This window comes from Marmota monax, unplaced genomic scaffold (assembly GCF_021218885.2).
Source record: "Marmota monax isolate L192 unplaced genomic scaffold, Marmota_monax_Labrador192_F-V1.1 WCK01_AAM20220418_F8-fsc00002, whole genome shotgun sequence".
NCBI classification, from domain to species: Eukaryota; Metazoa; Chordata; class Mammalia; order Rodentia; family Sciuridae; genus Marmota; species Marmota monax.
The window spans coordinates 5,884,669-6,028,847 of record NW_026693571.1 but is presented as its reverse complement, the minus strand read 5'-3'; the positions used below and the strand labels follow the sequence as shown (position 1 = coordinate 6,028,847).

The 144,179-nt window shown below is 36.1% G+C and overlaps 3 protein-coding genes across 16 annotated transcripts; 1 reads left to right on the top strand and 2 right to left on the bottom strand.

Moving 5' to 3' along the window:
- Window positions 1-16,278: 16,278 nt before the first annotated feature.
- On the bottom strand, window positions 16,279-17,094 carry Neurog2 (neurogenin 2). Its single transcript, XM_046458795.1, has one exon. It carries the CDS (start codon window positions 17,092-17,094, stop codon window positions 16,279-16,281), a length of 816 nt encoding a protein of 271 aa, XP_046314751.1.
- Window positions 17,095-34,024: 16,930 nt separating this feature from the next.
- Window positions 34,025-120,267, bottom strand: Zgrf1 (zinc finger GRF-type containing 1). 9 transcript variants are annotated; one of them, XM_058583763.1, is made up of 28 exons: window positions 120,199-120,237; window positions 113,770-113,856; window positions 113,132-113,321; window positions 111,487-111,567; window positions 104,374-104,433; window positions 101,281-101,466; window positions 98,613-100,878; window positions 94,085-94,158; window positions 91,300-91,350; window positions 86,587-86,772; window positions 80,406-80,526; window positions 77,798-78,423; window positions 76,220-76,358; window positions 73,785-73,969; window positions 72,004-72,200; window positions 70,885-71,024; window positions 64,852-64,995; window positions 63,470-63,584; window positions 61,284-61,546; window positions 59,302-59,461; window positions 54,509-54,586; window positions 53,922-54,069; window positions 50,315-50,442; window positions 48,594-48,717; window positions 40,797-40,973; window positions 40,528-40,662; window positions 39,584-39,845; window positions 34,026-39,404 (listed from the first exon to the last, which is right to left on the bottom strand). In XM_058583763.1, exons 4-28 carry the CDS (start codon window positions 111,544-111,546, stop codon window positions 39,247-39,249), a joined length of 6,183 nt encoding a protein of 2,060 aa, XP_058439746.1. In that variant the 5' UTR covers window positions 111,547-111,567; window positions 113,132-113,321; window positions 113,770-113,856; window positions 120,199-120,237; the 3' UTR covers window positions 34,026-39,246. The 9 variants fall into 9 exon arrangements, with proteins under 9 accessions (XP_046314944.1, XP_058439746.1, XP_046314939.1 ...); XM_046458988.2 differs by lacking the exon at window positions 113,132-113,321 and having other exon boundaries at window positions 34,025-39,404; window positions 100,197-100,878; window positions 120,199-120,267; XM_046458983.2 differs by lacking the exon at window positions 113,132-113,321 and having other exon boundaries at window positions 120,199-120,267.
- Window positions 120,268-120,420: 153 nt separating this feature from the next.
- Window positions 120,421-141,238, top strand: Larp7 (La ribonucleoprotein 7, transcriptional regulator). 6 transcript variants are annotated; one of them, XM_058583767.1, is made up of 15 exons: window positions 120,447-120,575; window positions 126,574-126,620; window positions 127,172-127,225; window positions 128,949-129,146; window positions 129,286-129,386; window positions 129,469-129,552; window positions 129,656-129,820; window positions 129,924-130,017; window positions 130,095-130,442; window positions 130,547-130,688; window positions 132,355-132,506; window positions 132,961-133,079; window positions 136,034-136,193; window positions 136,357-136,448; window positions 141,020-141,238. In XM_058583767.1, exons 4-15 carry the CDS (start codon window positions 128,951-128,953, stop codon window positions 141,098-141,100), a joined length of 1,734 nt encoding a protein of 577 aa, XP_058439750.1. In that variant the 5' UTR covers window positions 120,447-120,575; window positions 126,574-126,620; window positions 127,172-127,225; window positions 128,949-128,950; the 3' UTR covers window positions 141,101-141,238. The 6 variants fall into 6 exon arrangements, with proteins under 6 accessions (XP_046314936.1, XP_046314938.1, XP_058439751.1 ...); XM_046458982.2 differs by lacking the exon at window positions 126,574-126,620 and having other exon boundaries at window positions 120,443-120,575; XM_058583766.1 differs by lacking the exon at window positions 127,172-127,225.
- Window positions 141,239-144,179: the final 2,941 nt, after the last annotated feature.

Genomic DNA, 144,179 nt, shown 5'->3' with positions numbered 1-144,179 from the left:
TTTATATTTACTAAGGGTTGCCCTATGGCATAATATATGGTCTATTTTTGAGAAGGATCCATGTGCTACTGAGAAAAAAATATATCCACTTGATGATGGTTGATATATTCTATATATGTCAGTTAAGTCTAGGTTATTGATTGTGATATTGAGTTCTATAGTTTCTTTATTCAACTTTTGTTTGGAGGATCTGTCTAATGTGAGAGAGGTGTGTTGAAGTCACCCATAATTATTGTGTTGTGGTCTATTTGATTCTTGAACTTGAGGAGAGTTTGTTTTATGAACGTCGTAGCACCCTTTTGGTGCATAAATATTGATAATTGTTATGTCTTGTTGGTGAATGGTTCCTTTTAACAGTATATAATGTCCTTCCTTATCCCTTTTGATTAACTTAGTCTTGAAGTCGATTTTATTCAAAATGAGGATGGCCAGCCCTGCTTGCTTACGAGGACCATGTGCATGGTATATTTTTTCCAAACCTTTCACCTTCAGCCTGTGTATGTCTTTTCCAATCAGATGTGTCTCCTGGAGGCAGCATATTGTTGGATTTGTTTTTTTAATCCATGTTACCAGCCTATGTTGCTTTATTGGAGAGTTTAAGCCATTAATGTTTAGAGTTACTATTGATATATGGTTTGTACTTCCAGCCATGTTTGATTATTTATCTTTTTTTTTAATTTAGTTTGTTTCTCCATGATTAGCTTTCCCCCACCCTCTGTCTTTACTGAGGTACTTCCCACTGTTGGTTTTGGTTACTGTTTTTCATTTCTTCCTCGTGTAGTGTTTTGCTCAAGATGCTTTGCAGTGCTGGTTTTCTGGCTGCAAATTCTTTTAACTTTTGTTTATCATGAAAGATTTTTATTTTGTTGTCATACCTGAAGCTTAATTTTGCTGGATACAAAATCCTTGGTTGGCATCCATTATCTTTCAGTGTTTGAAATACATTGTTCCAGGATCTTCTCACTTTCAGCGTCTGTGATGAAAAATCTGTTGTTAACCTTATTGGTTTACCCCTGAATGTAATCTGCCTCCTTTCTCTTGTAGCTTTTAATATTTTCTCTTTGTTCTGTATATTGGATATCTTCATAACAACGTGTCTTGGCATTGGTCTACTGTGATTTTGTATGCTCGGTGTCCTGTATGCATCAACAATTTGTATATCCGTTTCCTTTTTTATTTCTGAAAGTTTTCTATAATTATTTCATTCAGCAGGTTGCTCATTCCCTTGGTTTGAACCTCTATACCTTCCCCTATCCTGATGACTCTTAAGTTTGGTTTTTTTATGTTATCCCATATCTCTTGGATGTTTTTCTCGTGATTTTTTACCAGCCTTTCTGAGTTGGCTAGATTCTTTTCAAGATGATATATCTTGTCTTCATTATCTGACGTTCTGGCTTCTACTTGCTCCACTCTGTTAGTGATACTCTCATTTGAGTTTTTAATTTGGTTTATAGTTTCCTGCATTTCTAGAATTATTGTTTGATTTTTTTTTTATAATCTCTATCTCCTGATAAAGATGCTTATTTGCTTCTTTTATCTGTTTATGTAATTCATTTTGAATGTGTTCCTTCACTGTTTGAATTTGCTGTCTCATATCCTCTTTAAGATTCCATTCCATCTGTCTAAGGTATTCCTTGAGTTCTTTATTTGGCATTTTTTCTGATGCCTCTAGGCCCTCCTGAATATTTAGGCTGTCCTTCATTGTTTGTACTCCTTTTCTTCCTTGCTTTTTCATGCTGCTCATGTTACTTCTTGTTCTGTTTGACTGTTGAGTTACTGTTTACTCCTATAAATTTATTTGATGCTTGGGAGGAAATGTATTAGAAGGGAAGGGAAGAAGTCACTAAAGAGAATGAGAGTAAGCAGGTAGAATTCAAGGAAGGGGGAATAAGGAAATTGAAAAGAAATGAAAAGACAAAAGAAAAAAATAGGAAAGAAAAAAAGAATAAAAAAAATTAAAATTAAAAAAATAATAAAAAAATTTTTAAAAAATTTTAAAAATGAAAATGAAAAAAAAACCCCAAAAAATTTAATAAATGCAGTCTTAGAGTTTGATTAACTTCTCTTCCAGTAGGTGGAGCTGTGCCCACTGGGCCAAGCTTCTCCTCTCAATACGCGGTAACCAATCACTGTGCAGCAGCTCCTCCTCCCAGACTGGGCGGGTCTCCAGTCCTGAGTGCCTAGGGCCTTCTCTTGTGTCTAGTCACTTCTCCACTTTTCCTCTAGCCAGGCCCCGCTCACCAGTGACGCTCACCACAATACTGGCTACACGCCAGGTCTGCTACTCCCAGGAGCCCTATTTTCTTGAATGACTGGGCACACTCTCCCTTTTTGCCATTCCCTCAGACCCTAAGTTTGTGGAGCTTGAGGCTGAGAACCCTCAGCGAAATTTTGCTTGCCCTCCGGTAGCCACGCCCCCGGTAGGTGGTGCAAGAGACCTCAGTTGTCAGCACTGGTGGGAGCGGTAGCCGCGGGTTCCGCACCACGGGTCCCGCACCACTCCTGATTCCCTCGGTCTGACTATCGCACTCACGGGAGAGCTGGAAGGGGCCCTTACGGGAGAGCTGGGAGGGGCCCTTAACGTTTCCCCGCTGTGTGTGGAGAGGAAGGGCTAGGGGATTACACACCTGTGGCCACTGGTTTCAATGAAGGTATCTCCTCCGCCTCATTCTGACGACGTCAGTTCTCTGCCATGGTGGTATCCCATGCAAATGGCGACAGTTTGTTCCCTTTGCTGGGTGACCAATGCAACGGGTGGGTCCTGACTGGCTCTCCCAAGCCCCGTCTCAATCCTATGGCCACTGCCTATGAAGGCTCGGTTGGTATTAACCTCTGCAGGTTCAGAAGGGCCGACCAGTTGTTTCAGAGGGATCGTTTAGTGCTGAGTCACAGCGGTTTGTCTTCCAGACGCAGGCGAACGGGAGCTTGAATTCAGCCGATCTGGGCTCAGTGTGTGTTCTGAGAGGTCCAGACTGTTCTCTCCAGATCCACATCATTTCAGCATTGCCTAGTGATCCTGAGCAAACAGCATTTAGATGGTTTACGACTCCCTATGCCAGCGCAGCTGAAGAGGTCAGAGACTTGATCTCTCCGTGCCCGCCGCCATGTTGGATCTGAAAAAAAAAATTTTAAGTGAAGTATTTTGTTTCACTTTTTCAAAGTATTATATTAATTAATTATATACTTTAAAGTCTATAATACTGGCACTGTGGGGACAGGCCATGCTGGCCACTGATGCCCTCCAGTCTCCCCAAGTTCTGAGACTCAAGTTCAGCTGTGAGGCAGTCTACCGTTAGGCAGTGATGTTGGTATTCTAACGTGGATGTGAGTCTTCTACACCCGCTGTACCCCCGGGTGTAAACAGGAACCCACTTCTGTGCCCAGGTGCAGACCCCGCCCAGGGTGAGCATCTGCTGAGCAAAGCTGCGGTCCTGAGCATCCCGATGTGCGTGTGATAGCTTTCTTGTGGCGTGTTCCTTCACTTAAGTGCTTATGAGAAAAACAACTCCATATAATCCATGTCCTGACTTTTATTTAATTTTTTAAAGAGTGCTTTTAACTCCTGGAAACAAACATCAGCTCATTTTGTACATAAGAACTTTTTTTTAATCAAGCATCACCACCACCAACAATAAAAACTCTATAGTACTAATGAATATTCTAGATTTCCTAACTAACCTAGATTTTTTTCTAGGTTACTTCAAGACAATTGACATTATTTTTAAAATAACTAAAAATATATATAATAGTATATATATATATATATATATATATATATATATATATATATATATAATATATTATAAATTTATATATAATTTTAAATATATATAATAAAATATAAACATATATTTATATTTTATTATATATATTATATATTATGTATATATATAAATATATAATAACTAAAAATATATAATATATTTTATATATATAAAATAACTAAAAATATATATAATAAAAATATATAAGGCTATATAATATTTATACTTAAAATTCTATGTAGATATGATACTCACCTATGTCATACAAATTATTACAAAAGCAACCTTTTATTAGGGTTTACTAGGTACCAAACACTTTACATGTTTTAGTTTATTTATCTCTATTTATAAATAAGGAACTAAGGTAAAATTGAGGTGCTTCAGACCACAAAGCTTATAAATATTAGAAGTGTGATTTGAATCCCAGACAATTAACTCACAAATTCAGGTATGTAATACTCAAAGTATCAAGTTTAACTTTTATTTTCTGTTATGATAGAGCAAAGTGAATGGAGACTCAAGTGTATTACAAATACAGAAAGATATGACTATTGCCTCTTACCCTGTCCAAGCAATTATGTTTATAGAATATATTCTGACCCTAACTCTTACCTCATCCACTGCTTCTCAGTAAGATTGCAGGTGCACTTTTCTGAGCTTTAAAAGATTCTAGGTGCAGTTTGCAAAGACAAACTATCATATAAGGAAGATAATTAATTGTTTGAACTCCCACCCCCACCCCCGGTACTGGGGATTGAAGCCAGTAGTGCTCTACCACTGAACTACATTCTCAGCCCTTTTTATTTTTTCTTTTGATACAGGTGTCCCTGGCTGAGGCTGGCCTTGAACTTACAATTCTCCTGCCTCAGCCTCCGGGATTACAGGTGTGTGCCATTGTGCCCAACTAAGCAGACCCATTTAAGATGACATCCACTTATGATGGGATTCAGAGGAAGCTGAACACTCCACTCAGCTAATTTTTCTTGTCAAAGTAAAAACAGGTCACTGAAAAGTGTCTTTTAAAAAATATATTTTTATTTATAGATATATTTTATACATTTATATATTATATAAATAATATATAAATAAAATATACCCTTATTTTATTTATTTTAAGTTTATTTTTTCTTTTTTTAAATTTTTTTTTTAGTTGTAGGTGGACAAATACCTTTTTATTTTATTTATGTGGTGCTGAGGATTGAACCCAGTTCCTCACACATGAGAGAGGAGTACTCTACCGGTGAGCCACAACCCCAGCCCCTGTTTTATTTATTTTTATGTGGTGCTGAGGATCTAACCCAGTGCCTCATACAGGCTAGGCAAGCGCTCTACCATTGAACTGCAACTCCAGCCCTGAAAAATGTCTTAGATGAGTATGCATGTAAGTAGGATTTTAAAATTGATTATTCTAAGTCTAGAAAACATATTTTCATTATCTACATTTACTCAAACATTTCTTGAGCTCCTATCATGTAGGGGTATATTACAGATGCCTGAGTTAGCAGCATTTGACAAAGCGCAGGAACACACTTGTCCTCCTGGAGTTTACATTCTAATGCAGGGGAACAATAGAAACAGAATAAATTAATAACATGGTATGCTTCTTGGTGACAGTTTGAGAAAAATAAAAGATGACTGGGCATTTTCAAAATAATGCACATCATACCTGGAACAAGAATTAAAAATGTGTATATATTAAGTACAATGTCTCCTACCAAATTAATATCTTCTACAAGGCTATAAGCTTAAAAAGGAAAAAGAGATCATTTGTTGATTCAGATCTCTCAAAGTCTCTGTATCATGGAGAATATCAAACTTCCTGAGAGATCCATGCTTCTACAACTTTTTGTGAAGTTCGGTGACTTTTTATGAAGTACATTGGGTCTTTACAGGAAAAACAAAGCAAAATTCTAAGTTGGCACTAAGGAAACACTGGCATAGGAGTGAAGTAGAAATCCAAAGTGCCATTGCTTGGTGTTGGTCCTTTCGTATTTTACTAGCTCTCTGCTCTACAACTCTGCTCTGAGGCCACCCTCTCCCCTCCTCAGCACACCAGACCATCATGTTAATAAGAGCTGATTTGTAAATAGCGTCTCTCTCAACCCATCTCCACCCCCCTTTGGCCAAGCTCCTACTTTTCTGCTCAGTGGCACAGATGCGGCTTTGAGCTGACTGGAACCAGGCAGCTATTAGCAGCAAATCCAGTGAGGGAAATTAATGAAGGGGACAACTAATAAAAGACAGCTCAGGACAGCCAGACTAACTTGCTCCGAGCAGTAATTAACTTTTTTTTTTTTTTTGGTAGCTCATGAAGGTAAATATGCCATCGGCACTGGTCCAATCTAACTCTTCTTTATTAAAAAAGAGCAGAGCTATTCATGGGGAGCTGAGACTTAATCTATTTTTACCCCAAGAAGAACAATTTTAAATTACTGTGTGATGTGCTTAGAGGTCCATGATGCCCAAATCAAGATACACCTTTAAAAATCAGAAAGGAGATAGATGAAGAAATATGAGTCTCTGAATAAAAGAAATCATCATCCCCTTCCTGGAAGCAGCATAAAGAAAAAATTAATTTTAAAGATTTGCCTTTTCTCGGCACCTAAAATGATTGACCCCTGTGTAGTGTATGTGCTAAACAGAAAATAAGACTGAATTTAAAGCACATGTCAGTGTTAAATATTAGCCAAGTTTGAAGGACATTTCAGTTGCCTTCCTCAAGTTTCCAAGTTTCGTTTTAAAAGACGTAGTTGTAAAGGAAACTTAAAATTGTTTTCTCAAGCTTTTGTTCTTGTTTTGTTTTGTGTTTTGGTACTGGGAACTTGCATATGCTAGGTAAGTGCTCTACTACTGAGCTACATTCCAGATCTTTTTATTTCATTTTATTTTAACATAGGGTCTAGCTAAAATTGCTCAGGCTGGCTTCAAACTTGCAATCTTCCTGCCTCAGCCTCTCAAGAAGTCAGGATTACAGGCATGAGCCACTGCATCTGTTTTCTCCATGTATTTTTTTAAAATCAATACGGATTCTTGGAAAATAAAATCTTTCTGAAAATAGGGTTGTGATGTAGCTTAGTGATGCACCACATGCTTAATTTGCAAAGGCCCTGGGTTCCATCCACCAAAAACCTTTCTGAAAATAATATTAAAATGAAACTGTTATGTTGTGTCCAAAAGTGTTGCTAGAAACAAAACTATTGTACTTTATAAAAACTTTGAAATTCAGAAAAGAAACTTTGGAAGTACTTGGTCTAATCATGAATATTTGGTCTAACCTTAGGCCTACCAGGCTGAGACTTACGGATGGCCATACGGCCACTCAGAACAAGGAAGGATTCTAACAATGAATTTAACCTCTTGACTCAATCCAGTGGTCTGGTTTCCCCAGAAAGCAAAAATAAACAAAACAAACAAACAAAAAAACCTCACACTCTAAGTTAATAAGCTAATTATAGAGTGCTTTGGTTTAATGTGAAGTTTATTCAGTGTCCTCTTGTGGGCTTGTGTACAACAAGATTAAGACATTATCACAGTGAATTCTACCCATGACATCCCAAAACTCCATTCACTCTTCAAGAATTGGCCTTCAGACCTATTGTACTACCTCAGGCCCATTCTTTTGGCCAAAAACATAACTACCTATAGGACTTTCTTGGAGGAAGTGGCTTCATTTAGGAGAGACAGGGACACAGATGTTGAGTGACCTCTTGCAAAACTTTTCTCAATGAATCAATAACACTATGTAAGAGAACAGACCCCCAATACTGTCAATTATTTCCCACAAGTAGCAGAAGAGCTAGGTGTAGGTAGAACTTTATACATGTTAATTTCTATATCAGTAGTATGGAAAATTAAAGTTTATTAAAATGAAATGGGAGAAAAATGGAAACAGGAACCCTACCATAGTTTGAAAATAATAATGGCTTCTATTATATGAGATATCTGAAGTAATCAAATTCACAGAAATCAAAGGCAGAATAGTCAGGGAGGGCAGAAAGTGAATAGAGGATCAGAATTGTTGTTAAATAAGTATAGAATTTCAGTTTTGCAAGATTTAAAAAAAGAGTTCTGGAAATCTATAGTATATGGTATATATGAACATACTTTGCACTATTAAATTGCACTGTAACCTTAAAATAGTTAAGATGATTTTATAGTAAACAAGTTTTTTTCTTAGTTTTAAATACAAAATAAAAGCAAAGAATACACATACTTTTTAAAAGGTTAAGAAAAAAATAATGCCTACGTGGTAAGACGGCTCTTAAAATCACTCTTAGGATAGCTATAGATTTCAAGGCATCAGAGGTTTCTTGCATGGTCCAAAATTAAAATAAAAATCTTCAGCCAGGCACGGTAGTGCACTCCTATAATCCCAGCAGCTTGGGAGGCTAAGGCAGGAGGATTGCCTAAGTTCAAAGTTCAAAGCCAGCTTCAGTAAAGTGAGGTGCTCAGCAACTCTGTGAGAACCTGTCTCTAAATAAAATACAAAATAGAGCTGGGGATGTGGCTCAGAGGTTGAGTGCCCCTGAGTTCAACCCCTGGTACTCTCATTGCAAAAAAATCATCAGAGGTAGGCCACCAGTTTGGGCCAATATATAAGACTTTATTTTCTTTTTTCTTTTCTTTCTTTTTTTTTTTTTGTTCTTCTCTTTTTTCTTTTATTTTTTGCTGCAAATAAGTTACACACTCCTGAAGTAACTATATATTGCATTAATCAAGACAGACTAAGTAATTATGCAATAACAAGTATCCCTGAATCCAATTTTTATTTCCCTCACATAACATCCACTCTAAGTATAGGCGACACATGCATGAAGATTGCTGCTCTTTATGTGGTCACTTAGTCCAACTGACTTTGACATTTTGACCTCATTCTCAAGACAAGAGGAAGACAGAAAAAAGAGATGGAGCCTCAGCAGTTGTAGGAGGTCTGAGCATGCCCAGAAAGATTAAAAATCAGGTATTGATAAAGACTATCAATATCCTCCACAATATTCAACAGTAGCGTTTTGTTAGGAGGAATGTAACTGAACATCATGGAATGAAGTAAAATGGCAAGCTTTAGAGTCAAAAGACACTGTCAAAAGAATTGTGTTTCCTAGAACATGTAAGGACATAGCTTAGTGTGTTTGGGAGAACACTGTTAGGATATTGTTATGGTGCTGAAGGACAACTAAGTGAATGGTTCTGTGGCTGCAGATCCTGTAGACACAGACACTCTATGCTGTGATCATTGCTACCTAGTTTAATGTTGTTATAAAACTACTAACCCCTCAAATTTGCTGAAAACTCTTCTGGAACTTGAAAGTGCATCATGAATACAAAAAGGGTGAGAAGCTCTTTATGAATGCTCTCCTCTAGTTCCTTACCAAAAAGATCTGGCAATATCAGGGTCAGAAAAGCCCTGGGCAGGGTTTCACTCCTTTTACTGGGATAAGAACCTGGAAATCTGACCAGTAATTACCACAGAAATTTGCTCCAACCTCCTTTGTAATGAATTATGGTCCTCATGCTCCCATACATTTTGTTTGGAAATGTCAGCAAGATTCAGAGCAATGTGAAAGACAGGAGGTACACTGGTTCAACTTTACCAGTTCACCTTCACTTCCTGTAGTGCGGAACTCTAGGACATCTGGAAAACTCTAGAGGTTGGAAAGCAGAAAAGTCTAACAGTTCCACTCCAGAAAATCTAAAGCCTTTTTATATTATTTGCTCACAAATGATAAAACACATTTTTCACCATACACTTTCTGACACTTCCCAGACTGAAGATGTCAGATGGAGTCTCCTAGATATAAAAATGACAGCTGCTAATAAGAAACTCACTGGAAATGTTTGCCTGTACACATGCCCATTGTCATGCAGTTATGGTCCCATATCATCCCTTTGTAGTTCAAGGGATACTCTGGATTTAAACCCAGGACCTTCAAGCTGCTTTATTGCTGTATCAGCAATCATGTTTCTTTCCTATCTGCTTTCAAGCCATTGCCAGGATCATTTTGAGTGTTAAGAAAAATACTGTTAATTTGGTGGGTTTGATTTAAATTTTTTTTAATCCTCTTCATGTCCTAGGAAACACAATTCTTTTGCCTCTTCTAGGCACTGTGACATGAAAGAAATATGAATGCATTCATATAATACTTATCTAAAGTTTATGGTTAGCTATTTTCCCAGGTGTGTTTGATGTTTCACCTCACTTATTTTCCAAAATTATCTAAAAAGTAAGGCAAGAAAATAAACACAGCCTCACATGGAATCAATCTTCTTGTATTTGCATGTGATTTCAGTAGATGTAAAAGGTAGAAAAAACACAAAATTGAAATTAAGTTATCCCAGAATTCTTCATTTTTAATTACTTAATGCATAGCAAGATTTATGTATTGCAGGAAAAGAAAAAAAAAAAAGCAGTGGCAAGCCTGTGGGGTTACTCTTTTGTCACATTGGCACTAGTTTGGCTTCTTTTGGCTATTCTTATGCCAAGGAGGCAATAAACCCCCTTGAGAGTCATAGAGCTGCACGTGGAGCCTGACAGTGCAGAGAAGCTTTTATGCCAAAATACAATACACAAAGGGATCATAAACACGTTTGAAAAGGAAGATGACCTCTTTGTCACTTGGAATTAGGCTTTATTGCAAGTTGCTGCCATGGAAACCAGCCCCCAGTTCTCTCTCTGTTTTAAAGGTTCCTGTGTCCATTTTTCATGAACTTTAGCACTTTTATTTGCCTCTACACTAAATAAAACAAGTGAAAGGTTTGGTTCTTTACTCATTGTTTAACGTCCCCAGGTATGCCTCCAGCTACAGAGCAAAAGGGAAAGAAAGGGTGGAAATTTGGGTGCAAATGGACAAAATGAAGAAAAACAAATAGAAGGAGATGATGGAGTCATTAGAAAAGAAGGGGAAATTTGGGAAAACACTAATAATAAAGTCTGCTGTACAATCTGATACAAATTCATCAAGGACATACATACTACTTATTCCATCTTTTAAAGGCCAGCAAACAGCATTCTCTTGGAGATGTGTCCTGGGAAGTAACTAACTTTTGCCTCTTCATTTCTTACATCTTTGGAATTCAATGTGAATTGAGTGCCAAGTAAGTTGAGTCTTGAGTCTTAAGAGTTGCTTCCAAAGCCAAACCCTCAAAGTACGCCTACAGTGGGAAGAATTGTGAATCCAAAGTCCTTTTATTTCTTAAAACACCTGAAGAATCCTCCCCCATCCCCGCCTTGCTGTCAAGTTGGAGAGTTGCTGGCTGCCGAGGGGAAGGAATGGTTACAGAAGTATTTTGAGGAACCTCCTTCTTTCCTGCTTCCACCTCCTATTCCCGAGAGGCCAAGGGCCGCTCACGCAGGTGACAGCTACCCAGGGTGAAGCCTCTGTGCAGGTGCTCAGGATGGTCCAACCTTTTCACAGGGTGTCGCTAGTTAGTAATGCAAGTTGGCATCCCCCCTCCCCCGCTTTGCGCTCTGAGCAGCTGGAGAAGATGAGAATGCGTGCGAAAGCAGACAGAAACACCCCCATCTCCCCTCTCCCGACCTTGGCACCCAGGGCGGGGGGAGTCGTTTGTTGTAGCGCATACACCATCAGGATACTTTCCCACTCAGTCCTCGCGACTCACGCCACCTTGCAGGAAAATAATAGCTCCGGCCTCGCTGGCTTTAGCGTTCTGCTTTCCGGATGACTGGATTTCTTTGCTTGCTTCTCCTGTCGGGGACCCTCTGAAACTGGCCCCAAGCTGCGTTCCCAGGGAACTCCCCCCCCCACACACACACACACCCACCCACACACACCCTCAGATTCCACTCGGGGACTAAAGAGCGACTCACTTCAGCGTTCTCCATAAGAGGAGCTCCATCCATCCTGGCTGTATAAACCAAACTGGGAAAAGAAAACTGGAAGAGGGGATGGGGGGCGAGAAGAATCGCTCCTGCAGACCTCGCCCCTCCTCGGCCTTGGGGGGACCCCTGCGGGTATCCACTCCGAGCCACGTGGGGCGGCCCCAAGGGACACGCACCCCACCCCCACCTCAAACGCTTTGGAAAATAAACTGCAGAGAACAATAAACTCTGAAGGACAGGGAGACGTGGAGGGGGAAGAGAACACTTGTCTTTCACCGCCACCCCCTTTTGGACATTCCTTAAGTTTAATCATTAAAGTGGATCCTTTATAAAGGAGGCAGCAACTTAAGGCTGCCGTTTCTGACAATCTGCCCTACACACTCTCAGTGAAGTGAAAGACCTGGATCTAGCTTTGTTGCTTCGCTACCAATAGCAGACTTGGAGAGACCAAACCTCTGATTTCTGGCCACATCAAAGCACTGATTATGCAAATACCCATTTTTTAAGAATAAAAGAAAATGGAGGGGGAATTATTTATCACACAATGAACCCCCTGCTGGGGCGGGAAACAATAGATCAGACCAGATAGCCCTTGTAGCCCCAGGCTTGGGGGTAGGCGGGAGGGACGGGTGATGGAGCCCTCACGTTTTATTGGTCTAACCTAATTTCACTAATTCTCTTTTCACACATTTCTTTTGCTGCTTCGGAGGCCGGGACTTTCACGCTCCCAGGAGCGCCCTGCACTGGTGCGATTCAAGGGCTGCCCGCTTTATTTAATTAATACATTCAAAGCTCGTCTGGGAGCCCGAGGGGGTGGAGAGAGACCAAGGCCGAGGGTGAGGAGAAGGCGCTTTTAACTGGTTCCAGGTGTTGGTGCCCAGAAGTCACAACCTGCCCAAGGCTGGGCAATGCAGGAGGTGTGTACCCGGCGGGTACAGTCGCCTCAGTTCCCCACCTTGCCGGCTGGCCGGGTCCTTTAGCAGCCCAGAGACCCTGCAAAGCCAACCCGCGAGTGAGCACCGCTGAAGCCGGCCTTGGGCCCGGACGACTTTCCTAGGCCATGGGAGTAGACTTTGGGAAGGACTGACTGGGCCCTCGATACCTGTGTCCAAGGCTGCCCGGTTCTTCCGGTGACCTCTCCTCCGTCGGTGCACTAGGGACCGCGGAGGCCTCAGTCACATCTTTCGCCTCCAGTGGGGTCTGGGCCCCGCTCCCAAGGCTGGGCTCACGGTTGGCAGCAGGCTTCTCTACTTTTCTCCCCTCCTTCTTGGCCTGAACTGGCTGTATTTAAAATCTGATGAAGGAAAAACGAGCCGTAACAAAGCCTAGGCACTTAGAACACATCAATATAACCAACGCCGGGTCCCTGGTGACGCTAAATCCACGCTCCAATGAGTACAGGACAACCCTTGCGCCTCTAGGCGCTCAGCCAAATGCGCCTAGCCAAATGCGCCCTAGAGCACCCACTGGCGCTGGAAAGATCTATCAACTCTGGTAGTGTGAATTATCATCAGAAGAAAATCTCTCATCAAAGAGCCACCAGAGACAGAATGGTGTACTCAGAGGCCCAATGGTCAAAACGTGGGGAGGGAAATGTATAAAATAGAAAAGAGAAATTGTTCCCTATTGCAGAAGACTTGGTTTGTACCCTGTAATTGTACTCATTCCTACCGAAAGGCTTAAAGGACCACTGGGCCTCAGTCCTTTAGGCTGAGGAGGTTCTGGGGGGTTGGGGAGAACTCCCAGGGCTAAGTGAGCAGTCGGTTCATTCTTAACTGCTGAAGATGATTAGATACCATAAAAACAATTGCACTAATTTAGAGTAAAATGAAGTGCACTTAGATGGACAAGGGAAAACCTGTAGATTGATCTCAGATGTAGACAGAACCCCTGGCGTGTATGACGTGCTTCTGGTGTGTATGAGGACCTGCAAGTTCTGGCTTTGAAAAGGTGGACAAGTCTCTGGTCTTGGAAAAACTGAGTAGAGATGGCTACCAGATGCTGCTAAACTGGGGGTTGAGTCATTAGCTGTATTACACTTAGTCAAGGCTAAGATTATTGGGTCATCTACCCATCCCTGCCTCTCCAACTAAGTCATTAAGATCACCTGTTTATAGGTTGACCTCACCAACTGGAGAGTATTTCCATGGCTGGAAAACTAACTACCCCCAGGATCTGCCACAACAGACTTGTGCCATGAATTGTTTCATGAGCAAGTTTCCAGAGGAAGCACAATATTTCATCATAAGTATATTAATGGAACAGGCGTGGCTTGGCATCAAAACTGATGTTTTCAAACTTTCTTAAGTCCTTTGCTTGCTTGACTTGGATTTTAAAACACTTAAAACATAAATGTGAATAACAGAAATATCACTTTCTCCCCATAACAGATGATTTGTTGTTGGCTGAGAATAAGTCTATCTTTAAATTAGAAGGGATTTTTCAACAGGTTCCTCTTATATTCAGTAAGAAAACTAAACAAAAACCTTGAGTTGTTTCTTCCTTTGATAAAAATTGAGTCATTAAAATATGAAACATTGAATATTTTCCCTATGGATGGAAAGAAGGAGCAATCCCAGATAGATATCTCAGGAAAAAAATATCATTGCTTTATGCAGAGGAGTGGAGGATTTCGTTCAAAGCAGAAGTAGATCTTCATGGGTAGTTGAGTACCTTGAGCTACCATCACTTTTTTTAATAATATGTTTTTGTTTTGTTTTGTTTTTTAAGTTGGTGGTTTCATAGACACCCTCCCCCAAGCAACCTAATCCTAGAATTGTACTCAATCCTAGAATGTGGTCCACTTTAACTTGGTCATTTTTAAACCAAGGTCAACCAAAGGTCATTCATTTCTGCATTGGAGATTAAGATGAAAGTTACATCATTTTTGCTTCCTCCTTTAAAAAGTTTTGAATACGTAATTACTTGGACAAATATTAGGGAGCAGAGCTATTTCTTTCAGATGTATTCTTTTTATTCAAGCTCACTCTTTCCTCCACCCCAGGAGTTTGTTTTTTTCACACCAACTAGCTTGTTAAAATAGCTAATGCAAAATCAACTTCCAATAATGAATTTATTTGTTCCATTGTGGATAATAGAGCTGGAAGTGGGATGCTTAAGCATCATTTTCCAATCAGTACAGTTTACAAATGAAAATTGAAGCCAAAAGAAGAGTATGAGCCAAATTTCTACACTCTCCACCAAGAAATTTCAATTTCATTATTTTTTAAAGCCAAGATTCTGAACTGTGGGGTTTATTGTGACTTAATTATCATTCAAGTTCTTCTCTACCCTTTTTTGCTCACTTTGTTCAGAAATCGATTTCTTACAAAGTTTGTGTTTGTATTGGGAGTAAGGAATAATGTTATTTCAGCTTCTCATAATTTCTTAGTGAAACACCACACCAAACATTGCCAACAAATACAAGTGCTATATTCAATTAACAAGGGGAGAAATTCAGGGGGGAAAAACCCACAACTTATTCTGTATGTAAAAGTCACATAAGCCAGAGAAAGTTAGAATATAATACACAAAACTTATGAAAATTAGATACTTTATTTATAGCTTGATCACAAGAACAATTTTCTTGTTCTTCAAGATGTAAATACATACTAGAATAAACTCTGTAGAATATACAAAAAATACATACTTTTCCCATGAAATTTTTCTTTATAATAAATAGAAGAGAACACGTGTGTGGCTGATTCAGATAATGCTCCGTGTCTGCTTAGGTTTTCAGACTGTTGATTTATTTCTAATCTCTTGAAAGAATGGAGGAGTTCCTTCTCCCCTAAAAGGTCGAGATAAATAATGCATGAAGCAATCCTCCCTCCCGATTTTTCCCTTTTCCTCCACATTTTTGCTTTTGATAGAGAGTTCAGCCTAAATTTCCACGCTTGCATTCAATCATTACAAAGCCTACAAATTATACAATGACTTCTAACCTGGCCCTCTAACAAAACAAGTTTTTCCCCCCTTATAAATCATAAGAGACAGATGGCAAAATGGGGAAGAAAAAGGAAAGAGAAGAACGGAACAATAGGCATTGTGACGAATCTGGGAAAAAGAACAAAGTGCACATCAGAAAGGGAAAGTTTGGTTTGACAGGTGAAATTCCCACAGCCTGCAGACAGCAATGGGAATAAAGCAGATGCCAGCCATTGCAAATCTGTGGATAATATTATTACCGATAAAATCATTCAGATGCTAAGATCCATGTCTTTTTACTCGACATTAACATCTCTATGTGGAAGCAAAGGTGAAGAGATCACAGGAACCAGTTGCATTCCCCTTGGGAGATTCACACGAACTGCACCGAGTTGCCCCTCTGGCGTTTCCGAGAGAGGGGAGGAGCGTCATTCCGCTCTACAAACTCGTTAGATATGCCACCCTCATCTCTTCACAGCGTCCTTTTAGTCTCAGGAAGCGCCCCCAAACGCCACTATCCTCTTTGACTCATCATACCTTCAATAAATCAGAACCCGACTGAACGAAGTTAACCCCAAAGCCTAGGAATGCAACAACCAACCGAGAAATCACAACGGCTACATCTGCTCTAAGTGAGGTGGTTTCCAGGGAGTGAAAAGTAGGGGCAAGGAAGAAATGGGAGGAGGGCTTGGTTGGAACCAGGAAAGAGAACCCACTATGGCCCTGGCGTGGGAAGCAGAGATGGCAGCTCTAGATACAATCCCTGGCTATGGGGAGGTGAGGTGCATAGCGGTGCTTGTCGGGAGGTGGGGGCTGCCAATAGTCCATGTCTGACCCTGTGGGGCTGGCGGGAGATAAAGTGCAGCTGTAAGGAGAGGTGGAATTGGAGGACGAAGAAGAGGATGGTGCGGGGCTGTTGGTGCAACTCCACGTGGAAGAGGGCGATGGGCTGTCTCCGCTGCTGCTCAGAGCGGCGCTAGCGCCTCCGGGACTCAGCAGCACCGCCTCCGAGAAGAGCGCCCCCGGCAGGCCCCCGCCCCCGCCCCCGCAGTGGTCGGCCAGGCGTAGGGTCTCGGTGAGCGCCCAGATATAGTTGTGAGCAAAGCGTAGCGTCTCGATCTTGGTGAGCTTGGCGTCCTCGGGGAACGTGGGGAGCACCTCGCGCAACGCATCCAACGCCGCGTTGAGATTGTGCATGCGGTTGCGCTCGCGGTTGTTGGCCTTCAGTCTGCGGGTCTTCTTGATTCGCTGCACAGTCTCGGCAGTTTTGGCGCCGCGGGAGACTGCCCGTGATCGGGAGGGGCGCCGCTTGCACTCGTGTACCAAACCCAGCAGCCGCGCGGGCCTGCAGCCCTCGGCACCCGCCGCTGAGTTGCCCCGCGCCCCCTGCCCGGCCTCGGCCCCAAGCTGCAGACGCGCCCCTCCCGACGCGCCCAGCTCCTCCTCCTCCTCCTCGGCGCTGGATGACAACGGGGTCAGGGAGGCTGAGGCTGGGGAAGCCGAGCCGAGCAGCACCAGCACGTCCTCCTCCTCCTTCAACTCCAAGGTCTCGGATTTGACGAACATCCTACGGAAGAGAGCAGGGAAGGAGGAAAAGGCAAATGAGATGTATATATACAAACGGACACGTTCTCCCTGACACTGTGCGTGCCGGGTAGGCGCACCCGCAATGACAGGCTCCGAAAGGCTCAAAGGAGGAACATAATTGGGGGAGGAAACCTAATCAGTGCTCTTCCGGACCCAAGTAGGAACAGCAGCCTTAGCAACAGAAATACTGCGGGGAGTAGAGGGCGTGCAGGCGTGGTTCTACTAAGTGGAGGAAACAGCCTCCGAAGTTGGAAGCCACGGCGTGGATACTTACCTAGTTGGTTCTAATGTGCTGCAGCGTAACTATTACTTTGGCGTGTGCCTGGAATCTCTCCGCACTCGGGAGCAACGCTGTGTCCTTCTCTACGCTGGAAAGAAGCGGGCCTGGCGCTACTGTGGCGCGGCTCTGCAGGGGACCTCTCTGACGGGCGAGTTTGCCAAGAGCCCCGGCGGCGGCGGCGGCAGCCCGCCCGGGTCTCGTGTGTTGTGGTGGTGGTGCGTGTCTGTCTGTCAGTCAGTCCCTGGCGGTGCGGCTCTTGGCACGCGACTTCCAGGCACTCCAGTTAAAGCGAAGCTGCTTGTGGTTCAGTGGCTGCGTGTCTGGCACACGACTCTCCTTAAAACCCCTTATATACCACCAAGAAAACAATCAGATCTGCCCCCGGGCCCCCACCTCACCGTACCCTCCCCCCTTCGCCGTCTCCTCCTCCCTCCTGTCCTGACCCCCCTTATCCCCCGCTTTTCCCTTCCCGGCTTATTCTTTTCATTGCATTATCATCATTCATTTCTTTCTCTTTCTTTAGCCCCTTCCCCTCCTCCCCCGGCCCTGCCATCCATCCTCCTCCTCCCACCTCCCCCGCCTCTCCTTCCCCCCTTTATCTAATCAGCATAAAATGGTTCTAAAGCTCCTGTTGGAGCTCCAGGCTGCATCCCGAGCTGCCGAAGCCGCGGCGGCGGCAGCGGCTCAAGCTGCGGCTGTTGTCGCGGCCGCTGTCCATTGTGATTGGTGGCTCGCGCTCGGCTGGAGCGTGCCGCTAATTTATTAATGAATGGAGGTCGCGAGGCGCAGCTGGCCAATCAGGGCGCCCCGGACTCCGGGAGGCCTTCGAGCCACGCGCACCGGAGCCCGCTCCCTTTCAGCAGCTCATTAGGGGCCCGAGCTCTGGGGGCTGATGGGGGGACCCGGGGTACCACCCCCGCCCCTGTCTCGCGGCCGCCACAGCTACCCCCGCCCCAACGCGCTCGCACACGCATCCCACCCAGCGCTGCTCGGCCTTCTAGCTCGCAGGCGATGGGAGCCGAGGAATTAGTTAATGGGGGTCAGAATCCTGGGGAAAGCAGTTAGCCTTGTGGTGCTGCCGGGAGTCTCTTGGCAAAGCCTCTTAGGGGCTGTATCAAATGGTCCACGATTTTTTAAACACATTCATTTTGCTAGGAAAGGAAAGGGATATGGATGGCAAGCTGTGGGCACTTTGTGAGCAAGGAGTTTGGGGTCCAGATAAACTGGAGTGGGAGGGTGACGTGAGAGGACATTGGGAATTCACAGAGGCGTCTCCTACAAGGGAAGATGTAGTTGGAGCATTTGATCAGCATTTAGAGAATGCAAGAATCAAGAGCACTCGTGTTAGAACCTCTTTTACCTGAGGCACACTGAGGCTTCTGTCATTAACATAGTTTTTTTTTTTTTTTTTTTTTTTTTTTCTTGAGAGGGGAGAAGGTTAACCTTGGTTTAGAGAGAGGCGGGTAAGTAAAGGAGGCTTCCTGCGTGGGTGGTAGCCAGCAGAACAGGAGGAGTGGCGGAGCTGTTGCTCCTGCGAGCGAATAGGCTGCGCTGACATTTCTGTGACCTCTGGTCCGCGCTGGGGGGCGTTGTAGGGACATGGGGCCCTTCCTCCCAATTCTCCCTCTTTTCAATGAGAAAAAAGAGCTGAAGGGCTACTGGACTTAGGAGGAAACTTGTTCTAAATTACACTTAGCCCTCCCCTATTCCCCCTAACTCAGGCTCACCCTCTTGTCACCATGGCTGATTTTTCTTAGAGGCAGAACCAGGGACCCCTTAAATGTGCGTTGGAGCCAGTTTTACTTAGCAGTTACACGAGTGGTGGGATAGATCTGGACTCCAATAAACTATAGAGTCATCTCTTGAGATCCCTTTTGCAAATTAAGTTTATAGGAGGGGAAGCTGGAGTGTTAGAAGTCCAAGAAAGGCAAAAGAATATTATTTTCTGATATTTGTCTCCCTGGACTTGTAGAACTTGAAAATAAGTTGTGTTTCAGTGGGTTTTTAGTGTTTTTGACGTGGTCTTCTCTTGTTTAATGTTTCTGCAGGGAAGTAATGAGCAAGATTGGAAGGCACAAAGTGCAGAACATGAAAATTATAATCTTGTGAAAGAGACAGACTTCTGTCTTGAAATTGTTTGAAAACTATAATAATTTTCAATTTGCTCTTTCATATTGATGTTTTCAATTCCTCCTCTTTTAAAACAAATTGCCTAAATTTAAAAGCATTATTTTCTCAGTCCCTCCTTAAATCCTTTCTGAATAGCTTGATTTCATTTTTTATAAGTGCTCAAATGAAAAGGAAGACACATTTAGTCTCCTTGGCATACAACAACTGCCTCTCTCAGAACTTCATAAAGAAATTTGATCAAGCAAAAGATAGGTCAGTAGTGAAAGATGGCAGAATTGTTTTACTTAGTTGCATGTACACATGAGCATTATTTTATAGGCAATGATCACTGATCCCAAACAAACAAATACTCTTCTCAAAGCCCTCCTAAAAGAAAATTGACCAAGGGTGTGGTCTTGTCTAGCCAAATAAGAATTGAAGGAACTTGTTGGAGTGAATGCAGGGTTTTTGTTTGTGAATTTGAATGAAATAAAGGATGAGAAAGCTAGTTTCTGAGGAAATGATCAAAGACTGCTAAAAATAAATACTGGGATAGTGGGAGGAACCATGGTGTGACAGTCTTTGGATATCTACATCTCTCCACAGGGGCTGCCTGCAAGGAGAGACAAGCCAATAGATTAATGCAATAGAAAACAAAGGAAGGTTTTCTTTAGTATCAGTAGAAACATATCTCTTTGGACAGGTTGCTTTCAAATTTTGATTTATCTAGGAAGTGCTAGGTTGATTTAATGACAAAATATTAAGAACAGAAAGAGCAGAACTGGAATCCAGTTAAGTAGAGACTTTAAAGGGAAGCCTCGGGAGACTTATATAACCACAAATAACAATGAGATCAAACTGGTTCTAATGCTTAGTGCTACTGAAACATCCAGTGGGTTTCTTTAGTTGATTGTTAACTGTATTTGGGTGCCTGACTCCTCAGTTTATATATTCTCCTAGGATTTTATGTTTTCATGATTCACTAAAAGGGCACATGCTTTCCTTTGACAAAATTCACCTTCCCTGCCATGTGTGAGAAGTTAATAAAGCATATATGAGGGGCTGGGGTTGTGGTTCAGTGGTAGAGTGCTCATCTGGCAGGTGTGAGGCACTGGGTTCAATTCTCAGCACTGCATATAAATTAATTAATTAATTAATTAATTAATTAATTAAAGGTCCATTGACAACTAAATATATATTTTTAAATAATGTATATATGAATGTATGCTGTGCAGATGTTTAGAAATAGGAAAATAGTATTAAGATAGACTGTACATTTCCTATTCTGGAAGTTTCCCTTAAAAGGAAACAGTATTCCAATACTGTAAATAACAAACAAACAACAACAACAACAAAAAAAAAACCCTTAGGGCTTTGTATGTATTCAAATATTGGTATAAACCAATCTTTAAATCATTTAGATACAAAGATATTATGTTTCATATAATTTTTTTAAAATAACGGCTTCTTTGGATATGCACTGGAGTACTTTAGATTACTGTGGAAAGTACAGATGTAAAAAAGTCACCTTCAATATCATCATGGAACTCTTCTGTGTTTATGCTGCAGCTTTCAAGAGAGCTGCCTCCCTCTTGATACTGGAACACTTCGGGAAATATGTACCACTATGCAAAATGCATAAGAAAAGAAAAGAAGCACAAGGACAAACTAATACCGTTCATGCAATCCAGAGACCAACCTTCCAGACTCAGTTGCCTAGCTAGCGGAATTCTATTTGTTCAGCATTTTGCTCAGTTTTACTTGCAGTGGTTGGGGGAAAGATTTCGATTTGTACTCAACTTTCCGAAAACGTGACCAACACCAAATATCCTTAGCTGGACCCTTCTAGCACTCTTTTAACTTAAATAAATTCAAGAGGCACTTGTGTGGTCTAAAAGATTGTCCAGATGAAACGAGGCTGAAATGTTATGTGAAGTGGGAGGGGAGAGCGTGAATAGCAACAGCGAGGATGGTGACCGAGGGCCGCTCCTGTCCATTGCGTGAACTGTCCTAAAGGGTCAAACTGTTCATCTTCAGCCCCTCTTTTCAGTATGCAATCCTACTTTAAGAGAACAAAAGCTCAAAGCAGGCGGTTATCAAGAAATGGGAGCACAATGATTTAAACTCATCCCCTAGCCTTAGAAAGAGAGGGGAGGCGAGTTCGTGTAGCAAGAGAAAAGTGAAGTAAGAGGAGGGGTGAGGGGGTGGAGATCTTTAGAAAGTCTTTGTTGCTTCTAAGACGCTTGAACTTTAAGACGACCCAAAAGCCCTAAAGTTTAGGGTAGGTGTTACTGTGGGGCCATAGGCTACATCCCATCCACACTTCGACCTCACAAGTCGCAAAAGAGGCCAACTGGTCCCAGCCTTGCTGTTGCAGGTGAATATCTGGGGGCGTCAAAGAGGGCGCCCTTTCTCGAAAGGACAACAGCAAAGTTTTGGTTGTCTTTCCAGGATACAAGAAAAGAGTATGTCTGTTTAAAGAAGGGCTGACTGACGTTCCTGCACAGCTGGAGTTCATAACCTAAATCCTTATCCTCCGGATGATCTTTCAGACAGGCGCAAATATGGCGAGAAAATTCTCCCCTAGCCACTAGAAACGCAGTTTCCAGAGCAGGGAGGCTGGGGTGGGAACAGCCTCCCCTGTTTCTCCATAGAGTACCCCTTGCGATTTGGGGGTTCCTTATTGGTGATGTTAGAACTGGAAGCGAAAGTGATTTGGGATTTGGGGGAAGCTCCAAGGAGCCAAGGAAACTAATATAAACTAACGCCTTGCCTTGGTCTAGGTCCCCAGAGGCCGCTACTACTTGGAACTCTTGGTCTCACCCTCGCTTTTATCCATGGATCCTGTCCGGGGAGGATTCGGCGTGGACTGAATTCTGGAGAGATCCCGGGTAGATCCCTACGCTAGCCCTTCCGCTTGTTGAGAGTCCCAGCCTGGGAGGAATCAGCTAGCGGAGATTGAGGGTAGGCAAGATCATCTCCCAGGCCAGAGCCCTATTCCGGAGACCACTGACTCAAACCGCACAACAGTTTCTGGTGTCCCAAGACAAACGTGCAGGGACTCGGGCTTGACACCAAGATCGGCTTGATAGCAGGATCTGCCCCGCAGGTGCTGGGAGGCTCCCTGCTTTCTTCATTGACCTACTTTCTTCCTTGCCCCTACTGCGACCAGCTACCCCAAGCGCCCTTCTTTACCTCTAAGGAAAGAAATCACTGTAGATTATGCCAACCTGGACTAGCTTTCTCATTGTTCTCCTCAGGTGAGGTTTGGAAAAGAACAGCCGGTGCGTGAGTGGGAAGCTGGGGGCCCACTAAGGAGGGAACCTCCTCTCCAAGCCTCTGTGCCTGCAAAAAGGGACATTGGCTATCCAGGGGAAAGTGCAAGAAAGAGAGCACTAATCGCTGAACCAGGAGACAAACACGATTACCAGCTCCGAGCCTTGAGTCAGAAAGTCTCATAGACTTTAAGATGTTAATCCCCAGCATAATCCTTCCTTTGGCGTGTAGGAATAGTGCAACCACAAGAGTTGTTTTGTTATTTATATTGGCGTTTAATAAAACTCAGCCAGTGGTGAATGGGCTGCCCACTCTCCAATGGTAATTAATTCCCTATTTCAGTGACCCAATTGTCCTGGGACAGAGCGGTGGGCCCGTCCCGGTGCCCCGATCCCCCTTTGTGCGGATACACTGCCCTCGTGCTTCAACAGCTATGGAAACTCATTCTTTTGATGTCATTCAAGGAGTTTTCCTTGGGCATCTTCTAAACTTCAAGGACCCTTTTCTTTCTCCGTTTCATGAAAAGCAGTGCGGGCTTGACCACCTCTGTAGAATTTAATGATTTGGTGAAAGGGCCCTTTGGGGTTTGTGTAAGGAGTTAGAGAGAAAGAAAATTTGGCAGCCTGCTCCCTCCCAGGGTCTGTCCCGAACCCGGAAAACACAAAACTTATTCAGAGAAATGGATAAAGATCTTGAAAGCTGATTTCCCCCTCTCCTCTCCCCACTAAAAACAAAAACAACAACAAAAAAACAACAACAACACTGAATTCTTTCCTGGAAATAAACGAATTGTTGTTTCTCACTGATATGTCAAAGGGCTGAGATTGAGGTAAATTCGAATCTTTAACAGAGAAACTTTCTTAGTCTATACCTTTAGGAAATGAAATATCAATTTATTACTTTAACTTATTCTTTGACTCATCCCTCCTTCCTGCCCTTAAAGGAGCACCCAGTGCGTGCCAAGTATTGTACCAACCCCGGAAACACTGCACACAACACAGGCGCGATTACTACCCGCATACAGCTTACATTCAAATAAATCGACTGAAAAAAAAACAAGTTATGTACATCAGAAAACCAAGTATTATGTAGACAATAAAAGAATGTAATTCAATACAGTGAGAGGGCAAGGATGCAGTCCCTCCCCCACCCCGCCCCACCTGCCCCAAGGGATCCACAGGTCCTTTAGAATGCATTCAAGGTCGATCCTTGAAGCGGAGTTATTCTTTCTTGAATCCCCTTCCACCCCTCCCAGTATTTCTCAAGCGCCTACTAGGTGCGAGGGGCCTTGCCAGGCTCACAGTACTCGCTTCCAGCGAACCACACTGCTGTGCCCTTCTCGGTTGTCAGTCATAACCTTGTGATAATGCGATTGCTGATATTACCCTTGGCGGAGGAGCTAGGGCTGGGTCTCCCGGCCGGGAGGGGGCGGCCGCGGGGCGTTGGGCAGCGCTCCTTGCACAAGTAGCTCTTCTATGTCTTTATACGCACTCCCAAAAAAACTTCGCAAGTCACAGAAACAATTCAGAATTCAACTAAGAAAATACAGAGTGAACCATATGGCCTGGGTGGCTCGAGTCGGCTGCATTTTCCTCCAGACAAAGAAGGGATTGAGAGTTGAAGGAAAGGAGAAAAAAAAACCAACTTTCCGGCTGATGAAGCTGTTGTCTGGAGGCAATGATCCCAAATCTGAAGGCTTTATTCCGGCTCCGACGGAGACGTGATATGTCATATGATTAGCATCTTTCATATTTACAAGAGTGGTATGGGCTGCCAGTCTTGAGAGAAAGGCGAGAGAAAGAAGGGGGCATATGCTGAAATGGATTTAGCATTTGAAAGAGAGAAAGGAGATCGGATAAATACACTTAAACGAGGATTTAGTTTTACTCCTGTTGAGTTCTAATGGATTGTTGATTGAGATTTTAGGGGCCTGGAACCGAGGTGTCAGCAGTAATTTAAAGAAGGTATTCAGTCCCGGGCGCCTCTTTTCTGCATTTCCCCCGCCGCCCCTCCCACCCCTCACTCATTTACGCCTTCGAGCAGTACCAGGGCGGAGACAGCTTTTAACACAAAACACAAAACACGGTGTTACGCTAGGGCGGTGACCAGGGGAGCCCGAGCGCGAGGGGTTTGGAAGAGACACCCCTTGCAGCCGGATGCGCTTCTAGGGTCGCTCTCCCTTCCTGGCATACCTGAGTGTTTTGTGGACGTGCGGCGGGTCCAGGACTGGGAGCGCCAGAGGGTACCAGCCTCCTAATGGAGTGAAGTGAGGTCCTGGCGCCCCCTGGCGGGGTGCGGCGAGGCCATGGATCCACCGGGAAACTCCTTGGCCCGCAGTCAGCAAACACCACGGTGGGCTTGGCAGCGCTTCGCAGACCCTCGCTCCCGCAGCTTTCACCTGCGGCTCCAGTTACAAACTCGCAGCGCCCAGCTGCTCCCTGCCTTACAGATTCAAAAGCGTCGATTGTGAGCGCCTTAGAGCCGAAATGAACACACAAAACATCTCTAGTGGTTCCGATTGCAGCCAAGTTTGAGAACAACTGGATTTAGTCCTCAAGACTTCTGAGAATTTCGCAGTTCTGCTAGAAGTGACGCCAGGAACCAATAGGCCGTGAACAGGGGCTATATAACTTATCTGAATAGTGTGGTTGTATGTATGCACCCTGAGCCTCGTTCCAGATTCATCTTCGAATGTTTGTTCCTCCCCTGGTTCATTTTTATTCTCTTCCGGATTATATTTGATGTTTATTCCTAGCTAGGTGCCATGTGTATAAAATGTGGGGGTCGGTGAGGAACACCACTCTCTTGCCTTAGGCCTCACCCCTGTATCAAGGCACCCAAATTCTTATCTGCCCCCCATTGTCATCTCCTTTCCAAATGTACTTGTCCTTAACTTTGTCAGAGAAATTATTGTGCTTTCCCAGGGGTCAAAAATAGTAAGTACAAGGACGTAATTTAGCGTTTTACCTGTGAGTCAGAACGAATTCAAGTTGTCCACTTTTATCAACAGTAGAGACAAACGAATAATAAATATTTTAGTAAATATTGTAGTCAGTATACCTTAGTGCCATTGATACCATAACATAAATCTCATGATGACTTCAAAATCACATTTGACAGACGTTTGTTGTTTGTTTTTTTGCATTTCGTAATGTTTAGTATGAGCCCAATTTGTTAGATAATATTAATATCTGAATGATTACACAGACATATAAGCACCCACATCCTGGAGACAAAATTATTTATAGTGGTCATCATTTTGGCATTGGGTAGTGGTAATTTAAATTTTTAATCAGACATTGTATTTAAAACGCTGACCTTGGGTGTTTTTTTTTTTTTTTTTTTTGGTGGGGGGAGATATTTCTCAAAGATTGGAAGGAATTACAGATCAGGGATGTCTGAATTGGGTGAATTATTCCCTACAACTCATCCCCAGTTAAAATTAAGGCCCCAGGATTTGGATCATTTATTGTCACAGAGGATACTGGAATCTTAAAACAACCATTTAAAACTTGATCTTGAACGATCTATGTCAACATTGTTTACAGAAACAATAAAGAGGGTAGAAACATACAGTGCTGATTTCAGTATTTTATTAAATGAAAATTCCTAGGGCTGAAAAGAGAAAGGAAAGTTCCTTTATGCTATTATTTTCTGTCTTCTGGATAGATCACATCTGTTTACAAAGTCGAGCCCAAATGGCAGGGTTTGGGTGGATTTCTAAAGAAAAGATTTTTACCAATGTCTCAGAGTAGTACACTTGCTAACAGGAAATCCCTTTGGGTCTAATCTTTCTTCCTGGCCTGACCTAGCAATGATAAAAAATTTTTTTTAAATAAAAATAAATAAAACTTTGCTCCTCTTTCTTTCTGTGCTTGAAAAAGTAGCACTTATAGCTTCTATTTTAAAATAATCAGGATCCAGAGAATAAATAATTCTGAGTTTGGTTTTCTTGTGTTTTCAGGTTTTGGGCTTTCTCTGCAACAGGAGGCATCTTTACCCTAGAGGAGGCCACTGTGGGTTTCTTAGATGCATTTTTATAACACTAATCACCACACTGAAAGTTTGTTGTGTTATTGTCCATGCATGAGACAGCAGGACTGAGAATCAGAGAAAGGAAAGGATTTGCAAGAGGATAATGGCATTCTTTTCAGCAAATTCTCTTTTTCTCTGGGGTTTTTTATTTTTATTTTTTGAGGATTCAAGAGTTTATTTTCTCTTGAAGGAAGGAAAAGACTAACCTCATAATACAAGATCTTACTGGAAAATCAAGGGATTTTTTTAAAGTTCTTCATGGTAAAAGTCCACTATACGTTTTTTGAAAAAAATAATAGGTAAGGAATAAAAATAAATAAATAAAACTCTATGTCAATATTATCCCACCCCCAAACTCCTATTAATGTCCTAATTAGAACACAGCTCTTTCCCTCCCCTCACTCGGAAGAATACAATGTGCCACTAAAAATTAGAGAAAAATGGAGTTTTGTTATTTGCATGAATCTGGGACTTCCAGCCTTGTCCTAATGACTCCTCAAGTCCTTCGAATTATTTGAGTTATGTTGTATTTAAGACCAATGAGATTTCTCAGGAAATGAGTGATACAAAGTGTTAAGGCAGTTGCTTTAGGACTAAGGACAAGTTTCTCGAAATAAATTGCTATCTATTCCCAAAGAATCACATGGTATTTTGGTTTTTCCTCTGTATCTTCCTTTGTGTCTCAATGTATCATAAAGCTGGGGCATCAATAATGCATATTTTTTCCATACTAATTCTTGGAAGAAATTCATTTGTTCAAAATATGCTAATTTAAAAACAGTGTCTCATTGACACTTCTCCTTCCCTCCCATCCCAAAAGCTCAAAGTGCTTTTTTTCTCCCTCACAAAATAGAAATGAAATAAATCACATGAAATTTTGAAATAATAAAACTAAAAACATATGGATGCAGTCTCATTAAAGTCAGTAGTGTATTTCTTGGCTTCTTGCATTTGGCCAAGAAAGAATATTTAGATAGTAATTTCAATCACAATTTGCTGGCAATTGGGGTTTCTCTCTAATTTGATTTGGAAGAAGAAATACATCTGTAACTACAGAACATAGTGACTTTTCTTTAATCATCACAGTAATTTGTTAAATGGTGAAAACTCAACCAAAATTTAGGACAGAGTTGTATTTATGGAGATGAGGATGGTAACTTTTTTCTCTTCCTCCTCTTCATCAATTAATATTGATAGGACAGTGCTTCATTTATGGCTGTGTCATGCCTGTGTCATATCAACATCATTGTCCTCTAAAGGGATGGTTTCTTTTGAAAATTTCCTCCACTTAGTCTTTCCCTATATTTGAGGTTATATACAGTAGCTTATTTCATTTGCTCTTCACATGAATCTCAGGGGCAACATTTTTGTCATTACCATTTTCACAAATAAAGAAATTTTTGCCCAAGAGCATCCCAAGGGGCCAAGACAGAATTGCAGTCTGGACTAGTCATGCTGTGTACCTAGGCTTAACAATTCCAACCTTGTACCCTTCCCTGGAGTAATGTGTTTACCCATCTGAAAAGTGAGACCCTTTTGTGGCCCCATCAGTGTAGACTGTGGCTATTGTTATTATGCTGTTATATAAAGATGTATAAACAGATCTTGCTATATATTCCTTATGTTTTTATTTCTTATACAACCTTGACAACAAAATCTACAAACTAAGCATAAAGGCAATTCCATCCAAATTAGTATCAACTTGATGTGATAGATAATATTATTTTCTAATGACCTAAAGACATGACATAAATTTCATATAACTTGCTGCTGTGAAGTACTCCTTGAAGCCAACATGATCAGAAACATAAATCTAAGCAGGGTGCTAAAATTCCATGTTTCCAGTGACTACAGAAAACAGCTCCATTAATGACTGTCCTTAGTTCCATAAGCTCCACAGCAGAGCTGGGGCCCACCCTATGAACTGATGGTTATTCAACTCCTTGAGTCCTTCAAGACATTCAAGGATACACACACACACACACACACACATATATATATATATATATATATATATATATGTGTGTATATATATATATATATATATATATATATATCCATGCAGAATAAATGCAGATGAATACAGATACCTGTAAAATGAACTAGAATGGACGAGATTGCTAAAGGCCCTGTACTAGGCATTTTCTCCTTCTTCTACAGTAACAGGATCCCCCCACTTTTAGCTGGGCACATACAAGGCTGACCAGAATAAAGACTGCATTTCTCACTTTCTTTGAAGGTAGGGGCAGTCAGTGCAACCCAGTAAGATGCAAATAGAAGTGGCATAAGCAACTTCTGTCCTTCAGTGAAGGGCTATGCCTGCCATATTCCCTTTCCCTCCACCCTGCTGCTTGGAATATGGATATGAACTCTGCATCTCCAGATGGTGTCAGTTCTCCATTGCTTACTTCCAAATAAGTATGCCTAAAAGAAAGAGATTTTACTTGTTTAAGTCACTTTACAATGGAATCAAACACCCACACTCATGAAATGTAACAAAGACAAGGAGATCTCTTTGCTTCTATCCCAATCTCATTTTGATTCCTAGATAATCACAAGTGGCAATCGTGGTAATAGAAGGTAAAGTAAGGAACATCTTAACTAGTCCCTCATAATTCTAGATTAGACATCCAGTATACCTAGCAGATTGTATAACCAGAAAGGAGATAAATCACTTTAATGACCACTAATAACAATCTTTCTATCTTTTCATCATGTGAGATAAAATTTAAATGGTTAGTTGATTGAATATGGAATCAAAAGGAGGCAAAGATAACATTTCCCCATTAAAGGCACAATGTTGGAAATGAGTATAGTTGAATCTTAGAAGAATAATGGATATAGTGACATTGTGTTTTGACTTTTTAGCTGAATCATAATTTATGTAAAATAATTCAATTTTTATGCTCCAGTTTTTATGTGAAGTTCTGTGAGTTTGGGCAATTGTCTGCAGAATTACAACGACTACCACAATCAAGATATAAAACAGTTTTATCACTTCAAAATATTCTCCCATGCTCCTTTGTCAACAGTCCCCCTAATCCCTGGCAACCACTGATCTGCTTTCTATACTTATAATTTTGCTTTATCCATACTTTCATGCAAATAGAATCATACACTATATAACCCTTAGTTTACTGATATTATTTTCATGAATGAACTTTGATAGTTGCAGTTTTCAGAGAATTTTCCCATTCAACTAAATGGCTGGACTTATGCATGATGTTTTGTGTATTAAAAAAAAAAAACTTTTATTAGTATTGTTGTTGTTTTCTCAATCTATTCCCACTCTCCCTAACAACAATTGTCCAGACTCCTTGCTTTGACCAGTTGGAAGCAATGAAGGGACACTGAAAGGCAAGAGGTTGGTAGATGCCAACTTTGAGCTTCAGAGCAGTGTTTCTGGTAATGGCTGAATCTTCTTCATGTTCCAGCTCCAGTTGTACAACTAATCCAAGCTACCTTCCTGCCAGATTGCTTGCAGCGGCTCCCACTGAACAAACCCAACACTGGAACTCTGGGTCCTTCTTTTGCTTTGCTTTGATTAATCTCTGTGTTGCTTCATTGTTCTGCTTGGCTTTTTCAATTCTCACAATATCTTTGTAATTAGTTCTCCCTTAAATTCTTCTATTGGATTTCCGGGCTTGGACTGTATGTTCCCCCCTGACTGATGGATTTGATTTTAATTAAACTTAAATTTTAGAATTTTGCCTGATTCTTATTTAAATTGTTCATTAAGTTCAACCTTAACAGTACTTACTACTTAATAAATTAGAAGGGCCCTCTAATTGTACAAATGAATATAATAATGTGGTATTTCTCATTCACACTTGTACTTACAAAATAAAGGGAATATGCAATTTCCAAAAGATATGCATTCATTCAAGCCATCATGTACAAGAGTGAGACTTTTAGCCCCACTCTGAAAGTCTCCCCACATATATATACCTAGATAGCAATAGAACAACTAAATGGTCCCAGAGAAAGCACCTCCTGATATAGTCCTACAAGAGCTCCCAGTGAACATCTCACTTTTGACCTGATGACCTGAAAGTGAAGCCTGGTGGTTGACCAGTTCTCCCCACAAACACTCCCACTCCCATACAAGAGCTTCAATCAATATTTCAGTATTTTTTTTCCTCTTGAATATGATTGTAAGGTTAAGAATCATTATATAGCTAGTCATGATGGTGCATACCTATAATCTCAGAGACTCAGCAGGGTGAGGAAGGAGGATCATAAGTTAGAAGCCATCCTCAGCAACCTAACAAGATCCTGTCTCAAAATTTTTAAAAAAGGCTGGGGCGGGGGTGGGAAGGAATGTAGCTCATTGGTAAAATACCTTTGAGTCAATCCCCAATACAAAAACAAAACAACAACAAAAACTAATCCACAATTGTGAGAGTGAATTAGTGACTACCTTAGGTGGAGGAGGGGTTGGTTCTATATCTTTATTGGAGTGATAGCTATAGAGATGTACACACAATATGCAAAATATACACTTGGCATATTTACTGTTGATATCTCAATAAACATCATTTTTAAAAATAAAAATAAATTTCTTAGGATAAGTGACTTTGAACTTAGTGGTTTTATTACAGGTGGACGAATGGTCACATATTGAAAAACAAATTATAGATGATGAGGTGCCATCAAAAAATTCTAGTATGGGGCTGGGGATGTGACTCAAGGGGTAGCACGCTCGCCTGGCATGCGTGCGGCCCGGGTTCGATCCTCAGCACCACAAACAAAGATGTTGTGTCCGCTGAAAACTAAAAAATAAATAATAAAATTCTCTCTCTCTCTCTTAAAAAAAAAAAATTCTAGTATGATCTCATTTGCATGTTAGAAAAATCATTCTTGTGGGAAGAATGACTGGAAACAATGAGTGGAAGAGCTTATTAGAAACATGTAACTTCTGGGCATATGGGACATGTGAAATCAGTTATTGTAAATGTGTTGTGGCACCCATCTGCACATTAGTATAATTTTCTCTAGAGCACCCAGCATCCCAGGTGGACGAAAATGGAAAAACCATGGTTAGCTTTATCAGCTAGAAAAAAAAAAATTCAGCAAAGCAGCAATATGCAAATGTAGTTGAGAATGGTTAAACAGGATGGTGTCCAGGCAGATAGGAAAACTTAACCAAGCAGATAAACTGGCAGAATAGTAATGAGTTGGAGGATGAGAGATCAGGATGAAGCCAGAAAGCACGTATAGGAAAAATGAAGGAGAGGCTGTGGTTAGTAGCATGTTGAGATATTAATGATGACAACAAATCTTAGATATATCTATTTTTTAAAACTGTAGACAACATGACTGGCACAGTGGCACACACCTCGTATCTCAGCAACTCAGAAGGCTGAGGCAGGAGGATTGCAGGTCTGAAGCCAGCCTCAGCAACTTAGCAAGACTCTGTCTCAAAATAAAAAACAAAAAGGGCTGGGGACGTTCCTCAGTGGTAAAGTGGTCCTGGGTTCTATCCCCAGTACCCCTCCAAAAAATGTAGACAACATTCAATAGTGCTCTAGAATATAATGTACAAAAATTACTCACTGTAGGTTACCTTGTTGAAAGTATTTATATGCATTTACCTGTGTGTTAGTAAAATATTTCTGAAAAAAAAATTTAAGAACTTTATTACACTGGTTGTGTCTGAAAAAAAAAACTGGGAGACTGGAGGATACAGGAGGGAGGGAGGGAGTTTTCACTGTATTCCTTTTTGTTACTTTTGATTATTGAATCATGTGAAAGTTATTATTTATTCAAAAATATATAGATAATATTAAATAAAAATAAGGAAAAAAATACATGTGATATAATAAATAAAAACAGAATACAGAATGAGGCATCTATGCTTCAAGTTTATAAATTAGGCACATATATATGAACAAATATTAGGAGGTAAGAAAAAAAAGCCCAATATGATTTGCTTAAAAATGTCTAAAAGAAAATACACAATGATTAAAAAAAAACGGAAAACAGATCATCTGGACTTTCCAAATTTTTATATCAATGGACAAACACTGAGCACCTCTCTGCTGGTGCCAATCCCAAATAATAAATGCAAAATATGATTCTGAAGAGCCATTGGCACTGAAGAAATAAATGTAGTTCCTTTTCCAATATATTGTCTGTCTTGTGCTTGGTCCCTAATATTTAGTTAGCGTGCCTAAGCAGCATGCATGGCACATAAAAGCAAGTCTCATATGACAATGGCTAGGCTTAGCAAATCTCCCTGGACTGCTTGCTGTTCATTAGACTTTGCTACATGCCCTGGTCCTGTATGCATATGATGTTGCTCAGGGAAATCATCATCATCCATTCCAAATAATGGATGAGCCTATGATATCTAAAAGGAGTCACAGACCAGTGGGAGATATCATCTATATTTGGTTACACAGACACACACACGGTGCTGAGAGACCTGGTACCTTTTCACACCTCAGAATTTGCCATTCAAATGGTTTAGTGATGTGTATACACATCCACCCTTCTACCTCTCACACCCTTAACTGGTCTTCAAAAATCTAGCCTTTACTTCATACCTCATAGTTCGACATTGATTCTAGAGTTAAGGAACCTGAGGCTGTACAGGTAAAATTATCTAAGTCCCTGAGGACATCATGGTATGTTAGTTCCTGGTTTATTAGAATTGCACATTTTTAAAAGAGCAGGCAAGGCAAAGGAGACCAGTTTTCTTACTTCAAGCATGTCCCCAAGTTTCTTCACCAGGGAGTGCTCTACCTTCTTCCACGGCAGGATAGGGTAGTACATAACTAGCCCTACACTCCATACCTGAGCAGACACATAAACCAAGCTGCATTTGTTATAGAAGACTGAATCAGCCTGCTCTCTAGTTAACAAAGGACTAGCTAGAGAATAGATGCTCAATGAATGCACCGACTTTAATTGCACCAAAGAAAGAAGTAGTTCTTGTTACGTCTTAAGAAAGGCTGGGTACTGAACTTTCACTTAGGAGGTCTTCTCTACTTGTTCTTTAGCCTGCAAGTTGACTACTTCCTGCTTTCCTTCTCTCCCCCTGCCCGCATGCGCCGCCCCCATCTCTCTCTCTCTCACACACACACACACACTTGTTCAGATTTACCTAATTAGAAAGTAAAATAGAAAAAGCAATAACTTAATGACTAACAGAAAAGTTTTTTAAAAATTATTAACTAGTGTTTCAGGACAAAAGGAGCTCAGGTTTGCAGAAGTATTTGGTCTATATTTTTCCTCTACTTTATAATCAACTCATGCTAATGTAAACCAAAAACACAACTCAAACTAAATATAGATTTCACTCACGAGTAATTACAAAGCAGGCATTTCAAATCAGTGTTGATCTAATGTTTTTAGAACAATTATTTCATTTTCAAGTCCAATATCTGCCAAGTAAATCACCAATTTCCAGTTCATTCTTATTTAATATAAAAAATCTTATTAGTATAAAGCTATTTCACAGCTGTCTTTAAACTAAGCCATAGTCAAGAACATGAAGCACTTGGGGTTTGCCTTGGTAACTCCAAATTAAATATTCTTTTTTGTCCAAATATAAAAGAGCAATAATTATGTTTTATTTTGAAGTTTTAAGCTGAGCTAATCTCAGATTTTATTATTTTTCAAAGACAACTCCAATTTTGAAATAGATGTCCCTAGCACTGTAAAATAAAAAATAAAATTAATAATATAAGTAAAAATAAAATTTTAAAAATAACTTTTCTTGCATTAAGTAGCATACCAGATCCAGTAGCAAATGTAGATGTTCAAAGAGCTTATTCTTTAATATTTGTCATATGGATTGTTCAAACAAATTGTTACTCAATCATTAAATCCTAAATTAACCAAGGTAAAGTATCAGAACATGAGTTTGATTGGGTCAAAGAGGATTGTCAGATTTTTGGTGCCATGTCTATCACCCTTTGATAAATGCAGGTGGTGAGTTGTAGCTTCACCTCCAAGTTGGATTAGCCTGGGTTCCAGCCTTGCCTCATACTAGTTGTGGAAGATTAAATGGATCACTTTAATTTCTCTGATTTTTTTTTTAATCATTATGAATTGCAGGAAATACTTGGTGGTTTGGAAAAAAACAAACCCAAAATATATACCATATAAAGGCAATTGAAGATGAATAGATTAAAACAAAGCCTAGAAATTTCAGTTTTGCTATGTGATGCATAAACTAATACTTTTTCTATAAATAACAGCTTCAGAACATTCTTATATAATCCTATTGTTTATTGAACACAAGATGGTAGGGTTTCAAGATTTTATTTATAGCTATTTAATGGCTATTATTGTAAAACTGACTTATTATTTTCAATATATTGTAAATCACTAGAGACTTTAATGTTTTGATTGTTCATTGAAAGGGATACCCCTTAAAGTTCAATTTGTGTATATCCAACCTTGGAATTTCGGGCAAAAGACATAAGGAATGTGTTAGCCTGGATTGGGGGTGGATTTTTCTATGTCAAATACTAAGGTCTTTTTCTTCTTGAAAAATATAAATAATAATATTCAGGGCTCAGATAAGTACATTTTCACTCAAAATACATGATAAACCAAAGACAACTCAGGAATAGTCAACACTACCCAGTCAGAAGAATGTTTTGATTTATTAATCTCTAAGAGTAATAAAGTAGATGAGCCAATAGATCCTCTGCTTCTTACTGGGTGTTTGAAGAAATGAGCACCCTTACCTCATTTCTATTGTAATAGTCCTGGGGAAAAGGAATGAGTGAAAGCTTAGGTTCTGATAGACAGGGAATGAGACAACATCCCATTGCACGATTTGATCACTAGGTATAAAGCAAGGCCTGCTGCAGTAGACATTACACCTTGGGGTAACATTCTGTAACCGAATTCTACTAGTCTCCCTGCAGGATGGAAGAGAGGAAAACTGAAACCACCAATACCATATCCAGTATAAGACAAGTCTACCTAGAGAGTAAGGAAGCCTGAAGAACAAATCTCTACCATGAGGTAAGGGAATGGGGGAGGCAAAGGAACAGGAACTAAGCCATTTTCATCTTTTCCCTCATTCCCACCCCCATATCACCATTACTTCTTTTTTCCTTCTAAAGTGTCTAGTCCAAAAGAGGGCTTGTTATAGTGACTATGTAAGTGGACTAGAAAGAATGAAAAGGTTTAGGCCAGAAGCAATTCTGAAAGACTTGTTGTAATTATACTACAAAATAGAAAAAAGGAAAAAACAGATATGTAGTCAAAAGATAAAACCCATTAGCACAAATTACAGTATATTATCAATTTCTTGGCCATCTACTACAACATATTTGTATTAACTTCTTATGTTATAAACAAGAATATTGTTAAGTGGGATATTCTTTTAAAGATTTCAATGTGTTCCCATTTTAAAAGGTTTCAGAAAGCTAGGCATGATGGTGAACATCTGTGATCCCAGCTACTTGGGAGGCTGAGTCAGGAGGATCATGAGTTCAAGACCAACTTGGGCCAACTTAGTGAGACCAGACTCAAAATAAATTTTTTAAAACAAGATTGAGAATGTAATTCAGTGGTAGATCACTTGCCTACCATGTGTAAGACCATAGGTTCAATACCCAATATTGAAGAAAAAAAAAAAAAGATTTCATATTAAAAAAAATGAAGACACATAAGATAAATATATTTGACCTTTATAGCTGATCTATTGTTACAAGTTGAGAGAAATAATCATGAATTGCCTGGAGGATGAATTGAAAACAATTGGTGGACTACTTGTACAATGCCATCAGAAACAAAGCAGGTACATGCTTATCTAAAAATTTAAAAAATGAAACAAATCAAAATATCCCTTGTTCTTCTTTTTTAATTGTTGTGTGGATTAAAAAAAAAAAAAGTTTATACCAACTAAAACATGGAGGCAGCCATACTTTTAAGTGCAGTTGCTTTTGCCTCCCTCCATTCCAGTACTGGGGCTTGAACTGAGGTGCTTTACTCCTAAGCTACAACCTCCACTCCCACAACCTTTTTATTTTGAGGTAGGGTCTTGCTAAGTTGCCCAGGCTGGCCTCAAACTTGTGATCCTTCTGCTTTCACTTCCAGAGTGGATAGGATTGCAGTCATGCACTGCTGTGCCTGCCCAGTTGCTGCTTCTTGAGACAGCTGGAATGCTGGGCCCATCGGCTCTACACCAGGATATTTGGCAATGTCTGAAGACATTTTTTTCATTGTCACAACTTGGATGTAAGGAGCTACTGACAGCTTGAGGGCAGAAGCTGGGGATGCTGCTAAACAACTTGTGAGGCACAGGACAGATGTCTACAAGAATCATCTGGCCCAAAATGTCAAAAGTGCCAAAGTTGAGAAATCCAGCTCTATACCATCAAGACCTAAATTGTTCCTAAAATGTTGTACAAACTGCAATTTCTGGAAAATTGACAAAACAAGAGGCAGAGGAGAAGGAAGAACAGCACAAGGGTGAAAAATCTTATTGGTCTTTGAGCAGTTCTAGATAAGCTGTGCAAACAGCTGTACAGCTACAGATGCAAATTCAACTCTCCTCCAAATGAACAGAAAATGAGGCCAAAGATATTCTCAGTGTTAAGACAGTTCCCTTAAGTATATGTAACAGAAATTCATCCTCAGATGTACAAAGGCTCAAAACAATATATCATCTACACAATCTTGTTGGGAAAACAATACCTTGACACCTCACTCGAGCTGGCCAAGAAGAGACTCAAAATTAAGAAATAAAGAACAGGAGAAGTTTGGGCAGCAAAGCTTGGGAATCCAGTTTCAATATCCATTATTGTACAGCTCAAAGGGAAACCATGGCTCTGATACTTCTTTCACCTATTCCTTACCCACTGGAAGAACTTGCTGAGAATTACATCTTTGACTTCACTGTGCTCAGCAACACATTTGACACAAGGTTTAGAGAATTACCAAACCACAAGTTTTGTTTGTTGAATTAATTTTTCTCCCTACCATAAGAGTTCCCTGGAAATAAAAAGGTAATTTTTTATTGTAAAGTAACTCAAGGAAGCAATTTTCTGCATCTTTAAAATTAATACTGAATGGCTTAGGTCACTGAGTTTTTTTTTTTTAATTGGTAAAGACAAATACTTGATTTTAACTATAATCAAGAACTTTCCTTTTTTTTTCCACCTAGGGTATATAAATGTTCCTTTGTTAATGTTGTCTAAAAATCAGTATGAAACCAGGCACAGGTGGCACATGCCTATAATCCAAGCAGCTCAGGAGGCTGAGGCAGGAGGAACACGAGTTCAAAGCCAACCTCAGCAACTGTGAGGCACTGAGCAACTCAGTGAGAACCTGTCTCTAAATAAAAATACAAAATAGGGCTGGGGTTGTGGCTCAGTGATCGAGTGCCCCAGAGTTCAATCCCCAGTACCAAAAAAATAAAAATAAACAGTATGAACTTAAGGGGCTTAAAACTACATATATGTATATACATGTATATATACAGATATATGAAGAGAATATAAATATAGAAAGACTGAAGCATTATGTTAATCATTATCTCTGAATAGTGGATTAGTGAAATTCTAAGTAATTTTGTTCCCCCTTGAATACTCTTCTGTATTTTGTGAATTTTATATAAGGAGAATGTTATTTTTATAATAAAAAATTTTAATCCATATATATTATATACACCAATAACTACTGTGCAAGTAAATGTAGAGGGGAAAGACCAGAAGGAAGTGAGTCAAAGGCAGTCTTTCATCATTCATTCATTCATCTAATGGATACCTATTAAGCAGCTACTCAACCAGGTATGGTGCTGGGCACTGGCTACCTGGTTCACATCTCCAACTGTGAACTTTTGGTGTTTTTCTTTCTTCTCTTTTGTACTTATTAAAAGTGTAATTGTGAATGTCTTTGCTTTTAAAATGATGGATGTTGTATTTCTAAAAGATGAGGATACAATAATAGTTCAGAAAAGGGTGTGTTGGTGTATTTGTACAGATGCGTCCAACAGATGAACTTCTGAAATATTCACGTATTTCTGAAGTGTGTTGGCACTCCCCAGGAAGGCTTCTTACTACCCCTTGCAAAATTCCTTTTTTTGTTTGTTTTTAGTACCAGGGATTGAAGCCAGGGTGCTTAACTATTGAGCTACAGTCTTAGTTCTTTTTATATTTTATTTTTAAGACAGGGTCTTGCTAAGTTGCTTGGGGCATCAATAAATTGCTGAGGCTGGCTTTGAACTTGTGATCCTCCTGCCTCAACCTCCCAAGACCCTGGAATTACAGGCATGTAACACTATGCCCTGTCAAAATTTATTTCTTTTGCAAACAAAACATTTATTTGAGTATAAGTAATGCATGTTCTTTTTTGCAGAGTAAATTTTTAGATGTATTTACTTAGCATGTTTTTAAGATATTATAGAGATTTTTTCCTACAAGACTTTTGAAAATGAATCAATTTACATTAATACAAAATTCCTAAATTATGTCTTTTTGTGAATGAGATTTATCTTTAGATTTTTCTTTTTCAGTCTTTTTCCTCCGTTTTTCTTCTGCTTGTTTTTCAAAATAATCTTTAAGGAGCTGGTTCAGGTGGGGTTCATACTGGCTTGCATGTTGCAATCCATTTTCACTTCCTTAAAAAGATACAAAACAGGAGACAATTATTCTTTATTTTATAGTAGTCTGCATATTATCATACCAGTTCTCTCCCACAATGACAAATCTAGAGCTATTCCTGCCCAAACCATCCCACACATTAACCCACAAGAGTTTTAATTAAAAAATGCTTGAAAGAAATACATTTCTATTTTACCTTCACAATGTTGGATCACACGCCCCCATAGTCGGTTTTTTCTCAAACAGGCTAAATTTCCCACAATCAACAAATGCCTCTTTCCTCTGGTCAATGCAACATTCATTCGTTTTTCTGAATCAATGAATCCTACTTGTCTTGTCCTTACACAGGAAAGAATAATGATCTCCTTTTCAGCACCCTGAAAAGCATCTACTGTGGACACCTGCACACTTTTAATATTAGGATGGTCAAAGTCCACAGCACTGAGTAAATGACAGAGCTGTGGAGGAAAGAAGGCAAGAATCATGCAGTGCAGAGACAGTGCAAAAGGTAAATCTACAGACCTACTCACAGCCACCATCTTAATTAAACTAACATTTCTCTTTCATGACTTACATAGACTTGGCTAGATATTTTCTAAAATGATAGATAAATGACAATGTTAATTATGAAACAAAACAAAATTACTTATCTATTGCTAGGAAACTCATTTGGATATGCTAATTTAGAGCTCATAAATAAGCAAACAATGAAAAATAAAAAATACTAAAAGAAAAATCTACTTAGAAGTAATTGGCTCAGGTGTACATTAATATCTAGTATCTACCTTTGACTTACTGGTAAATGTAGTAATAATGAGAGAACATTTTAGAAAACAGATTCAATCCGATCTGTCTCAAAACACAAAGCATACACCATATTTTCTTCCCTCTAATTTGTTTATTTGCATTTTGCCCCAACAGCTGTAAACTGAATTTAATTAAACCTTGTTAGGTTTACATTTAATTATGCACAAAAAAAGCCAGGCTAGAAAAAAAAAATCAGAATGTTTCTTTTTTACTATATAAACTACAGTCACAAAAGTTTTTTAAGCAAACCAAACTACTACAAATGTAATATTAAATATTGTCATATATAAATATAATGCTTAACATGTGACAAATATAATATGTAACACAAACCTTATACATCTGGGATTTGTATAATGTTATCACTCCAATCATAGGGCTGGCGATTCCACTTGCTATCAATGATTGAATCAACTTGAGAGTAAAAGCAGCTTCTGCCACATTATGAAAGCTGTTATCTCTTTCAATCTGGAATAAGAAACAGAACCAAAATTATATTTCCCAGAAAGGCTACGGAAAGACCAAGTAAACCTACAAACAACAATAAAATTAAACGGAGAGACTAAATCGTGTTGACTTCCCTCAACACTAATGTCATTTACCTGTTCCAGTCCTTTAACATTATAGAAACACAGGGTGGGTAGCCACTCTAATAAAGGGCTCCTCTCTGTCTCTGAAATACCATTCAAGAGGTTTCCTTCATAAAATAGATCATTGGCAATAGCACTGATTGCAGGATGACAACGATACTGGGTTCTCAACAGAATTGGCTTGTGACCCTGAAAAATTTAAATGTAGAAAAACAAATTAAAACAGCATTTTTTCTCTTAAAAATGATAATATTTAAACATTTTTAAATACCACTATATTATATTCTTAGAGGATGAATTACAATCATGATACAATAAACCACAGATAAAAATATAAAAGAAGTTACTAGGAGATCTAGTTTCATGGTAGAGGGCTTGTTTAGAAATGTGTGAGGCTCAAGTTTGATCCCTAATAATGAAGAAAAATAAAAAATAAATTCATGGTAAACTATTACACTATAAAATTATAAAACATCAAACACATCAAATCTTCAACTTATGATTATCTAATAAGTTTAACACCTAACATGCTGGAATAAACCTAATAGTACAATTTTAAAATATCTTTTTAAAAATTAGAAAATGCTATTGGTAATTTTTTTATTTATTAACTTTCCTCTGTGGGTAGAGCCATTTTTTCAATCTGAATCTTCAAAAATGTTTCAATTTTCATTAATGCATCATAATATCCAAGTCTCTTCCAATCTTCCAGATCATGTCCTTTATTTGCAAAAAGTTCTGCAGTATTGCTAGAACATACCAAACACCTACAAGGAACTCTAATAATAATACTTGTATAATTAAAACAATATTGATGACTACATGGACAAAATATCTTCCATGGGGGAAAAACACATAAGAAATCAATCCTAACTACTCTATGGGGCACAGATCTGTCTACATTGATAAGTCCAAATCAGTAGGCATGTGAAACTCTTAGCAAAAATCATTATGTAAAAAAAATGCTCAAAGGATCATTATTTGTAATAGAAGCAACCAAATGTTCAATGTTAGAGAAGTGACTGAATAATATCCACACAATTTAATATTTAATGATTCTATATATTTATGACAAGAGATGGTTATAAAACTAACAATAATAAGGGGAAATGATTGAGTAGAGTAGAAAATTTAAAAAGGCAGAATAGAAATTATGTTTATTTTGTATGGTTTCAACTGTGTAAAAATACATACATCTGATATTTGCATATAGCCCTAGCATAAAAGATGGAAGAGAAAAATAATAAAATATTACAAAGGGTTTTGTCTTGGAGTGGTGAGGTTATAGATGCATTATTTTTATCTTTACTTTTTTGCAATTTAACACTTCCTATAATGAATACTAGATATTACCTATTTCTTTTACTTTAATTATGAACTAGCTTACATGTACAGAAAAGTAAATTAAATAATATGACATCCATGTGCCAAGCAACCAGACTTGTTATTAGCTTTGGTCATGTTTGCTTCACAACTCTCTTTGGTTAAAAATAAAGTATGACATATACAGCAAAATTCCCCCCACATTATTTTGCTCTACCACTTTCCCCAGAAATGATCTCAATCCTGAATTTGTTTTGTAGCATTCCCATGCACTTTTATATGTTGTGTATTACACTGGTATATGTCTATAAATAATATGTGTCATCTGACGTGTTTTTGAAATTCACATAAATGGCATTTTCAATAAGTATCCCTTTGCACCTTGCTTCTTTCAACATCCATTATATTTTTGAGAATTATCTGTATGGATCTAGTTCATTCATCTTAAAATTTCTATATTATTCTACTTGATGACTAAATCATTTTTCAGTCTATTCTTTATTTGCCCTTTAAAAATTTCCCCAAATAAAAATATACTTCACATTTTAAAAGGCATTAACAACAAATAAGTGGAAAAACAAAAAGCAGAAGAACATATATGTTACCATTTTTTTAAAACAAATGGGAAATAATTTATGTATTTGCTTCTACTATTATAAAATATCACTGGAAAGATATAAAAAAGGGATGACTGTTGCTGTGGGGAAGAGAAATAGTGATTGAGGGACCAAAGTAGAAGCTTTCACAGCCTCCATACTTGTGGTTCTTATTGAATACTGAACTAAGTAACTAGTGCCTACCCCAAAAATGCTTTTAGAATTTGAAAATTATTTTTAAATTAAGATTTTTTTTAAAAAGGTTTTTAAAAGTCTGGTTCAAAAGAAGCCATACACTTATAGGAGGGATAGAAATTTTGAATCTTATAATTAAAAGCTCAAGACAACTGAAAGCTTGGTTCTTTAGAAAACTGACTACAACTCAACTAAAAATTCAATGCAGTCAAATGTGGCGGCGTACACCTGTAATACCAATGGCTCAAGAGGCTAAGGCAGAAAGGACAGCAAGTTCAAGGCCAGCCTGGGCAATTTAGCAAGATCTTGTCTCAAAATAAAAAATAAAAAGGGGTGGGGATATAGCTCAGTGGTAGTCTTCCTGAGTTCAATTCCCAGTATGGCGGGGGGACCTCAATGCAACCTAAACCACAAAAGTAAAGGGGAATTATGAATTAAGAAAGAAAAAAAAACACTGCCTTGAAGAATCCATTCCCTAATATCTAAAGAAACAATAATAGAAAAATAAATAAAAATAAAAACAAAACTAATAACAGTAATAAAGAACCAAATTTAGCAGTTATGCAACACAAAAAGGTACATGGCTAATCTAATGCCATAAACTTTAAAAAAAAGGGCTCATCATCAGGAGTTAAATAAGATTCAGGGGTAAAGGGGAGAACTCAGCACCATGAGATTCCTAACCTAAGCTGCAGTGATATAATGGAAATGGCTCCTAAGTATAATAATAAAATAATAAATAAAATAAGAGATCCCCAAATCCAACCACTTGGAGTGAATTCTAGTACAGTATATTTAATGAAACCAACCTTAGATACAAGAGTGCACACATAAACTAATAAAGACAGCTGGGTGCAGTGGTGCACACCTGTAATCCCAGTGGCTCAGAAGGATGAGGCAGGAGGATCTTGAATTCAAAGCCAGCCTTAGCAACTTAGTGAGATCCTAAGAAATTCAGCAATACCCAGTCTCTAAATAAAATATTAAAAAGGGCTCAGGATGTGGATCAGTGATTAAGTGCCCCTAGGTTGGTTCAATCCCTAGTACCAAAAAACAAAAAAACAAAACTAATAACGACATCACATATGGCTAGCTGTGGTGACGCATGCCTGTAATCCCAGTGACTGAGGAGGCTAAGACGGAGGATCATAAATTCAACGTTAACCTCAGAAATTCAGCAAGAGATTCAGAAACATAGTGAGACCATGTCTCAAAATAAAATACATTGGCCGGGCATGGTGGTGAACGCCTATAATCCCAGCAACTCGGGAGGCTGAGGGATTATAGCCTCCATACAAAGTTCTGGAGTTCAAAGCCAGCCTCAGCATTGACAAGGCACTAAATAACTCAATGAGATCCTGTCTCTACATAAAATACAAAATAAGGCTGAGCATGTGGCTCAGTGGTTGAGTGCCCCTGAGTTCAATCCCCAATACCAAAAAAATTTTTTTTTATTAAATAAGATACATTGCTGCTGGGACTGCAAAATGGTGCAACCACTCTGGAAAGCAGTATGGAGATTCCTCAGAAAACTTGGAATGGAATCACCATTTAACCCAGTTATCTCACTCCTTGGTATAAAACCAAAGAACTTAAAATCAGCATACTACACTAATGCAGTTAATTGATATGGATATATTACATTGACACATTGATATGTAAATGTTTAGTAGAAGCTCAGTCCACAATAGCTAAGCTATGGAATCAACCTAGATGCCCTTCAATAGATGAACAGATAAAGAAAATGTGGTATATATACACAATGGAATATTACTCAGCCATAAAAAAGAATGATTTTACAATTTTGCCAGTAAATGGATGGATCTGCAGATTATCATGCTAAGTGAAAAAAGCCAATCCCAAACACCAAAGTCAAATGTTCTCTCTGATATTTAGATGCTAACACACATTAAGGGCAGGGGGAGAATAGGAATTCACTGGTTTAGACAAAGGGGAATAAAGGAAAGGGAGGGTGGATAGGAATAGAAAAGATGGTAAAATGAATCAGATATAACTTTCCTATGTTTGTATATGAATACACCACTAGTAAAACTCCATATCACATACAACCACAAGAATGGGATCCTAATTAGAATAAGTTATACTCCATGTATATATAATATGTCCAAATATACTCTACTGTCATGATATCTAAAATAATTAAAAAATAAAAATTAAAAATAAAGAGGGCTCAGGATGTAGCTAGTTGTAAGGGCCCTTGGGTAAAGTGCACCTGGATTAAATCCCTAGTACCCCCCAAAAGAAAAAAAAAGATAGTATATACATTCTTAACCTAGTTATCTTTCAATCCAACTTTAAACCCTTCTGCCACCAGGGTATCATAGAAATACAGAGAATATAGAATATAAATCTGAAAAAGCTTCCCTCCCCCACCAAAATACTGTCTTTGTTGGCTTTGTGCTATTATAACAGACTATCCGAGACTGGGTAATTTATAATAAATGGAAATTTACTTCTCATAGTTCTGGAGGCCAGAAAATACAAATTTAAGTTACAGCATCCAGTGAGCAACCAGTTTTTGGGGGTGTCAGGGGGTTACCAGGGATTGAACCCAGGGGTACTCAACCACTGAGTCGCATCCCCAGCCCTTTTATTTATTTTGAGACAGAGTCTTGCTAAGTTATCTAAGACCTCACTAATTTGCTGAGGATGGTTTTGAACTTCGATTCTCCAGCTTAGCCTCCTGAGCCACTGGGATTCCAGTGAACAATTTCTTGATGCATTTTCCCATGACAGAAGGCAAGAGGGTGAGGGGTTCAGGGTGCCAAAGGGGGGCATACTCCTTATATTAGTAATCCAATCCTATGATAATAGCATTAATCCATTTATTCAGATACAGCCCTCATGACCTAAACATCTCTAAAAGGTCCTACCTCCCAACACCTCCACATTGCAAATCAAATATCCAGCACATGAACTTTGGGGGACACATTCAAATCATAGCTGATACATTCGGAATTCATCTTAGACAAAGGCATAACCAAGGAACAGAAGAAAAATGTCCATAAGTGTTTAAACATTAGTATCAAATCCAAATATAATCCAGTAAAACAATCTCAGAAGTAAGATAATAAAAGGGAAATTTCAACACTAAAGAAATAGATTGGTTTTCAAGACAATAACTTTAAAGAACTAATTAACTGGGGCTGGGGTTGAGGCTCAGAGGTAGAGTGCTCAATGTGGTGCTGGGTTCAATCCTCAGCACCACATAAAAATAAAGATATTTTGTCCATCTATAACTACAAAACAAATATTAAAAAAAGAACTAATTAACTAAAGGAAGCCAAGAACAAATATAATTTTTTCACAAAAAAGTCACTACAACTCAACTTAAAATTCAATGATGAAGTCTCACACTTCTGTGCCTTAACATGTAAAATTTATTATGTTCCTTTTCCTATTAAAAAAAAAAAAGAAACCTCAAAGCAATTTGAAATTGAAATGTAAGAGAACAGAAATTAAATTTCTGATATAAGAGAAAGGTTCCATAGATAATGCAGATGAAAAATTAAATATAAATAAAAAACAGTTAACATTGGGGGAAATCTTAATGATATTGGATTTGGCAACAATTTTGTGGCTATGACATCAAAAACACAAGCAACACAAAATATATATAAATTGGACTTCATCAAAAATAAGAACTGTTCATCAAAGGATACTATGATAAAGTGAAAATACTACTTTTAGAATGAGAGAAAATATTTGCAAATCACATATTTGATACGGAATTAATATCCAGAATGCAGAAAGAAGTCCTACAATTCAACAAGAATTAAAGCCAATTAAAACATGGGCAAAGGACTTGAATAAGCATTTCTTCAAGAAGATATATAAATGGCCAATAAATGCATGGAAAATGTTAAATATCACCATCATTTGGGAAAACACAATGTAATACCACTTCACACTCATTAGGATGGCTATTGTGAATAGAAAATAACAAGCACTGCAGAGGATGTGGAGAAAGTGGAACCTTTGTGACTACTACCAAGAACATAAAAGAAATGTAGCTGGTATGAAAAACAGTTTGACAATCCCTCAAAAAGTGAAACAGAATTATCACATGACCCAGGAATTACACTTCTGGGCAGATACTGAGGAACTGAAAGCAGGGATTCAAACAGATATTTGTACACCAAAGTTCACAGTAGCTATAAATAAATAAATATATAAATAAAATAAAATATAAATAAAAGTTCACTATTATTTACAATAGTCAAAAAGTGGAAACCCAACCCAAATATCTATAACGAAATGTAGAATATACATACAAAGGAATGTTATTTAGCCTTAAAAAAGGAATGAAATTCTGGCACATGGTACAACATGGATGAATCTTGAAAACATACTAAGTTAATAAGTCAAAGACAAAAGGATATATATATATATATATATATATATATATATATTTTTTTTTTTTTTTTTTTTTTACATGAGGCATCTAGATTAGACAAATTCACAGAGACAGAAAGTACACTAGAGGTTACAGCTAGAGAGTTGGGGAGGGGGAATAGAGAATTATTGCTTAAAAATTACAAAGTTTTGTTTGAGATGATAAACAAGCTGTGGAAATGGATAGGTGATGCTTGTACAACACAAATGTACTATAGGGAAAAAAAGTAAAACATAGTCCTGATCTATAAGATGGTGAACCCCAAAGACATTGTACTGAGTAAAAGAAGCCAGTCACAAAAGATCATATATTGCATATTCCATTTATGTGAAAAATCCAGCATAGACAAATTCATATAGACCGAAAGCAGAATTGTGATCACCAGGGGGCAGGAGAAGAGGAAAATAACTGCTAAAATAAGACAAGGAAAAGTTCTGGAACTAGAAAGAGGTGATGGTTGTACAGCATTATGCATGAACTAAACACCACCGAATTATTCACTTTCATGTTATTTGAATTTGAATTATTTACTTTTATGTTATTTGAATTTCCCCTCCATTTTAAAATATACTAATTATTTTTTAAAGAGCTCCACATGGATAACAGTAGCATTAAAAGTTTCTTACATTTTAAAGCAAGAGCAATGTACTTACTACCCACTACTGAAGTACATAGGGAAAATATCCTTTCTATAAAGTCATGTTAAAATCACAGGATTCTAGGTATATTTAAGATGATACTTGTCTGGGGAGCCCCCTTGAACAGGAGCTATGCACACACCTTTAAATCCTGAGTAAAGAGGAACTGGTTTGGTATTGCACCCTGCAATGCACGTGGACTTTACCTCTGCTTGGATAAGAAAGTTGTAGCTCGGGGAGTGGGCGTCACCGGATGGGGTTGACCTGTTTGTTGTAATCCTACCCTTTTGCCCTTTTTTGGATAGAATATTCCATGGATTAGCTCCCCCATTAATAAAACCTGGGTTTGAGGCGCATTCTCTCTCTTTCTTGCCTGCCTTGCCTCTTTTGTGGGAGTTGGGTCAGAGGGGCCATCACAGAATCCAAAGAAAAAGGTATTTCTTTGTGTGTTATTATTTCATGCCAGCCCAGTTCACATGAAGTGACCCTAATTGGTTTAGTCATGTGTCACGACAAGTACTTTTAAGCTACTCCAATTATAAACTAATTAAGAAAAAGAACCAGGTTTTCTAATATTTCCATTCTGCTGTACCATGTATAATCATGTGTGATAACGCTCAAAGTACTTAACAACATGTACCATTATACAAAGTCGATCAAAAAGAGTTTGTTCCAATCCATTTTCATGAACTGCATCAGAACCTTGAATAGTAGGAGGCAGCTGTTTGGGGTCTCCAACAAGAATCAGCTTTTCACATTTAAACCTTAAAAACAAAATTTCAAAAATTAATCTAAGCAATGAGAAAAAGAGTATATTGACAACATTTATTGGATTTTCCAAAACATATTTTAAAAATAAAAATCCTAAGATGTGTATTGAGACCTGATAAGGCTAATAGTGCTAAAAAGTAGATTAAAGGCTTTGAAATGTTATCCATTAAAGAATCTTTTGCATAACTTATTTTTTTCCAAATAAACCCTAAGGAATATCCCTTCTCTCTTCATGGAGTTAGTATTTCAGAGAATACATACAGAAAACAATTATTTTTAGAATCCATAAACTCTTAGAATTAGAAGCTTTCTTATAATTGATTTTGCTTGTTTTAGAGGTGAGGTAAATTAGGCTCTCAGAAGCAGTCTTTCTAAATAGGAGTAAGATACAGTGGGAAAGAATCCAAGCTTTGTAAAGAAAGCTATTATTCAAATTTTAACTGTATAATATTCTATGGACATAGTGATTTATTTATTTTCTTTATGCTTCAGTATTCTTACCACTAACCTTATCAGTAATAACATCTTGCATGGCTGTTATAAAGATTAAATAAAGTAATAATGTATTCAGTATACAGTAGGTGCTATATTACCCCACTGTTCTCACCCAGGGCCTCATGATTCTTCCACCCCTGGCTCCTGGGTAGAGTGACCAACTCATTCTGGTTTGCCTTGGACTATCATAGTTTGAAAACCCAAACCCCCATGATTCAGGAACATCCCAATTCCCAAGCAAACTCTGACAGCTGGTACCCTACTCTCTTATTAACTGGGGACTGAGCAAGGCCTACTGAGTCCTAATCTGGTACTCTTTCTACTATCTGTAGGATTCCTCAAGAAGAAATGCTTTTTTTTTTTTTTTTTTTTTTGTGGTTTAGACTATATCCCCTTCCCCTAAAGATGCTTTAAAAGCACAATGTTTTTCTTGGCTAGGACAGCTTAGAAAATTTCATAGTCTTCTAAATTTTAGGAGACAAATTTTCGTTTTCAACTTGTTCTTCTTTATAAACTTTTATACTCTTTCATAACCCAAAAAATATTTTCAAAATCTAAACACTTGAATTATATCTGAGTAAGGGAACTAAAAGATATTCTTCATTGGAATTGGTTTCAAACTATGACTAAAGAGGAACTTTTAATCTGGTAGAGAAATCTGTAACATCCTAGGAGAATCCTAGCACTAAGGCTCTCAAGGCTTTAAGGGTTATGTGATTCAAATTTCTAAACTATACACTATCAAAATTTTGATGCATTTAATTTACTTAAAAAAAGTTTGCCTCTGTACTATTTTTAAAAATATGTCTATGTACTTGAATTGCTAGGAATTTTGACAAAATTTTGGTAGGAGTTTGAACTCAGAAATTTTTTTTTTTTTTGAGAGAGAGAGAGAGAGAGAGAAAATTTTTTTAATGTTTATTTTTTTGTTTTCGGCAGACACAACATCTTTAATTTGTATGTGGTGCTGAGGATCGAACCCAGCGCCGAGCGCATGTCAGGCGAGCATGCTACCGCTTGAGCCACATCCCCAGCCCTCAGAAAATGTTTGAAATAATTTTGACATGTGAGTTCTTTTGGAATTTTTTACGTTACCTTGCAATGGGAAGGAGAGCGGCTGGTTCTGTTATTTGACTACACTCATCCAGCACAACCACAGGGAACTGAAGGTCATTCATGCATGGGAATGGGCAGGCTGCACAGGTAACTCCAACTACTCGAACCTTTATTAAAATCAAAATGCTATTAGTTGACAACTATTAAAAGAAAATAAGAGAATATATTTACCAAAGAAATTGTAGGCTAAAATCAAAAATCATTTTATTTCTACATTTTTTATTATTCCCAATACAAAATGGAAATCACAGAATATAGGCTACTTAACTAAAAGCCCATTAATATGAACAAATAAAAGGTCCAGTTTGATATCCAGAAGGAAGGTATTATAAAAATCAATGATTTAAAAAACATCAAGGATGATGTATTTTACCTTCTAGATGAGCTTCAACAATACAACATGCATTATGACAACAGAGGCCAAAGTTCTTCACAAAGAACAATGAACATGCTAGTAAAATATCCTCTGCTTAACCTTGAAGCACACTAGGTACTTGTAGCCTTTAGTATATTTGAATCTTGCAAATCTTAAATATTAAGCAGAATGCCATTATTCTCAAGCAAAAAGCCTGAAAATCTAATATTTAATCTCTATAGTTAAATAGAAAAATCGTTGAATTGTTTAAATGATGTGGCCATTGGTCTTGTAGCTTATTAGCTGTACACATGCACATACATGAGTACATAAATTTGTGTATATGAGTATAAATATGTATATATACACCCTATGCATATTCCCTTCTAATAATCTCAAGTACAATTACACTTCCTCATAGCAAGGGCAATCCATATAAACTGATCATCTCTTCTTTCAACAAATGTGATTTACAAAAATATGATTTACAAATTACATATTGCTTCCACAAAGCCTATGAAATAAGAAAATAATATAAACACTTAATTTTCTTAATAAATAACATTACACAAAATAGCTCTGTAACAGGTTTACCTTCTTTTGTCAAAAAGAGAAACAAAGGGCTGGGGATGTAGACCAGTGGTAGAGCACCTACATAACATGCACAAGGCCCAAAGACTGCAAAAACCAACAACTACAACAAAAAATCCCCAAAACAAACATCCTAAAGTCATACTTATATTAGAAATTCCACAGGATTTATTCAGTTCTTTCAGAATGTTCAATCCTTGAAGCTCATATTTTGCTTTTGGCACCACTTTGAAATATCATTTGTTGTCTAACTCTTGTAACTACATCTAACAACTTTTAAATAAGGATCTTAAGTTTATAAATCAAGAAGCATTTTTTTAATGCTTTAATTTAAGGAAACATCTATGATGGGAATGTACTTAGTGGTAGATCCCTTGCAGAGCAAGGCCCTGGTTAAACCCTTAGCATTGGGGGAGTCGAGGGGGGGGAAATACACACACACACACACACACACACACAAACACATATTTATACACACACAAATATATACATGAAATATACATACAAATATATATTACATGTATAAATACAAAAAGCCTAATTATGATTTTTCTTTAAAGAATTGTATTACTTTTATCTTTTAATTTATTATTATACTACTGAGACTCAGACAATAGAAGAGATTTTGTTATTGACCAGGGGTAGTAAGTAATTATGAAGCATTTTTATAAATGAGTTTTATTGTAAAGACATATCACTTTAGAAATGTGTCAGGCCTGATTGCTTTATTAGACTGAGAAATTTTAGCAAAGTATTTTTAAAATACTTCCTCTAAAATAGTTTTCATTGTACATAGGTAATAGCAATGAGCAATATATTATTATAACTGGACTTTTATTTAGAAAATTACCAAAGAAACCATTAGCAGTTATTCTGATATATCATTATTATATTGGGGGAGTAAAATGGTAAGAAGATTACATAAATGGTTAATTTGTATTCGCTGAACACAGACAAACTAAGCCCCTCTAGAATTAAAGAGAAAGCGGTCCAGAGTCAACCCTAAAATTCAGATCACAAAAAGTTAGTCTCAAGTCCTCTGAGAACTTTTAGACCCAAAACTTGTGTACTGGTTATTACTCCCAATATGTCCCTTCCTCCCCATGAGATTAGTCTTACATAACCATACCCTTTGCTGTGTGGCTTTGCAGTATTTCCCACTAGAGAGGTAGGCAGAATGTATTTCCCTACCTCATTGAGGTTGAACTTGGTTATATGACCTGTTATAAGAAATAAAATATTGGCAGATATGATGTGAATAGAAGCTTTAAATGTGATCTAATTTATCCTCTGTTGACTACTGCCATCTGTCAAGAGAACATCTATCATGCTGTAGGGCAAACCCAAGAAGACTATAGTTAGGGTCCCTTGTGGAGTCTTCCAGCAGGTTATGTTTTTAGTGTAAAGCCAAGGTCATGAGCACCCTGATTCAGCATATGCAGTCAAGTTCATAAGCATCTGCTTGTAAGCATGAGCTCACTTATGTAACCTGTTGGCAATGTGCTTTCTTTGGTTGCACAAAAAGAAAGGCCTTGGGGCTGATGGCTGCTTCCACCTCTGAATAAAGCATGCCATGGGCAGTTTTCTAAGAATGAGAGACCAAAGCTGAGATAACACCAGTTGACCTGTAGAGTCAAAAGCTGTTGTCTTAATTTTGCCGGGCATGTTGGCATAGTCCCATAACCCCAGCTACTCAGGATGCTGACAAAGGAGGATCATCAAGCTTAAGGCCTGTGTGGAAAAATTAACGAGACCCTGCCTTGAAATTAAAAAAAAAAAAAAAAAAAAGGTATGGGGATGTGGCTCAGGGGTAGAGGGTAGCTGCACTGGTACTCAATCCCTAGTACCACACACACACACCAAAAAAGTATTGATAATTATATTTTATTTATTAAGTAGTATTTTAGAAACAATTATCTAATACAGGGTCTCAAAAGCAGGATGTCTTGCAGAAAGTGACCAATGTTTGTGTGGTCCAGGAAACCAACAGTTTTCTTTTTCTCCAGTTTCCTTTCTTTTCCCTATGTTCTCCTTTCACAGGAGAAAGCTATTACTACTGGGGGAGTAACAGCTAATGCCCAGGCTACACTGATGAGAACTTGATTAAGAGGATGATGCTCCTTGTTAAAGCTTGGAATCCTATGTGGCCAATTTTGGCTCCCAGTGCCTGGAAGCAAGTGTCTGTGCCTCCTGGATTCTTGGATATAGTCAGGCCCTGGAAAGCCTTGGCTTTCTAGGAGAGCATCAAAGACAAATTTTCACTTTGATAATTTGCCCATAGTCAGAACTTTTCTTTACTTCTAGAAAAACCAATTTCATTGAACATGCCAGGAATCTATTCCAAAACTCTTCTCTTTCCTGTTCAAGTTTATAAAAAGATATGCAAATAGGAAGAAGAAGAAAGAATGACTCAGGCCTAGTAAATAGAGTCTGTTCACAAATTTGAAGACTGCTTTGTGGCAAACATAAAACATGCACTGGGTCAACTGCATCCAAGGTTACAGATATACAAACCTAACTGAATCTAAGCTACCATGTCAGTGTGTTTCACTGAAGAAAATATTCTTCCATTAACAGAAATTAGGAGAATCTGAGTAGTGTCTATAAATTAAGAAGCAAACTAAAGCTATTTCCCCTTACCTGCTTCAGCAGGGTTTTGTTGGTCCCCAGTTTATGCTGCTCAATACTTTTTCTTACATAGACTCTTTCCACAGGGGTCAGATCTTCTTTCATTAGTGCATGTAGTTCTTTTAACTGTTCATTTTCATTTTCTGAACCAGCATGCAAGCTAAAAAAAGAATTACATAAAAAAGTACTTCTTTTTTTTTTTTTCCTACCAGGAATTGAACCCAGAGGCACTCAACCACTAAGCCACATCCCCACCCCTTTTTTATATATTTTATTTTGAGACAGGTCTTGCTAAATTGCTGAGGTTGGCTTTGAATTTGTAATCCTTCTGCCTCAGCCTCCCGAGCTCCTGGGATTACAGGTGTGCACAGTGCCCAGTAAAAAAGAGTACTTCTCTTTATTTCATTTTTCATATATCACAAAACAGCAAAATATAGATTTGATATTCTAAGTTAGATTTTCTAATTAGACTTTCTAAGCTAACCAATGAAAAGATAAGGCTTTCCACTCTTATTTAAAAATCAAATTTAACGTAAGAATTATTTAAAATTATCATAATTCTCTGAATATCCTGTGGCTTTCAGAATTTAGCATCTTACCTATAAGGTAAAATTGGTTTGGCAATCTTTCTTACACTCCCAACTCTGATAAACTTTTCAAATCCAAGGCTGAGAAGGCTTTAAAGAAACAAAATAAAATAGATATTATTTACAAGATGAAATATAAAACTAGGTTTCATATAATACTTATATTAAAACTTATTTGTATAACAGTATATTTTAGGGTTATATAATTTAATGTAAAATTACTAAAGTCAAATCAAGTAAATGCTACACAGTTAAAAGAATTCTTTTATAAAACACATTTTGTAGAGATTTCTGTTAATATATATATTTTTTTCCCTTTTGCAGTGATTGTGATAAAACCCAGGGATTTGTGCGTGCTGGGCAAGTGTTTTTACCCCTGAGCTACATCCCCAGTGCCATTTTATAGAGATTTTTTAAATATTTATTATTTTCTGCTGAGGGCTCATTTAATATTTGTAAAACACCAATGTCAGTATTTGTCACAAATAAAATTACCCCTGAATATAGTAATATGGAAAGCAACAGATATCATATATTTAGCATCAAGATTTAAGAAGAAGAGCTTCATTATATATGTTATCTCAATTAATACTCACTACTGCTCTACACATTATCTCATGTTAAAGATTAGGTCAATGGCTGGGCACAGCGGCGCTGTAATCCTAGTGGCTAGGGAGACTGAGGCAGGAGGATTGAGAGTTCAAAGCCAGGCTCAGCAACACCCCATTTCTAAATAAAATATAAAAAAAGGCTGGGGACGTGGTTCAGTGGTTAAGTGCCCCTGGGTTCAATCCCTGCTATCAAAAAAAAAAAAAAGAGATGAGGAGAATGAAGCTCAAAGTTAAAATAACTTTACTGAGGCCACATCATTAAAAAGTGAATTCAGCCATGATTCAAACCAGGCTGGCCTGTATATGTCCACAGGCTATGATCTTATCCTATATACATTATCCATGACTAGGGCTTTGTGCGGAAGGTACCTTCATCTACCCGTCCCTCTTACTTATAGCTATAGCTGTTTGCTAAGAACAGAGTTGGTGCTCAATAAATATCATATCCTCTAAGACACCTCTACCACCTCAAAGTGAGAATTTAAAGACCTGGAGGACGAAAGCAACTATAGCCCTCCAAAAAGAGTTTTCAAAAATAACACCAAAAAACAAACAACCCAATCAATAAATGGGCTAAGGAGCTGAACAGACACTTCTCAGAAGATATACAATCGATCAACAAATATATAAAAAAAAGATTCAACATCTCTAGTAATTACAGAAATGCAAATTTTTTAAAAAATAATATTTTTTAGTTGTAGTTGGACATAATACCTTTATTTTATTTGTTTTTATGTGGTGCTGTGGATCGAACCCAGGGTCTCGCACGCGCTAGGCCACAACCCCAGCCCCAGAAATGCAAATTAAAACTAAGATTTCATCTCACTCCAGTCAGAATGGCAGTTATCAAGAATACAAGCAATAATAAGTATTAGCAAGGATATGGAGGGGGAAAGGCACAATCATACATTGCTGGTGGGACTGCAAATTGGTGCAACCAATCTGGAAAGCATTATGAAGATTCCTTGGAAAACTTGAAATAAAACCACCATTTGACCTAGGTGTCCCACTCCCCAGTGTATATCCAAAAGACTTAAAAACAGCATATTACAGGGATGCAGCCACTTCAATGTTTATAGCAGCACAATAGCTAAACTGTGGAACAACCTAGATGCCCTTCAATAGATGAATGAATAAAGAAACTGTGGTATATATACATAATGGAATATTACTCAGCATTAAAAGAGAATAAAATTATGGCATTAACAGGTAAATGGATGGAGTTGGAGAATATCATGCTAAGTGAAATAATCCAATTCCAAAAAAACAGGGGGCAAATGTTTTCTCTGAGAAGTAGATGCTAATCCATAATGGGGTGGGGGGTCATGGGCTGAATGGAGAAACTTTGGATGGGGCAAAGGAGATGGGGAGAAGGGGCAAGGGGGTAGGAAAGATGGTGGAATGAGACAGACATCATTAACCTAGGTACATGTATGATAGCATGAATGGTATGATTCTACTTCATGTACAACCAGAGAAGTGAAAAATTCTGCTCCATTTGTGTACAATGAATTAAAGAACTTTCTACTGTCATGTATAACTGATTAGAACTAATAAACTACTCATCATCATCTGGGAAACACTCCCAGTGAAGGATTCTTTTAGGCTTATATTTTCTCCATCAAATGTTTACCACTTCTCCTCAGCACCTAATTTGATTTTATTTCTGGTATTTTATTTCTGCCAGCTTGCCTTTATTGAGTCTTTCAAAGTATTTATCTTAGTTTTATTAGAAATAACCTGTTACATTAACATTTCTCTGGTTTATACATTTCATTAAATCAGGTGATAAAAAAATAATAATTATGAAGAAATTTATTTAGTGTCAATACATAAATAGATATCATTTTTTTTAATTTTTCATAGTCCTCATTATAAAGAAGTCAGCTACTTTCAGTCTGAAATACTAGTTTACATTGTTTTTAATATGTTTATGTTAAATCTGTAACAATAAAGGGCACAGTATCCTCAACCTACTGCTACCACAGGGTAAAACGTATGTGTATTTACCCATACTTCTTCATTTCTTCTCAAGAAACTTTGTCCTATCCTGTCCATTACAATAACAAAATATATTGTCTGTTCAAATGCACAACAAAAATGTTATCTTACTGTGAAGAGATACATAGGTTCAGCCTATCTGTGGCTGAGGCAACAATTCTAATTACAGACTTACATTTCTCAGGTCCTTTTTAAAGACTCAAACATTAAAGAATCTCTTTTAAGTGTTTCCTTTTAGTATTTAGTACTTACCCTTCATTCTAACTTCTTGATTTTTTTTTTTTTTTTTTTTGGTTTTCTAACAGTCTACTCTGATATTTTTATTGTAGGTTTAGCAATGTAATGTTCTTTCCTGTGTAGTCCCCAGATAACTTCTCAGTATCTTAAAAGTAACAATGTCATACTCAGCTACTCTTAAATTTCTCATAAATCTACACAATGGTAGAACTTTTCTGAAGGGCAATTTTGCAAAATTTATTAAAAAATTTAAATATGTTCCCATCTTTTATTCTTGGCTTAGGCTTGTTTCCTAAGGAAAGAATCAGAGTATGATAAAGATCTATATTGAAGGATCATTGCCACAATATAATTTATAATGGTAAAAATTTGGAAAGAACTTATTGATCAAAATTGTTTAAATGGTACAAGAAAATCACTGAATATAATAGAATTATTAAAAATTATGTTTTCTAAGATGTAATGCCACAGAGAAATAACTTTTAAATAAAAAAAAAGACACAGAACACTGCATATTGTTAGATCCCACATTTAGAAAGTGTACATGTATAAAAAAAAATTGTGAAGAAATGTAACAAAATATAAACTACAAAATCTGCATATTTTAACCATAGCATTAATTTATGTGATTATAAAAGTTAAATTTTTAGGACTCAGGATGTAGATCAGTGGAAGAGCGCTTGTCTAGCAGCATGCTTGAGGCTCTGTGTTCAATCCATAGTACCATAAAAACAGAGAGAAAACAAAGTTAGTTTTTAAGAAGACTAGACTTGTAAATAATGGATTATTTCTCCTATTAAAACTCATAAAATGACAAAGTTTTTTGGTGAAAAATTAAAAATGTAAAATATTCTGTGTAATTTTCTTTGCATTTTTAAAATCTTATGCAATCACAAAAATTTGATATCTGCAGAATAGAATGCTACTGTATTCTTTGGATCCCTCTCACTGAAATTAAAAACATAATCTACTTAAACTGTTCAGCTTTGTTAATAGTGCATATTTTAAGGCAGATGAATAAGATATTGTTGAATCCCAGACTGTTGGTTCTGAGATTTTAGTCTACTTCTAAGGTAACAGACCCAAGATTCATGGGTCAGAAAGGACTTTTACCCATGGCACAGAAAGCAATGTGGATATCATAGTATTTGAATCCCTTTGTCCCCAAGTTTCATAGGAAGATGAAGAGTATCCCCATGGATAACTGCACCTGCAGTGGATTGAGTTAGAGGACAAGAACACTGAGATGGGAGATCCACTATCTTTAAAAACAAGTAGTAGGCAAGTTCTTAGTCCTGAAGGATAATATTAACTCATCAGTTAAAACTGCTTGCTATAAAGACTACCCTGAGAAATGCCCACGGTGGATTACCTCCCCCGCAATACAATGTAGCCCTGCGTGTTAATTGAAACTGAATTTTTATATGAATACCCCATCTTTTTTATTTTTTTTAAGTTGTAGATGGACACAATATCTTATTTATTTATTTTTATGTGGTGCTAAGAATGGAACCCAGTGCCTCACACATGGTAGGCAAGTGCTGTGTCACTGAGCTACACCTCCAGGCCCATGAATATCTCATCTTGATGCCAAAATTATCAGGTTTGGTATTTGATTTTATCCTACTTATTTTTTTTAGTATTTATTTTTCAGTTTTCAGTGGACACAACATCTTTATTTTATTTTTATGTGGTGGTGAGGATCGAACCCAGCGCCCCGTGCATGCCAGGCGAGCGAGTTACCGCTCGAGCCACATCCCCAGCCCAATCCTACTTATTAATTAATAGTTTAGCTTGTTACTTAGCACAGATGCTAGCTTCTGGGTATAAGACAATAGCCTTGAGTACTTGGCATACCCACCAAGGATGTACATAGAAACTCAGGGCCTGTGGTGGATTGCCTCTCTCAACAATAACCTAAAACATCAGCTACTCAAATACACTTGTCATACCTACCCAAGAAGTACTCTGTCAACAGCTACATTAGTGGAAGAAGAAATCAGAAGTTTCCATGGCCTTGTATTTGCAACTGTAAGAGCTTCAGTCTTTTCAAATAGTTGTACAAAGAACAAAATCACCACTGCCAGCAAATAACTCTTCCCTGCTCCAAAAACACCTAATTATTTTAAAGAAAGAGAAAAAATTAAAGTGATATAATAAACACATTACTGAAAGTACAAGAAATATTTAATCTGTCACATTCTCCTTTATTTAATTATTTGAAAAAATTGACTGCCCACTATGGAATGACTAAATAATTAACAAAATACTTCTACCTTTAATGAGACCACAGTCAACCTAATAGGATAAGCAGATAAAGAGATAATACAAAAGAATATGGTAACACTGTTATGGGATCAGAGAAAGAAGAACATCTCCTTTGGTGGAGAGGGGGATGTTACAACAGAGTTCGTAGCTATTAAAAATTTTGTAAAAGAACTTTAAGAATTTCTATAAATAGCAAACAGGCAAGAGATGAGGCAAGGGACAAATCACAAGAGGTTAAACATATGTTTTTTATGACTGAAAAATCTGAATCTTAAAGGTTAGTGGAAGTCATTGAAGGATTTTAAGCAATATAACTGACTTATCAAATTGTCTGTGTGTGTGTGTGTGTATGTTTAGCAAGTGCCCTACACTGAGCTACATCTCCAGCCCTCAGATAGTTTTTGAAAACACTATTTGGAGCCAGGCATCATGGTGCATGCCTTTAATCCCAGCTACTCTGGAATTAATGGAGTCTGAGGCAGGAGTATTTATTGCAAGTTAAAGGTCAACCCTGGCAACTTATTCAGACCCTGTCTCAATATAAAAACAAAAAGGGCTGTGTACATAGCTCAGCGGTAGTATTAGAAAAAATAAATAAATAAACAAATACAGAGAAAGGAAACCTAAAGGTGGATCAATAAGAAAATTGTGTGAGATAATCCCAACGTAATAAATACTAAATTTACTAAGCGTATTCCATTGTGCCAGATACTGTTCTAAGCATTCACTTACGTTGAGTTATTTAATCCCCCACCCCTCTGAGGTAGATGCCGTTATCATTTCCATTTTACAGAGCAGGAAATTAAAGCTAAGAGATAAGTGATGTGTTCAAGATCATATAGCTAATAAATGAAAGAGCCAAAGGCAGAATTCTAGCTCTAGAGACTACCCTCCACCGAGTAGGCCACGTGGAGATCTGATGATGGACTGGAATGTGTGGATTCAAGTAAACTGGAAGGAGAAAATCATTATGAAGGATGGATAGCAAGCAGTCAGATGGGACCCACCTCAGTGATTGTTCTGATGTGGAAAGATAAACAGTAAGAAAGTAGAAGATTAAGTAGAGAACTAACCTATGGAGAAATGAGCTACACAGAAGCCAAAATACAGAGAAAGGTATTAATTCTGAATAAAAGAAAATAGAGCTCCCTTCACCTGGACAGAGCAAAAAAAAAGGGTAAGAATGAGTCTAAACTTACGTAAATTGAAGGAGCTCAGGACATTAAAAGAAGTTTCTGTTACAAATTTAATTCCTATTTTAGAGGCAAGATCAATTTCAGAGGGGTGGAGGAGGGGCAAGGATGGGGTTATGAGAACAAGGAAGTTCTGGAATAGCTGCTGTGGAAGATGAAAGAATAAACAGAGTAGGAATATAAGCTTTGCTGATAAGGATTGAAGTCCAGTCTAACAGAAGAATACACAGATATCTAGACCAATCTGGACTCTTTAGCAATGACTAAATAATGCTGACCATTCATCAGATATGCTACCAATTTTTCGTTTCAAGGTAGTCAGATGTGCTCTAATTTAACAGTTTACTCAAGTGGGTTCTGGGTTCAAGTTTAAAAGTATTTACTCACAGTTATTCTGGACTAGGATATTACGAAAAGATTACCTTATATAAGTTTACATAAAAATATATTTACTAGGACTGTTTTCTTGCTTCTTACCATGTATGACTGTGATAGGGAGGGTATGGGTGTGCAGTTCCTTCCCTTCTTCAACACTTTCACGGGATGCCATCATTTGAGCTATCTGAATTAGAGCTGTAGCTTGGTCCTTGTTTAACTTGTGTGTCTGAATTAACTCACTAGCTAACTGCAATGTTTCTCCCAGGCTAAGTAGTTCAAATTTTGTACTGATATTTGCAAAGGCTGGTGGGATAAATTTTCTCTTATTTTCTCTCTTGTTGCTAACTGTAGTTGACGGAGACCTAGTAAAAAGGCAACAAATCACAAACTTATTCACAACTGGCCTTCATTTTATAAACACCACAGAAAACATTTTGTGGGTAAGATGGGGAGGACATATGGATACCAGCCTCAACTTAGAGAAGTGTGCAAGAAGACTAAACTTTGTTCAATATTTCCTATCTGTGTCGTGAGTCTACATATTTTACACATTACTTTATATAATCTTCAACAACATGAGGAAGTTAATTATTTCAAATACAGATAGATATATACAAATATTAAAATGTTTCCCCAAAACTCAGCACTGTTAAGAATCAGATAATTAACAGTGTTTATTTCAGGTAAAACTGAAAATATATAAATGCTTTTATTTCTATTTCTATAAAGGTTCAATTCATTTCAATTGCACAAAAAAATAATGGAACCATAAGGATATTTTTTAATTAACCATAAATCTCTTTTGTTTTGACTAGGATATTACGAAATATAATATTTAAGTAAATTTAATTAAACTTGCAATTTTTAATATAATTTTTTTATTTTGGAATTTTTATTTGCTGGAGTTCCAAAGATAACAGAGTATTCCTAAATATTCCTCACCCACTTCTTCCCCTTATGTTAACTTTTTACAGTGCCAAGAAATATTTGTCAATACCAAAAGACCAACATTTGTTCATTACTATTAAACTACAGTCTTCTTTCACATTTTATGTTTCCTAACTTCAATATCTTATTCTACTCTAAGATCCAAGTCAGATTATCATACTACATATAGTAATCCATAAGGATATGTTTTACCTAGAATTTCATTGGCATGAGAAAAGCAAAACACTCCAAATGAGTAATAACAATCCAAATTGGAAAAATGGACTTTTTCTATTATTTGAATGCATTTAGGACACTATAACTTTCCATTTTTTAAAAAGGATCTTGGTGTTTGAAAAATTAACTGGTAATGTTAAGAATAAAATCAGGGCTGAAGTGCTTGCATGGTATGTTTGAGGGCCTGGGTTTGATCCTCAGCACAGCATATAAATAAACACTAAAAAAAATTAAAATTAAAAAACAAAGAATAAAATCAAGTCAAGTTGGTGGGGCATGCCTATAATCTCAAAGGCTGGGGAGGCTGAGGCAGGAAGATCACAAGTTCAAAGCCAATCTTAACAAACAGCAAGGCCCGAAATCTGTGTATGGGGTGAAGGTGGGAGTTCATAACCCACTTGAATCGAAGTGTGGAATATGATATGTCAAGAAATTTGTAATGTTTTGAACAACCCACAATAAAAAATTAAAAATATTAAAAAAAAAAAAAAAACAAATAGCAAGGCCCTAAGCAACTCAGTGAGATACCTTCTCAAATAAAAAAAATTAAAAGGGCTGAGGATGTAGCTTAGTGCTTAACCACCCCTGAGTTTAATTCTTGGTACCAAAAAAAAAAAAAAAGAATAAAATCAGTATTGACATATGCACTGTATGCAAGCTGTAAAATAATTCTTATAAATGCCAAATAATATACAGTATCAAACTATAGATGAATTATTAAATCATCACTCCAAAGATCTTTAGAATATTATCCCTTGATACAGAGAAAAAATTCACAGTACTTATTTATTAGCCCAAACCACAATACATAAATAAATAAATAAATGGTAAATTTTGCATATTTCCCTTTCTCTTTTTATTTTTTCAAATTTTGTTTATTTGTGTGGGGGGATGTATTGGAGATAGAACTCAGGGACTTGTGCATGCTAAGAAAGTATTCTATCATTGAACTGTGTCCCCTACCCCCTTTCTCTTCTAATTAATGACAGTAATTTCATATTCTAAAAAATAATTAAACTTTTATTTGTAAAATTTAAATAATGTACTTTTATTGTATTTTTATATTCACTTTCAGTTATCATTTTTTAATACCAACAACCCAAAGATAAATGATGACTTACATTGTTAACAAATATGGCATTAGAGGTAAAGCAGCTGGATTAAAGTAGTCTTGAATATTTTTCAAAGTCGTCAGCTCTGTGCTGGCATTACAAACTAATAATGCATGGACCACTGCTATAAAGAAGATGAGAAAATGAACACTTGATGAAAATAAAATGACACATAAAAAACTGGATTAAATGTCTTTATACCTCAGAGTTCAACTATTAAATTAATCATGACATAAAATAAACCTTTAAGTACATGCAGAAATGTCTGTGAACTTCTATCCATTGAATTACTATGCTATCTACTCATTCTCTTTCTATGAGTATACATAAATTGCATAACTTAAATCAAATTTAGAGTTCTGCATATCAGTAAATGAATAAGAACACCTGTTTTGAGTTAGTGCACTGAGGCACTGCTTGATGGCCAGCAGTTCTCTTTAATCAGCATACCAGTTGAGCTGTACGGAAGTACTTGTGTAATTTTAAAATATTCTCTTGCATGTCTTTCTTAATTATTTTATTAAAATATATGGAAAACAGGAAATTAGCATGCTGATACTGGTAAGTAAATAACTGCAACAAATATGAAAATCTCCATATGAGAAGGATAAACGTTTATTAGTTTTTTATTAGATTTATGCTGGTTGGACTAGGTTTGTTCAGTTAAAAAAGGAAAAATCAAAATCTAAAAGCAACTATGAAATAATATGAATATGTCATTAAATGCTTTGTCTGGATCAGTTATGAACCAAATTCAACTATTAGAAATCATTAAGAGATCAAAATGTACAGATAAGTTTACAGATTCATAGAACTAAATATGAATTCAACTTACTAAAAGTTTCTTTATTACAAGAAAAATTTGGTGGGTAGCCTGCCTTATTAATAATTTTTCAAAACAAATAAGATATTCTCAAAGCAAAAATCATACTCTTCTGGCTCAATTCAACCTAAAATCTTCAGGACCTTCCCAAGGTGAAAATAAATTATTCACTAAATATATTTTCAAATAAACCATAAGGATTAGAACTTGATGCAAGAAGTTCTTTGAAAAAATTCTCATTTGTACGCCTATTGTTTGTACTTTTAAAAAGTCAAATATAAACTTATAAAATTCAACTTTAACCTAATGCTTAAATGAAGATTCAAGATTTCATTATATTGCTTGCCCTATGGGACTTGAACCCCAGAAATAATGATGTATTAAATTTTCATACACATTTTCAGAAACTCATTGCATATAATAGGAGAAACCACTATAGCTTTAAACACCATCGGTTTGTTGGCTTTAAACAATCCCACACACAGTTAGTTAGCATTAGTGCTCAAAGTTCATCATATGTCTATCAACCTTTTAAAATACAAATTAAGATACACATGGTAATACTTACTGTTAGTAGGCCAATTAGAAGGGAAATAACCTTTCAAGGGCAGTAGCTCCACCTCATTGAGAGATGATGGTCCAAAGAAAGCACTGCATGCAATAAAAGTATCCAGTTCAAAGTCTAGGGTTTTTGAAATCACCCAAAGATCATCTAAAAAAACAAACATTTTACCCCCAGCTTTATTGAGGTCTGAGTGACACAAAATTGTACATAATTAATTAGGTTGTATGACATGTATTCTTGAGGTAAGTAGGCTGCTGGGGAAAGAACCCTGGGCCTCACAAACGCCAAGCACATGCTCTGTCACCAAGCTATGATCCCAGGCACAACGTGATATTTCCACATAAGTATACCTTGTAAAATGGTTTCAACAATCTAACTAATCAACATGTCCATCACCTGACAGAGTTATTTTTGTGTGTGTATGTATAGTGAGAACTCTTAAAATCTATTCCCTTTGCAAACTTCAAATACATGATATGCTATTATTAACTATAGTTATGCTGTATATAGGATCTCTAGAACTTGCTTATAAGTAAGTTAGCACTCTTTGACTACTATCTCCCCATTTTCTGTATCTCTCAGCTCTTAGAAACCACCATCAGGTGTTTCTCTAAATTCAATTTTTTTTTTTTTTTTTTTTTTGGTGGGGGTGTGTTTTGTTTTTGTTTTTATACAAGGGATTGAACCCAGGGTGCTTAACCACCAAGCCACATCCCCAGCCATTTTTAATATTTCATTAGATACAGGGTCTACCTGAGTTGCTTAAGGCCTTGCTAAGTTGCTGAGGCTGGGTTTGAACTTGTGATCCTCCTGCTTCAGCCTCCTGAGTTGCTGGGATTACAGACATGTGCCACTACACCCAGCTAAATTCAATTGTTTAAGATTCATATATAACATTGCCAAATTTGTGTCTGCTTATTTCACTTAGCATAAAGCCCTCCAAGTTCATACATGCTATCACAAATATTAGAATTTCCTTCTTTTTCGAGACTGATGTATATTCCATGGTATAGACATATAAATTTGTTTTCTTACTGAGTTGTTCTAGTTCCTTATATATTTTGGATGTTAATTCCTCATCAGATATATGGTTTGCAAATATTCTCTCCCATACTATAGGGTGTCTCTTCATTCTTTTGATTGTTTCCTTTGCTATATAGAAGATTCTAGTTCGACATAATACATTTGTCTATTTTTTTTTTTAGATGTCCATGCTTTTGAGTTCTTACTCAAAAAATCTTTGCCCACTGAACAAATACCTTAGATTGATTGTTCTTTGTTTCATAGATGGTGCTTGTTGCAGTGTCCTCACATGGTAGAAGGGGCAGAAGGCCATGTACTCAGATGGCAGAAGGGACCAAAGGGGCTAGGATATTTCTTTTTTATTTTTTTAGTTTTAAGTGGACATAATATCTTTATTTTACAATTATGTGATGCTGAGGATGGAACTCAATGTCCCTGCATGCTAGGCAAGCACTCTTGCCACCACTGAGCCACAATCCCAGCCCCTGGGATATTTCTTTCATGGGACTTAAGTTTCAATATATTAATTTGTGAGGGGGACACATTCAGATCATAGAAACTACTTTAGGGGAGTAAAATTTCTAATCAAGAGGCTGAACTAACTACAAAATGGGATCCTAATTAGAATAAATTATACTCCATGCATGTATAATATGTCAAAAATACATTTATCATGTATATCTAAAAAGAACAAATTTTTAAAATGGGGGAAAAAATGAGTCTGAACTAGAATGATTGCTGGCTCCCTTCCTGCAGGGAATAGAGAGAGAAGTAGAGAAACCCTATGGAGCTGGAATGTTGTTTTGAACTGGAGTGCCTAGAGTGTATCACTGATGATTCTGTCCTCTTCCACTTACTACTCCTCCTTTTTTTGTGTGTGTGTATTTGGTGCTGGGATGAAACCCTGAGCTTTGTGCACGCTAGGCAAGTGCTCTACCACTGAGTTACAACTCCAGCCTAAGATTCTGTTCTTACTTTCCACTGGCCCTCTCCCCAGGCCCCAATGCCCTGGAACAAATAGTACCTTGCTATCCATAAGTTAATTCACATTTCTGGTCTAGAAATCCTCTGTGCTACAGTTTGGATACTGAATGTTCCCCAAAGGTCTATGTGTTAAAGGCTTAGTTGCCAGGGTGGTACTACTGGGAAGTAGTGGAACCTTTGAGAGGTAGGACCTAGTGGAAAATCGTTAGGTCATTGGGGGCATGCCCCTAAAGCAGATTTTGACAACAGGATTCGTCTATCCTTTTTTTTTTCTGGCTCAGGAGGTCAATAGTTTATGTTTTCTGTGTGCTCCTGCCTTGATATGCTGTCTTGTTAGAGGCCCAAAACAATGAAGCCACTTGATCACAGACTGGAACTGCCAAAACAATGAGACAAAATAAATCATTTCTCTTTATAAGTCAGTTTTCTCAGGTATTTCATTACAGTGATAGAAAGTTGACTAATATTGTTAGAGTCTGTAAACAAGTCAAAATAACACCTGGCATTTAGCCAGGGGAATGTTAGAGTTTGTAAACAAGTCTGGATGGTGCCTGGCAAAATGCCAGAGGGAGTGGTTTGAAAAGTAACAAAAGCGAGCTATTAAGTGTGGAGATTCCTTATTGGTTGACTGATGTATCTAGTTTATGCTAATTAGATAAGCTGTGTGGAATGTATAAATACTGCTCCTGTCCTGCAATAAACGGCTCCTACTCCTGCTGTATCAACGTACCCAAGTCGTTCGTCACCCCCCGGTTATTTTGCTGCAGCCGGACTGCGGCATAATATACTCTGGAAAAATCATGGCAACAACAAAAGCACTGTGCTGTAATGAGCAGACAAAAACTGGTGGTAACTAACTGATCACAGGGCATTCTCCATCCCACCTCAATTTCTCCAAACTCTGAGGGCTAAAGAATTTTGTAATACAAAAATATTATTCTATTTAATGTTGCTTTTCCCTTGAACCAAACCGTTTACACTTGACCTTATGGGTTATTTCATGGGTGACTGTGGTTTTCTGGTGGCTAGGTCTCTCCACACTATAGTTCAACTGCACCCCTGATTTCTGGAACTCACTGAAGCTGACAAGTTTGGGGTTGGTCTTCCCTCATATGAATTTCCAGAAAGAAAAGCAGTATGAAAAAATAAAATAGCATGAAATAGCTCATAATGTTTACATTAATTACACATTGAAATGATATTGCTTTGAATATATTTAGGTTAAAGTTTATTATTAAAAATTTTAAAAAGAAAGCCTTATTGAGGATTCTCCCAGAAGGAAGGAAAAACTAAAACACAGAATATATAAAAGTTAAGCAAGCTAGAGGATAAATTCAGAGGTGCTAACATCTGAATAATAAAAGACATACAAAGAAGGAAGATTATTTGAAGAAATAATAAAGATCAATTTTCCAGAATTACAAAAAAGATAAAGAACCTCAGAGTTAAAAGTCTTATAGTGTGGCCAAGAGAAGAAAAAAAAAATGAAAAATCCACATTTAGACACAATTATCAGGAAATAAAGGTAAAATCATAGATAAAATTTTAAAGTTTCCATCCCAAAAGAACAAATAACAGAAAGAAAGAATCAAAGTACCCTCAGAGTTTTCAACAGTAACAATGGATTCAAGAAGACAACCAAGTACATAATTACTAGGTTAAAACATATGAAATTGTAGTTTTTGTAGGTCACAAGTATTTAAGGGAAAAAAACTCAGAGCCTAGAATTTTATTTCATTATTTTATTTCTTGCAGTGCTGGGGTTAAAACTCAGGAATTTGCCAATGCTAGGCAAGTACTCTGCCTCTGAGCTATATCCCCAGTCAAAAGTGAGAACTTTATAAAAAGTAGTCAGAGAAAGATAGATAGTAAATAGATCCACACTAACTCCAAAGTTACATTAGCACTACTCAAAGTAGCCTGACCTGAATGGTTCGTAATTGTATGCCATAAGTAACTTGTGCTAGAATGTAATTCAACAAATCAACTGTTTTAGTCAGCTTTTTCACTGCTGTGACTAAAGAATCTGATCAGCACAATTGCAGAGGAGGAAAAGTTTATTTGAGGGTTCAAGGTTTCAGAGGTCTTAGTCCATAGAAAGCCCGTTCCATTCCCTGGAGCTCAAGTTGAGGCTGAACATCATGAAGGGAGAATATGGCAGAGGAAAGTGGCTCATATGGTGATCAGAAAGCAGAGAGAAACTCGCCAGATACAAATACATATCCAAAGCCACGCCCCAATTCCCTCCTCCTCCAGCCACACCCTACCACTTCAGTTACCAGTCAATCCCTATCAAAGGATTAAATCACTGATTGGGTTAAGACTCTTACAAGCCAATCATTTTTCCTCTGAACCTTCTTGCATTGTCTCACATGTGAGCTTTTGAGGAACACCTCTCATCTAAACCATAGCATCAACATAATGTTTCTTCACTGAGAAAGTCTTGCAATAAATAAGACAAAATAACTAAACAAGTTTGCCTAATGACATAAGTGATTTAAATACTGAAGTAGCTGTTTCCCTCTGTTGAAAACTAGTAAGTTTGTGGACTGGAACCAGCTGCAGATGATACTCCAAATATTACTAGTCTAAATAATGTCACCCTAAGGAAAAAGGAAGATAGAAAGTGAAGGAGAGCATCTAGAGAAGAACAAAGGATTGTGAATGTTTTCTAAGAAGTTGTTTTACTGAAGGAAAGATTAACTATCACTTTTTAAGATGGCAAAAAAGGATTTAAAAGAGCAAAGAAAGAGTGGGATAAATGAATAATTTAAGATTGTAGGAACATATACAAATGTATCAATTATTATAATTTAAATCTAACTATTTGGGCTTGTTCTGTTTACAGGTCAAATTTTTTATAATTGACACATACAGTGTTTACAAGGAACGTACCTATGAGAACACACAAAAGTGTTCAAAAGAGATTTATCAAGTACATATTAGCAAAAACATACCTGGCATGTCTATATTAATAAATTCATTTTAAGAAAAAGGTATTAAAGTTGTAGAGGGTCTCTATATGATAATAAAATTTCAATTTATCAAGAAGACAAGAGTAACTTAAAACATATGTGCACCTAATAAAATAAGCCTAATATATGAAATGCAAAAAGTAAGAAAATAGCAAGAAGAACGTGAACCATTGAAGATTTCAACTATCACCCTGAATTGCTGATAGATGACTAACCAAAAATTGGCAAGACTAGAGAAGATCTGGAGAAAGCAATTACTAAACTTGATTTGTTTAAGAGCTCGGCATCTAATAAAAAGAGAAGGCATATATATTTCTCATTTTCTATACCATTAAAAAAACATAGATGAACTTTAAAGAATAGTATTACGAAAACCATAATCTGCTAACTAGTAAGTTTGTAGACTGAAATCTGCCTGCAGATGATACTCTGTAGGTTAAGTTAAAAATTAATATAGAAATTTCCTTAAAAACATGCTTACTAACTTGTATGCTAAAGATGAAACTATAATATAAAATTTAAATAAAATTAATTTAAATGAAAAAAAGTACTTCACAAAAGTAGAGTGGTACTTTGAGGGAAATTTACAATCCTAATTTTATATTAGAAAACAGAAAAATCCTCAAAATTAGCAAGCTACATATCTGACTTAGGATGTATGAAAAAGAAGATTACACTAAAACCTAACAAAATAAGAGAGATCTTAAAAATAAGAGTGGAAGACAAAAAGAAACCAAAACCAAACCAAAATAAAACAAAGATACTTGCTGATCTTTTGATCCACAAAGGCAAAAGGTTGTTCTTTGAAAAAACTAACCAAATAGGCAAGCCTTAGGCATGTATAATTATATCACAATGAATCCTGTTATTATGTATAATCATTAAGTACCAATAAAAAGTTTTTAACAAAAATTTTAAAGTAAATAAATAAGCACTTGAAATATAGCTTAGTAGTAGAGGGCTTCTGGGTTCAATCCCCAGGAGGGGGGGAGGGAATTTACAGAGATATTCAGCTGTTTGTAAATGCATCATCACCATGATCAGACCAACTTACCTTTGCTATAAACCGAAGAACTTTCTTTCCGACTCAATTTAAGATAAAGTTTGCTTTTCTTTTCACTATAAAATTCAGGATTTACAGCAGTAAACTTTTTTAGTTTGCCGTACTGTTTTCTCTGAAAGTCAAATCCTTTCCTGAAAAAAAGAATAAAAATAAAAATAAATTTGAATATTAAAAAATTTTTAAATCTTTTTTTAAAACACAACATAAAAACACAACTTTCATACATGCATATGAAAAATAAATATATTCCATCAAAGGAAGAAAACAGCAATATCACAGAATTGTCATCAATTGATTGGACTGATTGCAGTGCTGGGGATCAAACCCAGAACCTTGTACAAGCATTCTAGGCAAGCACTCTGCCACCGAACTACATCCCTAGTCCCTATCATCAGTTTTAAAAAGATGAAGATAGGAAAAAGTATCTAAAAAATAGAGAATATCAATTTCTATCACAGTAAAATAAAATTAATACTTGTCTCCACTATCTCCATATCTTATAGGTTACTGTGATCTTATAGGTTACTGTGATGATTAAATGGAATAAGACAAAATACTTAGAAGAAAACCTAGCATCTAAAAATTCCCAATAAATTATTATTACGTTACCATGCATATGGCATTTATACTTTTTTAGTAATCCTACTTCTATACCAGACATGCTTCTAAAATGTACCATTCTATCATCCTACAGGCTATACAGTTCAAGATTGTGAAAAATTATTATCTGGCACTTCCAAAAAATTATTCCTATGATTTGTTCAACAGAGTCCCCTGAGATTGTGAAGAACAGCCCCAACTATGCATAAAAATGGTTAGAAAAATAGCCTCCTTCCAGTTATTCTGATATTTCTGAAACTGCTTGATATTTAGAGAGGGTTAAAATAACCTTACAGACTCCTTTCATTTTAAACTTATAAAAACTAAAGTATTCTCTCTGTTAGATACTTTTCCATCTCAATCTCTTTTAAAGCTGTTGATAATCCTGTGAGGGCTGCTATCTTCTGATTTATATTATTTATTAATATATATTTATATATTACATATTTATTAATGTATATTATTTTCTGATAGTAATTACAGGCAATTATTTGGTACCATGAAACATACCTCACCAAAAGATGGCATTCCTCATAGAGTGGTATCTTTTGACTTCTTAAATACAAGGCAATACTCTTAATATCATTTAAAACCATGCTGGGTTGAGACTCTTCCTGTGTTAACCATCCAGGAGTTACTTCCTCAAGCCACTTGAAAAATTTACATTGATCCACTTTGGGTCTGTCACATGTATAAAAGAGACGACCCTAAGGAGGAAAAAAATATATTAAAATTTAGGGCTAGGGGTGTAATTTAGTGGAGGAGTACTTGCCTAGCATGCATGAGGTCCTGGGTTCAAAGCACAACACTTAAAAAAGAAAGAAAGAAAGAAAGAAAGAAAGGAGAAAAAAAAGATATTAAAATTTAGTAAGAAAGATATTTTTATTTTTATTTTTTTTAATTATGCTTGTCAACACTTATGAAGACTGCTTGGCCTTACTAATATACTCTACAAAGTCACAATACAACTTAATTTTTTAAATACTTTAAACAATATGATAAAACTTAAAACCATGTACTTTTCCATGTTTTCTCTTTATCAAAAAGAGAAAAAGATTATATTATTCTGAGAATGAAAACTTATTTGAAATTAACAATAAATTAAAATTTATTATTTCTTTGATAAAGTGTTCATTATAGACAATTTGAAATCTATCCAGAAAGAATAACAAGCAATATCTCTGCATTTCTTTTCCAGCTTTTTCCTCACTTACACAAAGACACATAAATGTATATAGTGGTCTTTTTAAAAAAAAACTTAGATGACACATTTTCTATTCTGTAATCTAATCATTACACCCAACAATATAGTATAAGCATGTAACCATGTCATGAAATAATCTTGAAAAGAAAACAAAGATTTTAGTAGCTATATGATATTTCATTCTTTATGGCTATGATATTAGTTATGAATTCTTGCTTTTGGTAACTAAATTTAAAATCAACTTTACATAATTAATGAAATAGGATATGCAAACAGGTTAAGAAAAAATAATAGGTTAAGAAAGCACAGTCTTGCAAATGAGTATAAGCTATCAACCAATACACATTTTACTAACCTGACTTTTTCCATGGTATTTTATCAGCAATATACATTAGGTCAATCTGATTTTCTATTCTTCTGGTGTTGTTAGGATTACAAAGTAGACTGATTACAGCTTTCAATTCTTTCTTTTTTTAAATTTGTATTTATTTATTTATTTATTTTTATTTTAAGGGCAGAAATACTGTGAATTGAACCCAGGGGTATTTTACCACTGAACCACACCCCAGCCCTATTTATTTGCTTTTTGGTTGTTTGTTTGTTTGTTTTGAGGCAAAGTTTTGCTAAGTTGCAGAAGCTGGCCTTGAGCTTTTGATCCTCCAGCCCAGTGTCCCAAGGATGGCATGTGCCAATGTGCCCAGACAACCTTCATTTCTTTCAGGCCCATTCCTGCATTCTTCTAAACCCTCATGTGGAACATATTCTCCTTCTCAGTGGTATCACTGTATCTTAGGCATATCCTTCCAGTTTACCAATTACAGTAATATAAAAAATTTTCTTTCATGTTATCTCTGTGTTCATTACCATGAGGTGAGTTCCAAAGTAATTTGAAAGTTAATCTTAACTCATATTTTTGTGTCCCAGAATACAGCTCATTCTTTTCATAAAAACTGAGTTTACTCTATTATTAGTTCCTAATGCTCAAACAGAAGGCTCCTAAATCAAGTCTCATTCTTCAAGCTTGCCATAAAGCAACAGTTACCCAATTATGCATAAGACAAGTATTAGGTGTGTGGAGGAACAATACCTTATTTGGACCTTCCTTTTTAACCATGACAAGTTTTGCAGGTTGATCATGATGACAGGATGGCAAATTATTTTCTACAGTTTTCATTTTCTCTCCTTTCAATGATGTGTAAAACGATATGTCAACTTTTGAAAGAGCTTTGTGTAATCTTTGTGCCAACTCAAACAGCAATATATTTAGATGTTCTAGAAAAAAGTAGATACAGTTGAAATTTAAATACAAAATAATTATGTGTTGTTGGAGGGGAAGGGAGGGGGCATGAGGTTAGAAATGACGCGACATTATTATCCAAAGTACATGTATGAAGACACAAATTGGTGTGAATATATTTTGTATATAACCAGAGATAAGAAAAATTGTGCTCTATATGTGTAATAAGGATTGTAATGCATTCCTCTGTCATATATAAATAAAAATAAATAAATAAAATATTAAAAAATAAAAATCCTTCTTTATTAAAAAAAAATGTTGTGTTTCTATCACATGTGCTCTATATTAGCCAAAATTGATAATAGCCTTTAAATAGAATCAAAATAAAACATAATACAAATATCCTTTGTTGTTATGGTGGTGGTGGTGGTAGAGGTACTAGGGACTGAAGCAAAGAGGATTCTTCCTCTGAGTTTCATTCAGGAATGTAACTATGAGACAGGGTCTTGCTAAGTGGCTCAGGCTGACTTCAAACTTTCGATCCTCCTACCTCAGTGAAGTGGCTGGGTTTACAGACATGAGCCAATCCAGTTTTTTAAGGTGGATTTGCCCTTGTATCTTTTTTTTTTTTTTTTTTTTTTTTTTTTTTTTTTAAAGAGAAAGAGAGAGAGAATTTTTAATATTTATTTTTTAGTTTTCGGCGGACACAGTATCTTTGTTTGTATGTGGTGCTGAGGATCGAACCCGGGCCGCACGCATGCCAAGTGAGTGTGCTACCACTTGAGCCACATCCCCAGCCCTGCCCTTGTATCTTGAAGCACTCAGACCTAATCATACATCATACTTAAATTTTTCCATTTAATTAAACAAGTCATGGAACACTTCTTCTTTTTTTTTTTTTTTGACCATATTTATCTCTGGTTGAAGAAGTTGCAAATGATTTTCCCCCTGATTTATACTTCTACATATGTTAACAAATTGCTGAAATGAACACAGAAATTTTATAATCATAATATCAATATCTTTTTTTCAAAAATGAAACTGAACAAATCAACATTAAGGGATCTGTTTTTTTTTAATTTTGATTTGTTATATATGACAACAGAGTGCATAAAATTCATATTACACATATAGAGCACAATTTTTCATGTCTCTGATTGTACACAAAGTAGAGTCACATCCTTCGTCTCTTCTTACGTGTACTTAGGTTAATGATGATCATCTCATTCTACCATCTTTCCTACTCTTTTCCCTCCCTCCCCTTTTCCCCTTTGCCCCATCTAGAGTTCATTTAATCTTCCCATCCCCACTGTCCCACAGCATATTATGGATCAGCATCCTTAAATCAGAGAAACCATTCGGCATTTGGGTGTTGGGGATTGGCTAAATTTCACTTAGCATAATAAAGGAATGTTTTAAATAGACAAAAATAGAAGCTAAACAAGTCACTTATATTGTTATAAAAAATATTTGATTTTTCACAATTTTGCATCACCCAGGGCCAAACCACTACAGAAAGCCCTCTCTCAGAGTCCTGCTTTTCCATACTCTCTGGAAATACTTCTATTTTAAAAAATGAAAAATTATGAGGTTGGGGCAGTAGCTCCGTGGCAGAGCACATGGCTAGCATGTGTGAGGCACTGGGTTCGATTCTCAGTACCAAATAAAAATAAACAAATAAGCTGGGCACAGTGGCTCAGGAGGCTAAGATAGGAGGATTGCCAGCCTCAGCAAAAAGTGAAGCACTAAACAACTGAGACCCTATCTCTAAATAAAATACAAAAAAAAGAGCTGGGGATGTGGCTCGGTGGTCAAGTGCCCGGTACCCAAAAAATAAAAAAATAAAGGCCTGCTGTTCATACACAACTACCAAAAAGAAAGAAAAACTATAATTTTAAATAGATAATTTTTAAAATTTTATAATTTTTCTGGTTTTTTTTTAAAGAGAGAGAGAGGGTTTTTTTTTTTAATATTTATTTTTTAGTTTGCGGTGAACACAACATCTTTATTTTATTTGTATGTGGTGCTGAGGATCAAACCCAGCACCTGGTGCATGCCAGGAAAGTGTGTTACCGCTTGAGCCACATGCCCAGCCCTCATTTTTTGTTTTTAAAGCTCTATTTTGATCAAAAGTTAGAATAATGGTTACTGTCAAAAACAAGTAAACACATGGAAAACAAATCTGAAGTGGAGAATTAATATACCTGAAAATTCAGAATACACTTTCCCATAGTTCTATTACACTAAGTGGCCATCAGAATAAAATAAAAATATAACAGTCATACCTATGATGCAAGAGGTAAAGGTTTGCTTATAATCAGCTGGAGACTGAAAAACAGTTGGTATGTGAATCTGCCTTTTGGGAAGATAAGCACATTTTACTTTTTGTCCACTTGGGAAGCATAGCTCCGAGCGGTTTATCTCCTGAAATGAAATGATTCAATTATAAAAGCTCCAAAAAAAAAAAAAAACAGTTTATCATTGAGGAAATTATTTTTTATAGATATGTTTAAGAGGGCTGGGGATGTGGCTCAAGCAGTAGCTTGCTCACCTGGCATGCGCGGGGCGCTGGGGATGATCCACAGCACCACATAAAAGTGAAATGGAGACATTGTGTCCACCAAAAAACTAAAAAATAAATATTAAAAAATTCTCTCTCTCTTTTTTTGTAAAAAAAAATAGATATGTTTAAGAAAATATACTAACTTTACTTTTGGTTTCTTGAGTCCATGAAAATTGTTTTCTAATTTTAAATGAGAATACAGATAGAGCCAGAATAACAATGCATAAGACTTTTAATTTTAAATAACATTTTTGGCTACCTCTTAATAAGTCCTTGAATTTTTTTTTCTCTCTCTTTTATTTTTTTTTTGTTTATATATAACATTAGGGTTAATTTTGACATAACTATAAAGACATGGAACATACTTTGCTCTAAGTCAGACCCTTGTACTTCCCTTTCCCTCCCTTCCTCTCACCCCTTGTTCCCTTCTCTCTACTCTACTGATCTTTCTGCTACTTACAGTTGCTGTTTTTTCCTAATTAGTGACTTGTATAATAGTGAGATTCACTGTCATATATCCATATATGTACATAGTAAAGTTAGGTCAGATTTATTCCACTTATCACTTATCAGATTTACTCCCTTATCATTTCCTCAATCCCCTTCTTCTACTCTTCTGATCTTTCTTCTATTTCGGTGGAATCCATCTTCCTCTTTACCCACCCCCCCTTATTTTGATTAGTTTCCACCTTTCAGAGAAAACATTCACCTTTAAATTTCTTGGTCTAGCTCATTAATTTTTTAATTTTTTTTTTTAGCCAGGAAAATGTAACTGAATGGATCATTGTATATCTCTATTTCTTGTTATAACTATAATAAGAATTATAACAAGGGGCTGGGGATATAGCTCAGTTGGCGGAGTGCTTGCCTCGCATGCACAAAGCCCTGGGTTGGATCCCCAGCACCACACACAAAAAAAAAGGAATTATAACCAGTGTATTATAAATGTACCATTACCCTAACAATAATCCAATTGAAAAATTGACTTCATAGTCATAAATAAAAACAAGAATGGTACTATTTATATTGGAAGTAGTCATTTCTAATACAGAAATAAGAGCTAAATTTATCAAATACTTATTATATGGAAGACATAGCACCAGATAATTTCAAACATACAATTTCATTTAACGTTCACAACTAGTAGGGAAGACTTTAAATCAAAGGAGATGACGTAACTATAGCTAGAGCTCTAGATCAAAAAATCCATATATTCCAAAGGTGAAATTGCACCTGTGTTTCTTTTGTTGAAATTTAGGCAGCAACTATTGGAAAAAAAGAGACTGGTGCATTTCCTCACCTGTAAATCCTGTGCACTGTAGTTGTAGCAGGTGGACTTTCCTAACACATTTTGACCCTCCTCAGATTTGGAAGTCTGCTTTAAACTCAAAGAAAGTGCATTCTTTCTGGAAACCAAATCTTGACTGCTAAAACCTTGCTGCTGTTGATAGAGCATGCCTTTTATCATTTGCAAATGCACAGAGTCTAAAGAACTTTCATTCAGAGCTTCACTCTGCCCTTCACAGGAGTCACTAAAATGCATCCCAGAAATAGCCTCATTGAAGAAGCCATCTGTTCCTAGATCAACTCTGTTTGGAGTAGTCAAGTTACATTGGGATGTATTTTCATATTTTAGCCACTTGCTTTGAGATTTTGTATTGAGCAGTGAAACATCCCCTGGAGTCATTTTCATAGCTTCTTCAGAGAAAGTTTCACTTTGGTCCTCAGACCCAAAGCTAAAGGGAAAAACTGCTGACTCTTCCTGCAAGTTGAACGTGGGGAAACCAGAAGACTCTGATGTGTCACAGTTGAACACAAATGAATAAGAATCTAAGTTAGGCAGTTCAGGAGAAGGAACTCCAGCTCTACTTACTAATGGGGGACGTTGAAGGTTTTTATTCTTCAGAGAACTAATTTTTTTCATTCCTGAAAGAAAACAATGCTGATGCTGATTAAATAGAAAATGTACTACCAGTCATCACCAAGGCTAAAGTACCAACTTGCTCTATAAATTATATATATATATATATATATATATATATATATATATATACACATACATATACACTTAAGTATATGCATATATATTTTTATTTCATTTAAAAATGGTTTTAATCTCAAAAATAAAAATTTCAAAGATATTTTATAGATTTTAAAACTTTAAGACTGATAAACTTGAAGTACTATTTTTTTTTAACTAAGGATTTTTTTCCTAAAATTCTGATATTATATTTATATAGAACTAATGGTTTCAAAGCATTTCAAAGCCAAGAAAGGATATATCATTCTCATTTTACAGATGAAACCAAAGGGGCCCAGAAGTAACTTATCTGCCAAGTGGCAGGATCATGATAAGAACCCAGAAAAAGGTTTTAATATTTATTTTATATTCATTCTCCAGAGACTGAATTTCATAGCTCACTTATGACTATGTGATTGTAACTTCCTTTATATGTTTATTATATTCATGAATGATCATGTTACTCTTCAGCATAAAGATTTTAGCTTTATTTTGATCTATTAGAATATTATAAGAATACAATTCTGATAAACTCATGGCAGATTTTTGCCTGAATGAGTTTTATAATTCCTCCTATCATCAGCTTTGGTATAAAGAGGCTCCTAGAAATGTAAGAAGCAATTAATATTTGTTGAATACTTAGAAATATAAATAATACTGTGTGGAAACTATGAAAGCTTAAAGTTTTCATCTGACAATGCTATAGATTCTTGTTGTATAGTAACGTACCTTTCAGACAACATTTCTGTTTTGTGGGAAATAAATTCTGGAGATCATTTGGGAAATAGTAAAGCAGTAGGTGAGTCAATGAATATTCTTTTATAAACTGCTGTGTTGTAATTCTAACAAGTTGGTCAAACAATACTGACAGAAAATTTAAAACTCCAATAAGGAAGTGAAAGATTGATGGCATAACTATAAAAATCATGTTAATCCCTTGCCATTACACTTATTGTAAAATACCTGCTCCTTCCATTCTGACTCCAAGCCACCTACTCATTCACATAAAACTTTTTTCCTCTTTATATCACCCACTTATAATCAAAAAATTTAAATATAACATCATCCTCACCCAACATAACTTCTGAATGAAGGGAATATATATTGATGAGATGATAAGAAAAGAGAGAGGAAGCCCAGCACAGTGGTGCATGCCTGTAATCCCAGCAACTCTGAAGGCTGAAGCAAGAGGATGGAAAGTTTGAGGTCATTCTGGGCAACTTATGCTCTGTCTAAAAAATAAAAAGGCTTGGGGATTTACCTAAGTGAAAAAACATCCCTGAGTTCAATTCCCAGTATCAGTTTTTAAAAAAGAAAAGGAAAGGAGAAAGAGGAAAATAAAAGTTAGTGGAAGACCTATAGAATAATAGTATACTTATTAAGAAGCAGGAAAGAATTTACAAGAATCAAAATATATGAAAACACTGAGGCCTGAGAGTGCAATGATGATATCAGAAGTTGAAGAGTTTCTTGATACTGCCAGAATCCCAAAGCAAAAAAGGAAACTAAGGTTATGCTAAGGTCAACCATCAGTGTTGAGGAGACATTTGCAATGAGTCATTCCTCCAAGAGAAAAAGTGGTCATAGAGAGGTTACACTGTGGAGTTACAACTGTGAGAAGTGTCAAAGACATTTTCAGTGGCATGTGATAAGACAGTTGGAGTGAGAAGAAAGAAGGAACTAGAAGGGAGTATTGTAATTGAGACCACTATCTAAAATAGAAAAAGTCAAAAGAAAGAAAAGATGTGGGAAGGCCTCAAGGGCTATGATACTGAATCTAGTTCCAAGATATTTTTGGTTAGTAACTATCTCTCAAATAAAAACTTCACTACATGGACTAATAGTGATTTGAGTAATATAGATTCCAAGCAGAGAAAGTCAAGGTCACCAGGTGAAGTTCTTGCTTTCAGGGACTCTTCAGAGAATTCTAGAACATCTTCATTTCTTGAGTTCAAAGAAAAAGTAGAAACAGGACTCAATGTAGAGAACTTTTGTTCTGGTGACTTCACCTATTCAGAAAGAAGAAACAAAATAACAGACAAAAATCTTAATACATTTTTTCCTTATAGTTTGAATGAATTTTAGTAATTTACATTATAAAAATAATGATTTCAGGGGCTGTGGTTGTGGGTGTAGCTCAGTGATAGAGCACTTGCCTTGCATGTGTGAGGCACTAGGTTTAATCCTCAGCACCACATAAAAATAAATAAATAAAATAAAGGTATTGTGTTATCTACAACTAAAGCAATTTTTTTAAATAACAATAATGATTTCAAGCACATTCTAAAGCTATGGTGAGGGCAAATTATCATAAAACTTCCTTCAAAAAGGACAGGATAATTCATTAAAATCAACAATAATAGAAGTAAAACAGAACACAGGGGCTGGAGTTGTAAACATGTGTGAGGCACTGGGTTCAATCTTCAGCACCATATAAAAAAATAAATAAAACAAAACAAAGGTATTGGGTCCATCTACAACTAAAAAAAAAATTAAACAAACAAACAAACAGAGAATACAAAGTCTTCAGATTTATTTGAAGTGGGTCCAATTCTCATTAAGAGAGAATTGGGTTATGAGGATTTGGTTCTAAAGATCAGTTACTACCGTGAGAGACTCAGGTTTCATATTTGGACTTGTGAAAGTTTAAATTCCTACACATAGTTTTCTCTTATGTCCTCAGATCTGGGGTTTATCTATACTTGACTGAAACTTCAACACATTGTTCCTCAATAAGTGACTTTTTAAATATATCCCAATTCACTACTATTTTCATTAGATCGGCCTTTAATTTTGCTGATGCTAATTCCAGAAATAAACCATCTTAAAAGCTAATATGATGATCATATTTAATATGTTTGTATAAACAGAATTTAAAAATAGACATTTAGAGATGTTAGGAGTGGATTCTGATAGGAGTGGGATCAGAGGCTGTTTTACTTGTAATTTCATACTTTTCTGAATGGTTTGAACTTATAAAAATAAATATGCTTGTATGTATGTATGTTCATTTTGTTTCTTTTTTAATAAATATACAATATACATTTATACATTTAGGGTTGGGGTGTATCTGTGCTTGCCTGGCAGGTGCAAAGCTCTGAGTTTAATCCCCCGTACCACCAAAAAAAAAAAAAAAAGAAAAAGAAACCCAACAAAACCAGAAACTACACACACACACACACACACACACATATGTACATATACATTTTTTTAAAAAACATTTTCTTGATTAGCTACTGGGTTTGGGGTGTTGTGCTAGGAAGTAAGAATGAGAAAATGAATATTCATGGTCTCCACGAAAGGGGCTCATTCTAGTGAAAGATACAAACAAATGGGAAATTATAACTTGATCAACATGACAATAATAGCTTTTCTATATTATCAAGTTCTTACTATGTACCAGGGACTGTTCTGAGCACTTGCTATTGTTAACTTTAATCCTTACCATAGCCATATGAAGTATATACTCTTATTTCCCTTATTTTGCAACTGATGGAACTAAGAAAAAAAGCAGAAAACAGTAGACTTGCTTAAATTCATCCAGCTTATACACAGCAGAGTTGGGAATTTAAAACTGGGCAATTTAGACTGCATTTCCCATTGGATAAAAATTATAATAAGAGAAAATGCTGATTGAATATTCTACCGTGTTCCCCTACTCCTACTACCTTCTCCACAAACTTGCCAGAATTCTTTTTAAAATTTCAGTTCAAGTATTTAACCTCTCTGATCAAACCCTCTAATGGCTCTCAGACTCTTTCAAAGTACGAGGCAGCTCTTCAAGTGTCCTCTGTGGCCCTATCTGACCAGTCTACTTTCTACTCTTTTGTTGGGGGTAGGAGGTGGTGTCAGGGGAAAGTACTGGGGATTAAACTAAGGGGTGCACAACCACTGAGCCACATCCTCAGCCCTATTTTGTATTTTAGAGACAGGGTGTCACTGGGTTGTCTAGTGCCTCACCATTGCTAGGGCTGGCTTTGAACTTGTGATCCTCCTGCCTCTGCCTCTGGAAGCGCTCGGATTACAGGCATGCACCACCAAGCCCGGCTTCCTGCTCTTTGACCTCACTTCTACCACTCTCCCTCTCGCTCATTCCTAACTCACTCCACGGCAGCCCTGCTGTTCTACAAACTGACCAGCCTTCTCTTGCCTCAGAACCTTTGCATTTGTTATTACCTGTGCCTGGAATATTCTCCCTTCCTTCACCTAGTTCTCTACTCCAATGTTATCTTACTGAAGAGGCCTGACCTTACCTACTTAAATAGAACTCCATCCTCACCTGCATTCCCTAACTTTCTTACATAGCTATATGATTCTCCTCAGCACCCAAAACCTTGAGTAGTGTATATTTTCATTGTCTGTCTCCTTTTACTCCTCCTTTATGAGGACAGAATTTACCTGTTTTATTCACATGCTTATCTTGATAGTGTAACATAAAGAAATGTCTGCTGAATGAATGACTGACTAAATATGCCATTCTTTTTCATGAGTTTGCCATGTCAATTTTCTTACCTCTCACTCATTCTTTGTTTCTCTAAACTGTTTTTTACAAAACCTTACCATTTAAATGAAACTGATCTTGCCAAGGTCACCAATGACCTCTGAGTTGCTAAATGAAATAGGATATATTTCTGTTCTTATTTTATTGGCTATTTCAACAATAATTGATCTGTCTCCATTCTGAGAATGGGAGATAACCCAGGCTCTCTACTCTCTATACTTTTTAAATAAATCCATCCATTCCCATTGCTTTAAACTTTTCGTTGTGCAAATAAATGTACAAACATCTTCTCTGGAACAAATCCATGTACTCTAATATCTCTACTTGTCTTTTTCACAGGCATTCCTTATCTCTGTCTACATACTCACCAAAGCTGCTGCTCCCTACTATGGACAGAATTATGTGCCCCCCAAATTCACATGTTGAAGCCATACCTCTCAATGTGACTGTTCTTAGTGACAGGGCCTTTAGAAGAAAGCTCAGGCAAATGAGGTCATTAAGTATGAGACCCTGATCTGATATCAGCAAAGACATCAAAGATCCCTTACTTTCTTCTTTATATGTGTTTGCACACATGCTCTCTCTTTCTCTCACCCTCCCATTGTTCTTCTCTCTCTGCCCTCTCCAAGGCACACAACAAGGAAAGGCCGTGTGAGGACATAGCAAGAAGGCAGCCATCTGCAAGGCATGAAGAGGTCCTCACCAGAAATTGAGTCATCTGGAACTTTGACCTCAATCTTAGGAAAGTCTCTTCAAAAAATGATGCAGGAAAATGGATATCCATATACAGAAGAAAGAAACTAAAAACTATGCAACTGGTAAAATAAAATGGGAAACATTGTGGAACATTGGTTTGGGCAAAGTTTTTTTTGGATATGACCCTAAAAGCATAGGCAACAAAAGAAAAAACTGACAAATGGGGTTATATCAAATCAAAAAGCTTCTACACAGTAAAGGAAACAAGAGAGTGAAGAGAAAACCTACAGAATGGAAAAAAATATAAACAAACTATTTATTCAACAAGGGATTAATATCAAGAATATATTTACTCAACAGCAAAAAGTAAAATAATCTGATTTTAAAATGGGTAAATAATCTGAATAGACATTTCTTTAAAAAAAATAATAATCCAAATGGCCAACAGGTATATGAAAAAATCCTCAACTTTATTAACCATCAGGAAAACAAAAATCAAAACCACAATGGCATATCATCTTTGCCCCAGTTAGAAGGGCCATTACAGAAACACACACACACACACACACACACACACACACACAAATGCTAGAAGGATGCAAAGGGGAACTCTTATCCACTGTTAGTGGGAATGCCAATTAGTAAAACTATTATGGAAAATATTAGAACAGAACTATGAGATAACCCAGTGATCCTATTACTGGGTATACAGCAAAAGGAATTGAAATCATTATGTCAAAGAAACATCTGTACTCCCTAAGTACTGCAGCACTATTCATGATAGCCAAGATAGGTATATACTGATGGATGGATGGATAAGGAAACTCTGGTGTACTCACACAATGGAATATTTTCAGCCATAATAAATGATGAAATTCCATCATTTGCAGTAATATGGATAGAACTGGAGGACATTATGTTAAGTGAAAGAAGTCAGGTACAGAAAAACAAATAGCACACATTCTCACTTATATGGAAACTGAAACATTTATTTTACAGAATTAGAGAATGCAATAGTGGTTACCAGAGCTTGGGAAGGGTTTGGGGGAGAGAAAAGGGGAGATGATGAGAGGATAGCTAACGTGTACAGAGGTACAGCTAGACAGGAGAAATAATTTCTAATATTCTATAACACAGATGATGATGATAATAGACAAATTAATTGAATATTTCAAATAGCTAGTAAGATTCTGAATGCTTCCAACACAAAGAAGTGATAAATGTCTGAGATGACAGATATGATAATTACTCATTATATATCGTATACATGTAATGAAATGTAACGCTAAACCCCATAAATATGTATAATGTCAATTATAAATAAAAATACATTTTCAAAAATGAATCAAAAATAAGTCTAAGTGAAGATGAAGAAGTTTTAGAGATCTGTTTTTAAACAATGAAAATATGCTTACTACCACTGAATTGTATACTTAAAAATGGTTAATATGGCCAGATGCAGTGGTATAGGCATGCAATCCCAGCTACTTAGGAGGCTGGGGCAGGAGAAGAGAAAGTTCAATACAAGCCTAAGCAATTCAGTGACACCCTATCTCTAAATAAAAAGGGATGGGGATGTAGCTCAGTGATAGAGCACCTGCCTATCACACATGAGGCCCTGGGTTTAATCCCCAGTAATACCAAAAAAATAAATAAATAAAAAGAAAGGCATAGCAAATAATTATATAAAATGAAATAATTTAAAAATCTAAAACTGGAAAAAAGTGGTTAATATGATAAATTTTATGATATATGTTTTTGCCACAATAAAAAGGTTGTTTTAATGTTTTTCAAAGTCTAAATAAGGGCTGGGAATATAGCTCCGGTGGTAGAGTGCTTGCCTCACATACACAAGGCCCTGGGTTCAAACCTCAGCACCACCAAAAAAAAAAAAAAAAAAAAAAAAAGTTGAAGTAATAAGGTATTCTATAATGTTTAACTGACTACTTTTCTTCTGAGTGCCATATAATGATAGAGTCTTAAAATGATAGTATTTTGGGGCTGGGGTTGAAGCTCAGTGGTAGAGCACTTGCCCCGCATGCATGAGGTCCTGGGTTTAATCCCCAGTACCCCATATAAATAAACAAATAAAAATAAAAGATATTTTTTAAAAAAATGATAGTATCTTAGAATTTGATGAAACACAGAATATTTTTTAAAGTTCAGAGACTGCTATATGTTAGTAATACATCACACATATTTAAGAAGGCACTTATCTCTCTTGGCAGCTTTAGTTATTTTGCTTGAAAACATTTTTTTTTATAGACTTAGGATATTTAACATATAACCATAACTGGTATTTGTGAAAGTAGTAAGAAATAAAACAAATGGGCATAAGTTTCTTTTTCAATATAGAATACTCTAATTTATTCATCTGTCAAAAAACAGACAGATTGAAAAACAGAAACTCCATCTTTGATTTATGGTTCCTGTCAATATACTCCTGTACTACTACTAGTACTTCTTTTTTTTTTTTTCTTTTAATTTCTTTTTTAGTTGTAGATGGACACAATACCTTTGTTTATTTATTTTTTTAATGTGCTGAGGATCAAACCCAGTGCCTCACACATGCTAGGCGAGCACTCTACCACTGAGCCATAACCCCAGCCCTGCTGTACTTCTTTTTCTTTTTAATATATTTTTTTAGTTGTAGATGGATACAATATCTTCATTTTTATTTGTTTATTTTTATGTGGTGCTGGGGACCGAACCCAGGGCCTCATGCATGCAAGGCAAGCGCTCTACCACTGAGCTACAACCCCAGCCCATCTTGTACTTCTTTTGTACAAAGATTTAACTATAATCTCTATATAAAATAATATTGACATAAATAAAATAATTTGCCAAAATACAACCATAAAAATATCTTTACCTGCAAGAAGTCAGTCTGCATACAAGTGCTAAGCAACTCTGGTGTCAAAAAACAAGTATCTGGCATGAAGTTTTGATATTCCATGCTATCTGGAAACTGGCTGTATACTAGCTGTGAGCTCTGTCCTCTGACCATTACACCACTAGTAGCTGATCCTTTCAGTTGGTGTCCTTGAAACTCAACAGGCTATAGGTAAATTGTTAAGAATAAGCATATATCAACATATATATTCACAATGTATTTACACAGATAACAACATATAACTCAGATTTTTATTAAATATTCTCTATGTAAATAAGTACTAGAGAGGACTAATTTTTAAAATTAGGATGTACTCATTACTCTAAAACAAATGTTAAGGATAGCTAATTTAAAGAGCGTAGATTTAAAACTACATTCAAGTAAATTTAAATTTACACATAGACTTAAAACTACATCAATAAGTATGAATTTTTCATTATTATAGAGTATAATGATGAGAATGGCTGACTAAGCCAGAGAGACTATTTCTTTCTCTCTGTTTCACTATACATCACACAAATATGCAACACACACACATTATATATAACACATTATATATAACGTATACATGTTATATACTACAGTGAAGTTTTTCTGCATCTGTATATTAATATACTCTATTGAGAGCAAAGACCTTTTTTGCTTTATCTAGGTGTAACCTGCATTTATAATGCTTAGCATACAGGGAACAATCAAACATATAATAATAGAAAGGGAAGAAAGAGAAGAAACACAGAAATATTTTCCTTTGCTTGATGGATTTGTAGACTATCAGGCTTCACTATAAGATGAAAAGTTTGTACCCTGCATCCAGCAGAAGATCCAGTCTTACTGCTCTCAGAGCAAAGGCTTAAGAGTATGATTCCAATGGAGACTTGATTCTCAGAGTCTTTGATCTCTTCAGAATTGTATGCAAAGCTTCAAATAACTCTCTGCTGCCCTCCTGAGGGTGTTAGCAATTTTTACTCCAAACAGTAACAAAACCCACCCAGAATGTATGTGAAAATTGCTAATGGGGCCAAAGAAATGTCCATGAAGAGTTCAGTTATTTCTAACAATGAATTAACAAAATAACAATAATACATAATCTAAGTATACTGTTATTCAAAAATGAACATTCGAATCACAATTTAAAAGGAAAATCAGGGTTTTAGCTCAGCAGTAGAACGCTTGCCTCACATGGGAGGCACTGAGTTCAATCCTCAGCACCACATTAAAAAGAAAAAAAAAAAAAAGAAGGAAAATCAAAGCTAAATGCCCTTTTATATAGTGTTTTTGTTGAGATATTCTTCTGAATTTAAAAACATACATGTTACAACTGTTAAAAATCCTGAATAGTTCTGCTTTGTTTGATGGGGAATATCCATTCCCCACAAGGAAACAGTTGCTTTGTCTACTATGTTGCCATACAGATCTCTTTCAGAGTTTTTAGAAAGTACACTATTTTGAAACCCAATCCTTTACATGCTATTGTTGCTGCTATTTTTCCCCCAGTACTGGGGATTGTCACTTTAAAATTAAGCTATATCCCCAACTCTTTTTTTTTTAAAACTTTGTTTTTTAGTTGTAGATGGACACAATACCTTTATTTATTTATTTATTTTTATGTGGTGCTGAGAATCAAACCCAGGACCTCACACGTTCCAGGCAAGCACGATGCCACTGAGCACAACCCCAGCCCGATCCCCAACTCTTTTTATTTTTTACTTTGAGAGAGGGTCTTGCTAAGTTGCTGAAGCTGGGCTCAAACTTTTAATTCTCCGGCTCAGTCTCAAGAATAGCCTGAATTACCGGTGTATGTCACCATGCCTGGCCTGTTTCTGCATATTTTTGATGTAGAGAAGGTACACTACTTTTAGAGCTTGGACTACATGTATCTATATATCCAGTCAAAAGTAGAAGTGGAAGAGTGGACTATATGTTAAAGATTCTTGTTTTGTATGTCATAGAAAAGCCTTAATGTACTGTACCTAGCCTTAGGTTCATCCCCTAGTATATATTTATGGATACTGCTTACACTGTATTATTAGCTCATTAATATTACAGAGAAGGTTCAAGACAAAAAAAAGGAGGCAGCCAAGGAATCATTAAATAGTCTTTTATTATTAAAATCAGGCTAATTTATTATGTCCACTAATCTGCCTATAAAAATTAATACCTGCTTAACACACACACACACACACACACACACACACATATATACACACCGGGAAAAGACAGAGTTACACAAATCAATGTTCTTCACAAATTTTACCTAGGGTCACAGGTTTTTCTTTCTATTTGTTTAGGAATAACAGCTAGAAATGCAATCTCTTCTTCACTTCCCAAGGAAAAGAACTAAGATAAAATATCAGTAAGTTCTAGTTATTTATCTATCTTAGTAGACTAGTTCTGCAGGTGGTTCATAATTTTGATGGTAAAATACTTACCTAACTTAATGCTAAGTTTTTTTCTTTGAAAATACAAACTATCCCTGGCCAAAAAAAAAAAAAAAAAAAGGTTCTAACAGATAAGATACTTTGCCAATTAATTTAAAACTCAGCATATTACAAAAGTCTGGTCTTAAATTTTTAATTAAATCTATTAACCCTATAAAGAATTATTAAGTATATAATAAGTTACCTATCAAACCTACTACTATGATAATATGGATCATTTAATTTAAAAATTAGTATGATCCTACCAGGAACCATGGTACATGCCTATCATCCCAGCTACTCAGAAGTAGGATCACAAATTCCAGGCCAAAAAAAAAAAAAAATTCCAGGCCAGCCTGTCTCAAAACTAAAAAATGAAAAGGTCTGGGAATGTAGTTAAGTGGTAGAGTACTCCTGGGTTCAACCCCTACTGCCACACAAACAGAGAAAACATTTTGTCAATAGAATAGGTTAAATAATGTGTTTTTTCAAATAATGGTCACTCTTCTTTGCTAACACAAAGATAAGCACAATTGCCAAAAGAGTAGTTCTTAAAAATATTCAATTACATTTTAGAATCAGAATTTTCTGACAGTGAATTTTATTTATTTTTTATTTTACTTTTTCCATATTTTTAACTGGTACATTATAATTATACATAATGATGGGATTCATTGTAACATATCCATACATGCACACAAAATGTAATATAATTTTGCCAATATCATTCCCTAGTATTTCCCCTTACCCTCCCTTCCTCTTTCCCCCTCTTCTCTACTTTTTCCCTCTACTCTACTGATCTCTCTTCAATTTTCATGAGATTCACCCCACATCTTTCTCTTCCTTTTTCATCTCCTTCTCTATAGTTTCTATATGTAAGAGAAAATATACCACCCTTGATTTTGACTCATGTGACTTAACATAATGTTCTCAAGTTCCATCTATTTTCCTGCAAATGACATAATTTCATTCTTCTTTATGGCTGAATCAATTGACATAATGAATTTTAGAAATCAGCATAGTACTTTCTCTGATGAAACAGCTCCATTACTATGTGTAGCCAATTATATAGAAATAAAGAGGTGGCAATAAGTGTATCTTTGAAAAGAATCAAGTTTTAAAAGTTCCTTCTATCACGAACATACATGAAAATGTTATTTTCAGACAGCTGTAATAAGAGTCATTAAAAAATACAAATGAAGCTGGGCCCAGTGACACATGTCTATAATCCCAGTGGGTCAAAAGGCTGAGATAGGAGGATCCCGAGCTTAAAGCCAGCCTCAGCAAAAGTGAGGTGCTAAGCAACTCAGTGAGACCCTGTCTCTAAATAAAATACAAAATAGGGCTGGGGATGTGGCTCAGCAGCAGATTGTCCCTGAGTTCAATCCCTAGTACCCAGAAAAAAAAAAAATGAACTTCTATTTAAATTCTAAAAACAGATTAATTTTTTTTTTTTTGCTGTGAAAGACTGTAAGATCTTTTTCATTATTACTAGATCACTACAGATTTTTTTAAATGTGATATATTTATTTTAAATGGAAACTCATTCAGGGGAAAAACAGTGATAGTGTTTATATGCAGTTTATACTTTGTAAAACTCCTTGAAAAGATTTAAAACTATTTTTTCAAGGGAAAAAAATAAGCATGTTATCATTTGTTAGCTAAATTACTAGTTGCTAGTTGTTCAAGATTTTATACATTTATCTTGTTATATAAAGGCGAACAAAAAATGGCAAGTCACCAAAACACAAATGTTTTTGTTTTGCTTGTTCTGCTTTAAGCAAGTGAGCTGCAGGTGCGATTATTAACAAAATTCACAATGCTTATAAAAGTAACTTTGTGAATTTGTTATTTAACCAAATGTACTGATTATGTGGAACCTTTATACAAAAGGCAGCAGGTTCATCTAACAAGTAAAGGGTAATTAATTACAAATGAATTTGAACACTGAAAACATATAATGCAAACTTAAAATATATGCTATACCTACTATACAAATATAATTTCTGAAGTTGGGGATGTAGCCAGTGGCAGAGAGCTTGCCTAGCCAACAAAAAATCCTGGATTCAATTCCCAGTACCACAGGGGGAAAAAATATACGTGTGTGTGTGTGTGTGTGTGTGTGTGTGTGTCCCTGAGTTCAATCCCCAGTACCCACACAGTAAAAAAATACAAAAAAACATATGTGTTGTATATATACATACATATATACGTGTGTGTGTGTGTGTGTGTGTGTATAATTTCTGGCTGTTTTACATTATAAAAGATAACTCACCTGCAGAGACCGAAATGGTTCACTTGGCTCAACTTCATCTTCTTTTAATATCTTAGAAATAGAATAATAACATAAGATTAATTAAAGGCAATAATAATTTACCAAAAAAATACAATTTTCTATGAGCATAAGAAATGCAAAATAACACCATTAACAATAAATAAAAACCAAAATGTTGGTAAACGGTATTTTCACTTAGCAAAAATTTTAAATTCTTTCACAGTAAATGAAGTGGAAATAAATATTCTAATTGTAAAACATTCAAGATTTTCATATTTGACAATATGAAGAAACTAAGAAAGTTGTTTCCAGCCTTCTAACTAACTAATTCCATTTCTAGGAATAAATCCAAGGAAAGAACTTAAAGTGCACACCAGAAATGTTATTTATTTATTTATTTATTTATTTTTGAAGATATAGAACACTTTATTTCAAATTTTTTAATAGACAAGGTATGCATTATTAATAATTTATAAAAGTCATATGAATAGATGATAGAACTGTAGAAAAATGAGGAACATGGTCATGAGGTGCTGCCTAAAGACTATCATTCCTCTTTAGAATTGCTGTACTCTTTACTCTTCTATCCTAAAACATTATCAATGATCTAATACAATGGAAGACAGAAAATGAGTATCAACCAACCTTCTCCTTCATAAACCCTTTTGCCAGAGCAGCTAAAAATTAAAAATTAGAAGTAAAAAGAAGAAATTGCTATGCAAAGTACATGTATGAAGACATGAATTGATGCAAATATACTATGTATACAATCAGAGATATGAAAAAATGTGCTCTACATATGTAATAAGAATTGTAATGCATTTTGCTGTCATATATAAATAAAAAAAATTTACTTAAAAGGTATTGTGTTCAACTACAATAAAAAAATAATTTTTTTTTAAAAAGAAGAAATTGCATTTCTTTATTCTTGGTGTAAAGTTGAACTAATAATAATACCTACTTCATAATATTGTTCCAAGGGATAAATATTAAATACATTTTATAAGTGTAAAGATTAGAAGAGTATCTAGTAAATACTTCATGTATATTATAAATACCAATATTGTTATCATCATTATAGTCTCCACTTAATATGTTTATAAGTATAAATGGTGTCCTCTGATAATCTCCTTGTCTTTAGTCATGTACCCTAATAACCTTTTCTCCCACCTCACCACCAGAAACTACATAAAATACAAATACTATCATCTTTTATGCTCCAATTTTTTGAACGGTACTCTTACCCACAAGAGGCTTATTCTGGATCTACAGTATTGCCTTGGATCTAATCTAGGCCTTTAACTTCTATTCTTATTTCTACTGCTCACCACAAACTCCCTTTTTTTGTAATTTTTTTTTATTTTGATTTGTTACATATGACAACAGAATGCATTACAATTCATATTATACATATAGAGCACAATTTTTCATATCTCTGGTTGTACACAAAATAGAGTCACATCCTTTGTCTCTTCTTACATGTACTTAGGTTAATGATGACCATCGCATTCTACCATCTTTCCTACCCCTATGCCCCTCCCTTACCTTCCCTCCCCTTTTCCCCTTTGCCCTATCTAGAGTTCATTTAATCCCCCTCATCCTCAGTGAAGTGTTATTTATTACTAGCAAAATGCTAGAAAAAATCTAAATGTCCAAACCAGTGAACAGTCTGTTTAAAGGATAGGAAATCCATACAATGGAATAACTAGTAACCTTTAAAATGTATATTTAAGAAGATTTTTTAGTAATGTAAGATGCTACAAAATGACATCAAGGATTTATTTATCTAACTGTATTTTTTTAAATGGACACAAAAAAAAGCTGGAAATGATAATAATCATCATCTCTGGAAGTGGTACAAATTTAGTTTTTTCTTCGCTGTTTTCTGTATTTAAAAAAGAGAAATATCAAGATTTTTAAATAGGGAAAATACGGATCAGTAACATGGAAAATAAAGTAAAATATAAAATGAGGGCAAATGAAACATTCATTTCTTTTCTTCTAAAAATGTCTGCCATGTAAAGAAAGACTTGTCCCTCCAAAAATGCAAAGTGCATCCCCATTGAGAAACACTTTGTTTTATTCTAAAACATTTATTTTAGAATTTTAATTTACCCTAACTGGTACTATTATTTCTGAAACTGCTATCATGGCTCCTAAACTATGCAACAAGGTATTTTAGAAAACCACAGCACAGTAAACTCACAGGAGTTCCATGAGATTTTTTTTCTTTTTTTTTTTTCTTTGTGTGCATAGTGCTGGGGATAAAACCCAGGGCCTCATGTGCTCAGCAATCACTCTACCACTGGGCCACATCCATAGTCCCACAAGTTATTTTATACTTAAGTAAATACAACATCACTGAACATCTGTCAGACATGAAAGGAACAAATTCAATGTAGTTCAATTTCAACATCAGCTCTCTGTGATGCTGTTTCAGAAACTGTTATGATAAAAAAGCAATTATCATGAGAAAAATCAATTTGTCATATAATCTATTCCAAGGTTAGAGAAACTGTGTAGTGCCCAACAGGGGCAAACATTCCATTAGTAGCTGTGTTTATTTTAAAATAAAATGCTTACTAAATTACTAGAACTTAAATACTTAGTGTTTAATGATACTAACTACTTAATAAATGCACTTGTTAGGTATTTCTTTTGACTGATGAAATAAATGAAAAAATTACTGAGTTACACAGTGATTACAAACCAAGATAGCTTGGTACTCTGTTTTACTACAATTCTATTACAAATACAGCCATAAAAAAAAAATACATATAGGTACCTGTTGAGAATCCTGCTTCTGATCAGGAGACTTTGGTATTGTTTGTGAAACTCCTATAGCAAATGGTTTCCTAGCTGTAATGGATAAAATAAAAATAATCTTATGCATCACATGCATCCGTATTGCTCTAAAAATATTTAAATTTATTTCTAAGACTTAAAGAAATAAAGAACATAAGAAATTCAAGATGAAGCAAAGTTTTGATAATTGTTTAATCCAGATTTGGAGTATTTAAGGATTCAGTGTACTATTCAGTGACGGTTGGAATATTTTCATGATAAAAATTCAAAAATATTTAGAATGATAGCCTCTTTTGTTACTTTCTAAGTTAACAGTAGGAATGTCTCTTTGTACTTTTATGTTTTTTTCAAACTAATTAAAAAATAAATACTAAGCTAAAAGCTAATCACCTATATTAAAAATGTGCAAAATGAAAGTTCAAAGCCAGCCTCAGCAAAAAGCGAGGTGCTAAGAAACTCAGTGAGACCCTGTCTCTAATAAAAATACAAAATAGGGCTGGAAATGTGGCTCAGTGGTTGAGTATCCCTGAGTTCAATCCACAGTACCAAAAAAAAAAAATCCTATCTTGTCACAAAGTAATCTAAAACTATGTTAAAAGATTTTTTATTTTCAAATCATTTCAGTTAACTGTTTCATAGTATGTCTACTACTTAAATAACTTTACTTTTTGGTCAAAAATAAATATTAGGCCTTTTGAATTAAAAAGTAGTGGCTTCCTTGAAGTTATACAGCCTAATCTCCCACTTAGCTTTTGTTTTCTATACAATAGTGGTATAAAACTAGTCTAACTTCAGTTTACTTTCTACAATGGGATGTGTGCCACTTGTTAGACAAGGAGATTCCAATCCCTGGAAAATGAATTCATTACTAAATGTAGTTGGAAAAATATTAAAGACTTAAAATAATTACTAGATTTTTTAAAATTGGTGGTTTACAGATATACATAAAGGTGGAATTCACTGGGTATGTATGTAGTAGAATTTTGTTAATTTCCTTCTGCTGTTTCTTTTGATGTGTGAGAAAATGAGGTTACTCTTACCTGGCATTGTATCATATGCTTGTCAGTAATTGTTGCTTTTTTTTTTTTTTTTAATAATCCAAAATAAAATGCTGAGTTTTTTTTAAGAAAAAAAATAAATAAATAAAAATGTGCAAAATGAAATATTGACCAATTATAAAGAGCATTAAAGTCAAGATAACCATCATATGGTTGCACTGTATTACCATAGAGAAGGAACAGAGCACCTAATGGTATTTCTAAGTCTATCTTAAATTCCCTACTATGGCACAGAAAAAATAATTTATTCATTTAATTTTTTTTTTTTTGTACCAAAATTGAACCCAGAGGTGCTTTACCACTGAATCCCCAAGACTTTTTATTTTTATTTTGAGACAGGGTCTCACTAAATTGTTTAAGGTTTCCCTAAATTGCTGAGGCTCCTCCGTAATCACTGGGATTATAGGACTGCGCCATCAAGGATGCGCAATGATTAGTTTCTAAGAGCAGCGTGCCAACACTGGGGAAACAGCAATGAACAAGACAAAATGCCTTGAAGCTGGTCCAGTGTGTACCTGTATTGTCAGCTACTTGGGAGACTAGAGTAGGAGAATTCAACCTGAGCAATTTAGCAAAACTGTCTCTAAATAATTTTTTTTTAAAGGGTTGGAAGCCATGCATAGTGGCACACACCTGTAATCCCAGCAGCTCAGGAGACTGAGGCAGGAGGAGCAAGAATTCAAAGCCAGCCTCAGCAAAAAGCGAGGTGCTAAGCAACTCCGTGAGACCCTGTGTCTAAATAAAATATAAAATGAGCTGGGGGGATGTGGCTCAGTGGTCAAATGGCCCTGAGTCTAATCCCCCATACCAAAATAAAAAGGGCTGGGGATGTAAGCTCAATGGTGGAACACCCCCACGGTTCAATCACCAATACCAGGAAAAAAAAAAAAGTCACAGGAGTGCAGTGTACCCAAATCCTACCTCAGGAGGCCGAAGCAAGAGGATCACAAGTTCCAGGCCAGCTTAGACAATTTAGTAAGATACTGTCTCAAAACTGAAAAAAGGCTGGGGATACAGCTCAGTGGTAGAGTGCCCTTGGGTTAAATTAACAGTACAAAAAAGAAAAAAAAATTTCACACCTACCAAATTAGTGGTAAAATTGATTCTTCCCTAATTTTGTATTAAGCTTCATGATTATTGTTAAGCTCCAATGAATTTGATTCTCTCAAATTTTATGAAGAAAACCAACTTATTCATTTTTTAGATAATTTGTACAAAGACACTTGTTAAAAAAAAAGTCAATCCTCATGGATTCTGCCAACTCCCTAAAGTTTACTTGTAACCCTAAAATCAATACTCATAGTGCTTTCATAGTCATTCAGACAAGCACTAAGCAGCAAAAACTGAGCTGCTTAACACGTAGCCTTGTCTTAGCTCTTACTGTAAACAAGTATCTTTATGGTGGTCTATTTAGTGCCATATTCTTGCATTTGTGTGCTTTTTTATTGGTGACTTCATATTTAAAATGTCCCCTAAGAAGAGTGCTGTCTTTGTAAGAAGGCTATGATGACTGTTGTGAAGAAAATAAATGTATTAGATTAAGTTTTATTCAGACATGAATTAGCACTATTTGTGAGTCCAGTATCAATGAATCAACAATATATACTAGATAATTTCTGTCTTTAAACAGAAACACACATAAGTTATATGTTGATGAGTTCACAAAAAATGTTTTGACCAGAGGCTTGCATTTCCCATAGGAGTACATCACTAGTTTGGGATTTGTAATGACTTCACAGAACATAATTATTGCAAACAATGAGAATCAACTAATCCTCTTCCAACGTGATCAGAGAAAAGAGTAGTTTTTTCAAAACTAAATTTTATAATTTCTAAATCTTAATATTAAAATTTTACATTCTTATATAGCATTATGTATTACCCATATTTATTTTCATTAAAGATTTTTCCTTATTATTAGCTTTTTAGAAAATAAACTATGCTGATGTGGTAGTGTACACCTGTAATCTCAGTGACTCAGAGACTAAGGCAAAAGGATCACAAGTTTAAGGCCAGCCTCAACAACAGAGAGGCCTGAAGCAATCTAGTAATATCCTGTCTCAAAATTAAAAAAAAAAAAAAAAAAAAAAAGCACCCCTGGGATAAATCCCCACTACCAAAAATACATAAATAAACTGTAACATTATCAAATTTAACTACATTTCAAAGAATCACTTTAGTGGATACAATAATTTATTTATACTTTTCTCAGGAATTACTTGGGATATTCAAAGAAGAGTTCAATTTTAACTTTGAGAATATCATAAACTGCATTGTTCATTTACATTCATATGCATAATTATTTATCATTACATTCTTAAAAAGGACAAGGCTGTTGACAACATATCATAAGAAAAGGCAAAAGATCAATGACATACTGAAAAAAATATTTGCAACAAATATCATAACTGGTTAATACATCTAATATATAAATAACTTTCAGCCAGGCATGGTGGTACACATCTGTAACCCCAGCTAATCAGGAAGCTAAGGATTTAAATAAAATTCTTAGAAAGGGCTAGGAATGTAACTCAGTAGTAGAGAGTATGCTGAAATGTGCAAATCCCTGGATTCAATCCCCAGTACCACCAAAAGCAAAAGATAAAAAACATAATGCGAAGAGAACAAAATAATGCTTAAATATAAGAAAACATGCTCAATTGCATCTATATTTAAAAGTGATTCAGACAAGATCTGTGAACTTTACAAATTTGTAAAGGCTCTTAGTAGAAGTGATATTGGTATGCTGATATGGACAATCTGGTGTATACTGTAAACTGTGTAAGTAAATATAGATGTCTTAAGAGCTAGGGTTCTTTCATACTACGGGAATAAAGAAACATAAATTATACAATGGAGGGAAGAGAAGAATACTGTGGTGTAGAACCAGGAATAAAGGTATAAATATATAAAGGTTTATGTATTTAAGCACAACATTTTCAGATTAAGAATGTTTAACCTGCTAGATGCAGTGGCACATATAACTCAGGACAGGCAAATGTCAAGCTTGAGGTCAGGCTGTACAACTTAGAGACTCTGTTTCAAAATAATAGTTTTTAAAAAGCTGGGGATAAAACTCCGTGGTAGAGTCACTTGCTTAGCATGTACAAGGCCCTGGATTCAATTCCTAGTACCCCCCTCCCCAAAACATAGAAAGCCTAACCTGTATATACATTCATTTACATGTGCCAATATACACACAAACCATACAGAGTATTTCTCCAAGTGTAGCCTAAGAGACTGCAGCTAATTCTGAGAAATGGATTGAGGTATGGTGACAAAAAGGACACTTAATTTTTCTTATATTATCCTCTATTAGAATTGGTTTTACCAAGTACATGTACTGTCTACTTAAAAGACTATGTAGTTCTTTAAAGTAGCAGAAAGCAAATATCTTCTCATCCTTCTAGCTACAAAGAGAAAGATCCAAAACAAATACATCGTTCTAACCTTCAGGACTGCAATCTGGATCATATGTCTGCTGAATTCTTTGTTGTTGAAAGCCAGTATTTTTGTTTTTCAGTGTTTCCAAGCTTTCTAAAGCTGTACTGTGTTCAGACAGTGACTTTAAAAGAGAAATGTTATTTATTACACCAGAAAGTTCTGAAGAATTTCTAGAATTATTCCAGGATTGTTTGCTTTTTCTGGCAATTGCAACTTCAACATGGTCTTGGGGTAACTTTCTAATTCTTCCCAAGTCTTCAGATTCAGGAATATATACTTCATAGTCTTTTAAAATAGAATGCTTTTTTCCCAGAGGATAAAACAAATAATTAGAATCTTGGATATCTGATCTATCAAGTGTAACACGTTCACAGTGATCCTGATTGGTATTTAATAGTTGGATACTTTCATCACTGCTAGAAACTGGGAGTAAAATCTGCTCATCATTTTTGTCTAAGTCACTTCCCAAAATAAAAGTCTGAGGTTGAACATCTTCTGAGAATAGGGCACCATTTTTAGGACTCTGATTAGTGACTATGTCTAAAACTTGAGGAAAATGTAAATTCATGTTTATACCTTTTGACTTATCTGAAAGTGAAGCAAAATCATAGTTAATTCCAATTTTTTTGATAGATTTATTAGCATCTTCTTTATTATATACATATACATCATCATTCCATTCTAAAGATGAGTCAAAATTGCTTAATGTGTTATTATATTCTTCCTCTATTTCTTTTCCAGTGTTTCTATCTTTATAAGGCCCCATGTCAAAACCCACACAAGTTTTATCACAAAACTGTGATACAGTCTCTTTAATAGGAAATATCTCTGTAGGTTTGCTATCAATAGATGTTAAGAGTGGCAAACATACACTGCCAATTTCTTGACAGCTTGTATCCTCACTTTTCTTTTGAACACATAAATTGCCATCGTGAGACAAAATTTCCTTTACCCATCTCTCTGAATCCTGGGAAATTTTGTTTTCCTGTGATTCCTCTTCTGTATCACTGGTCTCAAAATTGCTCAGATTAAAATTTATCTCTAAAAATGGTTCTGTTACATTACTTATAGATTCATGAACATTATTTAGACTTTCACTATCACTACTACTTTTAGAAAGCACATCTGCAATGCCATCAGAGATCTTAGAATTGTTACTTATAGAAGATTCAATCTGTAGATATTCTGATTCCAGCAGAGATGGCATTGGTTGATTATGCTCCTGTTGTGTTTTACCTGTATTTACGACCTGAGCACTTTCTCCAACGCAAACTGATCCTTCCAAGCACATCTTGTCACTTTGATTAACAGGTATTTTATTATTTCCTTGAATGTAAGATTCTGATAATAACCCATCATTGTCTGCACTGCTACAACTACCCAGTAAGCTGCTGCTTTCACAGAAAGAAAGTATTTCTACTTTTTCTTCCTGATTCCAGGATTGATGGGTATCATCTACTAGCTGGACTTCATTTCCCTTTTCATCACACGTTTCAAAGTCCTGCATCCTTTTTTGTACCAAAAGGTCTTTCAAATTCAAACTCATATCACCCTCACAAGATTTAGGTTCCCTTTTTACATCGCTCTCACCTATAGCAGAGGAATGTACGGGTGAACTCTGTGAGGATAAATACATGGCCCACCGGCTTTTATTTCTCATGGTATTTTCTGATTGATGCTGGTCATATAAATTTTCTGTGCTCTTCTTCTCAGCACATGCTTCCGGTTGAATTAAGCACTTTGGGTTCACAGGAATGTTTAAACTTCCTTGTGGCTGTACCTGAGGTAAATGTCTTGTCATCTCAGAATTTAGGTCCTTATGCATATTAGTTGACTTAGATTTCAAAAGAGCTAATATCTGGGCTTTACTTCTAATATTTTGTGAAACTCTCAGATAGTGAGATGCCAAATTGTCTCTTCTTAGGGGCTCATTGTTCAGTGAAGAGTCTGAATGCTGACTTCCAGTACTGATAGGAGAACAAAAATAATTTTTTTCCCCTAGCATTTCTGGGTTAATCATGAAGGATGAAGTAGAGACAACTGAAGACAAAGGCATGCTATTTCTCTCTCTGTTCTCATAAGTAACAATATTTTCAAGATCTCTTGGTATAGTACTTATATCTTTCTTGCCAACAGTAGAAAACAAAGAAGGTATGCTGTTGAATGGAGAAGAGAAAGTATGGCCAGGTTCCTTAGACTCAAGTGATGCAGCTGATTCACCATTTTCTGTAACAATCATTTTCGATGGGACCTGACGTGGTGCTTTAAAACCCTACAAATATTAAAACAATTGTTAGTGTTACCATTATCTATAAATAAAGTGTGAAATAAACTGGCTGAAAAATAATAAGGAATGTGTGTGCTTTGTCTAAGGTAAAATAATAAAATTTAAAGCTTGCTAAATTAAAATATAAACAATCATTTGTTAGCAAGATTTTTCTCTGTAGGATTTATTTTTTTTCTACATAAGTAGATTATGAAGTACCATAGGGTACAATAACTTTAAAATTCATTACTTTTGGAAAAAAAAATTTTTTTTTTTAATGTGGTGCTGGGAATTGAACCCATGGCCTTGTGCATGTGAGGCAGGCACTCTACGAAATAAGCTATATCCCCAGCCCAGAAATATTTTATAAGTATATATTGATGTATTATTTTCCACAGAGAAACTTACAGGAAACTTTCTTTTTAAACCAGCAGGCTGACATCCAAGAGACCGGCCAGAGGATATGAACTTCCTTGAATCTGACTGTGGTGCTTCTTTAATGATATTCTGTTTAATAGTTTTGCTTCCAGAAACTTTAACCTCCTCAACTGTGATTAAGTATCGTTCGCTTTCTAAGTCATCTCCAGGTTTCACCTAAATATTAAAAAATAAATGTTAATGGGATGGGGGTGTAGCTTAGTGGTAGAGAGCTTGCTTAGCATGTGAAAAGCTCTGCACTTGATCCCAAACACCACAAAAAGAAATAAATATATGTTAAAATCTCATACATCTAATTATTTGATTCTATATGTGTTCAATAAACTCACTAGCACTTAGCAACACAAACACATATTCAATAAATAGAAGTTAGGTGAATTAATCAGTAAATAAATTCTTCAATTATTTATTATTGTGCACTAGTTAACTACCAACCACAAAAAAAGATAATACAACAAAACAATGCCACTTATTTGTTCATTCAACAATACATACTGGGTTCCTACATAATGTCCTCTGTTACATGCTAGGAATACAAAGACAAGCAAAAAACAAAAAAGCTTCCTCTCAAGTAATTAACTTAGAATTCATACAACTAAATACACATAATATTTTAATTAAAGCTATAATTATTAATTATATATTTTTATAAATAAATATAAATTAGCCTGGCATGGTGGCTCACACCTGTAATACCAGCTACTTAAACACCCAATACTGCAAAAAAAAAATTTTTTTTTAATTAAATTAAAAATTAAATGAGAAGCTGGGTACAATGGTGCACGCCTATAATCTTAGCAGCTCAGGAGGCTGAGGAAGGAGTATTATGAGTTCAAAGCCAGCCCCAGCAACTTAGCAAGGCCCTAAGAAACTCAGTGAGACCATGTCTCTAATAAAATATAAAACAGAGCTGGGGATTTGGTTTAGTGGTCGAGTGCACCTGAGTTCATTCCCCGGTACCAAAACTAAAAATAAATAAATAAATACAATTATAAACTATTAGTTGCTTAAATAATCACATTCCAAAAAAGTATTTTTAATCCCTTTAATGAACAAATGTAGCTCTTGCCACCACTTCTAACTGAAGCATAACATTATGAACCTAGTTTGAAAATATACAAAATCTATCAGATTAATTTTTTACTAATTAAATAATGTAAGATGATATAACAACCATCAATTAAGCATCTACTAAAATAATCTTCTCAGCCCACATGGTGGCACATGCCTATAATCTCAGTGACTCAGGAGGCTGAGGCAGGAGAATATCAAGTTTGAGTCCAACCTCAGCAATTTAGTGAGGCCCTTAGCAATTTAGCAAGACCTTGTCTCAAAAACAAACAAAAAACATTTTTAAAACGTGGGGATGTAACTCGATGGTAAAGTGTCCCTGGTGTCTATGCCCAGTACCACACACACAAAAAAGGAATCTACTCCTCTACCTGGCCTGGTGGTGCCGCCTATAATCCCAGCAATTTGGGAGGATGAGGACAGAAGGATTACAAACTCAAGTCCCATCTGGACAAGTTAGAGCGATCCTGCCTTAAAATTTAAATAATAATAATAATAAAGGTGGATAGGGATGTAACTCTATGGTAAAGTGCCTCTGTGTTCAATCCCCAGTATCGCCAAAAAAAATAAGTACAACCACTATTAAGGTCATATAAAATATCAAAATGAATTAAATATAATGACCAAATATCAACATAATGACAATAAAAATATGCATTTTAACATCTTTAGAATCACTGTACTGAACTACTAAGTACTTTATTTCTAATCTTCAAACCAATCCCATAAAGTCTGTCTATGACCTAAATTTCACAGTTGAGAAGTTAGAGTCAGGCTAAATTAGCTAGAAGGTGTCTGAAAGCAGGAAACGAACCCAGAACAACCAAGTCTGATATTCTTACTCTTTTTTTTTTTTTTTAACATTTATTCTTTAGTTGTAGGTGGACACAATACCTTTATTTAGTTTTTACATGGTGCTGAGGATCAAACCCAGTGCCTCACACATGCTAGGCGAGAGCTTTTTCCTCTGAGCCACAACTAATTAGAACAAATTAAAATATACATAAATACATAGACAAAAAGTTTTCCCATTTATAAGAACAAATTTCAAAAATACATCAAATAGAGCCTTTATGATAAAATTTACCTTTAGTTCCCTCCCTTTCCTTTTTCTAATAGGAAAAAAAACAAAATTAATACTTGAAAAAATACTTAAATGGAAATAATCTCAGAATATTTGTTACGGTTTGGATATTAGGTGTCCACCAAAAGCTCTTGTGTGAGACAATCCAAGAACACTCAGAGGTGAAATAATTGGGTTATGAGAGACTTAACCCAGTTGATGAATTAATTAACTGTAGGCTGGTAGGGTGTGGCTGGAGGAGGTAGACACTGGGGACATGCCTTTGGGGTATGTATTTGGTGAGTTTAGCCTAGTCTCTCTCTGCCTGCTGATCATCATGTGAGCAGCTTCCCTCTGCCACATTCTTTTGCCACGATGTTCTGCCTTACCTCGAGCCCTAAGGAATGGAGCCAGCTATATTATGAACTGAGACCTCTGAAACCATGAGCCCCCAAATAAACTTTCCCTCCTTAAAATTGTTCTTGTCAGTTATTTTAGTCACAGCAGTGAAAACACAGTGAAATATTTCCCACTGTAAATCTAAGCCTATCAAAAATTCATGTAACTGGATGTGGTGGAGGGTAGGGTGCCTTATAATTCCCGCTACTTAAGAGGCTAAGGCAGTAAGACCAATTAAGCCCAAGAGGAGTTCAGGGCCGGCCTGGACAACATAGTGAGGCCCTATTCTTACAAAAAAAAAGGAAAAAAATTCATTTCTTGAATTTGAATTTCAGCCTTCCACCATAACTCTACATATGAATGTGGGTAAATTACTAAACAATTGTGTTGCACTCTTAGTTTATGTTCAACGAATACCACCTATCATTATTAGTATTGGTACCAAGACTCTACTATTAATAATGTTAATAAAGGAAATATTTAAAGAGATTTTTAAATTACTTAAAAATAATATGAACACATTCAAATACCTCAAGACACTTAAGAAATAGATTTTCCAAACATACTCCTTTGTCATCATATAAAATTGCCTGTGTAAAAATAAAATAAGAATTAAAAAGGAATAGAATATAATTCTGCTTCTCTTAAATATCTTTAATAGTAAAGACCAGTATAACCCTACATCATGTACAACCAGAAGAATGAGAAGTCAAACTCTACTTACATATGATGTGTCAAAATGCATTCCACTGTCATGTATAACTAATTAGAACAAATTAAAATATACATAAATACATAGACAAAAATAGTTTTCCTATTTGTAAGAACAAATTTCAAAAATACATCAAATAGAGAATATTGTGAAAAATGCTATAAGTAAACCATGTAATGAAATGATTATATTATTTTATTTTACTAGATTTGAAATGAATATTTCAATGTTTATTATGCACCTACAGAGTCTGTACAAGAGAATGAAGGTATTCACATAAGAAATTCAAGATCTTGGGCCAGGTATGGTGGGGCACTCCTGTAATCCCTGTGTCATTGAAGGATGAGATAGGAGGATCACAGGTTCAAAGCACCTCAGCAAAGGTGAGGCACTAAGCAACTCAGTGAGACCCTGTCTCTAAATAAAATACAAAAGAGGGCTGGGGATGTGGCTCAGTGGTTGAGTGCCCCTGAGTTGAATCCCTGGTACCAAAAAATAAATAAATAAATAAAATCAAGAACTTGGGCTAGGGCTATGGTTCAATGATAGAATGCTTGCCTAGACCTGAGTTTGACTGCCCTGTACTACAGTGGAAAAAGGGAGGTTTGGAACTGAAAGAAAAAAAAATTCAAGAATTTAATTCTTACCAGGAGGATCTTGGAATTGAATTGGGAAGGAAAACAGAACTGGAACACATTAGAGGGCACAAACAGAAGACAAGATCAATTAAAAGATTACTGTATTCTATGAAGAACTGAGAAGATTAGGGCTTGAAATAAGATGCTGTCATGGGGGATAGAGTTGTTTATGAGGGACACTGAATTAAATTTGTTGAATGTGAGGGTTAAGGAAGACAAAAGAAGCTAAGATAATCATCATCTTCTAGCTCCTTTTCTGTCCCTAGTCATTTCTCTTAGTAATTTCTCTACTAGCCCCTGTAATATTGGTATTTCCATCACTTTGAAAAACAGTTTGGCAGTTCCTTAAAAGATTAAACATAAAGTTATCATATGACCCAGCAATTCCACTTGTAGGTATATAGCTCAAAAGACATAAAAACATGTGTTCATAAAAATTTCCACACAAATGTTCACAGCAGCATTATTGATAATAGTAGACAGTAGAAATAACCCAAATGTATATCAACTGATGAATGGATAAAGCATGATACAATATGTATATACAAAGGAATACTATTCACCAATAAAAAGTAATAAAGTATTGATACATGCTTCAACATAAATGAAACTTGGAAATATTAAGCGAAATAAAATAGTCATATACAAAAGATTATATAATTTCATTCTTGTGAAATGTCCAGAATAGGCAAATTCATAAAGACCATGAATAGATTCATATTTGCTTAGGGATGTAGGCTCACTACTTAGGTTGTAAGCAGTAACTGTTCCTGGATATGAGATTTCTTTTAGGGGTGAAAAAAATGTAATAAATTTAGATTGTGCTGATGGTTGACAAATTATAAATATACTAAAAATTACTGAATGGGTGAATTTTAAAATGTGTAAGTTATATGTCTAAAACTGCTGAAAATTTCATATTTTTAAGGACTCTGTTCTTCTTCCTTTATCCTTTTCATTCTACATTTTCTCCCTGAGCAATATCATCCATACAAATTACATATTATTACACATCCGCTTAAATCATTCTAATAGGAGCTGGGGTTGTAGCTCAGTGATAGAGTGGTTGCCACTCACTGTGCGAGGCACTGGGTTCAATTCTCAGCACCATATATAATAAATAAAAATAAATAAAGTTCCATCAACAACTAAAAAATTTTTTTCTGAATAATTCTAATGTCGCCATAGCTTCCTAAGAACAAGTCCCTATAATAGCAAATAAGGCTTACAGAATCCCTCTTTATCTCCATTCTCGCCCTTGTTCACTCTACTCCAACAGCTCTGATCTCCCTATTTGTCTTTTTTTTTTTTTAAAGAGAGCGAGAGAATTTTAATATTTATTTTTTTTTTAGTTTTCGGCGGACACAACATCTTTGTTTGTATGTGGTGCTGAGGATCGAACCCGGGCCGCACGCATGCCAGGCAAGCAAGCTACCGCTTGAGCCACATCCCCAGCCCCTCCCTATTTGTCTTATCCATGACGTACATATTAATCTAATTTACTGGTCTCTCTCCTCCATGTTATTTCTACAAAATCAGTGACTTATGTGTTTTGTTCCCTGCTGCATCCCCCAGAACAGGCATTGAGAAACCAAATAACTTGCCTAAGATTACAAATCTACTAAATGAAGGGCTAGGATTGAAACTAGGGTATATTTGTTTTTGATGTTAACTGCTCTTCTACTCTGCTTCCATGTGACATTTTTTTACTTTTCCCACTGGCTTCAATAAATACACATTTATTGATTGATGCCTCAATTAATAGAAAATAAATATCTGACAATTTCAATAGTTAGATAAAAGGCATTACTAGAAAGAAAACAGTACAAGCAATAGGTTGGATTTGAAATAGTGCTATTTACAGTAAGATGATTAACTTTCCTAGGACTTTTCCTAAATTTCTGGAACTAATTTGAATTTCTCTATTTTCTGGTAAACTAACCTGTATGAGGTTTATAATGGGTACTTAACAAATATATGCTATAGTTAAGTTCAATAATACTACTAATAGGACCATAACATTATGATTTAGAACCAGAAGAAGTTATGAAGAGCCAGACGCTGTGGTGTATGTCTGCAATCTCAATGACTCAAGAGGCTGAAGCAGGAGGATCACAAGTTCAAAACCAACCTCAGCAACTTAGTGAGGCCCTGTCTCAAAAATGAAAAGGCCTGGGGATATGGCTCAGTGGCAAAAAGTGCCTCTGGGTTCAATCCCCAGTAACAACAACAACAACAAAAAGTTATGAATGATATGCAGAATCCAAACAGATCTATCTTTTTTTTGTTTTCGGGATGGACCAAGGATTGAACCAAAGGGCCTTTTACTACTGAGCCACACCCCCAGCCCTTTTTATTTGTTTGTTTGTTTTGAGACAGTGTCTTACCAAGCTTTTAGGACATTGTTAAATTGCTGAGGCTGACTTGGAAATCCCAATTCTCCTGCTTCAGCCTCTCATGCCACTGGGATTACAGACATGTTCTACCACACCTGGCTCCGGTCAGATCTCTCTTTAAGATTTTGAAGATTGTTAAAAATCTTTAAGATTTTGAAGGCTTTGGCTCTAAACAAATAAGAAGGATATAAACAAGGGCTGAGGCTGTAGCTCAGTGGTAAAGTGCTTGCTTCATATGTGTGATGCACTGGGTTCAATCCTCAGCACCACATAAAAATAAAAAAAGATACTAAGTGTTCATCTACAACTAAATAAATATTTTTTTAAAAAAGTCTATTCCTTCAATCCAAGAAGGATATAAACAAAAAAATAAATAAATTTTTATATGTGTGTGTGTATGTGTGTACAAGGGATTTAAAAAAATATAGACGTGGACAGGACCATACATTCATTTATTCAAAGAGGAAAATTTTGATGATATGACGTAAACACAGAAATTACCAACTCTGAGACCAAATCCTTTTAAAAAGCACAGATTGAGATCCTGTTGTTACTGCAACTGAACACAAATTTCAGCATTTCCTTTGATGATGGTAGAGTTACCCTGATTATCAATATCTCAAGGTCTCAAGTTCCAGCCCAAAATGTTAGCAATCTCAGGCTTTTCTTATAATGAAAACCCTATTTACTGAGATAGTAACATTTTCTTTATTCAATAGGAAAGTACCTTTAAAATCTTGAATCCTTTAAACTGGATATAGTAATAATAAAGTAATTCAAACCAAGAATAGGATCATAAATAGTTTCAATAACAAGGCAATCTGATGTTGGAAATTATAATCTGATATTTAAATATCTTCTGTTACTTTTAATTTTAAAAAGTTTTTATTTTGAAATGGAAGTGTCATTTTAGGCAGTTTATAATTTAAATACATCTAACAGATTATCTTTATGATTTCAATTTAAAATGTGTAATTGAGAAGTTGATTTTGAATATTCAACTTTTTATTTAGTTTTGTTGTTTTGTTTTGTTCTTGTTTTTTGCTACTGGGCATTGAACCCAAAGGCACTAGTCATATTTATTTTTTATTTTGAGACAGGGTCTCAAAACAGCCCTGCTAAATTGCTGAGTATGGTTTTGAACTTGCAATCCTCCTGCCTCAGCCTCCCAAGCCACTGGGATTACAGGTATGTGCTACTGAGTCTAGCTTATGTAGTTATTTGTTTACTTACTTTGCAGTGATAGTGGTTGAACCCAGGGCCTTGAATATGGTAAAAAGTGTCTGCTCCAGTGCTACAACCCACCCCACTCAACTTTTTCATTGAAAGGAAGAGTAAGTAAATTTTACTAGGATGACAATATTAAACCAGAGTGGTGAAGCAACTCAGCAGACTGAGATAGGAGTATTACAAATTCAAGGCCAGGAACTTAGCAAAACCTTGTCTTAAAATAAATAAAAATTTAAAAAAGCTCTGTGAGGGAAGAATAGAAGTTCATTAGATAGACAAAGGCTAATGAAGGAATGGGAGAAAGAATGAAAATAGGAAAGACAATAGAATGATCGGACATAACTTTCTGATATTCATATACGAATACACGACCAGTGTTAACTCCACTCACGTATAACCACAAGAATAGGAAGCTGCCAGTCATGGTAGTGCATGCCTGTAATCCTGGTGGCCTAGAAGGCTGAGACCTTGTGAGTTCAAAGCAGCCTCAGCAACAGCGAGGCACTAAGCAATTCAGTGAGACCCTGTCTCTAAATAAAATACAAAATAGGGCTGGGGATGTGGCTCAGTGGTTGAGTACCCCTGAGTTCAATCCCTGGTGCCAAAAAAAAAGAATGGGAAGTTATACTCAATGTACATATAATATATCAAAGTACATTCTACTGTCATGTATTAAAAAGAATTAAAAAATAAAAATAAAAAGCTCTGGGGATATAGCTCAGTGACAGGGAAAAATAGCATATTAAAAAGACTTTAAGGGGGGCTGGAGATATAGCTCAGTTAGTAGAGTGCTTACCTTTCAGGCACAAAGCCCTGGGTTCAATCCCCATCACCACACACACACAAAAAAAAACTTTAAGAGAAAGTGTATTCATTTTAATCTATTAGAATTACAATAAGGGCTTAAGTACTTGGAAAGAATTTGTTAGCAACAACTAAAACATTAAAGAAAGAAAAATCAAGGCCCACACCAGTGGCTCAGGCCCACCCACAATCTCAGCAACTCAGGAGGCTGAGACAGGAGGACTGCAAGTTCAAAGCCAACCTCAGCAACTTAGCAAGTCCCTTAGTAACTTAGCAAGACAGTCTCAAAATAAAAAAGGGTTGGGGATGAGGCTCAGTGGGAAAGCATCCCTGGGTTCAATCCCTGGTACCAAAATAAATAAATAAAACATTAATTTTTAAAAAGAATTGTGAATAACCTCTACTGAAAAACTTCCCTAATTGAAAACCTCACAATGACTGATAGAATAAGGATGAAATATGGAGATGTTAGCTGGTAGACTGAGGAGGAGGAACTTCATTCAGGAGGTCACAGAGGTAGTCAATGTATTATATAATGAGTTATACTCCATGTATGTATAATATGTCAAAATACACACTACTGTCATGTATATCTAAAAATAAAAAATGTATTATATACTATCATCAATTCAACTGTAATAAAATCATTTTATTAAGTTAATAACATTAATAGACAGTATTACCCTAATACATGTATGATTATATGACTGGTGTGACTCTGCACCATGTAGAGACAGAGGAATGAGAAGCTGTGCTCCATTTGTGTACAATGTGTCAAAATGCATTCTGCTGTCATGTATAACTAATTAGAACAAATTTTAAAAATAATATTAATAGAGACAGTTAGAACATGGGCTCTGAGCGAGAAAGCCTAAATATGACTCCTCCACTCTCAAGCAGTGAGATCCTTGGGCAAGCTACTTCACCACTCTGTGCCTCGGTTTTATCCTCACTAAAATAAAAATTAAAAATAGTTTGAGGCTGGGGAGATAGCTCAGTTGGTAAAGTGCTTGCCTCGCATGCACAAGGCCCTGAGTTCAATCCCCAGCACCAAAAAAAAAAATAGTAATTCTTGCCAGGCACGGTGGTGCACGCCTATTATCCCAGCGGCTCAGGAGGCTGAGGTTGAGACAGGAGGATCACGAGTTCAAAGCCAACCTCAGCACCAACAGATGCAAAGCAACTCAGTGAGACTCTGTCTCTAAATCAAATACAAAATAGGGCTGGGGATGTGACTCAGTGATCGAGTGCCTCTAAGTTCACACCCTGGCACCAAAAAAAAAAAAAAAAAAAAGTAATTCTTAGGAGAATTATGCAGACTAAGTAAGTTAATATATTTAAAGCATTGTGCCTGACACAGTAAGTATTTAATGAATTTTTTTAGTCAAACAAATTAATACTTTTTCTGTGTGTGTGTGTGCGTGTGCTTGTGTGTGGTGCTGGGGATTGAATCCAGGGCCTTGTGCATGTGAGGCAAGCACTCTACCAACTGAACTATATCCCCAGGTCCTAAATAATACTTGTTAAACTTTTATAATGTACAAATTACAGGGCTGGGGATGTGGCTCAAGCGGTAGCGCGCTCGCCTGGCATGCGTGCGGCCCGGGTTCGATCCTCAGCACCACGTACAAATAAAGATGTTGTGTCCGCCGAAAACTAAAAAATAAATTTAAAAAAAAAAAAAAAGGTTTAAAAAAAAAAAAAAATTACATACTGCAATATGGAAATCATTTGAAAATTTCTGTTTTCACATTATTAGTATATGGATATACCTAACACTTCATCATCTACAGTTTTCTTAATATTCAATAAAAAACCAAGAGCTTAGCTCTTAGACTCTGTAGTCAACTGCTCTGCACTTACTTTGTTTCCTAAGTGAGTGATCTTCAGAATTCCATCTTGCCACACTTTTGATTTCTTCATCTTTTGATGAGTATATAGGACCTTATTTCCAAAGTACAAAAGAAAAGAAACATTCTTTTTATATATTCAATGTCACGTATTTTATATACATTTCCCACACATAAAAAATATTTAAGACACCTTTTTTCTTATTAGTGCAGTATCACAACAATATCAACATTAATGAAAGAAAGAGACTGGGAGTATAATTAAATGGTACAGTATGTGCTTAATATGTATGAGGCCCTGAGTTTTGTTTTTTTGAGTTAAAAAAAGAAAGAGGAGGGGCTGGGGTTGTGGTTCAGCTGTAAAAGTGCTCACCTAGCATGTGTGAGGCCGTGGGCTTGATCCTCAGCACCACATATATATAAAAAAATAAAGGTCTTGTGTCCAACTACAACTAAAAAATAAATATTATTTTAAAAAAAAAGAGGGGCTGGGTGGTATTCTCTGGGTGGTATAGCTCAGTGGTAGATTGCTTGCCTGACTGAGTGAAGCCCTGGATTCAATCCCCAGTACCATAATAATTAAAGAAAGAAAAAAAAAAAGTTAGCTAGAGGGTTAGATGATAAAAAGCAGAAAGAACAGGTAAAATATAAGGGAGAAACTGAAAAATTAATAGTACCAAAAATAATTCTGAGCTTTCAAGTAATCAGTTGGAAGGGGAAAATTACTGGGTACTCAAGATTCCTGTAGCCAAGCTAGGCACAGAGGTGCATGACTATAATCCCAGGTGACTTGGAAGGCTGAGATAGGATTGCTAAGTTTGAGAACAGCTTCAGCAACTTAATGAGACCCTGTCTCAAAATAAAAAATTTTTAAAAAGAGCCTGGAGATGTAGCTCTGTAGCTCAGTGGTAATATACCTGCATTCAATTCCCACTACTGGAAAACAAAAACAAAACAAAAAAAAAAACCCTCATGCACTTCTTCAAGTGAGGTTCAGAGACTTGTGGAGGTCTCCAGGACTTTTATAAGCATCTGTGCAGTCAAAACTATTTTCACAATGATTTTGTCTTTCCATTCTTATGCCTGTAGGTGCGGAATGGGTTTCTCAAGTTATATATGTGCAATGCTGCTAGATTAAACTGTTAAACAAATGCAGAAAAAGAGAATCCAGTTGTTTTCTACTAAATCAAATGTTAAAAAATTTGCAAAAAAATGTATAACAATACTAGTCTTCTCAATGTTTTTTCCTGCAATTGTTCTTGTTCTAGAAAAATTAAGTATTTTTAATTTAAAATGCTATTCATGCCGGGCAAGGTGGCACATGCCTGTAATCCTAGTGACTCTGGGAGCTGAGGCAGGAAGATTGCAGTTCAAAGCCAGCCTCAGCAAAAAGCTAGGCACTAAGCAACTGAGTGAGACCCTGTCTCTAAACAAAATAGGGCTGGGGATGTGGCTCATTGGTCAAGTGCCCTGAGTTCAATCCCTGGTACCAAAAAAAAAAAAAAAAAAAAAAAAAGGGGTGGGGCTGGGGATGTGGCTGGATGGTCAAGTACCCCTGAGTTTAATCCCTGGTACCCCCAAATAAATAAATAAATAAATTTTAAAAAATAAAATAAAACATTTTTTATGTTAACATGTAATGAGTTTATTATTATTACCTTTTAATGAATTCAGAGGTATTTTGTTTCTGTTTTAACTTCTGTCTTCCTTTCTCTCTTTTTCCCCCAATACAGGCACTGAACCCAGCTTTATTGCTGAGCAACATCCCCAGCTCTCCACATTCCATCCTTATTCTGTCTATAGCTGGGTTTATAGGCATGTGCCACCAGGCCTGGCTTGTTTTAACTTCTAATATTAAAAAAAAAAAAAAAAAAAAAATCAACATACAATAACTCTACATACAAAAGTTCTTTGGAGTCTGAATTATTTTTCTAGAGTATAAAAAGTTCCTAACACCATATAATGTGAGGAGCACTATCTAGACATAAGAGGCATATCAGGTCATCAAGAGAAACAAATTATTTCCCAGACCCCAAGCTTCCAAAGAATATGTTACAGAAGGCTTTGTATAATCAAAATAGTGCAGTATTTTAGACATAACTAGAAAACTATTTATTTGAATTCAGACATAACTAGGTGTCTTGTTTCTTGTTTTTTTTTTTTTGTTTGTTTGTTTGCTAAAACTGGCAACTCTAGCAAGACATTTGAGTAATGTCAGGAAGGAAGGAGGGAAAGAAGAAAGCAAGGGAGGGAGGAGGAAAAAAACAAAAAAAATGTAAAAATTAGTAAGACTTACAATAAATTCTTGGTTTTCCATTTTTTCTTCTGAAGTTATAAACTAGTTAGATCCAGAAAATAATCAGTACTTATGCATTTATACCACCTAAAATAAAAAATGAAATAGAATATTAAACCTTGGTAAAAAGAATAAGTAGCAAATATAAATCTTTCCAATAAACACTTGACCAGAGGCCAGAATTAAAGATTCCCAAGAATAACTACTAAGGGAAAGAGAGGTGCATCAAATTATCTGTTACTAGGGACACAGAGTGATATCATGTTGTAAAAAAAAGGACCTACCAAGTCGGACATGGTGGCGCACACCTGTAACCCCAGCAGCTCAGGAGGCTGAGGCAGGAGGATTGCGAGTTCAAAACCAGCCTCAGCAAAAGCGAGGCACTAAGCAACTCAGTGAGACCCTGTCTCTAAATAAAATGCAAAATAGGGCTGGGGATATGACTCAGTGGTAGAGTGCCCCTGTGTTCAATGCCCAGTACCAAAAAATAAAAATAAAAAAAGGATCTGCCAAATAGAGAAAATGAAGTAGAACATATAAACAGTGCTTTATATCTTAATTATAAGAGTTTACAAACAGTACTCCTGATATAATGTCTATCTAGAAATGGATTTTTCTTTCCACATAAATAGTTTCCTCATAGCCTGATACCTTTTGTGAAATTTTCTGAATTGCTACAGTCACCACAAGATGGCCCCCTTGTGTTTTAAATTTTTCCTTTTACAATTTGCCCTCAGTGTCCAGTTGCCACTGATTCCGGGGACCCCCTCCCGCGCCCCTGCCACAGATACCAAAATCTGTAAGTGCTTAAGTACCTTATATAAAATGGTATAGATTTTGCATATAACCTATGCACATCCGGCCATCCGCCCATATATTTTAAGTCATCTCTAGATTACTATAATACTTAAAACAATATAAATAACATGCAAATAGTTGTTAAACTGTATTGTTTATAAAAACAGTCCATACATATTCAATAGAAATGCAATTTTTTCTGAATATTTTCAGTGTGCATTTGGTTAAATTTACAGAGATAGAACCATGGATATGGAGGCCTGACTGCACATTAAGGTCAATATAACTGAGTATCCTTGGACCAAATATATATTATATAATACTTATGCAAGGAAAATCTTCAATATTGCTGCAGAAGATACTATAGCTACTCTGTTTTACTGGATGAAATCATGTTGGCAAATTTGGAAAACGAAATCACTGATGGAGCTGGATGTAGTGCATGCTTGTAATTCTAAATACTCCAAGAGCTAAGGCAAGAGAATTAAGATTTTTTAAATCATTGTTTTAATATTTTTAGTGGTAATGAAGTGCTGAGGATCGAACCGAGTGCTTCACGCATGCTAGGCAACCACTCTACCACTGAGCTACAATCCCAGCCCCAAGGCAGGAGAATTAAAAGTTCAAGGCTTGCACTGCCAATTTAGCAGGATCCTGCCTCAAAATAATATTTTTTAAAAATATTTTTTAGTTGTCAATGGACCTATTATTTTTATTTATTTATATGAGACACTGAGAATCGAACCCAGGGCCTCACGCATGCCAGGCAAATGCTCTACCACTGATATAAAATTTTATGAGCCAGGCATGGTGATGCACGACTGTAATCCCAACAGTTTGGGAAGCTGAGGCAGGACGATCTCAAGTTCAAAGCCAGCCTCAGCAACTTAGTAAGACCCTTTCTCAAAATTTAAAAAAATAAAATAAAAACGGCTGGGGATGTGGTTCAATGGTACAGTATCCCTGGGTTCAATCCCTGCCAATAATAATAATAATAATAGAATTTTATGAAAGAGCTGGGGATGTAGCTAAGTGGTAGAGTGCTTGCATAATGTGCAAGGCCCTGGGTTCAACCCCCAGTACTGCAAAAACAAATAACTAATGGTGAACTGAAGAAATAGAGATGTCGAAGGAAGTGTTTCCAAAAGGTATGCTCTCTGGACCAGTAACATTACGTAGGAATTAGAAATGAATATTCTCAAGTCTCACTTTTTTTTTTTTTAAGTACTAGAGTTTGAATCCAGGCATGTCCTATTACTGAGCTACATTCCCAGACTTTTTCTTAATATTATTGTATTTTTTATATCTTTATTTAATTAATTTATTTTTTTACGTGGTATTGAAGATCAAACCCATTGCCTCACATGTGCTAGGCAAGCGCTCTACCACTGAGCCACAACCCTAGTCCCTCCCAGCCCTTTTTATTTCTTGAGACAGGATCTCACTAAATTGCCCAGGCTGGCCTCAAACTTGTGACCCTCCTAGTTTCAGCCTAACAAGCAGCTGGGATTATAGACATGCCCCGCTGTATCTGCCTTCAGATCCCACTCTTGACCTATTAAGTCAGAAAGTCTAGGGTGAGGGCCCAACAGTCTATACTTTAGCAAGCCCTCTAAGTGGTGGTAATGCATGCTCAAGTTTGAGAATACGGTCCTAAAATAGAGGGATTCAATAAAACAAATTTGTGATTCTGGATTCAGTTCTTCCCTTCCATACATAAAATATGCCACCTACATATTATTTGTAAATTGGGTATATTTATTCAAAGCTTACTAAGTGCCATTCATTGTCTAGATTGCTATTAAATTAATGAAATGCTATCCCTGATCTCAAGAAATTTTCACTAAAGCTGAGTGATTAAAAAAAAATTAGAATAAAATGCAATAGGAATTAGGACAGAAAGAGTGTGCAACTTGGTCTAAAATATTAAATAGTTTCCTGAAGGAAGGGATGTCTAAGATATAAGCTGAAATAATCATTAACCAAGGAAAAATGGCAGTGAAGATCTTCCCAACAGGAAACAAGATGTATAAGGGCAAGCCTGATCAGAAAACTCCGGGTAGTCTAAAGAGAAAAGTGCTAGAGTAAGTGTTGAGAGAACAGGCTGGATTCAGAGAACTTTCTATGTTACGCCAACACGTCTGGACTTTTATTGAAGACAGCAGAAGATACAGCAGTTTTTTTAAAAATAAAATGACATAATCTAACTTGGATTTCACAAAGATCACTCTAGTTGCTGAGAAAGGATGTCATAAGAGGTAGGCCAATGGGATATGCATACTTGCCTCAGGAGACAGGTCACAGGAAAGGACCCACTAACCCTAACTTTCAGAAATATGTTTGTTAGGGAGAACTTGACTTGGGCAACACCATTTTGGGTTTTGTTGTTTGATTTTTCATTTGTTTTACTTAGTTATACATGACATCAAAATGCATTTCGATTCATTGTACACAAATGGTTCACAACTTATCATTTCTCTGGTTGTATATGATGTAGAATCGCACCATATGTGCAGTCATTCAAGTACCTAGGGCAATGATGTCCATCTCATTCCACCATCTTTCCTGCCTCCACCATCCCTCTTTCCTTCCTTTCCCTCCCCTTTGCGCAATCAAAGTTCTTCCATTCTCCCCAGGACAACGCCATTTTGAAACATATCCTCCCTCTTAGAAAAATGATCACCCCACAGCAACTCTGACCCAGCCTAACCTAACCCCCAAACAATACTCCATCATTACACAAAAAAGGGAATCGTTATCTGGGACTGAAATCTTAAGATAATACCTTGTTATACATGGACTAGGGTCTACCACAAAGAATGAAGGTGATGACCAAAAGGACCCTTCCCTGACAACCCCTAAGCAATGGCCTAGTCACAAAAATTTCCCCATTCCCTCACTACTCTATAACTTCTGTAGGCTATAAGATGGGTTTGATCCTCCCCCTGGAATCCCACCGGCAGGTCTGTCCAAAATAAATCTGAGTTAATGTTCAGCTGCCTCTCCTAGCACCTTCTTTATTTCCTTTGTTCAGTTCTTTCCTTACAGCAACTTCTTTTATACCCCTTTCCTTCAGCCCACAGGAATTACTAGATATCTAAGTATGCTAACAAAATTTAAGATTCAGAGAGGGCTGGGGTTATAGCTCAGCGGTACAGCGCTTGCCTCATGCATGTGAGGCACTAGGTTCAATCCTCAGCACCACATAAAAATAAGTAAAATAAAGATATTGTGTCTTAAAAAAAAAAAAAAATTCAGAGAAACATATCCCTGGTGGTTTTGGAGCAACTTGCTCCCACCACGATAAGCTGTATATTATATGTATACAGATGATAAAATACACAGTATGAATACAGTGCATGCAGCAGTTAGTATATAGCAGTTATTAATATTGAACTCTTTAATAATAGCTATTATTATTCAGTATAATTATATGCTAGACACTGTTAAAATGCTTTAAATGTGTACAGCCTTATGATATAGATACTATTTCTATATCCATTTAACAAAGGAACTGAAAGACATAATAATTGAGTAACTTGCCCAACATTATAAATGGCACATTTAGAATTCAAAACAAAATTGTGTACATCAAGTACAACCAGAGAAATGAAAAGTTGTGTTCCAATTGTGTACAATGAATCAAAATGCATTCTGTCATATATATCTAATTTAAATACTTTCATTAATAAAAAACACACACAAAAATGTGTAAACATTGGTGCTCAAACTCATAAATACTAACTTATATAACTATTTATTAACTACCTACATGTTTTAGGCAGGAATTAGACAAAACCTTACATAAATTTATCAGTCTCATCATCCCAAACATTAGATACGAGGGGTAGGACAATGACTAACTTAGCATTCATGAAATCTTCTGTGCACCAAAAAAAGTAAGCATTATCATCATGATTTACATATTAGGAATTTAATATTCACTCTTTTAGGATTACTTTTATGCTATTATACTAGAAATTCCCCAGTATTGCAAAATAAATTCCCTACTATTTTCCTAAGTTAAAGTTAATACTTCTGGGATTTTTTTCTCCCCAGTGCTGGACATTGAACCCAGGGATGCTCTACCACTGAACTATATCCCCAGCCCTTTTTAATTTTTACTTTGAGACAGGATCTTGCTAAGCTGCTTAGGGCCTCACTAAGTTACTGAGATAAGGCTAGAATGTGGTATCCTTCTCCTCAACCTCCCAAGTCACTGGGATTATAGGTATGCACCACCAAGCCCAGGTGGAATTTATTCTTAAATTTGAATAAATATTCTCCATGTTTGTATAAATATGTCAAAATATATACTGTCATGTATATATAAAATGAAAAAAAAATTAAAGAGAATAAAAAAGAAATTGTGACGATTCAAATTCTCTAACAAGGTAAATTAGATTATGGGATTAAACCTAAAAGAAAAGCTAACTGGATTTTAAAATATTTAGAAGGGTCCTTATACTTATATTCAATGAGGGTCAACAACCTTAACTTGCATTTTTTTTTTTTTTTGCTTTTTTTCTTTTTTTGCAATGTTAAAGATACAACCCAGAACCTTGAGCATGCTAGGAAAGTGCTCCATCACTGAGCTACAGTCCCAGGCCCTCCTTTCTTATCTTACCACCAAACTGGGGGAACAAAAAAAAAATGGTTTTAGCCAACAGCATTATATTCAAGTGAGGTACAAGGGTAAAATATTTTCTCAAAGTGTTAATCTGTCCAAATTGTTCAGACAATTCAACTGTTGACCATCCTCTAGTAGGTGAAAGATTAATCTGAAAAGTTTTTAAAGTTGCTGTGGAAACTACAGATGTTCTCTGACAATTAAATATGCTCATACATATAAATATACATATTTGTGCTGCTATATATACAAAATTACATATCCATGTTCTTAGTAAAATATGGACCATTCTTCCTATTATGACGAGATGTTTTGGGGTTTTTTTTGTTTATGAACAAGCAGGATTTTCCAAACCTAAATGTGGGCCTCTAAGTAATTCAGGCTGAAAAGTTTCAGAATCAGGAACTCAACGGAAAGACAAGATTTCTGTTAAGAAACTATCCCAGCTGGGGGCGCAAGCCTTGCAATCTCGGCAGCTCAGGAAACTAAGGCAGAAGGATCATCCCAAATTGGAGGCCTGTCAGGACAATTTAGTGAGACCCTACCTCATTAAAATAAAAAGGCTGGGGATGTAGCCCTGGGGTAGATCGGCCCTGGGTTCAATCCCCAACACACACAAAAAATAAGAAAATTAACATTCCAAATAACAACAACAAATGCATACATTTCATTAGCCAAGACTACTATAAAAAAAAATTCCTGTGTCGCCAAATTGACAATGAAAACTTGGTCACTTGATCTTTTGGCAGTCCTAAAATCAAAGAGAAAAACTCTCTCTGATCCTCATACTAAGGACCAGAATTGCAAAGCAGGGCCTAGCAAAGAGATGAAGATGAGGCACAGATTATTGGTAGTTGAAACAAGCTGTGTCGACTACCACTTCAATCTTGGTTTTCAAACAACAACTTCCCGATCTGCTTCTGCCTCGCCCCTCATCGTTCAAATTCCCCTGCCTGTCCACCCTTCATTCCCCGGGAACCCCAAGAAACACTTCATTTCACCTGTCCCATCGCACAAAATCCACTTTCGAATTTCTCCCGCGAACGAGTGTGACGTCACTAACCTGGGACGGCACCAGCTGAGGACCCAGTCCTTAGCCCGCCCACCACCGTCTCAGCCTGAACCGCCTTTTTCAATCGGCCAATCAAATTCTTCATTGGCTTCGCGCCTCCTCAGCTGGCCGTGCTTCCTGAAGCCCCACCTCCTTGGAAGCAGCCGTCACCCGTGACGTCTGCGACAGACGCACGGCCTCCGGCGGGGGGACGCGAGAACGGTGTCGCTCGTCATATGACGCGAAATAACCACGACTTTAAGGCTCGGGAGACGGAAAGGGCTGAAGGACGCAGTCTCTGACCCTGTATTTTGGGAATTGATCCGAGTAAGTGACAGGTGGCGTTTAGGGCGCTCAGGTTGGGTGAAGTCTAAATTCCTGTCAGTCCTTTTTCATGCCGTCAATTGTATCATCTGTCTCCTTCCTACCCCGCCCCCTCCCATCAGTTCGCTTGGCCTTGTACCCTGTGCGCACGCGCAGAAGTCCTGTGGCGGCCCACGTAGTTCCCGTTTTCGAGCTATGGGGGCGCGCAGTGACTGGCATTGGGAGGGTTGGGGCACGCCCCACGTTTGGCGGCGTCTCTGCGGAAGTACGGGTGGCGAGAGGAGCAATAGGGAAAGTGACTTATTTGCGGACGCTGGAGTTGACTTTTGGCTGCCAAAGGATAGCAAATATGAGGACTTGGGGGCGTGTGACTTCTTTTCGAAATTTCTAGTCCCTGTCTTCGGAGAGGTGAAGAAAAGAGCTAACAAGTAATAATGATAGAGTGTACTGAATCCTTTGGTAGAATTACATAGGGAAAACAAATGAGGAGGAGATGAGGAAAGACGTAGTGGGCCACAAGAGTAAGACGGCATTTAAACAGCTTTGGAAATTGAATAGGGATTTAGAAAACACCTTAGGCTGGAAGACTCATTCAAGGCAAAGACACAGGCCACTAAAGTGTTTTTGTTACCACTGAATCGGCTTTGACTAGAACAGTGATTCTTGACCCTTTTTGGCACACGCGTTGTTTTGAAAACCAGGAAAAAAGTTATTGATGAGCGTCCCAGGAAAATGTGTCTTTGAAAAAAACTTTTTGTGTAGAATTTCATAAGGAAAAAAAATTTTTGGCTGATTTTTGGCAAAAAGAAAAAAGCCTATCAACTTCACTGGTCCAAATACTATGCCTTTCATTGTCATTGAGTAATTTTTACAACTGTGTAACTTGTAGAGAACCATAAAAATGGAAATTGGGTTTAGTTAAGGATACCATTAGTAATTGCCTCTGCTTGTATATGTTAATATTCATTTTAATGTACCTGTATGGGTGTTTGGTTTTTTGATTTGGTTAGGTTTTTGAGGGGTTTTTTTTGGGGGGAGGGGGTCCTAAGCAATAAAGGCTCTTGTTTCCTCTCATATTTTCTATTGGTGTATTATAATTATACATATTGGAGAATTCATTGTTAGCATATTCATACATGCATACCACATAGCAGTTTAATTTGACCTTTATTGTGTCCCAGTATATCTCCATTTCCTCCCCTTCTCCCTCCCTCTGGTTCCTGTCCTCTACTCTATTGGTCTTCAGTATTCATGAGAACACACAGACACACTTTTCCTTTTTCCACTCTAACTTCCACAAAGGAGAGAATGTATGACCCTTGACCTTCTGAGTTTGACTAGTTTCACTTAACATAATGTTTTCAACTTCCATCCATTTTCTTCAAATGACATAATTTCATAATTATTTATGTCTAAATAAAACCCCATTGTGTATATATATACCATATTTTCCTTATTCATTCAACCATTGATGAACACCTCTAGGCTGGTTCCATAGTTTGGCTATTGTGAATTGTCCTGCTATAAACATGAGTGTGCATGTATCACTATAATATGCTGACTCTAACTCTTTTGGATAAATATCCATGAATGGTATATGGGGTTCCATTTCTAGAGTTCTGAGGAATCACCATACTGATTTCCACAGTAGTTGTCTAATTTACATTCCACCAACAGTTTAAAGTATTTTTCACCACCTCTGTCCAGCATTATTATTGTTTGTATTCTTTTTTTTTTTTTTTAAGTTGATAGACCTTTATTTTATTCATTTATTTATATGTGGTGCTGAGAATCGAACCCAGTGCCTCACACATGTCAGGCAAGGCTCTACGGTTGAGCCCCAGCCCCAGCCCTATTGTTTGTATTTTTAATGGCTGCCATTCTGACTGGAGTATGATGAAATATCAGGGTAGTTTTTTATTTGCATTTCCCAAGTTGTTAAAATTGGTGAACATTTTGTTTTGCATATTTCTGGACCATTTATATTTCTTTTATTTTTATATAATTATTTTTTTAGTTGTAGTTGGACACAATACCCTTATTTTAGAGGGTGGTTGCTTAGTTTTTTGAGTTCTTTATATATTCTGAATATTAATCCCCAGTCAGAAGAGTAGTTAGCAAAGATTTTCTCCCATTCAGTAATTCTTTCTTCACATTCCTAATTGCTTTTTTAATTCTTCATTGAGTTGCTTTGTAGCATGTAAGTTTCCCTCATTAACTAAGTAAAAGCTCTACCAGGTATTCATGTTATATTTGTACAAGCATCATGATTTACCCTTCCTTTAAAATTTATTATTTAGCAATTTCATGGATTCATAAGAACTCTTGAAACACACCTAAAGTTCCACAGAATTAAGGTTAAGAATCTATATAGATCAGAAAATACCATGTATGATGGCAAATTTCATGTTTTACTAAAAAGTAGGCAATGTGAGACTCAAATATAACACAACACATTAACATTGCCATCTTTAAAAAGCCAAGTTCCTTAACCTTTCAGCCTCCATTAAAAGAGGGTGGAAGAAACTACCTGATAGGATTGTGTGTATTTAGAACAGTGTATTTAAAGTAACTGACATTGTTACACAATAACTTATAATCTTTGTTCAAAGCTCATGTTTAAAAGCCAGTTAGACTACTGGTTTACTTATATTTTTTAAATATAAATTATGTTACTGAGAAGTGATAAGGAATTTCTGAAGTTGCAAGTTTGTTTGTTTTGTTTTGTTGTGTTTTTGGTACCAGGGATTAAACTCAGGGGCTTGAAATCTCTGAGCCACATCCCCAACCCTATTTTGTATTTTATTTAGAGACAGGGTCTCTACTGAGTTGCTTAGCGCCTCTCCATCGCTCAGGCTGGCTTTGAACTCTCCATCCTCCTATCACAGCCTCTGGAGCTGCTGGGATTACAGGCGTGTGCTATTGCGCCAGACTGAAGTGGCAAATTTTGACATCAGCATCACAGAACCCTATCCATATTTTGGGCAAGTTGCACATGGTTTTCTATGAAGAATGGATGATTTCCAGTCGTTTATAAATTGTTGCCATATTCTAGTGACAATAGTTGTGGAAAACACTGGAAATGAGAGCTCTTTCAAAGATTAAATTGAATGTGATAGATTGGTAAATAATGTGGTTATATGTTATTGAATGTTTTTTATAGCAGCAGTTTGATGTTCTTTATGAAATTTTGACTAATCCTTACAACCTTGTTTAGGTATGATTTTTTTCTTTAATCATCTTACTTTGCTTTCTGTTTAATCCATATCTTCCCTAAATGAAAGGTATATTTCATCATCTGAATCCTTAGAAGAATGAAGGAGGGTCTCTGGGCTATGATACAAGAATATGGTTTCTGGGAGAATTGTGACTTTCTGTGCTTTTGTAGTTCTATCCACTATTCCTTAGATGGTAGGCTTCCATCAGGAAAGGAAATGGAGAGTAGGCAGCTAGCCCTTTGTAATGTGGAGCTTCCCTCAATGATAAGCATAGCCTTTTGTATTATATTTATATCCTAGCACCTTACAAAAGAATTTGAAATACTTCACTTTACAGGTAATTTTGGTGTTTTGTGTTTGTTTTTGTCTTTGTCTTTTTTGGAACTGGCAGTCGAACCCAGGCTTTGCAAATGCAAGGCAGACTTTGCCACTGAGCTACATCCCAGCCTGATACTTTTAAATATATTTATTTATTCAACAAATACTTAGGTAGTGATCAAGGTAAAGTCCCGACCCTTATAATGTCTACATTCTAGTAGGGTAGATAGACAATTAAATTATAATTCCAGGTAACATAAGAGAATATATAGAAAATAGTGACTGGTGGGTTGATAGCTTTCAGATTGAAGGGGAGTTCATTTTTTTCTTCCACATTTGTTTTTAAATTTTGTTAGTTGTCAATGGACCTTTATTTATTTATGTGTGGTGCTGAGAATCAAACTCAGTTCTCACACATGCTAGGCAAGTGCTCTACCACTGAACCACAACCCCAGCCCCTCTTCCACATTTTTTATTGGTGCATTATACTTGTATATAATGATGGGATTTGTTACATATTCATACATGCAAAAATTACATAATATAACCTATAATTTGGCCAATATCAGTCCCCGGGATGTCCCCCCTCCCTCCCTACCTTCCATTTCTTGGTCCCTTTCCTCTACTGCTCTCCCTTTGATTTTCATGAGATGCCTACTCTTCCCCGTACTTTTCTTGTCCTTTTTCCCCTCCACCTTCTACATATAAGAGAAAACATACCGTGCTCAACTTTTATTTCACTTAACATAATGGTCAGTAGTCCCATCCATTGTCCTGCAAATTATATAATTTCATTTTTCTTTATGGCTGAATAAAACTCCATTGTGTATATATACCACATTCTCTGCCTGTTCCATAGTTTGACTAGTGTGAATTGTGCTCTGATAGGGAATTTTTAGATTGGATAAAAAAAGAAAGTCTCGGGACTGGGGTTGTAACTCAGTGGTAGATCTCTTTTGCCTTCCATGCATGAGGCACTGGGTTCGAATCTCAGCACTACATAAAAATAAACAGGTAAGGATATTGTGTCCATCTACAACTAAAAAATATTGGAAAAAAAAAGAAAAGAAAGAAAGTCTAAGATAGTGACATTCACAGACATCTGAGTAAAAAAGGAAGTAATCCATACAGATGTGTCAGGGAAGGTAGAGAGCAGAAAAAGGAAAGCCCTTGAAGTAGGAATGGCCATAGCATGTTTAAGACATCTAGAAATGATGTTATAATCAGAGTGATCCTGCTGAAAGGAATTGTAGAAGTTAGAGATCCTCCGGTGGGATCACATAGGGCCTTGTAAACAGTAGGGTTTTTTAATTTTGAATGTAACAAGCAAATCTTTGGAGAAGTTTGTACAAAGAATTGCCTGATTCAGTCGTGCATGCCTGTAATCCCAGCTGCTTGGGAGGCTGAGGCAGGAATATCCAGAGTTCAAAGCCAGCCTCGGCACCAGTGAGATGCTAAACAATTCAGTGAGACCCTGTCTGTAAATAAAATACAAAATAAGGCTGGGGATATGGCTCAGTGGTTGAGTACCCCTGAGTTCAATCCCCTGTACCCTCCCCCCAAAAAAGAATTGCCTGATCTGATTTGCATTCTTAAATTACTATTCTATCTGGAAAATTAGTTATAAGGAAAGAAGAGTAAAAGCAACTTTAAACCAGTTAAGAGGATCTTGCAGTTCAGACAAGACATGATAGTAGCTTGGACCAGGTGGTTATGAAGGAGGAAATGAGAAGAATTCACGTTCAGAATGTATTTTAAAGGTAGAGCTAATGGAAGTGCTGATGAATTGACTGTAGAGTATGAGGAAGAGCAGAATTAAGGATCACTGTCATGTTTTTGCCCACAACAATTTTTATATGGTGTTTCTGAGATGGGGAAAACTAGGACAAGAAAGTGTTTGTGTAAAATTCAAGATTTCTTTTTGTCTCATATTAAATTTGAGATATTCTCTGGGTAAGCAATTGGAAGTCATAAGTGGATAGTGTAAGATTGGAACATGGAGCTGATAAGAGAATATATAACTTGTGAAATAAACCCCAAAAGCTTAAAGCCTCGAAGAATGAATGAGTAGATAAGAAAGGAGCACAAGACTCAGTCCAGTCATAGGCAGCATGTATAGGTATAACACAGTCAGAGGGTCTAGTAAAAGAAAACTTTCTTGGAAGCCACATGAATAAAGTATTTTCAAAGCAGGAGTTTCTAGCTCCAAATCTTGCTGAGAAATCAAATAAACAATGGAATTCACTGATAACTTTACAGTTTCACCTGCATGGTAGGAAGGAAAGCCTGCCAAGAGGGATTAAAGTGAGAGTATGAGATGAGCATGTGGTTATGCAATGCTAAATGACATTTCTTATTTTTCTAATTATTAATTTGTATGTACAGCTGCATTTTATGTTTTAAGCTAGCATAAACTAAATGTTTCATTACTTTTATCTTTTTAAAATTGATACATGGCTGATCAGCTGAAGTCTACTCTGAAAAATGCCAAAATTCTCTTCTGTTGCCAATGGTAAGAATGTATGTTTAGTTAGAGATTTGAGGTTAAATGCATGAAGAACTTTGCATCCCCTTACTGAATATCAACTTAAAACACATTAATCATTTCTGTTACTATCTGCAGCATCACTGTACCTGATTCTAGTAGGCACTCAGACTCAGGAGACACAAATAGGCTTTAATCTAATACTATATTTACTTAGCTTTAAAGAAGGATACATAGCAAAAGATAGAGTAGGTACAACAGCTTCATCTCATGCAGAGGCTCAGACCTAGCATTTACCTGAATACAGCAGTTACTCAAAACTTTTGTTTTTGTTTTTTAAGTATTTTCTTAGAATTTCTTTTTTCTTTTTTTTTTAATTCTAATCCAATATAGATGACAGAATGTTCGTTGACTCATTGTACACAAATGGACCACAATTTTTCATTTCTGGGGGTATGGAGATAGGAAATATGGTGGAATGAGATGGACATCATTACCCTAGGTATATATATGATAGCACAAATGGTGTGACCCTACTTTGTATAAAACTTCTGTATTTTTTTGCCCCTCCCCAACAGGTATGCCTGACTTCCCTAGGCAAGTGTTAAGGTGTATGTAGGCCACCTTCACAGGTAAAAAGCTTTAGCTCATTTTGCCCATGTTGCCTAACAATCTTTTATGGCATTCTGGTCACCTAGGCCCAAGGCCTGCATGCTTATATTATAGGTTCTCCAACCCAGGTATAACAGAACAGACATTTACAACTAATCCCATTTGTTTTCACCCTTCTATTTTCTAATATGAGACTGAGGTTATTTTCAGGCAGGCCTGCATCAGCCCAGGCTTGATTTTTAATGTTTTGATAATGCACTCATATATATATATTTTTTTTTTGTATGTACCTCTGGTGATTCAGTTCATTCAACAGATTTTATATACAATTTGTTCAACAAATGTTTGAGTGACTAAATAGCCAGGGATGGGGATGACTCCATAAACAAAACAGTCACAGCTGGGGATTTACCTCAGTGGTAGAACATTTGCCTAGCACAGTGAAGGCCCTGGGTTTCATTACCAGCCCCCAAAAATCTGAGCAACGGGGGGGGAAAAAAAAGAGAAATCTCTTATTTCATTAATCCTACATTTTAGAAGGATAAAAAATAAATAAATAAAAAGCAGGGCCTGTAATCCCAGTGACTCAGTAGAAGACACTGGGGCAGTAGAACAGCAAGTTCAGGGCAGCCTGGGCAATTTAGCAAGACTCTGTCTTTAAATAAAGAAGAGCTTGGGATATAGCTTGGTGATAGAGTGCCCCCAGGGTGCAATCCCTAGTAATACAAGAAAAAAGGTAGGATAAAGAATAAAGAAAAATTAAGCCAGGCAGAGTGGCGTACACCTGTAAGCCCAGTGGCTCAGGAGGCTAAGGCAGCTGTATTTCAAGTTCAAGACTAGCTTCAGCAATGTAGTGAGGCCCTAAGCAAATTAGCAAGACCCTGTCTCTAAATAAAATACAAAAGAAGGGGGCTGGGGAATGCAGCTCAGTGATTAAGCTCCCCTGGGTTCAATTCCTGGTACAAAAAAGAAAAAGAAAAAAAAAATCACATAGTAATGTTAGAAGGTGATAAGAACTAGAGAAAAATAAGGCAGAGGAAATATCAAATATCTGTCCAGAAATTTGCATTTTTAAATATGATTGCCAGAGGAGACCTCACAGAGGTGACTTTTGAATAAAGACAGAGAGGTAAGAGAGCTCGCTATCTTATTTCAGGAGATATGTTTCAAAGAAAACAACAAGTTCAATAGACCCTTAGCTGGAAGCTTACTGGGTAAATTTTAGAATAGCTAAAATCAGGAAGAGGCTCCAAGCAAATTAGCCAGAACCTGTGTCTAAATAAAAAGGGCTGGGGGATGTGGCTCAGTGATAAAGAACATCTGGGTTCAATCCTCAGAACAACAAGTGAGGAAAGCAAAGGAACAGAAGCATGAGGGAATTGCCTCCCAAGAAATAAAACACTGGGGAAGGCCAATTCCACAGCTTGGCTATTGAATTCTACTTCTAGAAAGCAGTAATTGGTAAAAGTCAAGAATCAAATTTACATTTGGAGTTACTTGTGAATCTTGCACTTGCATCCACTGACAGTTTTCTGCGGACACATCTTACTAATTAAAAACCCAATGCTTCACACATGCGCTACCACTGAACACAACCCCAGCCGTAGAAGCCTGTGTTGATGTAGAAGTCTGTGTTGATGTTTCTGCAGTTTAAAAGGAACACAAGGCCCTGGGTTCAATGCTCAGTACCAGGCAAAGACTATATAATATATAATATACATTTTACTTTTTTGTCTAACTCAGATATGGAAACAGACAGTGGAAATCAAAAGATAATGGAAGAAAGCGCTGAGAAAAAAAAAGATGTAGAGAAAAAGAAACGGTCTCGGGTGAAACAGGTGCTTGCAGATATTGCTAAGCAAGTGGACTTCTGGTTTGGGGATGCAAATCTTCACAAGGATAGATTTCTTCGAGAGCAAATAGAAAAATCTAGAGATGGATGTAAGTTTCTGTTTCTATTACCTAAATTCCCACAAAGGCTCCCAATTATCACCCAGGTCACATAACATGTGACCCACCATTCGCAAATGTCCATTGTGTGTATAAAGAGGGAAATATGCTTATTCTACTTTCTGTCTAGATGTTGATATATCACTTCTGGTGTCTTTTAACAAAATGAAAAAGTTAACTACAGATGGGAAGTTAATTGCCAGAGCACTGAAAAGTTCCGCTGTTGTCGAGGTAAAAAATTAAAATTTATTGAATTGTTATGAATTCCCATAGCAATTTTTATTAAATTAAATTAAATGTATTCCTTTTAAAGCTGGACTTAGAAGGCACCAGAATCAGAAGAAAAAAACCTCTGGGTGAACGACCAAAGGATGAGGATGAGCGCACTGTATATGTGGTAAGACTTTTATTAAGGGGAGTACACAGAAGGACTTTTAATTTTATTTAAAAACTTTTTTGAATAAGGTATATAGAATTTGAAAGCCTTTTTATTATCACAGGAGTTACTTCCCAAAAATGTTAATCACAGCTGGATTGAAAGAGTATTTGGGAAATGTGGCAATGTGGTTTATATAAGTATACCACATTATAAATCTACTGGAGATCCAAAGGGATTTGCCTTTGTGGAATTTGAAACAAAAGAGCAAGCAGCAAAAGCTATTGAGGTAGGTAGGTCCAAACCCTAAGGAGAAACAGAAAAGCAAATTTAATGTTGTTGTAAAAAATAAATTACATTTACAATTATTTTATTAATTTTTAAAATTTCAGTTTCTTAACAACCCCCCAGAAGAAGCACCAAGAAAACCGGGCATATTTCCCAAGACAGTGAAAAATAAGCCTATTCCAGGTTTAAGAGTAGCTGGTGAGTAATTTAAAGTTCATCGAAAGTATAATGTTACATGTTATACTTTACTTTTACTTTTATACTTTTATTTACAGAAGAAAAGAAAAAGAAAAAGAAGAAGAAGGGACGAATTAAGAAGGAAGACCATGTGCAAGCAAAAGAGTTAAATATGGACACAAACAATGAGAGTATCTCTAAAATAAAAAGGTCAAGGACAACATCCGAGGGCTCTGAAACAGAAACACCTGAACCTCAAAAGCAGCCCACAAAGAAAAAAAAGAAAAGGGAAAGAGAAGTATCCAGCTTACCTGAAGGCAAAACAGGGAAGAGGAAGAGAAGCAGTTCTGGAGATGCTGAGTGCTTAGCTCCCAAATCTAAACTGAAGAAAATGGCTCAAAAAGACATTATAAAAGAAGCTTCTGAAGTTTCAAAAGAAAACAGAGGTATTAAGTTTACAATCAGATATGCTGAAATCTGTTTGCTTTTAGATTCAATGGAAACCTGTTTCAAATACATTACAGTTACAAATCCGTTTACATTTCTCTAGACTTAGAATTCTCTACAGAAGAGGAAAAGGATGGTGGAGACATAAAAGATGGTTCTCTAAAAACAAAGAGAAAGCATAAGAAAAAACATAAAGAGAGACATAAAATGGGTGAAGAAGTTATACCACTGAGAGTACTGTCCAAGTAAGTAATTTCCTAGTGTGAACAGACCAACACTCCATCACCATTGCTAAAGTGCAATTCCAGTTTATATTCAACAGAGTTGCATGTTAGCAACAGTGATGGCCTGTAGTCCCATACCTAATTCAAGCTGGTTTCTGTATGTGCAGATTATGTAGGAACCACCACACTCAAACATGGAAGCACTTATTTTATCATGTCACAGCAAGTGCCTCCGTGTTAAAGTAAAGGTGACCCCTGAACAGATGTAAATATACTTCAAATGACAGTTTGAGTACTCCATTTTAAGTTACTGAATTGTAAAAGGAAGACTTACCATCACCAAAACATGGAAGCACTTACTTTCCCAGTTTCAAAGCAAGTACATCCACGTTTAAGTGGTGGGGAGCCCAGACTTAACACTATTAACCTGTAGCAAAGGTAAAAATGAATAATAGTCTTCTAAAATGCAAAATATTAGTAGTCGTGCCGTTCTGGAGACACCTCCACTGAAACATGGAAGCACTTACTTTGTTTCACACAGCAGGTACCCCCATGTTAAAGCAAAGAGGACCCCTGCAAAATGTTAGGGCTAAAAAGTCCCATTCTGGTGCAGTAAGTTGAATTCACTTCTACTGAAACATGGAAGCACTTACTCTTTTTTTAAAAAGCACAGAAAGCACCTCCATGTTAAAGTTGAAGGGAGTCCACTCATACAAGAACTTCTCTTAGTACCAAAAATTTAAAAGCTGAAGAAAAAAAACAATTTAGAGGAAGTTGTTTTTTTTTTTTTTTTTTTTACCTTACGTTCCGCACCAGTTTCCAAGGAGTTCTGTCCTCATCTTCTGGAGTAGTAAAGAGAAGGACTTTAGCACTTCTATTTATACTGTTCTTACCTCCTGAATTCCTTTTGCTTTTTTATCTCAGAGAATCATTACAAGAGCCTTTTGTTATTTTAATGTGTCAGCTCTCAGGGAAAGTATGATCCTGGGAGGGTCTGGATACTTTTTTTTTTTTTTTTTTTTGAAGTATACAGATGTCAATGTTAACAGTTAAAACCTTTACCACAAGATATCCTCCTCTTGGGAAAAAAAAAAAAAATCTCCTATCTGCTTGTTTGATGGCACAGATTAGGGTAACAATTGAGTACTCCCACAGAGCCAGGAGATGCATTGTGTTTTTATCTGGAGGAGCTCTCACAGTTTGAAGAAACATCTCCATGTTAAAATGTATGTAAATAAATTGCTTCCATGGGGTGTTTTTTTCTTCTCAGAAATTCCTCTTGGTTCAAGTAAGTACTAGAAGAATGTTATCTCCCAAATTGGAAGAAGTTTAACAACCTTTAAATTTTAATCTCTCACTTTTCCCCCCAAATAACTGATCTAGTAAATGTTACTAATTAATGAATTAACTCTAAAATTTGACATTCATAAAATGTTAAAAACAGTAATCTAATTTGGAAACTTAAAACATCTCTTCTGAATGCTGGGGCAAGAAGAACTCACTTTGATTTGCTAGATAGATTTAGGAACTAAGAAATAATTTGCCGCTAAGGCTTGTAGACAAAGAGAAAACCTGAGAGGAGTGTATGCAGGACTCATTGTGAATGTACTTGTTTACGTTAATTTATATGTTTAAGTAAAAAAGTCAACTGTTGTCCCTTTTCCTACTTCACTTTTTTGCCTTACAGGAGCGAATGGATGGATTTAAAAAAAGAGTATTTGGCATTACAAAAAGCCAGCATGGCTTCTTTAAAAAAAACTATATCCCAAATAAAATCAGAATCAGGAATGGAGACAGACAGAGGAGTTCCTAATAACTCTGAAATGAGAAATGAAAAAGGTAAAAATCACTATGGTACCAGAAAAGTATATGAGTTATATTTGATTTTGGCGGTTTATTTTAACAAATATTTGAGGAGCTGGGAATGTAGCTAAGATAGATAAATTTTCACATTTAAATATATTTAAAATATTCTAATGTAATACCTGTGATTATTTATTTATTATAATTCTTTTGTTCATTCATGGGAAAACATGTTTAAGGTTTTTACAAATGCTCTTCTAACATTAACAATTTGCATTGATAGTAACTATGTAGCATTCTATATTTTATTTCCTGGTTATCTGAAATAAGCAGTATGACACAATATAGCCTCCACAATTAATTCATTACTCCTTTTAAAATTAAGTGAATTGTAAATTGATTATTTATCAGCCAAAGAAATCTTGTTCTAAGAGTGGTCCTAAGTGTTAAATTATTAAGTGTGAGAATGTTTTCCTTTTCAAATCAACAGCTCACAGTCAAGAGAATCACCCTCAGGAGAAGGTTAATGCTCCAGGACCACAGTTTGTGAGTGGAGTGATTGTGAAGATCATTAGCACAGAACCTCTACCTGGCAGGAAACAAGTTCGGGTAATAACTTTTAAGCCCTTAAACTATTATTGGTTCCTTTCTCTTTTTTTTTTAACTTCCCTGTGTGAACATGTTTTTTAATATAGAAGACAAAACAAATCAAATTACCTTATCTGAAGAATTTTGTTCTATGCTAACTGATCTTTAGGTTTTGCTTCAAGTTAAGTATAACTTAAAGTATAAGTTAAGTATAACTTTAAGTATAACTTAAAGTATAACAGTCAAGACCAAAATTCTTGACTGACTCAGATTTGCAGTGATCACAGTTTGAACATCCTTCTTTTACAGGAAAATTACAATTTGTGTTTAATTTTATTTGTGTCGATAATGGCTGAGTGCTCTATAGTTGAAAGGAAATGTATTAAAGTGCTTCCCTAAGTTTTTTCCTGTTTTGTTTTCTGTGAAAATGTGATTTAGACAAATATTTCAGTACTTGATACTATATTGTTTGTTTTTGAAGAATTAACTAACATTAGAGTTTGTCTAAATTTTTCTAAAAATTATAGTCATCTGATTGTCTGGTTCTGAAGCAAGACAAAGATTTTCTGAATTTGTATTATTAGCACTCTTAGCTTTCAATAGATACCTAAATTGTTTTGTTGCCTCTAAAAATAAAGCCAAAATAGATATGGAATAATATTTTAAAATACTTAAATAATATTTAAAATATTTTTTTCACTTTCCATGGATTTAATTTATTTTTCTCTTGATAAATCATTCTTGGAAATATGAAACTTAATTTTTGAATAAATTAAAGATATTTTCAATCTGTGTTAATTACTTACAATTACAGAAAAGTATAACCTGTTTTTGAAGAGCTACAAAATGGACTTGGGCAAATCAATCCCATCATTGTATATAGTTTACACTATCAATTGCTATGCATACTGGTATATAATCTGTTTTTCCTCCATACAATTTATCATTGTTCTGCAGCTTTTTATACCAGCAAAGATAGCAAAACTTCTTATTAATGAATGCCTATTCCTCCATATAGGAGTATCTTATTTACTCTTACCCTGTCACTCATTTCACTGAGAAGCTTTATTTTAAACTGTAAACAATATTCTGTGATGCACCAAATATTTTTGAAGTTCTGTCATAATGATATTCAGTACCATGAGGTGTTTTCTTTGGGTTTTTCATATACCCATGCCAGTCAGGTTTTTTTTAACTTGAAAACCAGTAAGGGTATAAAAGCACTCCTTATCTAAAACTGTATCTTTAAAATTCTGTAGCCCACACTGATATCAATTTAGTTTCTCTTTCCAATGTTGCTGAGGGATTTGGCCAATCCAAAAGGCTATATTACCACCTTATATTTAAGCAGTAGTAGCAATATAGAATTTAGAAGGATAGGCAAAAAAAAAAACATGGGAATATAAGTGAATGCTTAGCATGTACAAGTGTTTGCATTCAATCCTCAGCACCAAAAATAATTTTTTTAATTAAGAAGCTTTTATTATCAAAATGGTAATTAAAACAATTGTATATTCTTTATTTGCAATCAAAATCATAAGACAACCTCATTAATAAAGGTAGGAGTTACTTACATTTTGCTGAAGGAAAAACTGGTAAGATGGTAGTTACTGCACTATGACTTGCCCCTGTGATTACCAGGCTAATTTGTCATTATAAGGGTTTTAAATTCTAAGGGTTCTAAATCAGGAGGTTAACCTGACATTATAATGGATATTTAGTAAATATCTTTTGAATTGAACTAATTTAACCAGTCTAGAAAATCAAGTATAAAAGTGAATGCATTCAAATTATAGCAACTGAATTGTTTTTCTTGCTTTATGTCTAAATTTAGTTCCAGTCACTAGATAAAGAAATGGAAAGAATTGGCATGTATATTTGTCTACATTATCTCTTTTTTGTTTTAATTGATTCAGCAAATATTTACAGTCCTCAGCTTCTAGAGATTCAGGGGGTTTTACTCCCTATTCTTTAGTGTATGTTAATAAATTATTTTTTGTTCTACAACAAAATAATTTCCAAATAAAAATTCTTTCCATAATTTAAGTATCTAAAAATTCACCATTTAAAACTAGTATTAAGTTATTTGTGGGCTGGGGCGGTAACTCAGTGATAGATTCCTTGCCTAGCATGCATGAGGCACTGGGTTGATCCTCAGCGCCACATAAAAATAGATAAATAAAATAAAGGCATTCTGTTCCTCCACAACTAAAAAAAAATTTTAAAAAGTAAATGGAAGCAATATAAATGTTTTCCAGTTGCAAATCTCCATTTATTTCTTCAGCTTTAGGTAAGGAAGTTGATGAATTAAGAATTAGTGTAACATTCCTGCATAAATGCATTTAGGTACTCCCTACTACCTACTGTGAAAAAAACTTGTTTAAGAATGCAGGAATCTTGTTAATTTGCCCTCACAGCAGGCATTATAGGTAAAACTTTTCCCTTGCTGTTGACCACAACCTGTTTAGAAGAGGTTATTTAGATATTTTTTCAAAAACTGAGAGCTTGTGAGCTGTGTTCCAGTACAACTACTCAAGAACTCCCAAGAATTTGTAGGTTCAATAAAACTTTTTTCATGAATGTTATAAAAAGTTGAACAATTGTTACATGTGTTTTAAGTCATGAATGATGATGTACAGGTGAGTGAAAATAAACTTCCACCAAATACTGTTTTTCTTTCCTTTTAATTTTATTTCTCATTTCTTATAATAATTGCTCCCAGACTGTTTGGTGGAGGTTGGGGGTGGGCACCTTTTGTACATTCCATTCCACAAATATATATATGTATCACTGAATATAAAATGATAAGAAAAGTAATGTATTTTTAATAACAGCTTTGTTTTAGAAGAAATGTTGGACATGGGATACTTAGTCTCTGTAATGGTATTTTCATATAAAATATTTGATAACCCTTTGAATACTTTTCAGATTTATTTTGAAACATCTTAAATTATTGATTTTAAATTCCAATGCAGGATACTTTGGCCGCAATCTCAGAAGTTGTTTATGTTGATTTGTTAGAAGGAGATACAGAATGCCATGTCAGATTTAAAACTCCTGAGGATGCTCAAGCAGTTATGAATGCATATACTGAAATTAAAAAAAAGCACTGCTGGAAACTCGAGGTCCTTTCTGGTAAAACTTAATAATTTTTAACAATAATTATTATGGGTAATTCTTTTATATTTTTCTAATAGAACTAGTATTTTTTTTTCCAACTAGTTTAGTTCTGTTGATTTGGATTTTGTTTTTTTATATGACCTTATATTCAGTGCTCAATTATTGTTTTGTTTTTAAGGTGATCACGAACAGAGGTATTGGCAGAAGATTTTGGTAGATAGACAGGCCAAACTTAACCAGCCTCGGGAAAAGAAAAGAGGCACTGAGAAGGTAATCAGTTCATTTTTATGTCTTATGTGCTAAACTTTTTTTGGAGGTTGAATATCTTCTTTAAGTCACTAATAGATGACTATAAAATAAGTTTTGCTTTGCTATTGAATAACAAAGGTTTTCCCCAGTGTTGTGTTTTTTAGAGCAGTAGGGAAATGCTCATTTCTCTTTTTTTGAAACATAGGAAATTGGAATTGGAATTGGTTCGTACAAGGGTACATAACTTCAGAGCTTTTTTTGTTTTGTTTTTTGTTAAATTTACACAATCTTGATTTGGGCTGCTGTGTTTGTATTCTGGTGGTAAATGATTATAGAAAGATTGTCTTGATGGTAGAAACCACAATTTATTTAGAGTGTAACTTATAAAGACACTTGATTCACAGATAAGATTGAGATGTCATTTTTATTTCTTTTCCTCTAGTATAGTCAGCAGCAAGTGTACTAGCCATCTTAAATATTTCATGTAAGCTTTTTTTTTTTTAATAATTGTTTTGGTGATAATTAGAAAGATATTGATAGTATATAAAATATTTTGTTCCATCAATCTTTGAAGCTTATACTTTGAAAACAAATAATAATAAAAATTTTAGGAAAACCTAAAAAGATGTACATCCTCTTAATTTGATGAACACTTTGAAAATTATACTTCACATATTCTCAGCTTGCTAATTTGGGGTTATATTTATACATATTATTTATTTATACTTAAAAATTGAGTGTTTTTCACCAGCCTTTCCATTGCCTGACATTTCTTGGAATTTATGATGATTTATGGGTAGGTTGCCTACTGGTCTTCCTTTGTTTACTTGAATGTTGGCCCACCTTATTGAGATGGGGAGGACTTCCCCTTCCTCCCTTCCTAAAGACTCTTTCAGGTGTTAATTTCAGGGAGCCCATTTGTGATTGTTTAAATGTTAAAATTATTATTCTAGAGCTCACACCTGAAATCTGGTTCAGTTTGTTAACTAATACTAATCCTTCTAATTAGTACAAAAGTTATTTAAATTGTAGATATTTTGAAAACTAGGAAATAATAATTATTTCTTTTTTTGTTTTAGAAATTTAGAAAGGTTTTTTTTTCCCTTTGGAAATTTAAGGCAGTGTTGCATTCTTGTAACTGGTGGTACAAGCATGAGTAGCAAACTCCCCTGCTTTCATGAGGCTTACAAATGTATAGTATAGGTGGATAATAATCAGTGCTATGTAAAGTCAAGTAACTTTACAACAAATGGTGTTCTGTGGGCAGTTCTGTCCACAAACATAACCTTAATCAGAGACCTTAGGAAAGTGGGCCAGCAAGTCAGAAGCATTTAGCAGTGTATCTTTCCAAGCAGGAGTAATGAGAATTAAGTGCTTAGAAAAAATTAGGTGAATGTCAGTGATTCCGCCAAAAGTATGACATAAATAACTTACTAACAAGACAGCCCGGTTTTCCCATATAGTATTTAGTCCATCCTTAAGTGATTGGAGAAAAAAAAAAAACTAATAAAAAATTCTGGTTATTAGTTTTTGTGTTGTGGTATAGAACCAATACTGGAAACAATCTCCTGTGCCCTGTTCAGTTTATACAGAATTAAATGGGGAAAAATGAATTTATGTTATTTTCTACATGTAGTTTTATATATAAAAATCAGATACTAGTAAATTAATGAGTTCTCACAGAAGATCATTAAGTTCTCCCCACCAGGGTATCACTTATTTTTTTCTATCTCAAATCTTTTGTTCTGCTATTCTGAGGATTAAACCCAGAGCACTCTCTCAAACTATTGCAAGCACTCTACCACTGAAATACATTCCCAGCCTTTTTTACCCCCATTTATTTATTTATTTATTTATTTATTTTTGAAATGGGGTCTTGCTGAGTTGCTGAGCCTGGCCTCAAACTGGCAATCCCTTCCTCATCCTCCCTAGTAGCTAGAATTACAGTTGCACACCACCACTTCTGGCTCTGTCTAACCCAGATCTTTGTAACATATACTGTCACTTTTTGACCACCTCCAATGCTTTGATCAAAAGGAAGCACTTTACTTTTGAGCTACATCCTCAATACTTCCATGTTACTTTGAGCACATTGGTAAAAGTACTTATGTTTCTGGAGACAAAATGAAACTGCTTTTGTTTCCCTTCAGTTTCAAAACCATTTGAATTCTGTGAAGGGTTGGGGGTGCTGAAGATTGAACCCAGAAGCACTCAACCACTGAGCTACTTCCCCAGATCATTTTATTTTGAGACAAGGTATCACTGAGTTGCTGAGGATTTCACTAAATTGCCCGGGCTGGCTTCAAATTTGTGATTTTCCTGCCTCAGTCTCCTGAGTTGCTGAGATTACAGTCATAAGCCACTGCACCTGGCTGAATTTTTTGTTTTATCAACATAGTCTTTCTTTGCAAATTACTAATGTCTGAAATTCAGCAGGTCAAAGCAGAATTCATAAAATTAGTGAACAGGATCATAGATATTATAATGTTCTAAACATCTGTGATTTTAACTTACCTCAATTAGAAAGAATCTTAATCAAATAGTGACTTTGTGAGTGGTAAATGACATCAAACTTTAAACTATTTCAATGGGGGTCTAGGGTTGTGGCTGGGCTGTAGAGCTTTTGCTTAGCATATGTGAGGCACTGGGTTCAATCCTCAGTAACACATAAAAATAAATAAAATAAAGGTATCATGTCCATCTACAGCTAAAAATATTTTTTAAAACAAACTATTTCTGTGAATATCCTTTAGGATCAAATTTTTAAAGAAAATGATTTTTCATTTACTCCAAAATAAGGTGTTTTAAATTTATACAAACATTTTAATCAGTTTTCTTTTGCTTTGCACATAATTTCACTTGCCCTCTTTTTTTTTTTTTTTTTTTTTTTTTAAGTTGTTACTCTTTAAGACCTTTATTAACAGATGCTTGCTGGGGTTTTTTTGTTGTTGTTGTTATTGTTGTTTTTTTTGAAAAACAATAACGTTTCAAGTTGTAATGTTATTACAAATTAAAAATGAAGTTCCTGGGCTGAGGTTGTAGCTCAGTGGTAGAATGCTTGCCTGGCATGTGTGAGGAACTGGGTTCGATTCTTAGCACCGAATAGAAATAAATAAAAAATAAATATTCATCAACAACTAAACAAAAATATTTTTTAAAAAAATGAAGTTCTTAAAAATTTTGACTTTTGGGCTGGGGATGTGGCTCAAGTGGTAGCGCGCTTGCCTGGCATGCGTGCAGCCCCGGGTTCAATCCTCAGCACCACATACAAACAAAGATGTTGTGTCCGCCGAAAACTAAAAAATAAATAAATATTAAAAAATTCTCTCTCTCTTTAAAAAAAAAAATTTTGACTTTTAAATTATAACCTTTAAAATGTATGTTGAAAAAACAGGCTTTTTTTAAAACACAAAAGCCTGGTTTTGGTTTGTCATTATCCAAAAGAGACATTTTTAGGTAACAATAATAAAAAAAACTACTGTATAGATAATGCCAATAGTTCTAGTTATTTGGTCAGTGGGCAAAAGGCAAGCTCTAATGGTCTTCAGGTCCAATCTTTTGTTCATTTTTTACTGCGGGAATTTTATTTTCAATTATTGTTGGATGTCTTAAACTGGATGGTAAATAAGCCTGCATTTTACTTGCCTTCTTTTTTTTCTTCTTTTCTTTGTGCTGGGCATCAAACCCAGGGCTTCACACATGTTAGTCAAGCACTATGATGCAAGCTACACCCCTGGCCTCCTTTGTTGTCTTTAAAAAATATCCAAGAATATGGGCTGGGGTTGTAGCTCGGTTGTAGAGCCCTTGCCTTGCACATGTGAGGCCCTGGGTTCAAAGTACTACATAAAAATAAAGATGTTGTATTGTGTCCATCTACAAGTTAAAAAAAAAAAAATTATCCAAGAATGTAACATAACTTATTAATAGAGCATTTAGATACCGAGTGCGTGGCACATGCCTATAATCCTAGCAGCTCCAGAGGCTGAGGCAGGAGTTTAAAAAGGCAAGGCACTAAGCAACTCAGTGAGACCCTGTCTCCAAATAAAATACAATACAAAATATGGCTGGGGATGTAGCTCAGTGTTGGAGTACCCTTGAGTTCAATCTCAGTACCTTGTACCAAGAGTACAACAGTTGAGTTAAATTAAGAATATCATTAGGTAATGTCTTAGTAATTATCCAAGTCCAAGGGGATATGAAACAACAAATATAGGTCCTGAAGATTCCTAAGAATTACTAATGTGTGGGTTGGGTATTTAGCTCAGTGGTAGAGGGCTTGCCTAGCATGCACAAGGCCCTGAGTTTGGTCCTGGCCCCTGAAAAAAAATTACCAATATGGAGTAGGTGTTCTTAATTAAAAGATTTTAAGCAATGTATAGCTTTAGTGGGGAAAGGTAGTAGTTCAAAGATTTAATATCTATTATACTTAATGAACCATAATCTTAGCAATTTTCTTTCTGATTGATTTGACCTAAGCATAATTATCTAATTTTTCTCCCACTCCTCTTTTGTTTGAAAAAAAAAATTTTTTTTAAACTTAAGAGTTGTGAAATATCAAATACATTCTGATTTCCTGATTTCTTTCTCCATAGTTAATCACCAAAGCTGAAAAGATCAGACTGGCAAAGACTCAACAAGCAAGTAAACACATTAGATTTTCTGAATATGATTGAAAAAATTAAAGTTCACCTCTTAATTTCACTGGATACTTACTTAAGTGATTCTGGGAAAATCCATTTTTATTATGGTAGTACTATATAATGAATGTATTTCTAAAATCTGCATTTAATTAAAAAACTTTGATCCTTAAATTGTGTAAATAAGCTTTTTTTTTTCTAGACAGAAATGCACTATATGCCACAATTTATCATTAAATGCTTTATTTGTTGAAATTACATAAGTCAACCTCAACTGGTTTCATAAATAAATGTTTTGGACATTATTGTTAATTGCTTTTATTTACAAAACAAATACATACTTGCAAAAATAAAAATAAAAGTACCTGAATATAAAGTTCAGAAAACTGTAGTATGCTCACTGTACTTACTATTTTGAACAATTTATTTTTCATTTCAAATACCTTGGATGTCTTTTCATGTTGATGCATGCAGACATGTATGTGTAATAAGTGAGTGTATTTATTGTTCTTTTCCATTGAACAAAAGGTCATTATGAACTGTTTCTAAAAAAAATATTGAGTTTGTTTTTCATAAATATGTGCTTAATTTGATAAACAAAATAAAATATTCCAGGCTTTTCATTTTGACTAAACAAAGTAAAAGGTACCAGGTGATATGGGGAAAGATCTAGGAATCAACCTTAGACACAACTAAGGTCTGTCATTTTCTTAATCTCAGTCAATTTAGAATTTTCTCTTGAAGCAGAGTAAAATTGGGGCTGAGGATGTAGGTCAGTGGTAGAGTACTTGCTCACATGCAGAAGATCCCTCCAAGTTTGATCCCCAGCACCAAAAGGTTGAGTCAAAATTCTGGGGGCTTATGCATTATTGCTTTGGGGGAACCCATTGCCCTCAAGTCACTGAGAAGGCCACCATTCAAAATAGTTCTGAATCAGGAGTTCATTTCAAGTGTGAGTGTATGATTGATATATATACACACACACACAATAAATAAAATATCACTTGTGCCAGGCACAGTGGTGCACGCCTGTAATCCCAGTACTGGGAAGCTGAGGAAGGGGGATCCTGAGTAATTTATAGAGGCTGCAAGCAACTTATGGAGATCCTAACCACATCCCAGCCCTATTTTGTATTTTATTTAGAGACAGGGTCTCACTGAGTTGTTTAAGCACCTCGTTTTTTAATGACTCTCCATCCTCCTGCCTCAGCCTCCCCATCTGCTGGGATTATGGGCATGGGCCACTGTACCTAGCTAGACCAGATTTCTAAATAAAAAAGAAAGAAAGAGCTAGAATGTGGCTCTGTGGTTAAGGTGCCCCAGAGTTTAATCCCTACTATTAAGAAAAAAAAAAAGTTTCCATTGTTCCTGCATAGTTGGCTTTTTTTTTTTTTTTTTAATTGGGGATTGATCCCAGGGGTGCTTTGTGAGTGAGCTACATTCCCAGCCCTTTTTTAATTTTATTTGTTATGTTGAGACAGGGTCTCAATAAATTGCTGAGACTGTCCTCAAACCTGGGAACTTCCTGCCTCACCTTCCCAAGTCACTGGGATTACAGATGTACACCATCACACCTGGCTCTCATGGCACTTTTTTTTTTTTTTTTTTTTTTTTTGGTACTGAGGATTGAACTCAGAGGTGCTTCACCAATGAGCTACATTCTTTTTGTTTTTTATTTTGGGACAGAGTCTCATTAAGTCTTTCTTTTTTGGGAGAAGGGGATGTGAGAGAGTTCTGGGGATTGAATTTAGGAACACTCACCACTGAGTTACATTACCAGCCCTATTTTGTATTTTATTTAGAGACAGGGTCTCACTGAATTGCTTAGCATCTCGCTGTTGCTGAGGCTGGCTTTAAACTCGCAATCCTCCTGGTCTCAGCCTCCAAGCTGCTGCTATTACAGGGGTGCTCCACCGTGCCTGATTTTGTTAAATTTCTTAGAGTTGCAGAGGCTGGCCTTGCTATCTGGATCCTCAGCCATTCCATTTGCTGCCATTACAGGCATGCACTACCATCCCAGGCCCTCATACCACTTCTGGACCATGCTCAGGACACAAAAATAACTTGGGACTTTTTGTGATGTGGTGTAATTTACTGGGCTCATGGTGATTATTGATTCATTTATTTTCACCTGTCATTCAGAATAGGAATGGTTTTATACAGAACCCAGGAACATATTTAAAGAATGAAGTATGTGCCAGCATGGTGGTGTACGCCTGTAATCCCAGTGGCTCCGGAGGCTTAAACAGGAGAATCACAAGTTCAAAGCCAGCCTCAGCAATGGTGAGGCACTAAGCAACTAGGTGAGACCTTGTCTCTACATAAAATACAAAATAGGGCTGGGGATGTGGCTCAGTGGTCAAGTGCCCCTGAGATCAATCCCCAGTACCAAAAAAAATAATAATAATAAATGAAGTATGTTAGAGCAAGTGAAAAAGAAATCTTGTTATGAATCTTTTGGTTGCAACAAGTAGAAACCAAAGGCTGGGGGTGTGGCTCCCTGGTAGAGCACTTGCCTTAACAAGTGTGAGGCAGTGGGTTCGATTCTCAGCACCGCATATAAATAAAGTCCATTGAGAACTAAAAAAAAAGTAGAAACCAAAACTAGATGAAGCAAAGGAAAAAAAATATCCTGAGAATACTAGGGAGACAGATGAAATATAAGGGAGAACAGTATCAATAATAAACCTCTCTATTTCAAACTATTTCACAAAGAGAGCAACCTTTTTTAAAGAGACCAAAGGTTAATTCAGCATCTACCCCACCAATACTTTTATAAATGTAAAGACAAGAAAATAGTTTAGGAGCCCAGGCTGCTGTAGACCTCTCAATAGAGTTGCTAAAGAGGCCACCTTGAGTTTCTGAGCAGTTGAGTTATCGCAGTGTTCTCCAAACTCACAAACTCAGTTTAAAATTCCTAAATTCCAGTCAGGTGCAATAGCACATGCCTGTAATCTCAGCAACTTGGGAGGCTAAAGCAGAAGGATCGCAAATTCAAAGCCAGCTTCAGCAACCTAGTGAGGCCCTAAATAATTTAGCAAGACCTGTCTCAAAATAAAAAAGAGTTAAAGACATATAGCTCAGTGGTTAAGGACCCCTGCGTTCAATCCCCAGT

What these genes read in the sequence shown, in the direction of transcription:
- Neurog2 (XM_046458795.1), bottom strand. Translation starts at nt 17,094, where the DNA reads ATGTTCGTCAAATCCGAGACCTTGGAGTTGAAGGAGGAGGAGGACGTG.
- Larp7 (XM_058583766.1), top strand. Translation starts at nt 126,593, where the DNA reads ATGCCAAAATTCTCTTCTGTTGCCAATG. An exon ending in AAGCAGCAAAAGCTATTGAG is followed by an intron (nt 129,821 to 129,923) that starts GTAGGTAGGTCC and finishes TTAAAATTTCAG; the next exon opens with TTTCTTAACAACCCCCCAGA. An exon ending in TGAAATGAGAAATGAAAAAG is followed by an intron (nt 132,507 to 132,960) that starts GTAAAAATCACT and finishes TCAAATCAACAG; the next exon opens with CTCACAGTCAAGAGAATCAC.
- Zgrf1 (XM_046458983.2), bottom strand. Translation starts at nt 113,790, where the DNA reads ATGGAAAACCAAGAATTTATT. An exon ending in CCCTATCACAGTCATACATG is followed by an intron (nt 59,462 to 61,283) that starts GTAAGAAGCAAG and finishes TAAAATAATTAG; the next exon opens with GTGTTTTTGGAGCAGGGAAG. An exon ending in GCTCTCCTTCCCATTGCAAG is followed by an intron (nt 48,718 to 50,314) that starts GTAACGTAAAAA and finishes TTTGTTTTTAAG; the next exon opens with GTTTAAATGTGAAAAGCTGA.